At 42.2% G+C, this 131,976-nt stretch overlaps 3 protein-coding genes across 7 annotated transcripts; all 3 read right to left on the bottom strand.

Moving 5' to 3' along the window:
• Nucleotides 1-5,255: 5,255 nt before the first annotated feature.
• Nucleotides 5,256-43,244, bottom strand: LOC144721957 (D-glucuronyl C5-epimerase B-like). Of its 4 annotated transcripts, XM_078599936.1 has the most exons (7): nt 43,044-43,244; nt 38,336-38,395; nt 20,391-38,001; nt 16,366-17,009; nt 14,788-15,030; nt 13,550-14,160; nt 5,256-12,287 (listed from the first exon to the last, which is right to left on the bottom strand). In XM_078599936.1, exons 4-7 carry the CDS (start codon nt 16,994-16,996, stop codon nt 11,880-11,882), a joined length of 1,893 nt encoding a protein of 630 aa, XP_078456062.1. In that variant the 5' UTR covers nt 16,997-17,009; nt 20,391-38,001; nt 38,336-38,395; nt 43,044-43,244; the 3' UTR covers nt 5,256-11,879. The 4 variants fall into 4 exon arrangements, with proteins under 4 accessions (XP_078456062.1, XP_078456061.1, XP_078456060.1 ...); XM_078599935.1 differs by having other exon boundaries at nt 20,391-38,395; XM_078599934.1 differs by lacking the exons at nt 20,391-38,001; nt 38,336-38,395.
• A 16,978-nt stretch (nt 43,245-60,222) lies between these two features.
• Nucleotides 60,223-95,520, bottom strand: RASEF (RAS and EF-hand domain containing). Its single transcript, XM_078599933.1, has 17 exons — nt 94,397-95,520; nt 85,658-85,807; nt 83,290-83,380; nt 81,921-82,016; nt 79,830-79,907; nt 78,288-78,403; nt 76,708-76,776; nt 76,507-76,597; nt 75,389-75,486; nt 74,162-74,465; nt 71,464-71,604; nt 69,600-69,747; nt 67,501-67,582; nt 67,141-67,255; nt 66,723-66,842; nt 66,295-66,371; nt 60,223-61,806 (listed from the first exon to the last, which is right to left on the bottom strand). Exons 1-17 carry the CDS (start codon nt 94,897-94,899, stop codon nt 61,704-61,706), a joined length of 2,382 nt encoding a protein of 793 aa, XP_078456059.1. The 5' UTR covers nt 94,900-95,520; the 3' UTR covers nt 60,223-61,703.
• A 6,334-nt stretch (nt 95,521-101,854) lies between these two features.
• On the bottom strand, nt 101,855-130,820 carry LOC144721955 (uncharacterized). Of its 2 annotated transcripts, XM_078599931.1 has the most exons (16): nt 130,586-130,820; nt 128,755-128,835; nt 125,150-127,775; nt 124,696-124,801; nt 124,030-124,109; nt 123,569-123,805; nt 121,989-122,053; nt 121,231-121,372; nt 118,600-118,769; nt 111,345-111,499; nt 111,064-111,141; nt 109,261-109,450; nt 108,364-108,491; nt 107,775-107,891; nt 103,894-104,004; nt 101,855-103,754 (listed from the first exon to the last, which is right to left on the bottom strand). In XM_078599931.1, the coding sequence occupies exons 2-16, from the start codon at nt 128,788-128,790 to the stop codon at nt 103,646-103,648; spliced, it is 4,350 nt and encodes a 1,449-aa protein (XP_078456057.1). In that variant the 5' UTR covers nt 128,791-128,835; nt 130,586-130,820; the 3' UTR covers nt 101,855-103,645. The 2 variants fall into 2 exon arrangements, with proteins under 2 accessions (XP_078456057.1, XP_078456058.1); XM_078599932.1 differs by lacking the exons at nt 124,030-124,109; nt 124,696-124,801; nt 125,150-127,775; nt 128,755-128,835; nt 130,586-130,820 and having other exon boundaries at nt 121,989-123,708.
• Between the last annotated feature and the right edge of the window lie 1,156 nt (nt 130,821-131,976).

The raw sequence follows: 131,976 nt of genomic DNA, 5'->3' as shown, positions 1-131,976 counted from the left end.
ATGCGCGTACACAGAGACTGTCTACCAAAGCTCGCATCATGCCATTCAATAAGCAACCTCAAACTCGAGCTCGCTTTTTGCATGGTCAGGTTGACTGCATTCATAAAGCCACCAGCAGGGGTCTTGTTAACCTACGGATTAATTTGTAAGTGTTTTTCCAGATTCTTTACTGAATTACCTGCGCACCAGTAACTCTGCTCAGTCCGCTGACTTTTAATTAGCAAAGACACGAAGACACATGACTTCATCACAATTCATCAAATGGTCTTCACAAGATGTTACGCTCGTAGCTTGCGCAGCGTAAAGTCTCGGTCGAGCTAATATTTCGAATTTAATTTAAGGATTCAATTAGGAACAGCGTTGGAACATTCCTTCATGCAAAATTTATTTACAAAAGAATCCAATGCAATTCCCATTAATGTCTCTTTTGTAAAGCAATAAACTAATGGGTTTGATGTAAGGCTTTGCCTGGAAGCTGTTTAATATATGCATTATATGACACTTTAATTAAGCCTGTAATGTGTGCAAGGATACAGATGGCAGGTCAGCCACCAAAAAGTCTGCACTATTTACCTCAATTCCATTAACGCTATTCTTTACCATTGCACAATGAAGCTATCTCTCATGCAGCAGCGTACAGTATTTACAATATTCCCATACGAGGTGGCGAATTTGATTATTAATACCACTGCTTTACTTCATAAGCTCAGGACCCCAATAGCAAATTGTCCTGCACATTTTATTGTTTACAACAGGTAAAACGCCTCAAATGTGCTCAATCCAAACACGTGGGTTTACTACCGACACCAGGTCCATGACTTTGTCAAACCACTCTCATTTTCAGGGCGAGATTAAGTTAAAAGTGGGCTTCAGGGCTGTTATTGTTTTGGGGTGCCCTCTTTGCATACTTAATTCCTTTCCCTCATTGTTTTCCCACCACCCATGCCCTATGTCAAACACTGCATTGTTATTTATTTCAAATCTAGTGTTGAAATGTGATGCAGGAACCATAAAGTTAAATAAAAGTTAAAATTAACTAATTTGTTTTTTTTGGCAAGTTACTTGCAGTAAATACACAAAGTGATGACATGGCTCTAATTTCCAAGTTGCCTATAGCATTCCTTATCGTACAACAGAATTGTTTCAATAATTATAAAGCGGTATTTATATTGGGGGCGTGGGAGACCCTCAAAATTAAAGACCACGGAGCCCCTAAAAGCCCTTGCGTTAATGCGGCCTTGCTCAAACGCAATCATAATCGCAATCAGAATATATATTCATACTGCAGGAGTCCGATGAACTATAAAGCGTTTTTTTAATTCTTCACAGATGCCCAGTAGGAGCGGGTCAGAACATTACAATCAACAGTCTGACTCACTCGCCACAAATTGAGTTTTGGGCTATTTAATGTTAATGTAAATAGGCGTATGCTTTGTGCATGCCGAGGCATGTTTGTGGTTGTATGCGAGTCATTAGCCTGTTTATAACAAAATATATCTGTGAATAATATACGTGTACGTAATCATGGGGTGGAGTGGGTAATACAGTGGTCAGCACATTTCGTTAGAGTTCGATTGCTGGGGCTCGCTTCGCCTGCACGGGATTCCACTTCCTTCACCAAGCAATGGATTCAAAGGGATTTCTTTTTTTTTTAATACCACAGTACTTAAATTATACGGTAATAGGAATCATTTCACGCACCTCGCGATTGGTGAATGTAAAATATGGACGAGTATGATGAATCTGGGATACCTCTGTCGTGTCACGGTTAACACGCTGGACTTCCAATGCAGAGGTCACCCATTGAATCTGATTCCCGGCACGGCAGTTGAAACAATGAGCATGTTTCCTAAATCCAGCGGGATAAACCGGTTCGCCAACAGTTCGTTCATCAGCAGATCGCGTATGGTGGGGGGGAAATTGTGGGTACTCCTACCTCTTCCAAGATGTTTGGCCATCGTGGGATTGGAAGCCAAATACCCAGTGCCTGGATCAAGCTAGTGCGGGGCCTGTAAATTTAAAAAACACAAATATTAAAACACGCATTTTTAACTTGCATAGTAAAGTTATTGTATTTTTTCATTCGCTATATAGCCAGATAATACGACAAATCGCTAACCTTAACACCCAGTCGTTCATAAAAGTTGAAGGCAGTCTAGTACTATAGTAATAGAGCAAGTGCAGATTCACTGAACCGGAATTGACAGCTTAAAAGCATTTAGCGCGGGGCCCTTGAAAGTGCGGGCCCCGTAGCTACTACATATGTAGCTACTTTTGCTACGAGGATAATCCGGCACTGCAAATTCGCTCCAGAGGGGGGTCTCTATGATTGCCTCCAGCAGAGGCCTTCCTGCTCGCAGAAGTCGTGAGTGAGCAATTTTAGGGGCTGCACCTTCTACTCTTATGATGAATATGTTCGGAGCAGTTGTTGGCAAAAAAAGACGATATATCTTCTTCCACCACCCAATTTTAACTGGCATCACTGTGCCCAATATACCATTACTCACAAACATATGAGAAAGCCATTGGCTCTGTCGAGTGGGCTGTCAAAAACTATCACCGACTGTCGCGATAACCAATGCAGAGGACGAATTCACACAAAAGCAATGACACCCGGCACACTTTTTCAGCAATCAATAACTTGATCGTTTGATGTTGACCTTGACATTGTGGTAATCCGGATGACTAAGTGTTTCATGCTTGCCATGATTTGTGCCAGTGTCCCGCTATTAGTTGACTGGATCGCCCTGTGACTGTGACTCACATTTGGAGGCTGGTGCATTAAAATCCTCATCTTTTTTAAATCCTTTATATTAAGTTCACTTGCTAGCTTGCTTAGGACCGTGCAAATCTTTCGGTCGTTTTTTAACCCACTTCCCGTGATCCAATCGAGCTGACATTTTGCACACAGACTCGTTGTGCGTGACAATTAATGTTCGTGAACATTTTTTTCCAAAATTTTACACTTTTTAGGACAAAAATATTATATTTAATTACCAATTGCTTAATGCTGGCAGACAATCATCTGACCCATATGTGGTAGCCATCTCAAGCCAGAGGACGAGAGGACTCTAGCCGCCACGCATATAAAGGATTTATAGTGAAAAACTTAGTTTTTACAGGTTATACTTGTTTCTCGTCTCTTCATCCTTCGATGGTCAATAATATGAGTACCACGGTGTGATAAGTCAACAAGCGGTCGTCCTATATAATTTGTCCAAAAAATAACACTTTTTTTTATCTTTCTAAATACAATTATTCTTCGTCCTCTCGGTAGGAAAAATGTTGCTCCTCCCAAACGTTTAAGGTTGGGTGCGCACTGCTTGTCCCTACCATAGGTAAGTGGAATTTCTACATTTGCTTGGTATTCATAATTGGTTTATGTTGGGTAAATTCGTGTGGGTGTGTCAATTGGAGCTATAGCCCTCCACCGCCCGACAAAGCCAACGACAAATCAACTTGTCACGTGGGCAAATGTGCCAAATGATTCCGATTTTCAAAAAAACGATTGCGTTGAAGCGCAAGAGAAAACAAAAGATAATTTTGTAGGATGCTCCCCTGGGATTGCACCCCAGCATCATCAGGCATTCGCAAGAGCTCAGATGTTGAGTGATCTGGGTTCTCAAGGCGGTACAATGCCGTCATTAGCACATACATGCAGAACCGGTTTAATAATTATTAAAGTTGATTGCTGGTTGACGGGTTGTAAATTACGGGCAAAAAAAAGTAACAGGGTAACTCTCTTTATTTGTGAAAATGACCTATCCTAAATTATATTCTGTTGATTTCTGTTGCTTTAATTGGTGTTAGCTGTTACAAAGTTAAACCGTTTATAGAATCACCTAAAAGCGAGTATAGCCTAATATATAATTTTGTATAATTGTATAAGGTGGAAACAGTTGTGTAATTGTAATATATCGAAGATGCTTAGTTATTAACATTATTGTAATTAAAGATCATTGACGTCACATTAAGGTAAATAAATGATCAATTAATTTCACTCGACGGCTGGTATTTATTTGAGGTTATCGTGAATGTCAAGTGCTGCTTAACACCACGATTCACAATTGGACTCCGGATTGCGAGGGGCGAGTGTGGGCAGGGGGGGGGGCAAAACCAGGGACGGATTCCATGCCCACATAACCCTACCTCAAGGGATTCTAAAAAAGGTCATGTAGAGCATCCGACTCTTTTAAGCATGGACGTATTTCGATTCCTTTTTTTTGTAACCCATTATTACTGCCTTGAAATCCGCAATTCGCAAACGTCACCCACACAACTGTTAGCTCAAATTAATGATCAGGCAACACGTTCTTTGGTTCTTTCGGTAAAGTCACTCAGAAAAAATAATAACAAAAACCACGTTTCGATCGCAACACAAGCGGTTGCGATCGAAACGTCGTGGTTTGTTTTATTTTTATTCACTTCATTTATTATTTTTCTACGTGCCTTTACCAAAAGAACCAAAGAATAAGAATTCCTGCAGTCACGAAAGTTTTAAGTCAAAATTTAGCAGGAACACCTCGTGGAGGACGCACTGGTGTAAGTAGTAAACCCCAGTGAGATGACGACCAGCAAGTTGAAGTCACACGTGGCTAATACCGATTCATGAATTGCTCCACGACCTCTTAAAAGCGATTTCGGGTGGTCCCGCGTGTTGTTCGGCACGATGTCCCATGTGTTTCGCTCCACGTGCAGGGAGCTTCTTCAGGAAACGAATTGAGTTCATCGCCTTAAGTGCAAACCAAAAACATCGGATGGCTATGCAGCACAACTGCGAAAACCCACGCAGTTGTAATTGCTCCCCATATTGATTCCCAGCTCAGGCAAAATGTGAAACTGCTGATTTTTGTATTTTTTTTCCCGTATATATCAGTTGAAAGGATCGAATTCGAGTCCAAACATACGATCAGCACCGTCTAACCTTCATAAAGATAATTGTCGGACGTAGAATGTCACATTTAAGTGCCAGCATACCACCAGCAGTTGTGATTTTGACAGTACAAATTTTAACAATGGATAAAATTACCTTTTAACCGTTACTATACTCATGTGCATGCTTTAAAGTCAGACGCCTGCTTGCGTGTTTGTACACACACAATAACAAAGTAGCGTATTTTCTTCTTCTTTTCAAAGCTGGCGGGACGTCGAGTGCACCAAATAATAAACACGGCAACTAAAAGGGTGCCAATTTCACGGGAGCTCGGTTGGAAATGAATAACAAAGCACAACTTCAATGACAAATACATCAGATGTCATTGGGCATTTTCAGAGCAGCTTTTAATATAAGCACATTTAAATGTACATACACGGGGACCGCAAATTTTCACAAAATAAAAAAAAACGGCGATGCAGTTTGCTTTGAACGAAAATGTGTGATATACCAGCGGCAGAAATATTCTAATGCGTGTTGTGCTTGAATAGTGCACGCACCAAATGTGGGCAAAAATACCGAGGTGTATGATATATTCACAAGCACTGTGCAATGTTATGTTTTCTAATTGTGCATACACACTGACCAGAGGTACCGTAAAATAACTGTCAAGAATCGCTTACAATGAACGTTTGAAATAATTATTATAATAATAAACATTGTGCTTCATTGGTACAACTTTTCATAACTCATTATCCAGTTTGGGGAAAATCCATTGAACAAAACTGATCAACCACCGATAAATATTCAAGTGTGCTGGTGTCTGTGATAATTTCATTTATGCGTTTCGTTCGTGATTGTGTAACATTGAAATAACTAATGCTCATCCTGTAAAGATTTACAAGCAAAACTAAATCATGTAATTTAGTGAAATGTGGTTCCAATAGTATATATAAATAATGGCATTGCGCACACATCTAACAGCGATACAAGAAAATAAATCAACTTGGTTTGTCGCAGTCTGCGAGCAGGCGAGGGAGAATTGAGTGTTAACTCCCCATCACACTACTATGGCTCCTTGACAGGAACCCCCACGTAACCCTCTGTACGGTCTATATCTGTAGGCTATAATTGCAATAGGTGTTGTAATATTGAAGAAAGAGACATAGGGTGGTTTACCTTGGTAGGGGCAGAAGCTATGTACACCCTGCTGCTACAGGGCTTCCGACTCGATATATTTTGTTACGTAGCATTGTGCATGTATACGGATCATTTTGGCCACAAGGTGGCCCCACATACTGTATACATGTGGTACATAACTGAGCATTTTAAATGTGTGGTTATCCTGCTACATGTCGATTGGTGTAATTGTGCCATGCAATACTATATCTGGGAAAGGGAAGATGCATTGTTATCCAATATAAATTATGGGTTGGACCTTCCTTTGTTCACATAGGAATTAAAGGGAATGCCCACTTCAATTGGAAATTGTATTATAAACCAGTAATGGGGTGATTGTTTAAGGTAAGAAATATTACTTCCGACTAATAGCATGTTTAATTAAATGGGGTTACATAGTTAAGTGGTTGTACTGGATAACAATGGAAGGCCCAATTTCATTGCATATACAGTGTATATTTTCAATATACAATCCATTTTTTTACAATTGGTGGCAAAATAAATTGAGTGTAAAATATTTATACATTTTTTTTTACAATTTTAAGTGAACATCTTGAAAGAAAATTCCATTCATAATCATGGTATACAAAATATTCCTTTGGGCTATATAACTGTATGAGAATAAAATACAAGGGAATTGAATCTGTACTGGGAAAACAAAAATGTAACATCTGGTATATATATTTTTTGGCTACACAACTCAACAATAATTCTCAGAACTTGGAAAATCTATTGTTTAGGTTTTTTTTCAATTGTAAGTCCCAATACGGGTATTACTGTGCAAAGCACTTCACTGTCGTATTTCTGTACCGTAATGTTTTATTCCCTTGTATACAAAACAAACCGTAGAGCTATATGTACACATACAATGCAATCCACTCGCATATAATGCAACACACTTGGGGTGACAAAAACCTCAAAAATAAAAATAAACTACATTTATAACACCACAAACCAATCATGTCATTAGATTGAAAAATATATATATAGCAAAAAAACTCACCACCAAACTTGGCTATGAAGTGGGACCATCATTATACGTTTTAAAAAGCATCTCAACAGGCTCGAAGCACACACGAGTCTAATGTACCCTTATTTTTACACGATTTTGGAGATCAACGAATACGCCTTGCATAGATTTAGTGATTGCATCTGCCTAACTTCATAGAACTGCTCATGTTTACGCATAATCTACCATTAAATGCAAGTACTGCGTTGCCCAACTTAAAGCAATTCAAAAGCGTGGCGAATGACTGCTGTGAAACCATTGATAATAATTTCGTACGCAGTGCCAGCCAAATAGGCTCAATGCTAATGTGCTGTAGCCGCATCTGCCATAACATTGTGCTTTCCCCCATAATTTTTTTCGCAGCAACGAAAATTCTCTGTACTCCCACAATAGCCATGTGTCTGGTTTAAAAGCGATAAGGCTGCGTTATTCTACAAAGTGAAGTCAGGATGACCTATTATGCCACGTGACTTTGTCCGTAGCTTCCCAGTCTGGTTATACAACACATCGTGTGTACTCGAACAACAACCGGAATCCATTACATTAAACTGTGCAATTATGGCTAATTACCACATGAAAACCTGCAGACAAACCGATGATCGATGCAAGGTTGCACACCGCCTATTCCAGCAATGGCAGCTTTCAAAAGAAAAAATCGTCCGATCGTATAATACATTGTATGGCTTTTATACATTACAGTATATGCTTAAAGTGTAGCTTATAATGAAAATCACAAAAAAACACATTCCACTCCTTAATTACAAACAACCCATACATTATCAACTTCTTCTCGTACCATATAATTTATTTTAAATCACAAATACTGCAAGGCGGAAACCTTTTCGTACGGAAATAGAAGGGTTTAGTCAGTTACATTAACCCTGTTTTCGTGGTCCAGGAAGGGCCACGCTTTCCATACAAATCGGATCTCTCTCTCCCCTGCCAGAATTTGATGGAAACAAATACTCTGGAGGTGAATCGCACACAAGCAATTCCTGTCGTGGCACTCCATCGGGTATTCAACTCAAAACTGCGTCAGTCAAAACACATTAACAGCTCTCTATATATAACCACAGCAAAGAGCGATTGTATAATGCGTGCATGTCTGTTTTATATTAATTTTCTCTGTAACTTTAGTCCATGTCCTTTGTGAAATTTTAACTGCACAACCCATTCTGCATACTAAGCCACAATTTAATGAGAACGCAATTTAAACACACACACACATGCAATGTCTTAGTCCATGGCAACTAAAAGAATGGGACAGAAAGATGTCAGGAACACAAATGCGGAGTTTACAAAATGTGGACCACATTTTTTTTATGCATCACAGGCAGTGGACAAGCATATTGCACACAAAGAAGAAACTGTGGTCTGGATTCAAAATGGGCTATTGATTCTTCCGAACTGCTTCATCTCAAGCTGGCATTTGCCAATGATGTGACGCTATTCAACTGGTAATGGTGGATGGATGTATTTGCTTCCTTTCAATTTGCCACCTTCAAAATCTCTCTAATGGAAACATCTTCTCTTTCTCCCATGACAAACTAAAGGCTCTCATTGAATGCACCCTGCTCAAGTTGGATGCAGGTCGATATGTAATGTGTCATTTCACGCTTGTTGAATGTGCTGGTCTTGGGAGGAAAATATTCCTTTCTTTAAGATCCTCGGTGAGAAAAAAGACATTTGAATCTCTTTCCCGAGACCAGTCCAAGGAAAACAAGATGCTTAGAGCATCGCAGGTCATCATCATTGGCTTTAGTCAATCCACTGCTGGATGAAGAGCTGACCAAACCACAGCCAATTCTCACTATCCTGCTATGTAACAATCCACCTAATTATTGCACACAACGAGCTGATTTCAGCACTCCATCTCCTTGGTAGGCGTACTCTCGAATGCAAAGATGTTGGGCCAATTTCTAGGTTAAATTATTCATATGAACAGCCTCTATTTCAAAACAATAGGTTGGATACAATTTCATTCATGGAAATATCTATTCTCAATCTCACACTACATCTAAAGCCTGAATGTCAGAATTACCAACTAAGGCAAAGATAAATTACTATGACTATTTTGTAAATGGGCCTTTTTAACTAAAATGGAGAGGAGGGAGTAGACCGTCATTAACAGGATGATGCAAATTCACAGGAAAGTGACCCAGTCTATCATTGCTTAACGGCAGTGTGATCTGCAAATTTTGGAAGTAATTTTTTCACTTGCAAATGTCAAAATATTAAAATGCATGCGATTTAATCTGTCATATGAATGGCACCTTCCAGAGCACCTTGCAATGGCTCTTTGGTTGTGCCGACTCTCGCACAAGACCCGTCACCATCAGCTGCAGAAATTTAGAAACACTGACACATGTGCAGTCACTCATTAGACTGCATGACTCGGGAAATTTTCAGCCATCCACCTTATTACAAGAATCGATGCGTGATGATGATGTGTCCTTTGACTGAAGCTTGACTCACTGGCGACATGCTGACAAGCCTGACACCTTTCATATTTTTCAGGATGTTGACCTCCCCGTGCCAATTGACAGTGCCTTAAGCTAATGACCATCATTCATATTTCACAATTTGTTGAAAGCACCGTGGTTTCATCAATTATATGAAATGCATTAATGCGTTGGGAAGGTAACGAGATCAGACACTGCAGTAAAGTAGTCCCAAAAAAGCAACTACTGTGCTATGCCACTAGGGGCCACCGTAATCATTTCTGCAGTTACCACTAACATTGATTTAACTAGATAATAATAATCAATTTTGAGTAGGTAGCATGCACCCATGCAATAATTTAAATTCAAAACATTATTTTTCTGCCATGACAATTCATCAAGTCATTTGTTGCCCAAGCGCAGGCATGCTCTGACACGTGCATACTGTATTACCCTTTGTAGTCGAGCACATCCAATTTTGTGGGATTCGCAGCACTACAAATGAAAGCTTGAAAAGCTGTCCAAAATGCCAGGTATTGAGTGGTGATGCCCGATCTCGGGGCATACAAGTGCTTCTCAAGAAGAGTGTTTTTATAGCAAGAGTCAACAGAGCACACTCTCTTGACACTGAAAATTCACCTACAGCCTTGCTGTGCCAATTCCTTGTGAGTAGTCTCATCCGTTACGGAGCCTGCACAGGCCACGAAGCTACCGTGTGCCTGTTCCCACCCCCACCGCCGTTGCGTTTTTGGGGCTCCACGAGTTTTGCAAGATGCTTTAGCCAAAGTAAAACATCTTATTCAAGACAATGCCCATGACTCACTATGTGGAGGTGTACAGATGACATCTCTCCGAGGTTGCCTTTGGACTACATTCGGCTAGATCAACGTTCTTGAAGATATCCTGTGGCATTCTGTGTAAGACCCTTTGTATGCATCAAACACAAAGAGGAAAGCACAGATGTGTATATGAACAGGAAACCCTAGAATGAAAATGGATGAAAGGTACTAATTTTAAATAACTGGCCAAACATCTCAGTTGACAAATTCCATGGTAAATAAGTAAACTGAATTATTACATCACGCTGGCGAGATGTTAACTACCTTGCCTGGTATGCAGGAGATCGTGGTTCGATCCTGACCCTGACGCCTGTATATTTGGAGTTTGCGTGTTCTCTCCGTGATTGCGTGGATTTTTCTCCAGGTCCTCCGCTTTTTCCCTCCACATTTAGAAACGTGCGTTTAGAGTATTTGGCCGCTCTAAATGTCCACGCGATAAGCCACTTCATAGAGAAATTATTTGTGGCCAGGTCGCTTCTGAAAAAGAGCTATATAGCTAAGTGGGTCTTACCTGGTAAAATAAAACATAGTTTATAGTTTACAAGTCGTCGTTTGTTAAATGCAGAATTAAAAACAGAGTTGCGCAATATTTCCTAATCTAATTAAATCCAAAAAATTAACCACCGTGCCACAGCAAATAAAACAGTGGCATCCCCTACTGAATGCAAGGTGCGGGAACCATGCGAACGAGTGCCTTTGTCGTGCGATTCTCCTCCACAGTCTTAATCCGCAGATCCTTAGTGGGAGAGAGAGAGTGACCAGCTCCTATTGGTGTGGAAAAAATGGTCTCGGCGCCTTGGATGTACAAAAAAACCCACAGTATCAAATATAATCTTTTAACAAAAAGCCTTTGAAAAATATAACATTGGAAGCAGCAATATAAATTCACACCTTAAAGCAAACCTGACTGGATGTTCAACCCAAAAAAAAATCCCCTACAAGCGCAAATGTGCATTAACACACAAAGAACAGCCCGTGGCTTATTTTGCCATTACATGCCTTTACCGTTCCAACAGATAAAAACTAGACTTGTGCTTATAAGTCCAAAGTAGCCAAACCGCGACCATGCTGTATTATCGTAGAAATATAGTTAGTAATAAATGGAATGTAAAAATCAATGTTTATCACTTTAACAGAAAAGAAACATTTTCAAGTATTCCCACAATGTAAAATTCTGAAAGTGCCAAATGCTCAGCCTATTCCTGCTCGCTTAAAGAGTTGTGGAAATGATAAATGTGGTTAAAACAGTGAAGGATATTTACACAAAACAGCATGGCAGGACTTTTGGATATTTTGGATGTGGGAGGTGTAATATAACATCTGGCCAAACTATCATTATAGCAATCATTGAATGCATATCACCTTTACTATAATATCTCATGCTTTCTTTGGTACCATCTTGAATTGGTTTTGGACCGTTAATGACATAAGTTATGCAAATGTCTATTAAAAAAAAACTCTAAATTTAAAACATAACCTCTACATAATCATCTATATTCAAGATCTTCCAAGAAGCTCCACATGGAACGACACCAGCCTCAGTTGTGTTTAGCTTTTTGTCCTTTCATGTAGCCCAGCCATCGGCGGACGGTCTCCTTGAAGATCGGCGCAGGGTCGATGGAGGCCAGCAACTGCAACTGGTTAATGTGCGTCGTGTGGTAGTCCCAGCGCGCCAGGTTGGGCGCGATGCCCAGCACGAAGTGCCGCAGGTCATAGATGGTGCCCGCGCCGGAGTCGTAGAGGGGCAACAGGGCGCGCAGCGACTCCATGCCGCGCTGGAAGAGCCGTCGCGCATCCTCGCCCTCCGCCTCGCCGGCCGTTTGGCTGAGGTCATACAGGCCGATGAGGGAGTAGATAAAGCCGTTGAGGACGAAAGAGCTTGGCGAAGTGGGGTACTCCTCGTACCAGTCGTAGCGGTTCATGAAGACTGCCTTCACCCCGCCGTCCTGCCAATGAAAAAAAAACAGCGCAGCATTTCAAAGAATTAAGGCGCTGCTTTGAAAATAAACATTTTGTGATGGACACACTTTTAATGAGATTGCAAAGTACATAAAAAATATACCTCGAGGAGCAATTAAAATAGACTTACATAACAGCCGAGATTACTTTTAGCTGCAGAGTGCACGCGCAATACCAGAAATCGAATTAAACATTACGACCTAATTATTTCTTTCTTTATAAAGTCCCTCCAGAAAAACGCGATTATGCGATCGCAAGATTTCACGCAAAATCAGCCAAAGTCCGCATATTTATGCGGGGGACGCGTTTTTTCAAATACGCCGCACTTTCGCCGCATAAATTGCAGATTTCCGCGCGCAAAATATGCGGGCTTGCATGATTTCATAATCCCCGCATTTTCGTTGCAAAAAGTCACATATATCTTAGCAGAAAGTTGAAAAATGTTGCGTTTACTTCACACAAGCGCAGCCATTTCCCCTGTTGCCATGGGAACGTTATGAAGTGACGTCACTCATTACGCGACATCATTGAAAAGCTGCAAACCCCGCGATGCCAATGAAACCATGATGAAGCCCGCAAATCTTTCTCATTTGCCAACAAACATAAGCGCAAAAGACCGCGCAAAGCAGTTCCCCAGTGTGTTACATGACAGTGGGGGCAAATTATTTTGCATAGCTACCTCTGTAAAACAGGAAGCACACATTTTATTTTTTAATATTTTATTTATTCATTTTTACAGAAGTTGTAACATATTCATTTTGTAAAGCTACAGAACTTGTTCGACTCAATGTTTTGTAAGTTTGAGCCATCTGTTTGTTAAGGTCTGAAATAAAACAAGATGAGAACTTAAATATTCCCAGCACTTTCTGTGATGTAGTATGCTTGCTTATCATAGGAAGTAATAAGAAATGACTCTTTACATTAAAGTAGTAGCCTAGTGAATAGGGTGTTGGGGGAATCACTTTTTTTTCTCTTTTTCATCAAACCGCAGTTTTTGCAAGTTCCCGCAATTTTTGCAAGTTCCCGCAATTTTTGCAAGTTCCCGCAATTTAATCGCATAAAATTGCATAAATATCCCGCATATTCCATCGCATTTTTTAAGAAAACGTGCCGCATAATCAACGATTTTTGCCCGCAACAATCACCAAAAAACTCCGCGTTTTTCTGGAGGGACTGTTTATAAAACACCACAGCACCCACATTCACGAAGCACCGATGCCCAAGTTATAGCCCAGCAAAGAAGATTCACCTGCGATGCAATCGTGAAGGGACCTGTTGCTCTGAGAGCAGCACGCAGGTATCGCTCGTCCCTCGTGAGGCGGTAGGCCCGGACAAGTATGGACATCGCCTGACCCTGTGCCATCGCTGAGTACCAGCCGGGTTCCAGCGGCCGAAAGCCCTCCCCGAGCCGGCGCGTGACGCCGATGGGCCAGCCTCCCTTGCCGTCCTGGTTGCGGATGAGCCACTCGCTGGCCGCGAAAAAGGCCGCCATGTGCGCGGTGGTGGCCAGGGTCACATTGTCGACCGCCCCTTTCCCACGCAGCGTCACTCTGCTGACTTTGCGGATCAGTATCTTGGTGGGCTTCACGGCTTTGGTGTTGGAGAGGCCCACCCCTTTCTTGAGGTCTGTGAGGAGGTCGCGGGTGAGGGTGCTCCACACGGTTCGCTCTCCGATGCCGTAGTAAATGTCTCGCTCTTTGACGTGCAGGAGCTGCTTGTTCGTGACATAGTGTATCGTGTACCGCTTCTCGGTGGTCTCCAGCTCAACGGAAATGCTGCCGTTTGACTGAAACTTGACGTTCAAAGACAGCATGAAGTCCTTGGTGTTCTCGAGTGCACGGGAAACCCCTTTTGACGACTCTGCAGTAGACGACAGAATGTCACTCAACTGATATGCATTGGTCACTTAAAAAGATGGCTGCAACATTTACGCAACGAGGAGGTGAAAGTTATGAAAAAAAACAACGGTATACCCAGGCTTCATATGTACGTTACATTATCTCATAATAATAAGAAGATAATTCATCGAATGAAATAATTTCACCGGGTGAGAACCCATTGAGGCAAACATCTCTTTTGTAATGTAATGCGATTCAAACGTAAACCCGCAGAGCTCTGACGTAAAAAAAACATTCAGTTGCTCCTTTTACAGATCTCGCAGTTCTAGGTAAGCCTGCATTGTAATTAAAATGCAAGCATGGATTTACATGCATGTTAAATAAATATAGTGCCTAAAGGCAAGCAAAATACTCCAAGCTCCCGCAAAGAGTGCACAGTAACCAGATGCGTACAAAATAACGGGTGATTTCTCCAAGCTTGGCAACTTGTTGACAAGGGGATTGAAATAAAATTAACCAAGGGATTTGACGCAATGCCAGCAGGCAAGACTCCATAAGCTTTCAGGAGAAGCAGATGGGCCGTCCTCACAATCCCTGCTTAATAAATGACCTCAAGGATTGCGGAGTAAGGACAGCAGTAAACGCTTACCTGCTGCTGCTGTGGCAAACTGCTTGACGTAGTTTGCTCTCTCCCGGTCCATTACGCTGATAAGTGAGCAGCCACCAGGGACGTCCCAGTGTGAGGAGGGCCCACCACCCTCTCCGGTCTCGTAGACCTCCACGCGAGGAGCTTTCTCCGTCAGGTTTTTGCTGAAGTGGCTCAGGCCATACTGGGCTATCTGGATTGGGTAGAAGTAGCCCTGTGGACCCCACTGCGTTGATATTGGCACACCTGCACGACAAGTGTGAGAAGATGTACTTTTGATATGAAGAAGCAGGCAAACGAAACTCGACTTACATAAAACCTAACAAAATAGACATTTTCTTGGTTCTTTCGGTAAAGTCACGTAGAATGGAAATAATAAAATAATAAAAATACAATTTTATAAAATAATTCTCACGACGTTTCGGCCACAACGCAAGCAGCCGTCCTCAGGTAAAGAATAGGTCTGTCGAGAAGACAGAGTCTGAAACAAAAACAAAAATTCAGACTGTCTTCTCGACAGACCTATTCTTCACCTGAGGACGGCTGCTTGCGTTGTGGCCGAAACGTCGTGAGAATTATTTTATTATGTTTTATTTTTATTATTTTATTATTTCCATTCTACGTGACTTTACCGAAAGAACCAAGAAGATGAATCCCTGCAGTCACGAAAGTTTTAAATCGAAATAAAATAGACATTATACCATACATGTGTATGTACTTATCAAAGTGACTTTCTGAAAATATTTTCTCGCTTAAAGACGATTCCCCCCCCCCCCCCCCCCACAGATGTGGTCATGATGAATTGCTAAGAAACATTAACCACGTTTTATTTTCAGCACTTTGTTAAGCGTTCCATCAGCAATATACATCAGGCTCAACTACACCTACAAACCAGACCTCAACACAAATCAATATCTTCAAACATAAGGACTAGAATCTTAAAAAGGTTACCTCTTGTTGTGAAAAATCAAACGTTTTTTGTCCATTTTTTTCCCCCAAAACACCCCAGGGAAATATTACAGTAACGTTAAATTAGATTTCCTAGAGACCTTTTTAATGTATTCTACATCATACCTTGATGACATGCACAGTTTAAGTTGAATCGATAGTAATGCTATTTTGTAACCTTAATGGATGTCGAGTAGAGCTCATGACAGCTTTAGAATGCTGTGCTTTATTTTCCACAAGGTTAAAAAAGCAGTAAAATCAATAAGAAAAACCTCTTGGTCCATAACAGAATAGAGTACACGTCGCAGGACTACTTAAATGATTAAATGTGCTCGTACAAACTTTTAAACATTCATCTTTTTACTTTTTAATAAGCCTTGAAGTCGGTAAATCAACGCAACAGACATATTTTACATATTATGCAGTTTTTCTAACAAAAAATTGGCATGTAAATGTTTTCTGACATCCAAATTAGATTACATTTATACGCTTGACATGTGTTTTAAACTCACTTCTCGACATTCTTAGCTTTCACGAATAATTTACTCATATTGAACCGAAATATAAAACTCATAATGCGGCTAATGATATTTGACATAGCAGTGCACACAATTTTTTAAAAGTCATACAGACCTTCCACTCCACTGATGCACTTGACACGGTCACGAACTTCCACATTGTAGCCCTCAAAGGACATGAAGACGCCATCTGGCTTGTACAGGTCCTGCTGGTTGTACACCTTCGAGTAAGAGTGTGAGAACTCAAACCTCTCAAAGCCATCGTACGGGACGATCTTCCCATAAACCTCAAAATACTTCTCCACCCAGCTGAAGGGCAGATAGACATCGCTGCCTTCTCGACGGCCCTTGACAGTGTAATCATCATTGACAACACAATCGATCTCTTCGTACTTGATGCCGAGGGGCTTGCCTGCGTTCGCGGGTTTGAGCAATGGGACGGGCGACACCACCGGTGCAGCTGGGGGCTGGTGGCGCATGTCACCATTCCCTTGGCCGGGTCCGCCATCCACGACGACAGCCGGCTGCATCATACCCTGAGGAATGTCATTGGGGTCGGCGTGGGCCACCGCATCTCCCAGCACAGAGCGGTGGTGTCTGTCGGGCTCCTTGCCCGTGCCTAGGCCCTCCAAGACGTGCGTGCTCTCTGTGCCACATTTGTTCCACAGCAGGATGGTCACCAAGGAGAAGAGAGCGCAGATGACGATCAGGGACCGATAGTTAACGCGTGCCGCCAAGCAGCGCATGTTGGGACTGTATCTGAAAGGCAAAAGTAAAAACACCGCGATCAATGTCCCCACCCCAAAATAAGCCCGCACTACACTGCCTTAACACTGATTCGGTGAAATTCGCATGCTGTATTGTTTTCAGATTAACTTAACTGTTTTGTGTAGTATTATTATTTTAAATTATGAATGTTACATAAAACATAACATTCTCCAGCGCCTGTGAAAAAGTATGCCAAAATACCAGCAACACTTATGAAAGTGTTCGCATCTGCCATGCTAAAGCAAGTATTGGCTTGCCTGTTACTCTAACACTAAACAGTACAGCATACCACTCCTGTTACAGGCACGTATTGTCTTGCAAGGCACCTTAAGAAAACACTCTGCCAAGCCACATAAAAGCAAGCATAATCATTTCCAGACAATTATAACATTAAATATTATTTTTTATTGCCCTCATTACCAATTATGGAAATTCAGAGTTATATAATTAAAAATTATACGAATATCAATGCATGGTTTTCATGCAGCAAACTGCCAAAATCTGAATGCCATCAATGTGCTATTATAGAAAACATGTTTGCTCATATTCACTTGCGTTCCACATACAGTTTGGCTTTCATCCACAACAGCCCAAATCTGTCAAGATTTAACCTTGGGCTCCAGTACACATATGTCTGTGCAAACAGTATGTACACATAAAGAATGTTATTTATGTCTAACAAAAACAAAACATTGCTCTTTCTCAACATTTTTGTTTGCAAAAACGTACGACAGCATAGTGTTATTTTTTCAAATGTTTGCATTACATGGAGACTTGGCAAATGAAAAGTACAAATGTGTGACAGTTTCACGAAATGCAAAATGACAGCAAGAATCAAAAGTTACATTTTAAATATAAGAAAAATAAATGGTTGTATCTAATTGTATTTCACGTGGCATAACGTACTGGGCTCTGCCACTATAGCGAAAGAACTTCGGGGCTGATCATCTGTTGGACAGTCCACTAGTCCAATGGACAGTCAAGCAAGATAATAAATCAAAAGCTGGAATGTGTAAAAGCTAATGATTAACACTGCAGGGGGCAATGGCTTGGCACTGAAAACACGGACACAGAATGTAAAAAATGCTCAAATATTTTCAGGCACAAATATTCCACATTAAGAGAAAATACATCAAAGGGGGTTTGTGTGTGTGTGTGCAAATGAAGCCAAGCTGATTATAAAATGCTTGTCAAGGTTCCGAGATTCCATTTGGATGCCTTACCATGTGCTAGAGCAAGCACTCATAGCAAGAATAACATTTAAATTGAGCATTACGGGAAGACGGGATCAATGATGGTCGAGTTAATGAGTCCCCAAATAAAATCGATATCGGCCACGGCGGATCTCCTGGAGGTACTGGGAAGTGCTCGCCATCGAGTGTGCAGTGAGCAGCGAGCGCGGCCAAGATGCGAGCTGGCTCAGCGAGACGAAACGTCGGACGCCGAGTGAAGCTCCGTAGTCCGTCGGCGCCGGGTGGTAAAAGCACCCCCCCCACTCCCCATATGGCCGTGCGTGCCATACTGCCTTTGCGGCACAAGACTTCACCCCGACAATACGTGAGCACAAGCCATTATTCAATAAGTCTTAAATGGATTATAGCAAAGCATCGCATGTACTTTAATGCTCTTTCAGTTGTGCAAGAAAATCCTAAGTATTAAATGACCATGTAAGCTACTCCAGTGATTTTTTTTTTCTTTCAAATGTTCATTTCATCACGGCATAAAGGAACAACATCTAAATTTATCGCACACAAAAACCGGAGTAGGTATGAGAGCAGATCTAAACCCTTCATATTTCTTTACCCTACAAATGTCTTTATAGCTGAAAACACTGACAATTTTTTTTTGCGATATCATCGTGCTTTACAATTATTTACTTTGGTTGACCTTAGGCTTTCCAATGCCTTTGTGATGATCTCTGACACAAATTGCTTTTCAGTCAATTTCCTATCCACATACAATCCATTGCTATTACACTCATGGGTGCTTACAAAATATGCTCCTCCTGCGAAGTAGGAGATATTAGGCATCTGCACGCACGGTCCACATTTAGATTCATAGCAGTAATGCACACAATCCGCTTACCCTTGCGAGTGTAATCAAATTTTGAATGTGCTGCACAATCATTCCAACGGCATTCACTAAAACACCTGTTACGTCTCTGTAAACCCAAATTCAAAAGGTGGTTAAAAGAGGGAAAACAAGATCGAAATGTTTTTTTTTGCCTACACGTGTTAAATGTAAAAACACCGTCATTTCCATCAACATACACACGGTGGTTTTAAAAACAGAAAAAAGCCCTGAAACTTAAACGTATCAAACTGTGCATGATGCTGCATTTTCTAACTTAGAGCAAAAGTGCTCTAAACACAAGAATTCCCTTGTGAAAAGGCACACACGAAAACCGTGCATTCAGCAAAGAGTGAACTACTCTTTGCCGAGGATGAGAACCTACTGTCACAACTGCTTGCAGATAATTAAGAAGGCTTTCAACAGAAAATTGGTTGCAGACACAAGCACGCATTGGGACATGTAGCAGCATGCCAACATAAACACGCATACAGAAGTGCAAGACACACAACCGTCCACACTTGCGCACACGTATGTACGACGAGCACACGCTGATAAACGCCGACAATGCGTGCACACTCATAGTTCTGGCACTCGAGTGCATACAGACAATAAAATATTCAAATGCTTCCATATGCTTGCACACAAACACATGCACTCACACACAGCCCCGCATGAGCACAAGGTTGAATAAGCCCATATGCCCCGAAGCGCATACAAGCTTCGAAGCACTTACAGTAAAAAAGAATACACGTTCCCACACATAATCCTAAAGTACCAACTCAGCTGAAAGCACAAAGGGTGTTTATCTATGCCTGTTTCACACATATATATAGTACTCTGCATATACACATTGCATGTACCACATATTAAGACATTATACTCACAAAAATAAACTAAGCTTATAGACCACGGCGCAAAGTTACCGCAAAATTCGGATGTCAAAGAGACACTTGATGTTCGAGACATCACTCAGTGTCGTAGCAAGCTGTCAACACAAAACGAATTTGCATCCTGTAAAAAAATGGTATTAAGCATGCAACAATTCCTTCCATGCAATATTTTCACCCCCCCAAAAAAAACCGCAGATCTTTCCAAACTAAAGCATTCCTGCACAAGCATAAAGACGCCTAATCTCTCAGCATATTTCTGAGACCAAACAATGCCGCGACCGAGATGTATTTCGTATGTGGTGATGCACGGTCGGACTGGCGGAGCGTCATATACATTTTTCAGCAACGTTCATTTTAATGTGATACTGTCACAGCACTGCCAACTGGCATTTGTCTCATCGTACATTACCTTGGAATGGCTGATCAGGCAGAATGTCGGGTTGTATGCGATATTTAATACCCAGGCGTCCCGATGGCTCCTACCGTGATGGATCGCTCGCGAAAAGCTCTGCTCTCTAGTGCATGCTCAGCGGAAGGAATCGCGTGACATTAATCGCGATGCCTTGCAGCCCATTTTCTGTGTTACTAGCGCCATTTAATCTCGTGCACATTAAAATTAATAATTAAAGTGGGCCATTGTGAAATAAAAGGCACGAAAAAGTTAATGCATGATCCAATAACGAAACAGTAATGGACATATTTTACCAGCAATGCGCCATGGTACCGAGTTCAACAAATATTACCTAAAAACTACAGTGGCTCATGTGAACGACTGTCCAAACACCCCCAAAGACACACGTAAATTATAATTCCAGTCTGGTATTTTGTTTCAACACACATATACCACGAACAATTGTTTTATGTCTAGCAAAGATATTTAACTAAGCGCAATCGCCTCCCGAGTGGCTCGTAATCACTGCATGGAGACTCCAGAGAATAATGTTGTGACAAGGTGAAAATTGGGGGTGGGGGAGCGAACACAAACCACGTAAAACAGGTGTATTGAAGAAGCATACCTTTGAGCAAAGATGATAAATCCGTGCCATTTCCCCAAGCCCAAAACAGCAATCAGCTCGATAACAATGGCAGATGGCAAAAGCTAATCAACTGAACGTAATGGTGCAAAGATGGCTTGAACACAAAAAAGAAACTGATGCACATGAATAAAAGCACATGAAAGCAAAAAAAATGTCAAAAATATGCAGATACAAATTTTAGATTCACAACAACAACAAAATCCGGGAGAGTCTCAGTTTAACAAGCACGAGCTGCAGGCACTGATGTGTAATGTTTCGACAAAATTATATTCGGTCTAAGTTTCAACTGTTTTTTTGTCCTCAGGAATCCCACCGAGGCAAATTAACACTCAACGCCAATATACACTGGCGTCATTAAATGCTGAATTCATTCTGTGATACATGCCCACATTTTAAGTGTGTGTGTGTATAGATAAAACATGAAACCGCAAATACATTTCCAATGATTATATAAATTTAGTTTGACAGCACCCGATCACTCTTTCCTCTGGCCACCTATTCGCGTCACTGACGCTACAATGAACTGCATGGGCAATCCACAATGCATATATTATACAAACTATGACCGATTCTCCCTAGATCCTACAATAATCAGCAAGTGCAATAATCCGTGAGTGCTAAGAATTTCCAAACAGCACAATGGTGTTAAGTGACTACAAAACGGGAACACTTTGTCCCGTGTGTCTCATGGTCATATTATTACTTTAAATGTTTTACATGTAATTAAAATTTCACTACTACGGTTAGGGAGGAGAAATCCAATATTTTAGGTAGCTATACGTGCAGAGGTTGCATACAATGGGAGTCTAAATGTATTTGTGAATTCAATTGACATGGTACTTAGATATACAAGCAGAATAATTTTGGAATTATAAATAGCTCTTTATCCGAGATGTTTAAATTCAATCAAGGAAACACAACATTCAAGTAAAATATAGACCACTTAGAAATAATTTGAATGCTAACTAACAATTAGACTAATGAATCCCGATGTCAATCGATATCTATGACAATTAAATTAGAAAATTATCAAACAAGTACTTGAGTAGAGCTGGCCATTACATTTGTTTCAGTGGGAGGGAGAACATACATTCAGTGGGACTGCTGTAAATCACGGCAAAATACGTGCGTGCGCAGGTAGTCAAATAAATACAAGGAGATGAGAGGGAGGAGCAGATATCAGGGTGCAAAGCACAATTTATGAACCTGCCATATCAATCCATAACAAGTGAAGCTTGTAAAACTGGCAGTAATAGAGGGCACATTGAATGCAATGCTCCAACGATGTCTTAAGATATTGTTTTGCTTCATTGATAGCGTACATCAACTCAATGATAACTGCTACCTACAACGTCCAAAATTACATATCTCTGAAAATGAAGTTACTGCATTCGCTTTAATCTGCCACCAAACTATAAGCACACTGCTTTATAAGGAAGACCTATATTACTTACCTTTTAGCAAGCTTGATAAAACTCAACAGCATGGTAGATATTACATAAATATGATTGCCTATGCAGAAAATGAAATGTGTGAAATGTGTTCACAAATGTACCACACAGAGCACCACCCTGCCAGCATCCAACAAGCTTGCACACCGCCTCAAATGAATCAGTTTCACCGCAAGAATCAGAAGTGTTTACTTGGCATGGTCACTGAAAAAAACCTGCCAAACGCCTCTATGGCAGGGGCTGCTGCGAACGCAGATAGCAGTCATTACCGATACTTTCTGGGGCATCTCAAGCCGTGCTGAACTAAAGAAGCCGAATGGGAAATATGGGCCACTGCATGTCTGAGTTCTGCAGCCATTGTGAACTGCAAACAAGTTATGATTTGTTTTTAACAATATCATGTTGGAGAAGAGCATTAACCATTGCCAATGCATAAGCATTATTTAAAAGAAAAAGGCTTTACCAAATAAAATATAACACAAGATGGCATATAAAAACATATTTATAGAATTACAAATGTGACTTATTAGCACAAATGGGTGTCATATTGCAATGCTTAAAAATATGTAAAGTATAAAAATACAATATTTTACCGACACGTAAAACAAAGACACATACACATATCCCCATATAGCCTCAACAGACTGTTGGGGCAAGTGCTGTTGGCGAGCACTTATGAAGGCCGGCACGGCACATGAGGAGGTCGGTGGCCAGTACAGCACCTGGCCGCCTTTGTATCCTCAGTGGCGATGTTTACACACCGTATCAGGTACTCATTTGAGGCTAACTCTACCTAGGGGAGGCCCAGGACCGGTTGAGATAATCGTCACTGGTGTTGGCTGTGTGCGGAAATTGAACTTGGGTCGCTGGGCTCGTAGTACAACATGCTAACCGCTACACTCCTGCTCCAAACGCACGCGTACAGTGTATACCAGGAGACGTTCTTTTCATATGGGTCGAACGGTGGCAATCACCTGGAATGTTCCCCATAATTAGATCGTGGACGCTAAGCCGCATTGAGCTGGGATCATGCTAGGATGGATAACCAGAGTCATGTTGACCACAGTCACCCATCCCTACACCTCCGATTATCACGGTTGGCTATGTACGGTATGAAAGAAGTTCAACATACATACAGAGTATTCAGGATACAGGTGCAATAAGCGTTGTGGGCAGTAGGGCGCAGTGCACTCCTCTCCACGTTCACCAACCCACACTGACCACCGTGGTGAAGTATAGTCAAGGCTTCCCTCACGGCCCAGGTGTGGGGGAGGCCCTCATCTAGCAGTGGACCGGCAAAAACGGTGGCAGTGGTTAGTGGACCGTATTACGAATTCAACGATCCGAGTTAAATTCCTGGCCATGACTAACATCGGCGGCGAGTCATATGCGAACCTGCGCTGGGATCACCGTTCACCAGCCCATTCCAACCAGCATGGTGAAGTATGGTCAAACAACCATCATGATTGGCACAGTAGCAGGAAGGCTTTTACCTAGCTATTGATTAATAAAAGGGTTGAAATAATTATTATCATGGAATTCAGGAATGTAGAAGAAATTTTTCCTAATCAATCAGACTTTTTTTTTTAAGCGTGAACACAAACCGTTCAATAATTTTAGTAACGCATTCGTTGCTTTCAATTTATATTCAACTAACAATGCCCGTTTCATGCTGAATTTAAGTGAATCACAGGATTCTGTCCTACTAACAGTGCTGTTCATCTTTGCAGACTCTCCTTCCAAAAAATATGTTTAAAAAATTGGAGAATGTATAAGTATATTTTGACAAAAAAACCTCCATAAATTAAACCTAGCAATCACATTAGATAAAATAACGCAAAGCCATCTTTGTCTTTCCCGGGCTCAAAATGCATTTCCGTAGTTGTAATTTGGAAACGGGATATTCCCAATGGCAGTGGGTGTACGATTTGCATATATACAGGCAGATTCAATGGCTGCACTGGTGCCGAGTGATATGAAGCTAGACAACATCTCGCCTGACATCGTGTCCATGGAAACCAAAGTAAATACCTGCTCATCGGTGACACCAGGGCCAGCAAAGCTTATTCAACCTGACAAGGGAGGTGTTTGGTTGCCGTTTACTTGATATAACCTGGTAAAGGTTTTATATCTGCGGGCAGTGTAAGCCAAAGCTCACCATCAACTTTCATCATTATCAAATTGAGACTTTTCCTTCCGCCATTTCCATTTGGCAAAGAAAAAAGGCCGAAATGTTGCGGTAAGAACACAAATTTACGAGCAAACACATACAATAACAAAATTCAGGACCTACTTAATGATGGTAGCAATACAATTTAAAAAAAAAATAGATCCCACTAACAGCCTTGTTACGAAAACCAACAATATCATCACCGATTCGACATCTTTAATCGAACCAACCAAGCGGTTTTCATACTCTTAGGTTTTTTTTTGGTAAAGTCACGTAGGTAAAAAATTAAATTAAAAATTACTAAAAGTAATAATAGAAATATAATAAAATAATTTTCACGAAAGCTTCAAATATACAAGTGGTTTTCCTTAAAACCCTCTGCTGCTAGACCACCCAGATTGTATGGCTTACTAAAAATCCATAAGGTACATCACTTTGTCCCACCGTATCCACCATTGACTCACTCACCTACAAACTGGCCCGATTTCTGTCTGAGACCTTACAACCATTCACTGGTAAGAATGCCTCAGCTCACTTGGTATCGTTAATTAAGGACATCTCACTATCTCCAGGTGATTTGCTCGTTAGTTTCGATATGGTCTCTTTGTTTACCAAAGTTCCTGTGCCTGACACCATTGCAATCATTGAAGATTTGGTCCAACAAGGACCGAATGCTGATGTACCGGCCCTGGTGAGACACTGCCTCACCAACACTTACTTCACCTTGAATGGAACATTCTACAAACAAGTTGAAGGTACCCCAATGGGTTCTCTCTTATCTCCAGTTGTAGACAATATTTTCATGGAAAATTTTGAGACCGATGCCATCCAGGCATCCACTCTAAGTCCGTTCTTGTAGAAGAGGTACGTAGATAACACGTTTGTCATCTGGCCACATGGCCGACCAGCTCTGAACCAATTCCTCAACCACATCAATTCCATACACCCAGCCATCAAATTCACCATGGAGGTGGAAAAGGATGGCAAGCTACCATTCTTGGATGTTTTAATCGAAAAGAGACCAGATGGCTCAATGGGCCACTGTCTACAGGAAAGTAACCCATACGGATGCCTACCTAAAACCTGACTCCCACCACCATCCATCCCAGAATTCCCCCATCAATACTCTACACCATAAAGCTAATCTCTCACATTAACATAGCCACCTCAGCGTGCTCACCGTGGAGGCCCCTCTCCAATCTTACATTAACATGCTAATTTTTACCTGGCAGCCCTTTAATTGGTGGAAACCCACCACCAGCGCCATCGCTGCCCATCACTTACATTAACATTAGTTGCCCCGCCCATGCTGCTGACACTTGGGCTACGCCCATTTTAAACCTTTATAAACAGTTTGCCTTTAGAGGCTAACCCCCCTTTCCAGATGACGACTGCTTGTGTTGCGATCGAAACGTCGTAGTTTTTTGTTATTTTCTTTGAACCTATCTACGTGATGTTACCGAAAGAGCCAAAATAATATGGCATCATATTTGTCTATTTAATTCTCTCAAAGTCCATTTTTTTTACAACTGAGAAGCCACTGCTATAATATACAGTGATACCTCGGTTCACGAACGCTTCTGTTCACGAACAACTCGGTTCATGAACAGAAAAGTTCATAAAAATATGCTCCGGTTCACGAAAAGGAGCCGCGGCCATTTTAATGCTATTTCCAGGCTGTCAGATGGTCGTGACTTCCTGTAGGAAGATCGTGGAGAGAAGAAGAGACACAGAAAGAAGTACTGTGAGTACTGTGAAGACACTTTCAGTGACTTTTTGCTTTTTAGCACATACAGTACTGTACTACTGTACTGTACAATACTGTACTTACTGTATTGTACAGTTCACCCGTTTCAGTGCTTACTGAAGTAATCTCAAGCAAGGTTAGTGTTCTCTCTTTATACATTACTATACTGTACAGTACTAATGTGTATTGTAATTTGTTTCATATTTTTGTGCTTCAAAAACCAAAAAAAAAGGTCAGAACGGATTAACCGGATTTACATTGAACCCTATGGGAAAATGTGCCTCGGTTCATGACCAATTCGGTTCGCGACCAGAGTCAGTTCACGAATTAAGTTCGTGAACCGAGGTATCACTGTATGTTATAAAGGACAGCTGTGTAACCACTCGAGAATGTAATTGGTGATGCTGCATTGGCAGTGGTGCATAAGCACAATTAACAGACACAACCTCATATTCGTCAATAACACTACCTTAAATACAAAATATATAATCAGCAACGTTTCTGGCAAAGGCCCTTATTCGTGGCCTGTGTATAAAATAAGAGTACAAAATAAGTCCTTTGTCAATTCACTGCGTCAGTTATGGGGTTTTGCTTATCTCAACTTCACCACTCTGGTCAGTGTTTGGGTTGGTGAAAGGCGGCACAGGATTCCTTCAGATATCTCTCTCCACTTATGTTAGCCTCAGCCGAATATTGAACTTCACAGCAGTTTGCTAACCACTACGCCACTGTACAGCTTTCAAGATTTAATTGAGAACAATTTTAACACTTTGAAGTTGGGCCACGACACCACGCACAATCCACATACCCATGCTAATGTCACAGAATCTTTGATGTCCACTTTTGAACAGACCGACCACTCCATCACCTCCACCTCGCTGGATTTCTGGACAGGTGCCAGAAAAAATATTCTGGCGAGCCCATGTGTTAGTCTATCGAACTGCAAGTCATCTAATTGAATATGAAGTGTAAAACATGTCTGCTGTTATGCATGCAGGGTTCAGGACACTACCTATAACCATGCGGGTGCATGTATGATCTGACACGAGTGTGACAGATCATTATGTTTACAATACGTGGGTCCCTGCTTGTCATGTAACACTTAACCGAAACCTAGCACACCCACATGTGCAAAACAAAAATCTTACATGTACTATTACCTCAATCACTGGCACAGGCAATGGAAAATGTAGGAGATGAGTGATAAGCATTTTTTCGTTGGAAGTTTATAAAATGGCTTTGCTCATATTTCGTATATATTTTCCATGTTTAGTGGAACACTAAAGTTGGTAGTGAATGGGAAGGATTTTCATCTTCTGTTATTCCTATTATTTGAAACCAAGGCACTGAAAATAGCTAAGAGTAAAATGTAAGAAAATACCACACTTTAACAAAAGCCCCAACATTTACAAAGATGATCCTTACTCTAAAACGGGTCAATTAAAATATCATTCTAAGTATACTACTTAAAACACTATATTTGCATTTTTCACAAAATAGGCATTTTATATTTTACATCGCAAGATATAAACTACGAAAATAAGCTTTGAGATGAATAAGCCACAAACAGCAGTGGATGTTTACTTCAATACCTTAACAGATAACAAGTTCACATCTCTTTAACAAATCTGCAAAGTTAATGTTAACTCACATTTTTGGTTTTACAGTTTAAACCTAATAATCTGCGTTGGTTTGGGGGACCATACTATAGACCCTGTAATTCATGCCATACCACGGGAAGTTGTTCTATAATCCACGAATATGATTTTGAATATGATTTTGAATGCGATTTTGAATAAGCTTTTGAAAATGATTTTGATCTGCCATGGTGTGCTGGAGATTATGGGAGAAAAGAGCGGCACAATTTTGTTATTCCACAAAACGTTTATAGGAATACATCTGCCATACAGGTCTACGTTAAATGTTTTTGCATTTTGTAGACTTGATATCCAAGCCTTCAAAAATGCAAAAATACTTTCTTTAAACAAATCGCGTCAGCACGGTTAGTCTGTGCAGATGCAACACAAAAACTACTAAGTTAAAAAAGATTTCATCTGCGTTTCCTTGCAGCTCCACTCTTGGAGCTATGCTTTAGTGTCGGCCACGACTATGGTACGTGGGTTTCCGGCCCGTGAAGTGTTTTCCATCGGTCGGATGAGTGGCTGCGGATTACGGGAGCGGCCGCGAACCGCCAATAATCCACGTATTACAGGGATACATGGATTACTGGATCACAGATTTGGAGTTATGTGGGATTGCTAATTTTTCTTGGGGAGTCATTTTATTCTAACGATGAACATTATCACCAGGGGAGAAAGTGCTGCACACTCTGTGCTGCCTCTTCACAATGTGGAACACTTCATTAAATGTCCCTCCCTTGTTCAACCATTCCAGTAGTTGTGCAACCGTGGTGTGTAATTTGGAGCATACCCATTTGTCAAGGAGCAAATAGAAAAATCAAATCCCATCTCAGCATGAAGTATATGGAGTTATTACTCTGAATATGCAGCTCACTGTGGAACTTTCACAAACCATTTTGGTCTAGAGTGCTTTGGAAACACAACACAACATTGTGTGCAATTAAATGATGACTTAACTGTTTGATGAAACAATAAGGTGTATTACTTTAATACAATCTTGTTCCTCTAGGCCACGCATGCCATCCACTGGTCCCTTGGTTAACCTTAACAATTAGCAATTCCTCACTACTCATTAGCAAATACAATTTTTAAGGTAGAGGAAAACACAAGTATTGTCACACTATCATTACATGTGTAGAGGAGTAATATGGGGACGTGGCGTCGTGTGTGCCGTCCAGTGCGATGACGTCACGGAACGTGACGTCATGCACGCTGGGCGGCTCGATGACGTCACGTCTCCTAGAGCATTTAAGGGAGACCCCGTGACGAAAGCGGGGTCACTGTGGGAACGGGTAATGGTAGAAGGGTAAAGAGGGAACCAGGGGTAGAGGGATCGAGAGGTGAGTCTGAAGAGAAGCCGGTGGTAGCCGTAGAGGTGCTTCTCTCTCCGGTCGGTGGAGTTGACAGAGTCCCCGATCCGACACGAGAGAGAGAGACCGGAGCTAGCCGGGCTAAGACCAGACAGAGTAGGGTCGTGTGGCAGGACTCAGTGTAGGACCCCTAACCCCTGGGAAGTTGTATACCCTTGTGGTATTGTTATATCCTTAATAAACCTTTGGCGGACGCCTCTCAACTTACCTTCGTATCCGAGTGCGTCCTGGGAACTCCTCAACACATGGGCATGAGAGGAACCGCGTGGAGAAGAGGAGATGATTAGAGATGGCTTGGCATTGAAAAGGAGCAGTGAAGACTCCCAGATATGTAGGTGCATGGCTACATGTTGACCGAGAAAGATCCCCCTCAGGGTGTGAGAGCCCATTCCAGAGCGCTGGCGACATTGTGGGCCAGGGCATGGATGGATGTGAGGGAGACCGCAGCATGGACCAGCAAAACAAGTTTTTTTTTAATATAATGAAACAAAACCTTTTTTTTCAATATATATCTGCATCCATGCCAACCATCCAGTGTTCACTTAGTAAATCTTAACAATTAGCAACAGTACCAAAGTTTCTTCTTGCTTCTTTCGGTAAAGTCACGTAGAATGGAAATAATAAAATAATAAAAATAAAACATAATAAAATAATTCTCACGACGTTTCGGCCACAACGCAAGCAGCCGTCCTCAGGTGGAGAACAGGTCTGTCGAGAAGACAGAGTCTGAATGACACACCCCAGGCTTGGAGCGACTATTTAAGCTGGGATGGAGGGGGGAAAGAGCGCCTTGACAAAATCATTTGCACATCAATAGGAATTTAGCATATTTATGGTAAATGCAGATATGCGATTAGTACTACTTGTGAAATGCGTAGGAGGTTTACCAAAGCTGGTAACCGGAGGAGGAACAGGCCACTCCCGAAATGGCAGCGGACAGAACTGCCCTCCCGAAGGAGTCATCCTGGGAGGCCAATGTGTCCAGCTTGTAGTGCCTTGCCACCAACGTGTGCGGTGACTTCCAAGATGCCGCCCTATCAATGCCCTGGCTAACAAAGTCACCACCACTGCGGCAGAATAGGCTCTCCGACTCCTCAGGGGGATTCATCTTTGTCAAAATGTAGCAATACCTGGTGCATTCTTTTAGGAGGTGGACATTTGCACCCGACGTCGTTCCCATGCAGAACAAGCCTCTTTCTGCAATCCTCACCAACTCAAAGATTCAATGTTAAGACTCTCACCACGTCCAGCGTTTGGAGAGCTCTGTGATCTAAAGGGAGCCATATGCAACGTTGGCAAACGCAGCTCTTGTTGCAGATGGAAAGTTGACGCCACCTTAGGCAGAAACTTGAGGCGAGATCCTCAGTACAACATTGTCAGTTTGGAAGTCCACAAAGAGGGGGATAGGCCAACAATGCCTGGCCTTCGAAGGGGAGAGTGGTTAAAACTGATTTTGAGCTGGAGGTCAGTTTGGTTTATTTTTGCCAAATCACTCTTCGGCCCACTATTGCCGCCGCCGCTGCTGCTGCCTTGAGGCAATAACCAGTTGATCACTTCCTGCATCTACGATAAACGTATCCGCATCCAGGATGTCGATGTAAGCCTGGTGCAACTCTTGGGTCCTCCTCCTCGATTTGTTTTCAGGATCTCCACCGATTCCATAATGAACTTCCCAACACACAGCGTATGCCGTGATGGTCGTGGAGATGGCCGCAAACTTGGTGGCCTCTTTTTAAATACCCTTTCCAGTGTCTGGTCCGTCACATCGGGTACAGTCTACGAGCTCTCCTCCTGCAGAGTCGGGTGTCCTGGCAGCACCTTTGACGCCATTGCAGCGTTCACACGTGGAACTGCTGCAAAGGCCTTGGGGGTGTCCTGTTCATCCAGCGCATATCTAACTCTGAGAATGCGCACTGGATGGAAGGACCTTGGCGAGGCTTGGCGACTCCAAGAAAGGCTTGGCAGTGTCTATTTGTTAGCCGCGATTGCCCATATAAAAAAAGGAGGTCCTTGCGTTGCCCGGGCGCTGGGCTACATATTGCCCTTTCCCGCCACGTGACGGGAGGCTTTTGGCGGTAACCACAAAGCGTCGCAGGGCATGTGCTTCTGCGGACACATTCCTCATCACAGCCTGTGTTGTACAGCAAGCTGAGTGAGCCTTGATGCCGAAGCGTTAGCCGAAGCAATTTCCTGGGCGATATGTGCAGCCTCGCACCCATGCCATTTCAATAACCGACACGGTCTCTCCTGTTTGCCTGAATGGAGGAGATTCAGAAAAGAGAGAGATGCTCATGGGTAGTAGGTGGGGGGAAGCAACTCTCTCTGCACCATATACCGTGGACTGAATAGGAATTGCTAATCGTTGGGATTAACTAAGTGACCAGTGGGCGATGGTATGGAGGGAGAGAAATTTGTTAATTTCAAGTTAAGAACGATTGTGGGATTTTTTCAACTCCTTTGCTTAACAACACTTTAAATGCGTCAGTGGCGCACCACATGCGACCACTGTTCCATAAACAACAGGCTAAACAGTAAGATTATAATAGAAATGCTCTTTCGCGCTTCCTGCTGCTAGCAGTAAGTAAAGCAACAAAATTATCCAGATGCTTCAACTAAGTCCACACAAAGGCAACTGTGCAAAACTGTGTTGTGCAACTGATGGCCTGAAGGTTCCTTGCTGTTAACATAGACGTAAATAAACGTGACCACAAAGTATAAAAAAGTAATTAGAAGCCAGAGTTATTTTTGTATAATTGGCTTCAGTTTTGTGAGGCATTAGCTTATCAAATGCATAGTGCTTATGTAAGTGCATATGTATATCAGCCCCTTTACATACCAATCTATCCCCATTCCCACATCTGAATGCAATCCAATACACCGCAATGCAAACAAAAAACATGATTTGCCATCTTAACGGTAGCACTAGATACAAAAAAAATCAGTGCAGCTCTAAGGGTAAGTAACTTCAGACTAAAAAAAATGGGTTCCCTTATCAAACGAATGCACCGAATTGATAGTAGAACGCTTTTTATGCACTAAATCCCGAAGATAGGCATTGTCTACAAGTGGGTTCGTTCTGTGGCTCCAAGGGTTAATACTCATGTCAGTGTACTTCCCAGAACCTCAGAGACCCCGGGTTCAAGCCCAGGCGGTCAAGCAAAAAATTAACGTCGCTTCGCCTCTCTGAAAGAGCTCTTCTATGTTCTGAGATTGAAGGTCTCAGCTGAATGAATGCAAGAAACCTCCATCCCCTCTAAAACAGCTGTTTTTACTCTTGATTTGGTTGGTCTTAGCAATGAAAATAAGGAATGAGAGAAGTAAATGGCTTCTCAAGAGCTGGATAACACGGCAAATTATTATCCAAAAGTGGAATATCATCTTTTTAAACGCACTTATGATATCATATCCATTGGAGTACATGAAATGAGTAATATTTCATTTTAAAATGTCAGATCAGACATGTATTATTTTCTTTGTAACGTATTTGTGGGGGGTTTTTATAGACTAAATATGTTAGTATGATTGTCAATATTGAACATATTCTTGATTTTATATTTTAAATACTGGCATACACAGTCAATTTAATTACATTTAAACATTACTGTGGGCCTGGCTGTAATGCTCACGAAGGATTTGTACATGTGTTTTGTATTATGAATAAAACTAAAATGCACTCAGCCATAATAGATGTTAGCACTTTAAACCCCGCTGTTTAAAATACAGTCTAACAGAATAATTCACGTCACTTTAAAATAATAACAAGAGGCAGTTATTTTTAATTAATGAGTTTAGTTGCCATGGCAGGAGAAACTATGTGCAGATGTTTTCCTGCTCATATGCTTACAGTTAACCACATGTTTTTTTTTGTTTCCCTTTTCAGAAGAAAGAAACTTTAAAACAATGTTCATATCTATAATGTAGCATGTATTTCGTAAAGGCATGAGACAGATATGATTGGTCTGCTTGCATGAATTCACATGCAGCCAAACGCACTGAAAAGGGGCGGGCACTGTTGGAGAGTGGAAAAGACGCAATGCATGGGGAGCTGCCTGCAGTGGAGGCCTCGTACACCAACCGGTGCCTAGCTGCCACATTCCTGCACACGCTGACCCCAAAAAATTAATAGTAGCACCTAGCATAGGTGTGACGCGGTGAAGTAATCAATTCACGTTCTGGGGGTTTACACATCTGCTCGACTTATGAACCATGACTGTTATGCTTCCCATTAAAACCGTACAGACGTGTCCGATACAGAACACTAAATCTCAGCCATGTGAAAAGTGAGAAATGCAATAAATAAAAAGCACTGTGATAAAAGGTAATTTAAAAACTAAATGAAATGCGTGTTTTACAAGCAATATAAAGCATTTTCGGCACGGCAAAAAACCTAAAATCATTATGACCCTTGCTTGACAGGTCATCTATACTATAAGGCAGAAAAAATATCACAGCAAGGGCCATAAACACAGCACGTGTGTGCATTATGCCTGTTGATTTTCGTTCATCTCGGCCAAGTGCATTAATTTACACAAATGAAAAACCTTTACCACAATAACGGCGGTGCATTAATAGCATCCCCATTTCACTGCTGTTTTGGGCCAGCTCCCTATGGGGACAGAATTTAACAATCATTTTATATCAGCAGCTATTTCTGTCAGCTCTACCTAGGCATAAGGCACACAAACACAATCAGCCCCTGCGGTGAACAAAAAATGCATTTATTTTACGATCACCTGAAACTGATCCAATGTTAACTTGGCTTTTTGGTGTACCCTAAGGCGGGTATGATGTGAAACACAAACCTTGATTATACATGCACCACGTGTTACAACATCCAATTAAGAACCTGACAGACATGACTAGAGCTGGACTGTGAGGGACATTGAGGTCCTGTCCTCAATAAGCTTGGCAGGGTTGGGTTGGCACTCGTACCGGAGAAATATGCTTAACAGCTAAATAAGTTAACTATGCCAAAACACAATGAAATTTCGAATATAGCGACCATCCGTGTCATCGACTTGCTCTACATTTTGAACACGGAATGGTAAGAACAAAAAAACCCCCACCTCAACTAGTCTCACTATGATATTACTCAAAGCTCATCGCTTAAATAAAATAAAACACAACACATTCTAAACGAAAATGTATCAGCCAACTGTATTCAAGATTAAACATTTTATTGTAGTCTGTGATTAATATTATTTCAGCAAACCAAAACCGACCTTGAAAAATACATCTTTAAACTATGGTTCATACATAAATGTACGTGGAAGTATTTCTAAAAATAGCTGGCTCCTTCTAAGGTCGTCAATTATTAATTAGAAATCGGTTGTCAGAAGCCCCGATTGAGACCACCCCCCATTACACGGCAATTGGTAGATGTTCTCGGTAAGAGAGCCAATCAACATCTATGTCCTTTATGGATGAAAACAGCTTCCTCAATGCTGCACGTTACACAATGTAATGCCATCGACTGATCCCTCTCAGTGCCCCCAAGCCAAATCAACACCAACCACCTTTATCAGATATTTCTAAAATGCAAGAAAAAAACATATCTTCATAGTCCTGGGCAACTCTATTGTGCACTTTTTCATCACCATCTCCTGAACTGCTAAGAAGAGTCATAAATGGCACATTTTTATTTTTGCCAAGGTGATCATACCTTATATAAGAGCAACACAGCAGGTCATAAAGCCACTCTGCTTGACATCACTTATCACGTAATGGCAGCATAAATGCAATATGCAATCAAAAGGAAATGTGCAGTAATGTCAATCCTTTTTCTGTGCAATCACAAACAGCATGGAGAGAATATTATGAAAATAATTTTACCAAGTGAGACAAAAGTGGGGAAATAACCACCCCCCTTTGTATTTTGATGTACTAATTTAAAGCGACAAAAACACTCGAAGTAAACAGAGAATACACCGTCTAAATAAAAATGCGTTCACGTAGCAATGCTTTTACGGCATGAAGCATCATCGAGAATCATCTGCCACCATCATAATTACGATCCACATCATCTTTTCCATCGAGCCTCTCACTGTCATAAGGAAGGGTCTCACAAGATAGTGACGCTACCGGGCAATATGAGTTTAAGAGCTGGGTCAGGGTGCTCCACTGGGACTGCAATCATCATGGTCTCTAGGCGCAAGTTCATGCATCTTGGCCTGTCTGTGAGCTTATAGCCTTACAGGGCCAAATCCCAAAGATGCAGCTTGATAGGACTCGAAACAAGGACAAATTACCAAAATTCCATTTCATGTTTGCTCCAAAGAGTAAAAAACTAAATCTGTAAACATTGTACCATAGATTGTATATAGACATTTCAGCCCTATCTATATAAACTCGTTTGCAGTGCAATTGCATTTGCTGCTCTTTACAGCACTTTTGTTAGCTGTGCTCAATATACCAATGTGCCTCCATTTCCCCTGTATTTTTTACCAGTCTCCTTTGCAATAGAGCTATGCATCGCAATAGAAACCCACTGGTTTAAATAAAGAATATCAAATCTTAATGTGTGAAAATATTCGTTGAATTTTTTTTTAAACGGTAACATTAACCACATTATTCCTGACCGTATCCAAATTCTACGGGTGAGCAATCATATTCTTTCCAATGTTATTTTTGTACGATAGCCAATTGTGTTTTGTGTGTTCAGAGTTTGGATGCGCAGAAATCCCATGGCACTTCACTTCTACGGTCACACATCTCTACGTTTCCCGCCTTCACCAAACCACCAATGACCCGCACGGTGTGGGGAGCTCATCCAGCAGTGGATTGACAGAAGGGCCGCACAGTGTACATGTCATCATGTACATCTGTAAGTTCTCAAACCAAAAAACTAAAAAGCAACCCTACGTGGTGGATACCAACATGACTCTTACTCTTATTGTACAGCCACCCAAATCTTCGTTTTTTCTCAGTAGTGTTTTTTTGCTTGATGTGTTATGTATTATCCAATGTTACAGTGGGAGTGTATTTAACATTAAAGTGTTTTTATCTATTCGAGCAGAATCTGAAATCCGATATATATCCTAAACAATCGAAAGAATGAACAATATACATACGCTCAATGTGTATACAGTCCAGTAATGTGAAAGTAGAACTATACGATATCAGATGCAAATTCTGCATTCATAATGTCATCGTGAAAACCATACAATTATTCAACAGTAATATGATGAAAACATCGTGTAACCACAATATGCAGAACCATGTATTGACATGCAGAGCCATGTATGTTTTCAATACATTATAAATACACCATAAAGCAAACTTTTGTACACCGAATCACATAAAGCAAACACCACAGCATAAATCATTAACACGACAGTAGACCAAACTCACGACCTTCTCACCTCCCTTTATGGTCACTTGTGCACAGAATTTTAATGCTTATGAGGTTGTTGTTGTTGTTGGTGTTTTGAAGAGAAACGTGTTTATTCAAAATATAACATTAGTCTGGAGAAAAAGAAAATATGGTTAACACGAGCACAAATGTGTGCTACATAAATTATGCAAATTGCGCTTTGGCAAGGTTGTTACAAGCAAAAATATTGACACTCACTAACATATATGGCTCAAACCTTCGGCTTTTCAGGCATCAGGCAGTTTGCAGCATGGGAAACGTGTACTATGTATGGGTTATAACCGTTACACAGTCCTGTATGTTTAATGCAGCCAAGTAATAATTCTCCAACAACAGTTGGCAGCACTGTGGCACTAATCGAATACGTTTCCAATTTAAAAGCAATCCGAACCCAACTCATGTTTGAAAATCAAAAAAAAAATAATGCGAAAACACTTTGTAGGTTCTTGAATACAAAGCAATTATTTCTCGCAGTAAATTGATGCATTGTCGTGATTTTCGGGAACGATTGGATTAAAGAATACATACTTCTCTCATTAGTATCGTTTCAAATATTGGTGTCTCGTGTATTCAGTGTTTTCACTGCATTAGCCTGTAATTTGCATACACCAGTGCATGCACAATTTAAGGTAATGTATATGTGGGCATAAGCATCGATTGCGTGTGGAGTCACTGCAGCATTGTTTCATGCCTCTATGTGGATTGTGTGTCGCATGTTTATTCCTGTGTGTATTTCCGTGTGAACGCATAACAACAGCTCGTACACACACAGGCTTTTCAGCAGACACACAAGGTGAAGAATACAATAAAAGACAAAGTTTGAGCTTCCATGACAAAAAAAAGATTTTCATCATCACAGGAATGAAATCATTGTCATAGCCCTTAACACTAAAATGATGACAGCTGGCAAGGACTGAGCCTAAATAAGCAAGTACTTAGCAAAACCATGGGAGAATGGGGACGTATTTTTCGCTTGCCCTTCGTTACAGTAAAAGGCAGAATGGACCTCTTTGAGACGCAGGCTCTTAAAAAAAGGCAAAACAAATGGCATGACAGTGACAGATAGCAGACGGTGCTCCCAGTTTACTGAAGTGTACACAGAGTCAGTGAACCTCAAACGAGCAATGGAATCAGCTCACTTTCTCAGAAGCAGCTGCATTGCATATCCCGTACACTGGAGGCCGTGTCACTAGGTCCACTGGGATCTGTGGAGGCCCAGTAAGAAAACACCACCTGCATGACGACCCAGGTGTGAGCATTGGCATTTGTTAAATACGGCTTACTTTAAAGCATATTTAAATACACCACCTGCCGACTGCCATTCACAAAATGCTGCTATTAGCAAATGGACATTATTAAAGACCCCGAGTGACAAGATGAACACAATTTTTTACTTTAAAAATCAATTAAGGCATATTTTGTACTTTAGCCTTAACAAATGGAACAAATGGTAGCATGTTAAAGTTTATTAATGAAACACGGACATTCCATAAGGACCATGGTGAAAGTGCTACGAAGGTGTTTTTAAGCACTGTATGAAACAAGAAAAGGGATTGTGACGCCATACCTGTCAATCTTTTTTTCTTTCAACTGCATGTGGAATAATGCACCCATTCTTGGCAAGCATCTGCCGAGGGCAGCCGACACAGCTTTAAAAGCAATGAAACTAACCTTAGTCTTCCTGACTTGATAATTGCCACTTTTAATGAAAAAGTATTAAAATGTGGATGATATTTGAATAGTTAAAACGTTTCAATCCCTGGAAATGATTTTACCATATTGCAACAGATGCACCACTTTAAAAACCTGGCAGAGATTACAATATTGCAGCTGTCATAAATTTAATTAACCTGAAATATCACAAAACACTGTACAAAATGTCGACAGTAATTGTGGAAAGTGTATCCTTATTTTTTGTCATGAACAAATCCATTTTAACCAAATTCATAAACATTGCAGACATTACAATTGAAAGTTCAGGCCCTGTAAACTGAGAGAGGTGTTAAATTCTGCTAAAACATATAATCATTGTCGTTGCATGCAGAAGTCTAAGTTAATACTTCACTAGTGATCAGTGTGCATCCAGGAGTCAGTTAAAATATGAATGGAGTCAATTTGTGAAAAGGTGAATTACGACGTAGGATACTTGCGTTTTTTAAACAATTGTTTTGGATACTATGGGACAAAATACAAAGCAATGTCTTTCCAGCATAGCATTTTAAGTACTTAATAGCACAAAGCAGTTGTAGTGCAGACACATGAATATTCTACTTGTAGATTAAAAAGGCAAGCTAGCTATAAAAGGAATTCAAATGGCATGAATAATGAAAAATACAAGTCTGCCAAAGTCTCAGCTGACAAACCATTGTGAGTATTGCTGCATAAGGTATGCGATGTAGGTGGTGTCATATTGCGACCAATCGTTGAATTACAAAGCATTTGCTTTTAACATGAGCAAAAATAATCCCAATTTAAATTCCAGGGTGAGATTATGTGTTAACATATATGAAAATCCCCTGATTTCAATCAACATTTGTGATTTACAATAATAATTACAGCAAACGGAAGCATTATATTTCGTAATGAACATTATAATTTATATATAAAGAATATAAAAACAAAACAAATGTGGAGATTATAGCAATAGTATTTTAATAACCGTGTTGTGTACTGTCCTGACATTGTTTTTATTGATTTATAAAAAGCTGCAAATCTGTTGATTTTTAAAGAATACCAGTAAACATGGACAATACTAGAGTCGTCAAGTCAGAATGGTACAATTAATACATTACAAAAGAGAAACAATTGTTGATGTGGTCGCTATTATCTTGCCTCGAGTTTCAATAGCAAAGCTGGGATTGCTTTTTTTGCATCGTAAATTTTGGGTTAAAACATGTATTCTTTGGATATTTACAACCATATAATGAAATAGAATTCGGCATTTAAAACAAGTTTAGCAATTATTATTCCGAACACTATAGAAACAAACGCAACTATAATTGTCATTGGAAATCAATGCAGTACTAGAAATCCTATAGGCCTGTCAATTACTTTGAACGCTCATTGTCCAACATTCCAAATATGTATTTTTTTATGATGCCATAGAAAATTTAAGATAACACAAAACTTAGAATGTAACATGATTCTCAAAAATGGCATTCCTAATGATAAGCACGGGTATAAGATTCACTTCTGCAAAGCATTTTACATATTAACGATTGTAATATTGTTGACTTGCATATATCCAAGTCGCATGCAAAATCATACATTCAAGTACAGGTTTTTTTTCCTAAGCATAGATTACTAAACCAATAACAGTTACAATTTGATATTTGCGAATGAAGTGAAAAATTGGCTGCCGGAGCCTGAAAGACCTTTCTATGTTTCTCCACTCCTGGCGATTTTCAATAAGAAGCAAAATGAAAAGTAGAGATAATACTGTTTTTTTTTTAAACTACAACAGAGGAAATCAGATAAGCGTAAAGGCAACACTGAATATGCATACCTGGAACATTGCCAACAACTCTGCACAAGAGCATCTTAGCAACCACGCCAGATTATATCACGTAAGCATTGACCGTCACTCACCCAAATAGGTAGGGTAAGTAGGTTTCGTTTACAGTATTTATAAGCTGGTGAAAGCTCAGAAAAAAGTACGCAAGTTCAACTCAAAGCAAACTTTGGTTCCACCCCACCCACCCCCGTAAAATCCCCAATGACACAGACCTACAAAACACACAAGCGTCATCAGAGTATACTGCAGTAGTTGCACGGCCATAAAACCGATGCACATGAGCGAGCTCTGGATGTGAAAAGGGACAACTCCAAGTCAGCCCTTTCCGATAACTTCTCGATATTAACAACATACAGGAAACGAAGGCACAATGAGAACACACATGATGCAAACAGTGGACCTCTGTTATTATCCACGACCACCAGTGTTGGGCCTTCTGTGCTAAATTGATCATCGAAAGCCGCAAGCAATTTAGTGAATTAAATTAATCATTACCTGACTGATAACTATGCAAGAGTCCATTTAACTACATGTCCCTTCTGGTATAACATACATAAGTGTACAGGGTACAGCTTTTGAGAAATTACTGTGTCGCACAATGCGTATTCACGGACGCTGTGTGAATCAGCTGTAAAATAGAAGCAGTAAGAGAAATGTAGTTCGAAAAGGATGACTCTTTATAATTATAATCATGCGTTATCGTGCCCTGGACCACTGAGGCATTTTGCACAGTGCGGAAAAATTTTGAGTCTGGGTAATTTCTGCGGGTAGTTACAAACTGTGGAGTAATGTAAGTAATTAAGCATTTGGAAATAGCTGTGTTATCAGTGTGAAACTCTTCTCTTTGCAACACGATCTCAACATGTAATCTGGTTAAATAAAGACATTCATTTTAAATGGTCTGCAAATCCACTTTTGAACACAGCCTCCAACCATATATGGTTGGCCATTTCTTCACTGCAGACTGCTTTTTATAGTTTTGTTTGCTTATAGCCTTAAGTTTGTTTTGCAGTTTTTTCCCATTGTGGCTATAATTAAAAGTTATCACCTGTCACCCTCCAAAAGCGGACACTTCTCATTTGACCCGAACCCAAAGACAAAGTTTCCCCATTTAGCACCGGGTGGCCAAGTGCTGTTCGCAAAGCACTTAGGGGCCATCCATTTAGTACGTACGCATTGGAAACGGGGGGGGGGGGGGTGAAGCCTCGATAATAATTTGTCTACATTGGCCTTCAAATGAGTTAGACAGTCCGGCGGTGGACTATCTGTTTGTTTAAACACGTTAATATTATTAATCCTTGATCGTTTCTGCGTGGATTAAATATCGGCCGTTCTATATGATTCGGGGGGGGGGGGTAGAAAGTGAGCGTGCGTACAGAGAGGGGGGGGGTCAAGTTGACAGATTTTTGCGTACCTACTAAATGGATGGCCCCTGACAAAGGTGTCGGCACAACAAGTACGAATGTCTGATGATGCCAGCACCACGCTCAAGAGAGATGCCTTCTCAAAGCCAGTGCCTTTTTAACCAGCACGCTGCACTCGCCACTTTCTCATCTTGGGTTACGTTGACCTAGCGAGGAACCCAAAGCAATTCAGAAAATATTTTTGCCTTCATATTTTTACACTCGAAGACTTCAAAACCCCCTTTTTTAAGAGCCTTGTTTTGGGGACATTTGGCCCAAATTTGTGTATTATTGGAACCTCATTTGCCAGTAGAAAAATATGATAATTGTTTTTTTACGCTTTTATCTGTCAGTTTTGTTGCCAGATAAAAGGGTAAAAAACCAATTATCAAATTTGTGTATATCAAGCCACACACACACTACAAGCGGACACAAAAGTCGCCACAGACGGTCCCGTCAGAAGTGTATTTGCTGTAATGTCTCCCTCCGGAACCCAATGCTTTTGCTTGGAGTGTCTTATACGGATATAACCTGATCTGCGTGATCCACTACGGATGGAGCGCGCCTTACAAACGTAAATTATCATGATAATTGTCAGACATAAATCATCACACCAAGGGCTGTTTTTAAATCACCAAAATGCGTTGGATACTGAAAGAACAAATGACAGTCACGCACAAATCGCACGTAAAACATTACAGCCACATCCACTTTGCGATGAATTCTATGGCTTGTAAGAAGTGAAAACGCGTCGCGCGATAACATTTCGGGGCCGATGTCCCCCTGGTTTGTGTTGCCGAGGTCAGAAGCACCACTGCCACCACCACTCTCAGTTATAATCTGTTCATGTCGTCAACTTACTTCCGTCAAATTCCCGCAGCGTTTGCAAAGTGCACATCTTCCACCGTGAGCCCGGTCAACATACGCAACACATCAAAACAATTCTCCGCTCTGCAAATGAGGACCACTTTCGCCCCCGAAACGTGAGCCTAGCCTAAACCACAGTAATTAATGCTCCGTGATGGGTGAAGTTGTTACATGGCCACATGGGCTTGCGGGACGCAGGTTGTGGGGTGTCAGGGTTGTCGGGCTTTTAAAAAGAAATTGTCAATTGTGGGAGACTTGGGTTGTTCCCACAACACTTGACAGGCCGTCTCGCCCGCTCACACCGGCGTGCACACTTACAAAACAAAGACACAAAATACCCAACACCACACTACCGTTGAGGCCAGGTCGGCAGGGCAAGCAACCTCGCTTGACCACTTCACAACCACAACAACAACAACACCAGCAGCAGCAGCAGCCACCCCCCCACGCCCCCCACGTAAACATCGCGCAAGGCACGGGGCGACACTCACCTCCAGGAAGCCGCACGCGTCTCTGCTCGGCCGGGTCTCTCTCGCCGAGCATGCCGGTGCCTTCGGTCAGCGTGGAGGAGGAGGAGCAGGAGCAGGCGGAGGAGGAAGAAGAAGAAGAGGAGGAGGAGGCGGAGGCGGTGGGGACCCCGTCCCGACCCCGCGTCGTCAGTGACCACCGCCACCACCACCGCCTCAGCCTCCACAGCCCACCACCACTACCGCCCCGCCCCGCCCCCCCAACCTCACCACCACTCCGAATGCCGCTCTCCACCAATAGCGGAGCGGATCACTGGCGCGAGCCGGGGCGGTCACAGCCAATGGCGCGGCGACTTGCACGAATGCGGAGGCGTGACGACGCCATGGGCCAATGAGAGAGGGAGAAAGAGAGGGAGGTGTGTGATAGGACACGCCCACCTCGTCTTTCCCCTCCCCCCTTACCGGGCTTGAGGGGCGGGGCTAAGAGTTACCCCCTCCTCCTCCCACCCGCCCCCACCCTCCTCCCACCCGCCCCCCTCGTGTGACCCCAGGTTGGGTGCTACCCACACGTGCTTCCCATTCATTTCGCTCCCCGAGTTGGAAAGCGTTGGTGCCATGATCTCTGTCTGGCAGCATTTCTGTCTGTAACACGGTGGGGAGGGGAGGGGGTCACTGTAGCTCTCGTAATGATGATCAAATATGAGCTAATTATTTGTACACGCTTTTTATTAACTCGCGCTGTCTATTGTTGTCGTTGTTGTATCCTCAAATATTGTAACTCAATTTTAACCCACTTCCCAATGTGGTATCGACTGCAAACTTGGTATACTTATGTCATACTGATGACAATACTATTCCTGGAGTCGTGGAGTTCTTCCATTAATAGTAGGGTACATTTCATTAAAGCGTGTTTTTTAAAAAAGTTTTTATTTTTTAAAGCATAACGGAAGAACTTCCCCAGGCAAAGCAGCCATTGTAGCTAGATTACTGGGTCTTCAAAAACATAAGTATCATTTTATATCTCATCAATCGTGATGAAGTATAACGTGCGTGTTGTGTACATATGTTGTGTTGTTCTGTATTAAACGACAGTAATTAATTACTGCTTAGGTTTTCTGTATTTGTGTTCTGTTCATGACATTTTGTGGGTTTATATTTAACATTTTGATTGTATTGCTTTGGATAGCATATGTTGAGCCACAGCATAACTTGTTGTGATGGCTTATTTTTAATACGGTGAGTAGGTTTTTAATGTAATTTAGCATTTGTTAAGTGTTTTCATATACGATATATTAGACTTACATTGTTTTTTTTATGTTACGTTTCAATTGTTGGCTTGTTTTTTTGTCGTCCAGTTTCTTTTTTTTAATTTTGCACATTGCAATTCTAATCCATGTGCCTTAGAACGAGGCTTCCCTGCACAAGATACAACATGTAGTCTCAATGAACTCTCTCCAGCTTACATGATTTATTGGTTGACTGATGCCCTTTAAATAAAGTATTGATTGTGTTTCAAACAAAAACCATACAGCTCAACATAGATAAATGTTGGCATAGAGTGACGCACTCCATTTGCTACATAAATTACTTGTGTTCAATTTTAAAATAATGATGCCATGTAATACTCCTGGATGTTGTTTGACACTACAATCATCCACGTTAGTAGCGAGATGGTTTATTCGTCTATTGGGTTCGGGGGGGGAAGAGATCTATGCTATAAATAAGTTGCATGTGTAGTGTTGTCTATTGCACTCCTGCGATTTGTCTTAATAAAATCAACAAACCAGAATACGAGCAAAGCAGCATGACGAAGTTAAACAACGTGCAAAATATGACATGTGATCTCTCATTTTGTGATCTCTCATTTACTTGATACAGCTGTCGTGGCTGTGACGATCCACCTGAAGACGGAGGCTTGTGTTGCTTCCGAAACGTCGTGATTTTTTATTTTGTTTTATTTTACTTTTATGAATTTACATTTTTTACCTACGTGACTTTACCGAAAAAACCTAAGAATAAAAATATGACATTTTAAACTCTCTTTTTTGTATCCCAAGACATTGGTTGCCACTGGTAATTAGTGCTGTAGTAGTCTTTTTAACGCATCCTTGAAAGGCAAACATTATTAAAACTGAAAAGAAACAATGAGCAGCGCACCATTGTATCTATATCTCATTTCTCACTGTAAAATGTCTCTTGCGAAGTTCCTTCTGAATTAACATATACGTGTCAACTGTACAGCACTGCATCTGGTGAATACACCATGTACGGTAATGTTATTATGTACGTTGAACTTCTTTCACACCGTACGTAGCCAACTGTGCTCATCCTCGTTTTGCTCAATCAGCTCTGGCACCCTTCAAATGTTGGGCATTGAGACCCATGGAGATAATATACAAGGATGTAGGGCGATACCGTGGGTAATTTATGATAATTCGAATCAATAATATCGACATTTATCAACCCGAACTGACCAGCATGGTGAAGTATGCTAAAACATACTCAATGACCCACCACAGCATGGGGGAGGCCCTCATCCAGCAGTGGATTTACGAAAATGGCAGTACATGCACAACACTATAATCCGTTACAATTGATGCATTTACGACTACAAATATGCTAATACACCATGCCCAAGTCTGACCTTTGAGACTTTGGAAGTATTATTACAAGCCAGTGTCGTTTTTCACATGTAGCTCTCCCAGGTACAAATTGAGGATCTGAAATGCATGCCAGCTGCCCTGGCATTTGCAGACACCAGGGTGTGAAGGTGTGACAAAGTGATGTTTGGTAAAAAAAAAAAGTCTTCTAACCCAACATGTGCCAAATCGGTCCTGATCAAGCACTTGCTTTACCCTCTTAGTACGTGCTTACACTCATGTTTGTGTGTTTTTTTTGCGTTGTACCGCGTATTTCTGGGAAGAATATCTGATGCCCCAAAGTGAAACAGTGAAACGTGGACAGGAAGAGTAAGGTCATTGTTGGGTATTGCAATACGGTAGTTGCCCCCTGTGAGGATTATATGAAAGCAGTGGCTCTCAGAGTGTGAGTGGGGGACCGCCAGTGGTCTGCGACGGCCCTCCAAATGATCCGCGGGGCTGTGATGCAAATGCAGGTTGATCCGGGAAAAAATGACAATGTTTATTATACGTTTTGTTTCGGGAATTAAAATGTTACTTGTGATATTTAAATTTAAAATGAAGTTAGATTAACTACCCTGATTAAGCTACCCTAAGACTTAAATGCCCCCCCTCCAATAAAAAAAAAACACATAGCTGCATTAAAAAAAGTGTTGATTCTCCCGTAATATTAATAATTTAGTATTTCTGGTATTTAGAGATAAGTAAATGCGTTTTGTCACCAGCGAGGGGGGGGGGGGCTGGGTGGTCCGCGGACCTAAAAGGTTTGAGAAACACTGGATTAGAGAAAACGGTGCGGCCATCCAGGGTGGCACACCAGAAGTCGTGGTGCTGCTGGTTTAAAGGTGACGTGTGGAGCCACTTTGTGTGCATGGAGAAACTTTCTGGGTTCACACGGTTTGTGTGCCAGAGGTCGTAGAGCAACGGCGTGGGTTTTTAACAGTTGTGCTGTCCCGATTAATCCTGCGGGTGTTTTAACCGTAAAAATGCGCGCCATCTGCTTCGCAGAGGACGTTAAAGATCCAGTGACGCCATTGCGAGAGTCGCCCATTGTGTGCCTGCGTCACGGTCCAAATTTGCCAACATTGAAACATTTTCCGCAAATTACCGTACTCAATTGCAATAAACATTGCATCATCGCGCCCTCCGACGAAAACCTTGCAGGACCCTCCTGTAAAGGAGCCATGAGACTCGGTGAGGATTTTTTTAGGTAAACATCTGGAATTATATCCAAAGTGTGACACCATGAGCTGGGAGCTTCTTCAAGAATTCCTAGCATGTGGCGCGAAACGTCGGACATCATGGTATATGGAATGACCCTAAAATACAAAGAGATCCATCCAGCAAAACCTCAAAAGCTCCGCATTTGTAATGTTCGTGCTTACCTGAACAGATTTTGATGAGTCAGCCTAACCTTCAGTTGAAATGTATAGTCTTGTGAAATATATTTATTGAGACGGTGGTGACGCATTCATTTGGTGGAATGCATTGTACGTTGCAAAACAAACTTTAAACAATACCTTTGTCTGTGTTTGTCTCTCTCTCTGTGTATGTGTGTCTTTCTCCGAGCTTGCATTCATACCTAATGACAGTTGCTTGTGTTGCAACCGAAATGTCGTATTCTATTATTTATTTTATTTTATTTCTACGTGACTTTACCGAAAGAACCAAAGAGTAATTCCTGCAGTCACAAAGGCTTCAAATCAAGTTTAATACCTTTTGTGTATTATGTGTTGTAATGCACCATAAATTACTATAATTACAATGCTCACAGAGGGATTATTTGTTTCTTTGCCTGAAATATTTCAGGGGGGAAATCGCACCATGTACTAGGGCACTAGGCCATATCTCACTCCATTACAGCATTCGATTTCGCCATCGTGGCATCCAAGGTTGGAGTGCTTCTGGAAATGTTACAAAGAATGTGATAAGGAAAAGTGACATGCAAATGTGCCTTTAAGAATACAGTTTTAAGTCAGCGCATATTAGCTGCGATGAGAATGGGATTGGAAACATGGATACAAAATAGAGAAAAATGGTACAAAAGCTGAAAAGTGTGTAAAGACATGTGGATAGGTGCATGTTTGCAATTACACTGTTGAACTTATTTCGCACTGTACTGAACTGATGTTTGTATTTAGTTAAGTGGCTACGTACGGTGCAAAATAAGTTCAACATACATACATACGTAGCCAACCGTGCTAATCGGAGATGTATAAAACAAACTCAAGTCAGATAGTCACGTAGAAGGGAAGTAATAAAATAATAAAAAAATAAAACATAATAAAATAATTCTCACGACGTTTCGGCCACAACGCAAGCAGCCGTCCTCAGGTGAAGACCAGGTCTGTCGGGGAGACAGCGTCTGAATGAAACACCACCACGCTTGGAGCGTATATTTAAGCTGGGTTGGAAGAGGGGAAGGGCGCCTTGACAAAATAATTTGCATATCAAGAGGAATTTAGCATATTTATGGGAAATGCAGGTATGTGATTAGTACTACTTGTGAAATGCGTAGGAGGTGGGCGGGGGGTTTCAAAGTCATATTATTCCCGTGCATTATGCAGGATTAGCAGCATCAAAGGGAGGGGATAGGGGTAGCATTAATAAAGGGAATGTTAATAGTATGTAGCTGCAGTAACTAAACAACCACGTAAAAAACTAAAGTATAAACTACATAGTATCATCAGTATACTAAATATACTCTCCAATAAGCTGAGCTACTAACAGTAAGTAATACATTACAATTCTATATTCGTGAGAATTATTTTATAATGTTTTATTTTTATTATTTTACTACTTCCCTTCTACGTGACTTTACCGAAAGAACCAAGAAGATGAATCCCTGCAGTCACGAAAGCTTTAAATCGAAATACAAGTCAGATACATCATATTGACCCTTACAAGTGGACTTGGGCATGACGCGTTGGGCATGACGCCTCGCCAGAAGGGACGATGGCCGGTGTCCGAGACGAAGAACGGAGTGGCAGCCAAAGGAGGGAACGCGCCCAAGAGGGCACCCATCGTGGAGATTGAGCGACGAGATCAGCTCATGTGCAGAGGTCAGATCGATTGTGGGGCTGATGATGAATTGTATCGATCATGGCAGACGACGACAATCGTAATCGCTAGCTTTGGCTTCATACACCTAATCATTTGGAGGGAAAAAAATTGGTAAAGATATTTGCTTTATTGCAACATACCGCCTATCTATACCTCAATAATGCGTTCGTAAAATGGTGACCAAAGCTTAAAAATGCAACCCAGACACAATGTGATCATTCCAAGCAGTTCTGTGATACCGCTTTTTCTGGGCCATGTCACATCTTAACCTTTATTTTCCGAATGTTTGAACAGACCACTTCAATCTGTACATTTTGCTATTTCTCATAACATTTATGAATCCATAACCTTTCATGAAAAGACCTCTCTCTTCCACCCATTCTACACACATGGCTATCCAACCGTAGCACTGCCTAAGCTAAGCGCGGGTCATGCGTGGTGTAAATAAATAAATGGGCATGCTGTTCAACATTTTTTGTAATAAAACACCAGCTGTATGCAGAAAAGTAACACACACACACACACAACATGACCTGACTTATAATGAATCGGATTTTAGTTATTTCTGCAGAACGGTGAAAATAGCTGCTGATTCCTAAGTAGGACCGTGAAAACTGGTTTGGCTCACCGATGGGGGGGAGGGGGGTAAATTAATCCCTGTACAAATTTACAAGCAACGGCCAACATTATTATTATTCTTTCTCATGGGCACCGGTGCTTGGCTGTATCGATCTGCCTGGCATGTTATCTCAACAAACTTTGATTATTGAGAACGATTTTTTTCGTCAGGATGATGTTTACAATACAATTATTGCTCTAAGAACATTTCTTTGACATTGCTGTACCGTATTTTACGTACTATACTAACACTATTGTCAACTGACGTGTTTTTTTTAAAATATGCAATACAAAAAAATCGTGTTATTTGTATTACTTTGCCGTCATGTGGATGTTTTAATCCATGGCAGTGTAAGCAACAATGTTATGCTATGCGCTTTTATGCAAAGTATTTTTAATACAGTATCTTACATGCATGCACATATACTATTACGCGAGAAAATACGGATGAGATTTTCAAATTAAATACAGGCGCATGGTGCAATAATTACTTCATTTTTCAATACGGTCTCTGCTAACATCAAATATGCAGTATTTTATGCTAATCCATGAAGGGGTTTGAGAATAAGCATCGCATTACGCAAGCATTATTTATTTTTTCCCCAGTATTATTTTCAACTCACTCTCACAAACACACTAGTATGCATACGTGCACACGTGAATAACAACACAGTCCATGCGACCAATTGGTTAAAGAAATTGCCTCATTTCGAGGCAATGGGAACAGCCATCCTTGGTATGCCCATGCCACCTTCATCTTTCTAATTTTTCTTACTCCTTTCCATAGGTGGCAGCAACATCAATCAACTTCTGGTGTAGAAATTGCCTATCGTCCCCATTGATTGGTTTGCTCACCTCCAATTTCCAAAATGACCACATCCTTAAAAAGGTACTTCTGTGTTTAAGCAATGCTTGTCTTCTCCGTGACAGTAATGCACACCGCTTCACTTATGCAGTGTGCTTTTGTCTGGTCACATCCATGATGAATAGCTGGTTCACATTCTCTGTTCAGTGGCTTCAGGATAAATCCATTCATCTTTCTGGACCAGTCCCATTTCAACCCACAGGGAAAAACAACTTTAAATTCTTCACTCGCTTCACCGTCCTTAACCAACCTTAGAAAACATGACCTTACCATCCTGCCGTAAATTCTTTCTGCCCTTGTACCATAATGGCAGTGTTGGCATCACGCGTGCTCGTGCATGTGTGAGTGTGTGTGTTCAATCCCGATATCCGACTGACCACATTATCACCAATTTGCGAAAAATCATGAACAATGGGAGGGTGGGGTTGAAAGTGCCGGCTCATAGAACTGCATTTTAATGAAAAAATAGCGTATTTCATTTTTCAAATGTGTAAGAAATTTAATTTGAGGAGGCATAATGAGTTTATAATAATTATGTTTTTAAAACCGCACCAGCTTTTGTTGTGCGAGTTTGTCAAACACTGTGGAATAACACACAGGGCATGAAGAACTCTGAAAAAATTACACAATTAATCTGCATTAACCATTAATAATACAAGTAGTTTTTGTAACGACGTGAACTAGAAAGCTGTTGATGCACTAATCTCATTAAATGTTACACAAATAACGTCTGAGGATAAAGCATGAGAGCTCGATACTAGTGTTTTGTTTTTATCCGAGTAAAGGCAAAAATTAAGGAAATATATCAGCTGACTTTTGAACACTTGACAGTTGTTGGGAAATGTGGTGTCACGCATTCTCACAAAGAGTCCCCAAGTGCACGAATTATATAACATGAAACAACCTCATAGAGCAAAGACTTACTGAGGAACACATTGGAAAACTGCAGGTTTTTTTTGTTGTTAAAAGCTTTTAAGAGATTTTGTCGCATTACAATCAGAGTACATTATACAAGTCAGATTTGTTGAAGAATCCGACACTCTAAATATCTTTATTTCTCAACACCATTTGCAAGGTCAGTTTTATTCTGCATTACGATGCGCGCGCAATTGGGAGCTCTGTGACCTTTCAAAAGAACATTAAATGAAGATTCCACCACCCCCCCCCCCCCCTCAGAGAGTCCAGAGTTTGAAAACGAACTCACGAAAAAAATGGTGAACAACTGCCCGAAACGTCGTGAGAATTGTTTTATTATGTTTTATTTTTATTATTTTATTACTTCCCTTCTACGTGACTTTACGGAAAGAACCAAGAAGATGAACTGCCCTTTCTTTAGAAGTGTGTGGTATTATTTCCAGTGCAATCGGTGACTGTTTAATGGCCGACCCTGTCAGTGTCCTTTGATGGACACTTTACGTGACCTCATTTAGCCCCCTGGCTCTACCCAATGAAGTGTATAAGAAACGGCGATCGTCTACTAAATATAACCACGTCGCCATTCTTTCGTACTTCGGACCACGGCAAAAAATAATTACTCTATTGTAATGAAGAATAAGAAAAAGGCTTAGAAGTCTCCGCTGCAAGAATTTAAAAAGTTTGGTTTTTAATTTATATTAAAAATGGATGTTTAGGGCTGTAAATGATTACGTGCCCCGAACGGAGCAGTGTGCTCTGTTAGAGCGTGCACGTGAGACCATTCTTTTCTCATTAACAGTAATGTACTTGCAATCAGGGGAATTATTTCATCACAAACACATTAAATCCAGCTTGCCTCTAGCTTTTGCAAAGCCATTTTCATATATTTAGCCTTGGCATGGCAATGGATTTTTTTTCTCTTACAAGAAATGCATGCCCTTTATACAGTCGTGGCAATGCAGCATTGTGTCTAATCAGTGTTAGAATAATTCTGCAAACCCATACGATATTCCATCTGCCCACATTTACACTAACACGCTCGAATGATGCAAGATTGTATACCAATTTTAGTCTTTCTTTTTCATTTACAAAATAGAGCAGTAAGTGCTGAAATCGGCTACATTTTCTCTGCGAGTTCATTAAAATCATTGGTGAGTGATGACTATTATAGTTAATGAAAGCACACGAGATCATCCGGGGCCTACAATGTGTTGAAATAATATGAATGGCCAAGAGCGACTACCTCAGCTTTTAATTAATGTAATGGGTACTTGTAACTTGCTGATTAAGCCGTGTGCATCTGTACATAATTGCCTATTTCAATCTTGATCATATTCACAGACGAAGCATAATTCATAATTTCCCTTTATCCTCTGCCGTAAAATTGTGGTCATATCGAGGACAAACGTGAATCTTAATGATGTAGCCAAATGGATGTGTAGGTGTTGCTGGAATACATGCAGGCTATGCATTCAAATATGGCAAAGTATCAGAGTCTAAAAAACATGAAGCGGTGCTAATTTGTACGATTCTGTCCGACAAAGCAGCATCATTTATCCATAATATAGGGTTTTGTTGGGTTATATCGCGTAAATATAAAAGTGTCGTTAAACCCGTTACCACCCGACACAGCCAATTAGAAAGATTTGTCACGCAAACAGAACGTGGCCAATTCGTTACCAGTACAGCACCCCGGTGTGTTGGACAGCAAATCCACAACATTTACACCTTCATTTATGTCGGCAAAAGTGAGAAATGGCATGCATGCAATTTTTTGTGTACACATTTTAGAATTTATTTAAAGTAAACAAAGATTTAGACGACACATATATTCACAGAATGTCCTTCGACAGCTTGTATTTCTTAATTACAGTGCGAGAAAGAAATGGAAAACATGGGCTTTATATGCCGAGGAACAGTTCGTGGCGGGTGCTTAATTATTCATACATCATGCACTTCAAAGATGTCCTAAACATTAGCCTCATTAAGTCCGAATGCTTGAGGTATTTTATAAACGCACAACAGTTTAATACTCTAAAACAACATCAAGAGCGGAATCAATTGGTTTGATTCGGTGTGATTAAAGTAAACACATTGTATAGCTCATGCGGATTATGTTTGTCGTTCACATTAGCACTCGCTTATCATAGCACAGGCTAAAGGGTTCAAGAAAAAGCAATTTTGTTTTTCATTGCAGGTGGGGGAGTATTTCAAATCGTCAAGGACATGCTTTTAAAAAGATTTGAGAAGGAACGCATTTAAATAATCTGCTCTTTAATACCACTTCGCAAAAGCTGTGAGAGAATAAATACTCCAAACACACGGAAGTGCCTGCAAATGTTTCAACTTTGTTCTTCATATACATCCCACAGTGTCTCATTTCCCTGCCAGCTCCAGGCACACTACTGAAAAATCCGTTTTAAAATGTAGAAAAATAAAAAAAATGATCATCTGTACGTACGGTGCTTAAAAATCCGCTTGCTTTTAAAAAACAATTGTCATCCATTTCCATCTCAACGTGTGGTTGCAAATTAATCAGCGGCGGCTCATTTTTTTTGCAAGTAACTACAACGTCACATCGTACTGTACATGGTTGCAACATTTATGAGCTTGTGCGAAAATACCCGTCATTCGTAAAATTTTAACCGGCACTCTCCTTACCGGCGAGCGAGGCTCTCTTGCATTGTTCATCCTCAAATTATTCGGAAAAGCACTCCCCCCCCCCACCCCTCGCAAGGGCCTCCACAAAAGGTGGCATGAACGCAAGGTGCTCTCTAATCATCTTCTTGGTTCTTTCGGTAAAGTCACGTAGAATGGAAATAATAAAATAACAATACAAATAAAAACGTAATAAAATAATTCTCACGACGTTTCGGCCACAACGCAAGCAGCCGTCCTCAGGTGGAGAACAGGTCTGTCGAGAAAACAGAGTACTCTGTCTTCTCGACCTGAGGACGGCTGCTTGCGTTGTGGCCGAAACGTCGTGAGAATAATTTTATGACGTTTTTATTTGTATTATTATTTTATTACTTCCATTCTACGTGACTTTACCGAAAGAACCAAGAAGATGAATCCTTGCAGTTACGAAAGCTTTAAATCGAAATGTGCTCTCTAATGTTCCGACTGTGCTTGCATGTTACACACGTGCCGCGTGACACGTGGCACGTGTGTAACATGTAACATAAATGAGGGCGTTATTTATTTATTTGTGAACGCACAAATAAATAAATAACGCCCTCATTACCTTAAATCCTAGAGATGGCAGCTACTTACAGGAGCAAGATAAATGGCTGCAAGAAATGGCATAAATTAGCTGCGTTCTGAATTAAAGCTTTGCTTTCAAGCACAAGTGCACAGGTCCATACCTCTATTCAGCTAATTGTGAAAGCTGTTAAGTAAGGCTGCCATTAGCAGCATGGGCGATTAAACAGAGGTTTTAGCAAGTGCTAAGGCAGAGCTTTCAAGTGCTGGCATTCAATTTCGTGAACATTATTATTCACCCGGAGAGGAAAATTAGCAGTGGTGTATGCCTTGACAGTTGACGCATGTGCAAGCATAAGATGGGATTTGGTTCGTTTATCTTAGGCAAGGCCATTTTCTGGCACTTCTGAAGTGAGCTCAATGCAATGCAGAGGAAATTGATGGCACAAAGGGCTCGAGCTGTACGCTCTTGAACTGGCAATATTTCAGACTCACAGGTCAGTTAGGTGAGAGAGGCCCAGAGGTCAAGAGTTTGTGAAACCAATACACACGACTTATAAAACCTCAATTAAATGTGTGTCTTTTTTTAAGTTACGTGCACACGCACGTGCACCGATAATGCACGGCAATTACAGCCAAGCGTTACTTTTTGATTAGGATAACGACTGCGTTAGCTCTTCTCAAATACCATTTTTGCAATTGCAGTATCAGCCAAACAGGTGAAAGTCAGCAATGCGGTAGTCCTGCTATATAAGTACAGTGGTTAATATACACACGAGCCGTAGTTCTTTTTTTTTAAGAATATAGATGTGTAGGTCCTGAGCGGAAGCGTGAATTTATTCCATTAATCAGCACTCTCATTATTTTTTACAGCATGTGGCACATCCTAATGTTCACCTGTCTTCAATAGAACCTAACATAGCGACTCAATAAGAACGTTTTCAATGAATGCATATTACCGGCCTTGACACGTGGTTCATAAATATGGACAATTACAAAGATGATGGAACGACTGGAAGTTGTGTGCAAAGCTGCACGGAGAGATGCATGCCCTGGTATTATGCTGAGACACGCTAAGAGCAACGTATGAATTGAAGAACACGTGCAAATTAGAAACCTCATATTCACCATTAAGAAGCGTGCCTCGGCGGGACACGCCACTCTAGGGGACGCACAGAATAGCTGCCAAAGGAGACGACACGGCCGTGAGCAGGACCTTGAGGAATGGCGACTATGTGGGGAGGAATTCATCCGGCAGTGGATAGAACATAGACGATATTCTTGGGGTTTTTTCGGTAAAGTCACGTAGGTAAAAAATTTAAATTAATAAAAGTAAAATAAAATAAATTACTTAAAATAAAATCATTTACTTGATGCAGCAAGCGTGCTGTGACGGTTCCACCTGAAGACGGAAGCTTGTGTTGCCTCCGAAACGTCGTGATTTTTATTTTATTTTACTTTTATTAATTTTTATTTTTATTTTTTACCGACGTGACGTTACTGAAAACACCCATGAATATGAATCCTTGCAGTCACGAAAGCTTCAAATCTAGAAACATGGACGATGACAGATGAATTAAGCGACAATTCCTAAAAGTGCATACTGTGTAAATAAGGATGCTTACTTTCATGCACGTGCAATATGCTATGAAACCCGTCTCTCCTCGAGTTCAGGGTGGGGGGAAAAAAACCATACATATCTCAATGTCAATTTTTTTCTACAGCCATAACTTCCGTGTGACATACGTCCATGTGGCATTGATCACGTTTGACTGTATACATCACTTGTACAAATACATTACTTCATGCGACGTTAAAACATGTTGTTGTTGTTTTTTATTTGCGACAGGTTTTTTTTTCTCCCAAAATATAATTGCAGATATGCTGTACTGGCTTGTGAAGACCGTGATGGGGGTATGGCCGTTTAGTTATGGTAATATGGAGTTATTCAGTGATCACAGACGTAGACGAAAGCTATCTTTTGACTGATTTGAGGTGCAGGTCTTCGTGTATTTTATCCACGAACCCATTATAACATCTGGTTTCGTGGTGGCGTTTGGCACAACAAAAACCCAGCAAAATATTTCGCCCCCAAGCATGTGAAAAGGACCTGGATGAATGAAAGCAATCTAGGGTTGCATCATATATCAGTTTCAATTCACATGTTAATAAACACTGCCAATTAATCCTTTTCAGCTGACTGATGAGGTGGTTCGGGCACCTGGTAAGGATGCCCCCCCCGCTAGGCTCCCCCTGGAACTCTACTGGGCAGCACGTCCCACTGGGCGAAGACCCCGGGGACCGGCCCAGGACACGCTGGCAGGACTATGTCCCTTGGCTGGCCTGGGAACAACGCCTGGGAATTCCACAGGAAGAGCTGGCATCCGTCGCTAGGCAAAAGGAGGTCTGGACCACCCGACTCAACACGCAGCCGCCGCGACCCTCACCAGGACAAGCGGACTGAGAAACGAACGAATCTGACTACCATCTCTAAGTTTTGTCTGATTTTCTCACATCTCACTACATCTCTATCGCTTGTCTATCTCTTCTCTTTTCTCATTAGTAGTTTGTAAATTGAAAGAGGGGAGGGGAACCCCCACAATATAATCCACTTTGGGCGATGGACCAACACCACCACGGTTATTAGCTCGAGGGGATAGAGAGTTTGTTCACAATGGAGTGATATTTGAGGTACAGTCATCCACATTCATGTCATATTTTTTTGCCAACATATATGATCCTCTAATCAACATTTTGACAAGACAACCTGGTATAGGACAGCATTATAGAATTTGGTATGAAAAATCCAGTGGTAGTGCTTCCAGTTCTCATGCAGTTTAGATTTGACAGAAATAAAGTTAACAAAATTGTATTGGCTACCAGAGGAAATGAGAGGAAAGGTCAAATCCGCATTTTTAAACATTTAAAGATGAAATTAAACCAACAGTATATTTTAACAACCAAATGTTAACGGGATCATTGCGGAATTATGCACGGTATCCATAAAGGTGTTATTAACTACGAAAGAATTATAAGAAGATAGCAGAATAGGTTTTTCCCCTTTTTTCTGGCAACAAAACTGAAACCTCGTTTACGAGGAATCATGTCTGCATTAACCACAATACTTGTGGTCAGAATGCAAACAAAAAACATACTCTGATAATATATGCATTGTCCTTGAAACTGATTGGTCCACACCAGAGACAGATTTCTTTTGAAAGCCTTTTGGCGTCCTCTGGTCTAGCACCGTTTGAGACGAGGCTCAAGAGAAAGTTGTCTCTGGTGTGGACCAATCAGTTTCAAGGACAATGTATATATTATCAAAGTATGTTTTTCGTTTGCATTTTGCCACAACTATTGTGGTTAATGGAGACATGATTCCATGTAAAAAGGTTTCAGTTTTGTTGCCAGAAAAAAGGGGAAAAACCTATTCTTATATTTTGGTACTGGCAAAGGAGGTCTCATAATGAAGAAGATAGCAGTTTGAAGTTTTTAATTACATGGTTGAAATACTTAAAACATATTCCTCAATTACTTATTTTGGTATCGCGATGTCAGATGAATACCCGTCAAAAACAGAAAAAGTAAATTGTGTCCATTTTAATGTCAAGTGTATAATCGTTCTCCACATGCCATGAGAATTCGAGATGCTGCCTGGTAAAATACCACGATGATCACAAACCAACTCGTGCCGACGTTGTACATTTTGGAAATACGCAGCACACATGGCCGTTCAATTATAAATCCTGCATTCTCCGTATAAGATGCACTGCTCACTCTTGCATTTTAACATTTCGGGTGCGTCTTATGATCTGACAGGTGTGTGTATGATTTGTATATCTTATTTCACACCGGACAGGTTCAGGACGCTTCTTACTTTCCAGGGCGTTTTTGTTTCTTACTGTATGGAATTTACAAACGCCGTATGCATCGTCTTCTTTGTGTTGTATACATTTTTTTAAACATAATTCGTCGGTTCTAAATGCATTTGTTTTGGGTCACTGAAGGTCAGAGTTACCACTGTACATCATCCAACGACAATGCACACGGTGACTGCGTAATGGCACCACGCTGAGGCACGCGCGCGCACACTCGGGCAGTCCCTGCAAATGCGAAGGGTTATTAGAGAATGGTTTGCCTGAAGTGGAGCACTCACGGTCAACGCCATTCCAATCTCCCATTCTTATCGCGGAAAAACCCCTGGTAAGCCACTTTTACATTCGTGCAGGCCAGATGGCTATTTGGAGACCAGAAGAGGATCACAAAATATGTACGCACTGCTTCATGATGCATGATTAACGAACGGCCTGTTCTTCGAATGTATTATTGTGTTACACACCCACGATAATGCGTCTACGTCGGATTTCCGAGCAGGATGTTCTACCGAAGTAATCCGAGTTCGTACCAATGTAGGATTTTCAATATCAATAATCTACATTGAAATAAAAAAAATATCACAAAATTATGGATGCCAATGAAAACACATGGATGTATGTAACGGATTCCTAAATTATCTGGGGAATACAGGTACAATTATGACATTTAAATTAATAGCAATGCAATTTTTTAAAACAAAACAAATGCATCTGAGAATTACATATCAGCTCATGCAATATTAATTTTCGTTTAACGAATATTGACAGATGCACATTCAATATTCTCTTTAGTACTTCTAGATCTGTATCGTAACACAAAATGGCCTTTTAACATTTCTCACAGCTAGCAGCACATCACTGTCGAATATGACACCAAAGTAAGACTTGGAAATAACTACAATTCTCTGGGCCTATCTCACAGAACGCAGTACCAGATGACATGTCGTCAAGCCTTCAAGTTGTGTAAAGCATGTTTATTGTATGACAGTAATAGGCTCTATATTTTTGTTATTTTAAAACATTCTCAAAATCTAGGAGGATATGCTGAAGTACGTGAAGTGAGTGGTAAACTAAATTTCACATATTTAGTAAAACTGCTGCTCATCAGACCGAGACCATCAATTTGCTTTACTCCAAAAACGTAACTCACCCCCCCGCCCCCAGCTTTATTATTCTCAAAATTTGTAGTACCGACACACATATTTTTAAATACTATTTTATCTCTCGCTTTTTACGTCACATTTGTAGTCTGATTTGCTCCATTAACCTAAACGCAACGTTCAACATGAAGACGTCATCGTGGCCAACGCTGTGGCTGTCACCACCAGCATATCGCTGCCAAAGCTGTCCTCTCTCTCTGCCAGATCCCGCAGCTGCGGCTGCTGCACTGGAGACACGTGACCTCCGAGATATGCCCAAACAGTATCATCCCACCATCTGGTAACATTAGCATATTACTTGCATAAACCATAATAGATGTGTAAATGCACAGTTGTATGCGTGTATCGTGGGCATAATTGTTTTAATAGATGACAAATAAGCAGACAATTCGCCTCCTTCACCTATCTTTTTTTTTAGACATCCCATCGGGCGCAAAGCATCCTGGGAGTGTATAATTTCAGCAGCATTGCTTTTCTACAAGCAAACTCTGGACCAATTTTAATATTCAATCGAAAGATCGATTCATCACATCATATCTGGTGGCTGCCCACATTCGAATCGGATGTCTCAGCTGTGCCCGCTCCGTGCTTGGATATGGGCATTACCCACAAAGTAACCATCCGTTCAATGTGCTTTTGTGATGCAAGTTCACGTGCGTTGTTAATTGCTCCCGATTATACAACAGACAAGGAAGAAGTTTATATTTTGTTGAAACGACAAAATATGTTGGCAGTTCATAATAACATAACCGCCATAATGGAGGGAATATTGTCATAAAAGTGTCACTTCACCGAATAGAACACATCGGAAATAAATAAATAAACATTTACGTTACTTTGTAGACAAAATGCACAGTTAAAAACAAATAAGCAATGCGGTTTTATTTTTTTCAACTTAAACAACTGTTTACCTGTATGCTTGAAAGCATTCGCAATAAAAAATATATATTTTTAATTGAACCAGCACACGTTTCTGTTAATATTATAAAATATCCATAACGGCTGAAATGTACTATTTGTACCGACACATCAATTCAGGAGGGTTTTTTTTTGCATAATTCATGTTAAAATTCCAACGGTGTGGGAATATTTCAGGGCAAGTAACAAGAGGAATAATAATCAAGCCTTGTTGTATGATTTACTGATACAGTTTGTAAATCTCTATAGGCAATATGCCAGCACGGAGTATTTTACGGACATCTTAGGCTCATAAACAGCCACGCAATTAAAGGAAATTGCGGGGTACAACCAGTGAAGAAATGCTGGCCTGTAAATTATTGGCATCCTCATTATCATCACTCTTGTGTCGGCCACCACGAGCATGCATTACTGTGGCCCACTCGGCTCTGGTGACATACGGGGGCCGTATGTGTCTGCTCCTGCCAGCGTGTCACAACTTCTGCACCGCAGCGTGCCTCGGGGACATTTGGCCGTATAATAGAGCAACGCCGTCAATTGTCTTTTGTTCGATTTTAACACAATCCTTAAAAAAAACAGTGGCGATGCGAGGAGATTGCCACAAAAAGCTCATTCCTCCCACGAATCAAAAGGGAAACTTGTGTATGGCTTAAAAAACGTTTCGCGTCTTTCCATTTGTGTAACTGAAACACAATGCATTTCTTCTGAACCAACGCACTGTTACCTTCTCGACCATTCTGGGTTGCTATAAATATCGAAATGTGTTTTTAACGTGCAAGCCCTTTAGCCGAGCATGAAATCATACCGCCATTGAGTGTGTTGTACCTGCTCAGGCTGCTTTGCTTAAATGTCACAGTTCATCACGACGTTTTAACAATGGTAAAGGTGCAGCGCTGCAATTTCCTGCTCACACCACTGCTAGCAGAAGGGCCTCCGCTAAGAGAAGCACGAGAGATCCCCTCTTAGAGGGTACTACTTTGGTCTACTCTTCCATGCTGGCCAGACATCTTGTTAATTAAAAAGCCTAAGTTTATCATTACAAAATATTTCCTAATCAAGAAACTATTTACATATTAATGACTTAGCCTTTAAGGTGCATGTTAAAAAAATCACTTTATTAAACAAGCTACATTCCTTATATATATTTTTCTCTCCTAAAATATGCAACTTTAAAAATGTTCTAAATCTATCTACTATATATATTACATTTAGATTGCACTTTGATCATAAACTTTTATTTATATACAGTACAATAGCAGGTTGGAATAAGTTATTTGCTGCAGTGAAAACATATATATAGAAGTTTTTCTTCCAGTTTCGAAATGAATTTGTCATCAGACTCAAGGTCAGATATCTACATCCATGTGTGAACCAGCCGAGAAGTCCAGAGATCAAGTTGAGCGCAGCTCTGATTGAGTTCCATGTAAACCTTATAATTTGCAACACTTGGTGTTTTTTTTATTTTCATCGTCAACTTCGACTCCTTTGGCAGGAGGTTCGCTTTCCGAAGAATTGGCCCTTTTTTTGACCTCCCTGTAAATTGCGGAGAGGAGACAACACGCTTTTAGCCACGATTATAATTTGACAATCCCGATAAATATGCAAACATATTTCAAAAACCTCTCAACCCTCCCCCAGGCCCCCCCCCCCACTCAACAATGCAGTGCGTATACTCCCAGAAAGACATGTGGCAGCAGTACACACATTTCACACAGATTCCATTAGTGTTATTGATGCATCGTTACCGAAATTAGCATCATGAATCTGCCATAAATATTAAGGAGTGTGCTGACTACACAAAAACAAAGCAGACTGATGCAAGCTAGATCAACAAATCATTGGACAGATTCAGAGATGCGTCTCCTCAGACCTGTTTAGGATTCATAATTAAGTCTGTAACTTAGACATGGCGCACTGATGAGCCCCAGTATAGGCAAAAACGTGGACATGCGGCAGGCTTCAGAATGAAAGGTTGAGATTTATTTCTCAAACGTTATACGTTTTTCAGTTTGTTCATATACGTAGCAGACCGATGCAATAGTGTTTTTTTAGGATAGAGATGATCTTGCCAATTGTAACATTCTCTAATAAAGTCTTAGAATTGCTTCAACCTTTAGATTATGAAGCCTAAAAACACCATTAGAAGAATACAATTTACAAAAATAACGCAACAAACATGCCAATAACACTACCTTAAAATGAAACAATATTTAATATCTTTGGGCTATTACGTATTATTACATACAGTATTATATTTTACCTTTTAAGGCCACAATATTATATTTTACCTTTTAAGGCCACAGTGTTATTGATGATTGTGTTGAGTTTTTTTTCTTCTCTAAATTATGCTTGTGCACCACTGCCAATGCAGCAGCATCGCCAAATACAACCATAGGAGTATTTTAAATACGATTTGCAAGACGGTTTGTGTTTGCACAGCATCTAAACCAGTGGTTCTTAACCTTTACTGCAGCATTGCATCCCTTTGGTTCTTAATCGTTAAAACATGTTACAGTGTGAATAAACACAGAGGGTTTGATGAAACAAAGTAGTTGTACTTACGTGCCCGTGCTTAATTTGTGTCGAAGATTTACCTTCTAAAACAATCTGGCCGTGTCTAGCACCCCGAGAAACGGCATCCCGCATCCCCAGGGGGTGCGTGATGCACCCCAGATTAAGAACCACTGATGGAAACGCTACCGGATCTCAAGTCGCCGTGTAAAGCAGAGAGGACCATGTCCATCGTGGGTATCGAACAGGGTGGCGGAGTGGTGCAGTGGCAACACTCGTGCCTCACAGCAACGAGGGCCTGGGTTTGATTCTCGGCTTGGGTGCCTTTCGGTGTGGCGTTTTGTATGTTCTCCCCCTGTTCTGCATGGGGTGCTCTCCAGTTGCCTCCCATAGCTAAATGAAACACACAGTGTAACTGGTATTGGCAAAACATGCCTAATGCTTGAGAGAAAAAAAAAGACCTGCAAATTACTCAATTTGGATTACAGACAGCAACACAGCGTCCGACTGTGAAAGCTTGGCAGGACCCTCCTGAAAACGAGTCTTGAGACTCATCGAGGTATTGCTGGGTAAACAAGCATAATCATGACAATAAAATTGGCTCTGAAATATGGTATATATTTGAAGAGTGCTTTGGTCTTGCCGTGTTTTTTCGGTTATTGCATCTATCTAACAATGCAATGATGCATAACATTGCTTTTGCAAGTCATGTACGTTATTAAACTCGACCATTGTACTCAATGCTTTGCTTTGCAATTGCCAACATTTCCTCACTCAAGACAGGAGTTAGAGCAGGGTGGAATGAAAAAAAAAGTAATAAAATACTACAATAAATTACCAATGGAAATGTACGTGGATGCCAAAATCCACCCGTCAGACTGCATGACAAAAAATGTGACGGAAGAGTTGAGGTTATTCTTTAAACGTCCTCCCAATGCTGATGGAAGCATTCAGAGCAAATGCCCCTTGCTGACAATTGCTTTGCGTAATCTTGCGGAGAAGAATGGGAGCCTGGGAGTAAATAATTTCATCCTCCACAACTAACAATCACCAAGGGAAGCCTCTATAAGCCTTCAATTTATTGATAATGGTAACCAGTTTGTGTGTATGTGCGTATAAGAAAAAAGAATCCTCATTTTTGTTGTGCAACAAAATGGATGCATTTTCCAGTGTGACATTAATCTGCGAATGAACGTCAGGTCAATGCATTATTACTTTGACAGGATGTTTTAACACAACTGCATCCCAGCAAAGTAAACACGTTGATTTTGAAAAATCGCTGCCGTCCAGGGGGGCAAAGGAAGCGTTGCCTTGATCAGCCAATGAAATTACACAGCCGCTAATTGTCATGTGGGCAAGCGAGTCCAATCTAAAGTGCTCGCATATCGCACTGCCCTTGTTCGCAGTAACGGGTTTTCCTTGCTCCGGAGCCCGTGAGAATGTATTCGTCATTGACTGCTCGCAGCAAGCTGTCTCTCCTGACGATTTTCTCACTTAGCATCAATGCGCGGTAACATAAAACACTGTCACACAACACCACTTAGGGGGCAGGTCAAACTAATTTGACAAAACACCTCACGGTATCATCGGGATAAAGCCGATGATACAAGGCCACACAGTACTCGGCGATACCCAGAGGGATTGCGAAAACAATGCGGTTACGAGAGTGTCACTCTGGTTCAAAACAGAGCTTCCAAAGCAATGATTGATGCCCAGGGTTACCACCAGTCCTGGTTTTCCCAGGATCGTGTTGTCTTTGGAAGGTAACAATCATTCCTCCCTCCCACATCTTGTCTCTCCACATAGAGGTTAAATGTTTTGTTTTCGTTGCAAGCAACACACTGGCCAACACAGCCTTCTTGGAGTGCATCCTATAGGAGCGGCATTGGTCCAACACACAAGCAAACTCGGGGCCAGTTTTCAACATGCAGCGTTTCATCAGCAGAGACGAGCTTGCTTGAAGCAAAGCAGTTGAAACCGCCTGATGTTTATATGGTTCCCTTTTTTAGATAAATGCCCCGAAATATTTGCGAGTCTTCCTGGGACAAAAAAAAAACTCATCTCAGTTTTTTGTCAATTGCATGTCCTGTTTTTTTGTTTTATACCTCCGGAGGTGGCAAAACCTCGTGGATGCCCCTTGAAAGAGAAATCCAGGAATCTCGCAGGGGCATCCAGGACTGGGAGTGTTTATGGCGTCACGGTGCAACTTGGGTTTTATTTATTTTGCAGAATGGCGCCATATGGTGCCATGCTAAATCTTTGGTCGCAACTTGGAAGAGCCTAATTTCGCATTAAAAACGCAATCACGTTTGTGCGCGTTTGCGTTTTTTATTGACTTGAAAACACAATTAAGGGACGTGTACAGTGGCACCCATTAAAGGAATCAACTGCATCACGTTTTCTGTGGAGCACGGCGACGCGTTTCTCATTTTTACTGTTGTTTTAATTCGTGTCGTAAACTGAATTGCAACCGGAGCAATCACTTGCAACAAATCAAATCATTTCAGCTTCATGTGTATGGGGGAAAAAACCTTGTAAATAACAAATAACACGTGTCTGGAACCTGTGCATGTACCCATGTACAAGGTAATCCACTGCTATACGTGGCCCTACCCACGCTGTTGTGGGTTGATTATACTTTGCCATGCTTATCAGAGTGAGTTGATCAAGGCCGGGGGGGCATAGATATGGGCACATAGAAATACGGTACAACACCAGATTTTTATGCACCACTCTTTGCTGCCCACTTCAGCGCATATCCCCGCAGCCTACAACCCTTGTTATGCATGGAAGTCTCTAATCCAACCACTATCCAGCCTCATGCCTGCTTAGCTTCAGAGATCTGATGAGATCAGATGTATTCTGGGTGATTTGGTCATCGTGAGTACTGTGCAGTGCAGTATATAAAACTTCCCAGAGGTATTACATATGCTAATAAAAAACATGAAGAAATGTAAAAGACATTCTGTGAATGTACCTGGCAGAAGTTTCTCTTACAATATGAAGCGTTGGCTTCTTTTACAGCAATTGCAACTTCATTGAATACAAGCATTGAGCTCTTAAGGAGGAATGTGTTCGCTCGCCACATTGCACACCGCAACGCTAGCGGATTGGAGTCTTCGCTAGTGACCTGCCTTCGACCAAGCCACACAGAACATCACCTATCTCAACAGATCTCAGACGCTCAGCGGGTTTTTGCTTGCACGGGTCGACTGTTGATGGTAGTAGCAGGCGTTATAAGCTGTGGAGCTTCATGGTGGGCAGCCGAGTGCAGAAAAATACATCGCTGTACTGCACTTCTATGCTCCCACACTTATATACCTATACTCCAGGCATCTATCAAACCTGTACCGAGACAGCGTGCTGAAGCGCGGCGAAATATTCTGCACGGTCCAGCGTGGTGCGGAGGAAGTTCTCATCCAGCAGTGGATTGACAAAGGGGCCTCTACATGGACTTGTTGACACGGTCGCAGCGTGCATCGTGGCACTGCAAAGGTGCGCGGGACATACCGGGCCAGGTGTAGCACCGTCTCCACCACGTTGGAGCCATCCTTGGCACTCGTCTCACAAAACAGGGCATTGTAATTCTGAAAAAGTGAAAAAGCGTGAACAGGTTAGCGGTCGTCTGTCTGTTTTCCACTCGTGCACCAACACACGCGAGATTACGGATAAAGCCACGGTTTGTAGTGTCGGGGAGCCTTGGAATGGGCGGACCCCCCCCACCCCTCTGCTGCCAAAGGCTTAGCCCCTCTCTCTCAAGATGAGCATCAAAGCCGTTCCACATATATATAAAAACACAGGGAAACAGAGCAGAATGCATGATAGATACAAGCCGATTGTATCGTCACTCATTCTTATTTAGCGTCCAACAATTGTTAAAAGTTTCACGTTGATCGCGTTTGTGAGTTTGCTGCGTGCCCCCCACATTTGTTGAATACCATCGCGAGCTTCTCTCCAAACGTGTGGGCCACGTATTTCTGATCGTCTCCAGGTGACACGTTCCTCATGTCACTCTTGTTTCCAACCAGCATCACAGGAATCGATTTTGGTGCAGAGTCCTGCGGGAAGGATTACGTGGGAGGGGAGGGGGGGGGGAACCCGCGGTTAGCATTTTCAGTCGAAACCAGCGAATGAAAAACAGAGTCACCTTTATATTCGGGAGACGTTATGTAAAGGTGAAGGTATGCCGGGCGCATGAGGCTCATTCCACGGCTTGTGGAGGGACCTCTAATTTCCACCCGGGCATTAAGCCTACACATGCACACTGAAGCAGATGGCTTAAATGTGATAGCAGTGCCAACACCATACCAGATGCTTCATAACCCCAATATTAACCCTCTAATGACAACACTGTACCTCAATGATGTCAATCCAGTCCCTCACGTTTAGAAAGGTCTTTTCACAGGTCACATCATAGAGGAGCAACACACCATCTGCTCGCCTAAAGTAAGACTTAGCAATGCTCCGAAACCTGGGGACAAAAATAAATGCAATGATCTTAAATGCATTAAAGCGGTATAAATGCATTCTAATTCAGTTACAGTCAGATGTGAAATGCATTCATTCTCTAAACACAGCACGTCAATGCGTATTAGCAATGCTCCAACGTTCAAACAACAGATTCTGCATTGGGTAATGTCACGGAATGACATTTTGTCAACATTGAATAAACATCGGCTAAGCGGCCGTAATCAATGCATGTAGAACTGGGCTCACCTCTCTTGCCCAGCTGTGTCCCAGAGCTGAAGGGCCATGTGCTCTCCGTCTACAATCAGCGTCTTCATTTGAAAGTCCACTCCTGAAACACAGCATTTACAACGCATTATTGCACTGTCGGTGAATTATCGCCCGATGACACCGTGTGGCCAACACGGGGTGGGGGGGGGGGGAGATAGAGGAAGCATCGTTCCACCTGTGACTGCGGAGGATGTAGCCACCTGCTGCTTGCCCATGAAGTCCATTGAACGGTGGGCAACCAAAGCAATGCATCAACTCACAAGCAGTGCAACTGGATGGCTACAGAACCCAGACATTGATGCTATAACATTTGTTGCGGTTCCAAAAATCTGTTGCTTAATCTCTGCAACGCTCCCAATAGGAAATAAGAAGAAAATCGCTATTAAGCTGGGAACCCGTGCTTGATTCCTGACCGTAGCTAAAAGCAGGAGCGAGTGATATCTGAATGGTTCCTGGTATCCTGCCAACTATGAATCCCCACTGACCAATCTAGTGAGGTATGGCCAAATGAGCCATCTGACAGAAAGATAGGAGTCCTTCACCAAGCAACGTATTGACAATGGGAAGTAATATACAATTACTGCACATGTGATGTTTTCATTCGAACAATTTTTGAATAAAAATGAGTTTTTTTTAATCTCCAAACATTATATCCACACAATCCACGAGCAGGCCAAAGGGTTAATGGCATCAGAAACAAGCATAAACACGAGAATATTGTTCTAACACCATTCACACCTCATTGCCTGCAATTGTTTTTCGAACACAAAGGTGAGTGATGATGCGGATGTGAGGACCATTTTTAATTCACAGCCCACAGCCCACACATTTCCACTTCACGTCAAAAAGTCGGCTAAATATTATCGTGTCCGCAAGACCATTACCCCCCCTCACTGCCCCCCTACCTCCATAAAATATGAGTGTGCAAATACATTATGATGAGTAAACATTGAAAAGCTACTGCTTATGGATAAATATTTACTACAGTACAAAAAAAATAATGAAAAGGGTCATAACGCTATTTTTAAAACAGCACATTTCCTTCAAAGTATCACCAACCACAAGTCGCCACGTGTCACGGAAAGGGATGCGTTTTTGGAGAAACGTGTCCTTGGTATTGCGGAACGGCGTTGTTATTTGAATGACGGTCTGAAGATGGAGCACACTTGTAAGGTTACATAAGCCCCCATGTGTTCGCCTCATTTAAGTGAATTTCTAGAGAATTGCCACCGCCGTGCCAACTTTGCTCACTTTCAGAGAACATTGGCAGCGTTGCGGTCCGCGCCACTACACGCGAGGCTTGGAGGGAGGCCTAGTTGGCTGGCTGCCTTGTTTTAGATAAAGCTAAAAAGGGGCTGATCTACAGTGATTATTTATCTTGCCCGGGAGGCCGGCTCCAGTGGCACAATGCAAACGGTGGCACGGAGTGTAATTCTGCAAGCACAAAGGCAGCAGACACGGATGACACGAAGGCCTATAACCTGCAAGACAAAAACCTGCAGCATGTGTTTTTGCTCATGCAAAACACGGCGCGGTGTCCATGATAACGTTGCCTAGGGCACAAACACCAACCGTCACACCCTTTGATATATATACATGCAATGTAGGGCTTCATTTGTCATGGAATATTTTCTGGGACACTGCCACCCTACCCCCTCCATACAGTGGGTGGGAGAGGGGGGGGAAGCAGCAATATATTTCTGGAGCTTAGCCCCAGACAGCTCCAGCTTAAATCAAGCCCCATATATATACACAATGCTTCAGTTGAGTCGGAAGAGTTGAGAATGCTGTTCTGGGAATTATTATGGCATGCCGCATCTCACCTCGCCCGAGATTGTTCTCATTATTTATGAACGTGTTCACAGGATTACAGGAATACTAAGTGCAACAATGTAGAATTATTGTGAAAGGGCGTATCTTGCATTCTAGTGGCAGTGCCTTACGATGATCACCCCCAACAACAAGCGAGCCGAGCGGTGTTTCGTACGACAGCGCTAAATGAAGCCCCTGTGTGTGTGAAATACTGTGTGCACGAGTGTTTTGTTATTTCGGCTGTGCGATGATTGTGTTTGGCTGACCAAGAGTAGCGATCGTGTCCTTCCTAAATTCGTTCCTGCAGAGGCGAAGCAGAAAGCTGGACTTGCCAACTGCGGCATCTCCAGCCAAGACCAGCTTGTAGACTCGGTCCGAATGGGAGGGAGCTCCTCCCCTATGGGAGCTCTCTTGCTGACACAGTCAAGGAGCCAAAACAAAAACACGCTCATTAGCCCCTCTCCCCGAGCAGGGCCCTATAAAAAGCATCTGTAATTAAGCCATAACATTTGAGCAGCAAAACACATACACATGAATACACACACACACACACCACGTGCAAAGAGAGCAGAGGCGTGTTATTATTTTGTCACTCTTCATAATAATAACTCAACCATAAAAACTGTAATATGGAAAAAAATTCTGCAACAATAAACAAAAACCCTAGTGATTTTGGGTACGTGCTTGTTAATAGCTGGGGTTACAATCTACATTAACGCAACGCCCCCTGCAGACTCTTTCTGAAAATACAAGTCAGACTAAATTTTGAATATCATTAAAATGGGGAAAAAATAGACTCCCACAGATTGCAGATTAAGTTGCAATGTCTCAACAAGGACAAATTAAATTATGTTAAACTTGTCGAATGTACCTACAGCTCTACAGTTTAGTTGCTAAAGACCAGGCAACATAATGAAGTTTAATCCGATCTGAAGTTCCTGGGGAGATGTGTTTTTTGTTATTAATAAACTCGCAACCCGCACAGCCAGCCAGCAAAAATGTGCATCTTATATAAAACCCCATCTTTCTCAAAATGTCTCTTGCCTTCTCTGTGCTGTTATATCCAGTAGAGGGACGATCTCAACAAGAAACACAAAACCGGATCCACGGTGTGGGATGTGAGTGACGTCATCCAGACAGGAATCCAGCGAGCAAGCTTTTTCTAATATAATACGAAATGAAACACGGCGCTGTACTGGGCTACTAGGCAACCAGGAATGTGTACGGTCATCCATGTCTGGAGTTGGGCCACCACAAATTCAGCCCAACACAAAACGCTCAACTCCAATCAGCCAGAAAATTAGTTAAATTGGGCCATGTGCGCCGTGGTCCAACTCCAGGACCAGCTGACCTTGAAAATATCATCGTGGCTCAGCCCAGCCCTAAATGGATGCTATTAAACTCCTCTTCCCACTGGCACCTCCGAGCTGATATGGTGCAGGGTTCGCACGGCACAGATAGCCTTCCATTGGCTATCTTCCGTGCTGAGCAGGAACCAAACGGTGACCCCCGCTGGCCTCGCCAGACGTTATGAATCTACCACGGGACCTAGCAGGGCCAGGGTCGGGGCCTAATGACGCGTTCAGCGAGCCAGACGTCGGTCAGTAACACCGCGAGAATAGTCCGTCGCCGCATCACCCACGTGCGTCTCTTTCCGGTCATCCTCACAGCAGCGGCTTGTGGCTCGCCATCGTACAAAGACGGTCACTGCATCGCGCACTTTCAGATGCGCTTCTGCGGCCGTCTGGAATGTTCTTCCATTCGATATTAGGAAGCCACTAGAACTATGCCCTTTTAAATAGTCTAGATTTAAAGCTCATTTATGAAGAACTGCTTTGTTCTCCGTTCCCCCGCAGCTCCAATTAGCACCGTTGGCTAAGTACGGGTGTGAAAGAAGTTCCCCATACATATATAGGACTCGCACAGAGACCCATAGTTTGTGGTCCTTCCCTCGCACGTCTGATGAGGACGGTTGGTTGCGAGAGAAGTTTGAACATACACAAGTACGTACAACGCGTGCGACGTCAGCGGTTTCAACCTATGCCTCCTGACCCGCGAGGGCCTGGCTTGGCACGGCTCTGGATGCGCCAGTGGAAAAGGAGCATGGGGGGGGGGGGGGGGGGGAGGTACCCGTTTGCGGAACGCTGGGATGAAGCGGCGGGACGAGGCGTTGGAGCCGCTGCGGCTGACCGGCGCCGACGGGGCCCACTCGCCGTGTGACAGGGCCACGGCCTTTGCCGTCGCGGGCGGGTCTTCGGCAAGCTCGGGTGCCTGCAATGGAGCCGCGCGCTTCATTAATTTCCGAGCCCTTTGCTCGAGCACCGAGTGCTCTCTGCGCTTTGTATTGCACCGCGCGCACGCGCGCATTTTGCTCCACTTTTATTGCTTGCGCAGAGTGCCCCGCACGCACTTTGAGAACCCATTGTGCGTATTGCACACGGGGTGGGGGACAAAAAGGATTGATGAGTTTATGATAATAAAATAAAATATACCCCCGCTTTGAGAAATGAAGCAATCTGCTGACATTATGGATTGCGTGCCGGGGTTCACTTGGCCTAGTTCTGAGAGTGCAGGCTCTAAGTTTGTGCTCTTGTTTTAGGTTGCGAACGGTCAATTTCGGATCACGCTGAATGTTGATCATACATGCAATGTAGGCATGCTGCCTTAACTGTAATAATTTTTATAAACTGCTTTTTGTGCCCGGCTGACTACGTGCAGTGCGAAAGAAGTTCAACATACATACACAATGTGGAAAGCACTGGACTTTCAATTCAGAGTTCTCCGGTTCAACCTCCTGATGTGGCAGTTGAAACTATGCTACGAGTTTCTTAAATCCCCCAGCAGTACGAAGGGGTACAGCACAGCGAGTCGATCGGCAGGCCGTCTGGTCAGTGTGGGAAGAGGAGGCCAAATACCCTGTCGAGCGGCTCTCTAGAGCTTGCAGCAGTAGTGGGAATGAGAAATTAAATGCTGGGCCGCATATTGATCTTTTACCTTCCAAGCCACGTGATAGTATGTATTGCCGTATTGTTCCAGGTCACCTACAGATGATGAACGTACATACAGGGTGCTTCAAAAATGTTTTTAACACTCATATGGAACTATCGTTTTTAATGGAAAAAACAAGGAATAATACACTGTAACATGATAACAAATGTAATGTCAATAGCTTCAAAAACTCAAGAGTCTCCCACTGGTTCGCCATCGTTGTCAACGCGTACCTGGAATCTTCTCCAGGTGGTCTCCAGAGCCCAGAGGCAACATTTGTTGTGGTATTGTTACAAATTCTCCGAAGTGTTAAAATTTTTTTGAAGAACCCTGTACTATACACCGCATATTTACAATTATAATAGATTTGAAGAAGGAGCTGTTATATATATATATTTGTAACAAATATTGTTAATTAAATGTGGTGTTGAAAGGTACACCATAAAAGGAAAACAAATAAAATCCACGCTGTATTAACAATCCAATCCAGCGGATGTAATTTACAACCTGTAAAAGGTAACTGCGTGAAAATCAACACACTTTAAAATTGGCAACATATGTTTGTGTCCATGCGTCGCAGTTAGCGCGCTGGGCTACGAACCCGGTGACCCGAATTCAATTCCCGCTCATGGCCAAGACCAGTGACGATTATCTGAACTAGTCTTGGGCCTCCCCTAGGTCGACTCAGCCTCATGTGAATAGCTGCTGCAGCATCTAAATATCGCAACTTGGGCATGGTGTTGGCCACTCACCTCCTCGTGTGCCGTCTCAACCTTGATAGGTGCTCACTAACAACATTGGCCCCAAAAGTCTGTTAAAGCTATATGGGGGAATCTTGTGTGTGTATACACATTTCTTGTGCATTTAACAGAGCAATATTGAACCCCTTGGACGCTTAAGGGAAACAAAAGGCAGGCAATTAACGTTTTCAGAGATGTATTTGGCTCACATTCACATTACATGTCCATATAAATTTACAAAGGCAGCGTAAAGAAAACAAAAATCTCAGGGATGGTAACCAATTGATAATGCTTCTTTTATAAAAAATCGCCGAGCCACGTTGCAGCATGGTTGGCATGGGCCCTGGCGCGAGGAATAAAGTGGAGCACCTCGTGCAAGTTCCCAGCACAACCCCCTACACCCCCCCCCCCACCTCTCCACGTGGCCTGGCTCCTGGGCTCCTCCGACCCGTGGGGACTCTCCAGCCGTGGGCCTCGTGGGCAGTTTCCCCACCCGCACTCTCGGTCGCTACGCTGCGGCCGCGGGGCATAATGGCAGCCACTTATTAAAGTCTGCCAGGTCCGTGGCACTTTCTCTCTTGCAGGGTCCCCACATGTACTAGCCTCCATAATAGAGGTTTTTTGGTTAGATCGCGTAAATATATGAATGTGTCGTTAAAACACGCCACCACCCGACACAGCCAACTAGTAAGGGTTGTCACGTAAACAGAACGTGGCCAATTCGTCACTAGCACAGCACCACCGGTGTGTTGGAGAGCCAAGCCACAACATTTACAAACTGATTACGACATTTCGCCAGTGATTACAACTAGCTTTTTTTTTCTAGATTTGAAGCTTTCGTGACTGCAAGGATTCATATTGTTAGGTTAATAAAAGTTAAATAAAAATAAAATAAAATATTTTATTTTACTTTTATTAATTTTAATTTTTTACCTACGTGACTTTACCGAAAAAACCTAAGAATACAACTAGCTTCATCAGGCGACAGCCAGATTTGTGGAGAAAATTAATACCCTGTAGGTGCTCTTTCCAAGTAGCGCGTACCAGGCGCCAACCCGTGCTCACCCTCACAAAATGCCATGCAGATGAGCGGCACTCACATCGGCGTCGGATGAGTGCCCGGCGTCGGCGAAGCTGCCGCCGCCGGCGTCGGCGGCAATGCGCCTCCTCCCGGCGGCGGCCTCGTGGGCCCGCGCGCCGCCCTCCTCCACGTCCGTGCCGGCGTCGCTGTCGGCGTCGTCGCGCGCGTCTTCCTGCTGCGTGGAGAGGCCGCTGTCCGACCAGCTGACGGCGCCCAGGCTCTCCGTCTCGCCGCACGCGCTCGCCCGCCGCGGGCGCAGCATGGGGTCGCACAGCGCCAGCGAGTCCGCCTCGCGCTCCAGCGGCGAGGCGAGGCACGGGGACCTTGGGGGGGTTTTCAGGAGCGTTTGTCGGGGTCAGCGCGCCGGTCATTTTTTTTCTTTTTTTTTTTGCGTAGTCCGCGTGACGACAACCCATGGGGGTCCGGGTCAAAGTCGCCGCTCGGTGGATTTGGCTTCGTCGTTCCAATACGGGCGTGATGGACGACGGGCGTCAGGGGTTGAATCTAGTCGGTCAAGCACAGCCGCACTCTTTTGTACAGGGTCTCGCGACGCAGTTGCCTTTGTACGCTTTGTACTCTAAATCCAAACTCTTATCGCACACCTGTGCCGAGGCCAAGAAAGCTATTTTTTTATTAGCTTCTAGTCATTATTATCACACATATTATAATTGGCAGCCCCCTTTGTCAATCCAGTGCTGGATGAACCCACATGCCGAAGTGAGGCACAAGGCTTTGGTGTACCATCTTTCACCATGCTCACCGGTGTGGAAGCCTGGTAAAGGAGGGCGGAAGAGGGGGGGGGGTGCCCAGTACCGGCTCTGACATCGCAGACCCGGGTGCAACAGGCACATAAATTCGGGCCTCTGGGTTAATTGCGGCCACCGCTGCTATAAATTGCCACGCGATAAGCCACTTGCGTTGAGCTACCATTTGTGGCCAGGTCGCTTCTGAAAAAGAAGCTAATAGCTCAGTGGGCTGGCTTTACCTGGTAATATAAAAGCAATTGTTACATTTCATTTGTATATACATTTTCAAGCTATTTGTTTACCTTTCCTATACTTTGTTGTCGTAACGTTCTGGTTTTCACCCGCCCCTTACTAGAACACCTGTGATAAAAAAGTGCTTCGCAGCTCATCGGATTCCCCCTGCAGTAGAAAATCAAGATTCCCATTCCCATTCTGAATTGCACACACACCGAGAGACGCGGCCGTCGTCGCGAACGCCCCGCTCGAGCGAATGGCCTCACCTGCCGTCGTACGGCTGCGGGGATCGCCGGGGGCTGTGCTGGCCGGGTGAGAGCGGCGTGCTCTGGAAGGCCGTCGCATGCGGCGGGGGCGTCGAGTGCTGCCGCGAGAGTCGAATGGCGAGACGCACACAAAAACAAAGATAAAGATCCCCCCCCCCCACGTGTAGCCTTAACAGACTTTTGGGGGCAAGTGCCGTTAGCGAGCACCTATGAAGGGCCGGCACGGCACGCGAGGGGGAGGGTGGCCAACACCACGCCAGACCGCCTTTGTCTCCCCAGTGGTGATGTCTTTATACAATTTACCAGGTACTGATTTGAGGCTGAGTCGACCTAGGGGAGGCCCAGGACTGGTTCAGATAATCGTCACTGGTGTTGGCCGTGAGTTGGAATCAAACTCGGACTGCCGGGTTCGTAGCACAGCGTGCTAACCGCGACACTACCGCTTCCCATCATACACACATACACACACACAACCACAGTGATGTCCTGCTCAAGTGAGCATTGAGGGAGAGCTCATCTGTTGTTTACAGCCCTGAAGCCAGTGGTGGAAATTACACGTCCCTGTGGTGGCGGAGAGCCTAAACTAAAACGCGAAAGTAATTTACTTTTATTTTTTATAAGTGACATAGCCACAGATGATAGCCCAACGAAGTGGCTTATCATGTGGAAATTTATAGCAGCCAAGTACACTAAACGAAGTCATCACTCCTTACCAGGCAAGGGAGTTAACATCTCACCACAATGGCACCCCAAAGGAAAACTAGTGTTGACTTCCCCACAAAGTGGTGAAGTCAATTGTATCGTCATTTTTATCAATCCCAGAGGGATGATGGGCTGGGGCAACCCTCGTCTAGGATTTGAACTCAACATTCTCATTGCGAGCCCCTCACTTTGCCTCACTAAGCCAACTGGATTCAAAATTTTCCAGCAGTGCAATTTTTTTATCACAAGTTATTATATTCGTATGTAATTTTAAGTCGAAAGAGTGAACAATTGTTTCAAGCGAAACTAGCGTTGCTCAGGCATTGTGCGAGGCGTTTGTTTTAACCGTTAGACTAATTTATATTGCCAATTGGCATATTATAAACTGGATAAAGATTTTTTTGTTTTATTCTTACATTGGAAGCTGATCTTCTTTGGGACGAAAAGCTGCTTTCCACCACGGACCTCATACCATCGTTGTTGTCTTGAATTTTCCGGTTCGTTGCCCTGGGAGAGGGAAAATGTGTTCAGGGTTGATCACACCACTCCACAAATGCCATTTGCAGCATCGACATTATGCGAGGCACGAGCGCACGCGGTAATGGGCGGTTTCTCACTGGAGGACTTCGATTTGTCGAAGAAGCCCGATCCTCTCCTCCGCCAGCTCTTTAATTGTCATCTGCTCCCTGGAAATGACAGATAAAAAAGAATATTTGCTATTAAAAACGACACGAAAGAGAAGAGAGTGAAGCTCTCTGGAGGCCATACACCTCTGCGTGTGCCACAGATGGCCCCGTCAGAACCGTGCCCCTGCTATGACGAGCCGTGAAAAGGGGGATAAAGTTAGCACGTGTACTCCAGCAGAAGCAATTAACTCAAAAAATCCCACGCAGCAGGATAATGTCGGAGGGTGGGCTCTTAACTCTCTCTCTCTCTGTTTCCACGACCCAGTCTGTGACCTGTAAAAGGGCAGCGTGAAGCTTCGTGCGCCGCAAGGACAAATGAAAGCGCGAGCCCTAAAGCACTCGGCTTGGTTGGTAATGAGCGTGTACCAGTGGTGAATGTGGTATTTGTTGCCTTGCGTATGATACACACTCAGGGAAAGAAGGCGCATCATGCCACTTACATAGCGTAGCTCCTGCCAGATCCATATTATGATGTAAGACTTCAGATAGCAGCCATAGCCTAATGATAGATCAATTGCCATCTAATCTTTATCCCCACTCATAATCCATTATTTAATATAGAGCACTCTTGGCAATAACATCTTGTAAGCTCGCAGCATTGGTTAAAACTGGTCTGACTCTGCTCATGAGACCCTGAACGTCAAACCTTTTCCAGAGTTTGCTTGCTTAAAGAATTGCTGCTGGATAAAGTGGATCTGGAAAGCCAATCGGATGACAATCTAATTATTTTTTCATACACGTGCAGAAACAGAACCGAATTCAGTAAAAATTTGCATTCCAATACGTAATATTTTTTGTCATGTTATAGTTAACAACATAGTTGACATTGAAATGTGAAAAGTATGCACATTTATGGTTTTGGATGTGGGTTCGGAATCAAGATGTATTTATTTCAATACGTTTAGCGATACAAAAACGTACACATATATATGTACGAGCACGAGCCGGTAACATCACGAGGATAAATGATAGCCAACAAACGACACTGGTCGAGGAATGGCACTCAGAGGGGCAAACACAACCCAGAGGATGACCACTGTGGAGATAGAGCGATGAGACCAATCCTGCGATGATGATGATGATAAAGACTATAAAACAAATTTTTTTTTTATTTACCAGGTAAGGCCCACTGAGTTATATAGTTGTTTGTCAGAAGCCACCTAGCCACACATGATAGTTCAATGAAATGGTTTAATCGTGTAGGAATATAAAGCAGACAAATACTCAAATCGCATGTTTCTAAATGTGGAGGGGAAACCTGGAGAAAAATCCACACGACCACTGGGAGAGACACATGCAAACTCCAAATATACAGGCGTCAGTGTTGGGATCGAACCCACGCCCCTCTTGCTTAGGAGGCGAGGCAGATAACATCTCGGATTATTAAGAACAGCTAATCAACAAAAAAGGCACCTGAGCCGGGAATCAAACTCAGGGACTTTTTGCTTGGAGGCACAAGTGTTGCCGCCGTGCCGCCCATGACGATCATTGGGTGCTCTGATTCCATTTACTGTTCGAATGTGAGCGTCCGGGTCGTCATCTCCATCTTGACGGAGTCCAGCTCGCTCTGGATGACCAACACGTTGGTCTGGGCCTCCAGAAGATTCTTCTTTAACTTTTGATTTTCCTAAGGAGGGAATGACATCGTATACAATACCATCACTGCAGCAAAAAGACAATGTTTATGTTATGTTATCTGAATATATAAATGGTAAAGGCGCAGCCTTGCAACTTCTTGTTCGTGTCACTATTGGCAGGCAGGAGGGCCTCCACGAGAAGCAACTCCAGACCACATTCTCTAGAGGGCATCTGGCCTACTCCTCTCCATGCTGGCCAGACGGTGGGAGCCCCCCACACTTTACCCCACCAAAACACACAACTTGTCGTTCGACTAACTGTGGTGCGCCTGTTTATACCACTGGGTGCAAATATTTGAAGCAAATTTCTGTTGCAGGAAAACAAACCACCTATTAGCCGACATGCAAACCAATGCTATTTATGTAAAACACCTCAACACGTGTTAATATGTTAATATACGTTATATACAGGGTGCTTACAAAAATGTTAACACTTGTATGGCATCATCGTTTTTAATGGGAAAAGAACAGATAATACACTGTAACTTGATAACAAATGTATGTTACTCGCTTCAAAAAGCCAAAGAGTCTGCACTTGTTCGCCATCATTGTCAACACATTGCCTGGAATCTTCTCCAGGTGGTCTCCAGAGCCGAGAGACATATTTCTCGTGATGTTGTTGCAAATTCTCAGAAGTGTTAAAAAGAAAATGCTTGTACCAGTGATTTTCGTTGCTTACGTTTTCATTCTCAAAAAGGTTTGTTTAGATTTCACATCTCAAATTATTTGCTCTTCCCCTCAACGCTACCCCTCCTGGCATGCTCTCAGCGCCATGTCATGGGAGAAGGAATCCATTCAGGGATCTCTCAGCGGCTGCTTGATCCTCGGTCAGAAGAAGAATTCCTTCAGGTTGTCTTTATTTTTTAGCTTCACGCATTCGGGTCGAACTTTTCCGCACAAATCTACTTGAAGACGTAACGCCGAGAAGAAATGCACTCAAGGAAGGCCGTTGGGCAGATGGGTTGTATAAGATTTTTTTTTGTTAAATATATTTTTTTATTTTTACGTGGAGAGACAGATGTGTGAATAAAATATACTGTCCACTTTATCATGACAGTCAAAGCGATATTTTAATCAACTATTTGGAGAAGCTGAGTGATGACAGATGTGCTGAGTTTTTTAAAAATATATTTTAATTCTCAGCGCTGTAATTCAGCCAAATTAGGTAAATAACCAATGTTACAATCGGGGCGTTATTAGGCAGTCATTGGCGCGTGGGGCTGAGACCACCAATATCACTGCACTTTGAGGACCCGGTCTCATCACAGGCCACTGCCTGAACTTGAGCCCAGGTTTCTCGACGATGCTGACCCCAGCGCTCTGACCCTCGAAGCTGACCCACAGGTCTTTACTTTCCACGGTTAACGTTCAGTGTGCGTGAATCACACACGCGGAAGAAGGCCAAGGGCGACTCACGAGAGTGACCTCGCCCATTCGCCTCTTCAGTTCCATCACGTCCTCTGCTGAATCGGTACTCCTGGCAATGTTTTCTAACTGCAAAATAGCACAGGAAATACGTGCGTATTAACATTTTAAACACGTAGTAGGCTTTCGTGCCCAATATTATCCACAAGAAGGTTTTTTGGGGTTAGATCGCGTAAATATAAATGTGTCGTTAAACCCACCAACCAACACAGCCAATTGGCAAAATATGGCAATTTGTTGGCATGTTTTTGAGTCCTTGAATTGTAAATGTTGTGGGTTTACTCTCCAACACACCAGTATGTTGAACTAGTAACGAATTGGCATGTTTTGTTTACGTGACAAACTTTACTAATTGGCTGTGTCTGGTGGTGGCGGGTTTAATGGAATTCATATTTATGCTATCTCACGAAAAAGCAACCTTTATTATGAATGTATTAACATGTTTCTATATACACATACCTACAGCATGGTGGCCTTTGTGTTTTTGGAGACCTCAGTTGTGTGAATATACAGAATTATGTTTACAATAAATTTTAAAATAGCCTCCTGCAAAACCATCACTGAATGGAGGGGAAGCCTCCCCATGCTTTGTCAGCCATGGAGGTTTTTGACCATACTTCACCACCCTGGCCAGTGCCAGTTGGTAAAGTCGGGGGGCCAGGATCAGTAAAGATGTCAGAATAGGATTTACCCTCTCTGGCAATAAAACAGGAGGTGTGTTAAGATGTGTTAAGATGTTCAAACACCAAGAAAAAAGAAACCTTTGGCAAGGCATCAAGTTCGCATTAACCACACGAACTTGTGGCAAACAAACATGCTGTGATAATAGATGGCATTGTCTTTGAAACTGCCTACACCAGAGATAGTCTTCTTTATGGGCCTTGTCTCACCGGTGTTAATCCAGAGAACGCCAAAAGGCGAATAGCACAAAGACAATGGCAACGTATCGCTCGGGTTGAACAGTTATATGCATGGGACCTTTTTGGCAGTGTCAAAATGATGAAAAATATGAGAATAGGCTTTACCCTTCCTGGCAATAAAACAGGTGTGAAAAATGTTTAAACACCAAATGGCTCTTTGGGTCTTTCGGTAAAGTCACGTGGAAAATCAAATAAAATCATAATAGAATACGAAGTTTCGGTGGCAACACAAGCAACCATCATCGGGTAAGAATGAATGATGAAACACGGACACGGAAACAACATAGGCATACACACATGCAGAGAGAGGTGCACACAAAGACAATCCGAGCGAGACACACACCAAAAAAACCTTCTCTCTTCATGTGTGTCTGCCTATGTTGTTTCCATGTCTGCGTTTCATCATTCATTCTTACCCGATGATGGTTGCTTGTGTTGCAACCGAAAAGTCGTATTCTATTATAATTTTATTTTATTTCTTTCTACGTGACTTTACCGAAAGAACCAAAGAGTAATTCCTGCAGTCACGAAAGCTTCGAAACCAAATAGCTACCTATTGCAAGGCATTAACCACACGTACTTGTGGCAAAGCATACACACAAATAAGGTCTGATAACATAGACATCTTAACACCTGTTTTTATTGCAAGAAAGGGTAAGAGCAAATTCGTATATTTTTCATTATTTTGATGCTGACCAAAAGTTGCGAAAGATAGTCAAGACATCGCTCGCGCCGACGTCAGCCGCAGTCACAACTTGAACTGCTCTCGTCAGGTTTGCGACGCGGTTGACTAACCACTACACCACCACTCTCCTGCCATTACATTGATATATTCTACACATATTTAACGTATACAGTTCGATGCTGTAAATCAATCGTACATTATTTACCAGTGTTCCTCTCCCAAATAACTTGCAGACAGGTGACAGCATCCAGCTTTAAAGTGCTGTTGTAAGAAACATGAAAGGCAAAGATCCCCCGTATATCCGTAACAGACTTTTGGAGCAAGTGCTGTTAGTGAGCATCTATTAAGGCCAGAACAGCACTCGTGAGAAACATCAGACAAACAGACACACGCGGTGGGACTTGTTTATGGCCTCTTCAATTTTAAAGGGTTGGGGAAACACATCGCCTTAGCTCGCGGGTTTATCAATCTGTGCACCTGCTTCAGCTTCTTGATTGCCAGCTTCAAGTCAGTGGCTTCCCCCTCGTAGTGCCGTTTCAGGTCACCGATCACGTGCTCGGCGCGTGCGCGCTCCTGGCCGACGCAAACAACAAACACCCCCGACACGCTCGTCAACGACACCACCCTCAGAACGGAACAACGACGCTGACGGGCGACGTTTCGGGCCGTTGGCCCTTCTTTGTAGCAGAGAGAGACGCCAGAGAGATGAGTGAGTAATAGTTGGAGGAGACTGCAGGATAAACACCATGGGGCCCATGAACTAAGTGTCATTTAAAGATTGTTCTTAGATGAACGATGTTAATCTTAAATTCACACGTGAACGGTTACCCTTTAGCAATGGACAACCCCTTAAAAAATGTAAATATGTGCGCATAAACTCGGGGCACTGGAAAGTGAAACCCCCATCTGCAGATCGCAGGTTGGTGCTGTCATTTTACGAGCTGGGTGGCTCAATGACTCCATGTTAGAGAATGGCCTGTGGAAGCAAAGATCACAAAACTACTTCTGAAATGTTTTCAATTCACCTCTTATCTATGCTAGGGGGTCATCAATTTCCCGCACAGCTGCTAGGGAGAGTGAAATGCTCATCGCATGGCAATCGAAGCAAGATGTTACATTTTCAAAGCCAGATGTTATCAAAATTAAGAGCAAAACTACATTTAATATGTTTGGGTTTTTTGTTGCTGTTGTTGTTCATTGTGCATTCATTTAGTGATCAGACTGGGGGCACTCAACTCGCTGTGCTTGAGAACAAATGTTATAATCGCGGGTGGCTGAGACCAGATTCAAACCCAGGATCTCAGTGATGCCAGCTCAGGAGTCTGTGGGTCTCTCAACGAAGTCCGTGTGTGTTTTTTTGTGCAAGCAAGTCGATGGGGTGACCAGGTTGAAGCCATCAACTCACCACACTTGAGAATGCGATTTGACCGTTGGTTGACCGTTTTTCGGTAAAGTCACGTAGGGGAAAATAAATAAATAATAAAAATATCATACTAGTAATATAAATAAATATATAAATAAGTTATTGCTCTAATAATAATAGAAAAAATGAAAAAAATGTGATTTACATTTTTTCCCTATTACTTTTATTATTTACTTATTAAAACATGTTTTTTACCTACGTGACTTTACCGAAAAAACCTAAGAGCATGAATCATTGCAGTCACGAAAGCTTCAAATCTAGAATTTGTATTCAAACTCAGGGTATCTTAGTGATACTAGCTCAGCCCTTTGACCTCTGAGCCACCCGGCCCACTCGGTCGCCTCTCGAAGCTGTCGAACTTAGCAGCCCGGTGGCACGAGGTTGGCACGGCAAGGCCGCACACTGAAAGCACCACGGTCTTACCTCTTTGCGGATCTTCTGTACGTGCGCCTCAAGTCGCTGCTCCATCTCATCGTCCATCTCCCCCAGCCGTTCCGCCGTCTGCTCCTGAGAGCTGCACCGTCCCATACACACAAACGACAAAGATCCCCCGTGTAGCCTTTAACCGACTGTTGGGGCAAGTTCTGTCGGCGAGCACCTATGAAGGCTGGCATGGCACACCAGGTGGGTATCTGACACCACACCCAGCCACCTTTGTCTCCCCAGTGGTGACGTTTACACACCACTCCAGGTACTCATTTGAGGCCGAGTCAACCTCAGGGGAGGCCCAGGACCGGTTCAGATAATCGTCACCGGTGTTGGTCGTGAGTGGGAATCGAACTCGGGTCGTCCGGTTCATAGCGCAGTGCACTGCACTACCACTCCCCTCATACACCCATACACCCATACATGCACACACACATACGTAAAGACATACAGCATATATATACACACACAATATTTTTTCAAAACCAGGCAATAGCTCAATAAGACCACGAGTCTCAAAGGAGAACTGGGATACAAAAGAAAATACAAAAGCAGATACAGGGAAATAAAACAGTGGCAATCATTTATATATGTTTCAATGTGAAATATAAACCCTTAAACTGTACATCAGTTGAACGTTTTAAAGTATCATTAAAAAAATATATGAGATAAAAAAGATAGAAAGGATACCGGGAAGCAGTGTTAGCGCGCTGCGCTATGAACCTGGCGACTTGCGTTTGATTCCTGGCAAAGGCTAACATCAGTAGCAAGTGACATGTGAACTGGACATGTCCTCCCTTCCCTTCACCAACCTGCAACTAACTGAGCAGCATGGTGAAGTATGACAGAAAAAAACCCCATAACCAACAATGATATGGGGAAGCCTTGATCCATTGGTGGACTGAGACTGGCTGTAATTAATGAAGAGAATCAAGATACAAGTTATGTGAGGTGGAAGACAATGATCAAAAGCATTTGCATTCAGATTGTCTAAGCGATGTATCAAAATGATCACAGGGACCTGGCCGAGTAGGAACACGTTGTTTAAATGTTGAAAAACAGAGCTGCACCATTGTTCCAGGTCTTGTGACGAGTCATCGGTGAATGATTGGCTATTCACTGAAGGCCCAGGCAGTCATTAAAGTGACGGCTTTTCCTTCCGCTACTCCCATCGCTCACTGCCGGAACAGCACAAGCTGTTATTACTCGTTCATTTATTCACGTCATATTCATCATTTTACCGACTTGCCTGGAGAGAAACATAACTTAAAAACGCATTATGTTTTAGAGGTACATTTCTTAAGCCAACGTCTTTTGACGCTTTTATTTGACAACACTTTAATACTGTAATTGTGTCTCACAGTTCTTTTTTTCTAGCGGATGCTGCACTCGGACCGGTTGGCCACGTTGCTTTTTAAAGGGCGTTTCAAGCGGCCGTTAAGACAGGCTCTCGCGAGCAAACCCGCGTAAACCGTAGGGAATTACACCCAAAAGTCTGCACAGATGGGTTCATGAATCCGCTCTCCGCACCGACTTTCCCTGGCCACCTTGCAGCCCAGCGGAGTTCGGGAGTTTCATCAATCTACGCGATCCAGCCACTGTGGCGTTGCCTGCCCTTTGGGGACAAGAAGCAGAATTACTTTGGGGACCCCCCCCCCTCACCTTTACATTTATAAAATCCTTAGTGATATTACAGATGAGATATAGACAAGAGAAAGAACTACTAGACAGATGAGAGACATGTGCACAAAATATCGAGGTGTAATGCACATGAGAAAGAAGTCCTGATGCAGGCAGCGATGAGAAGGAAACTATTTGGACACGTACGTAGGATGGACATAAACAGGAAAATGTAAAGTGTGTTGTTCGGGTAAAAAATGGAAGGAACCGGAAAGAGGGGAATACCTAACAGAGAATGGCTTCAGGATAAAGGAGATTGGTGCCAGATATATATATGCGCTACTTGAGCATATTGGCACAAGACAAATGACGAAATGTGCAGCGGACACCTACGGGGCTATCAGATGACAGACGAGAGCTACAGATGAGATATAAATTGCAGTGGCAGGGAAGAGCGTAGATAAAAGAAACATAGAGCGAAATGAAAGAACGAAGCTGCAGACAAGATAGATATCCAAGGAGACGAATTCATTCGTTCATATTAATCGCCTCTTTATGTTTATTACGATCCAAATTCAAGATGACATCTGGTGCATGCCCACCTATGTCCACAATTCTGGTTGTCCCCAAGCGTTTTTGCTCAGCTTTCGTCTAAATCACAAGCGCCTGCCCTGCCTGGCTCGAGCGCGCAGGCGTTGACGTTAGACCCAGGCAAGCGGCAAAACGACGCGCGCCGGTGTCGTACCGCTTGAGTATTGCCGCGACGCGCTCCGTCTCGGCGCCCTGCCTCTCGACGGCTCCGAGCAGGTCGCGCACGACGCGCTCGTAGCTCTGCAGCAGGTGGGCGTCCGAGGTGGCCACGATCTGCTGGTAGAGCTCCGCAACGTTGTCCTGGCTGCAACAATTTTTTTGTGTTTTTTTTTTTAAACAAAAGCAAGAGGAACAAAGCAGGTTATTAGGGGCCGTTCGTAAATGACGTCACGCGATTTTGGACGATTTTTTACCCCCCCCCCTCCCCCATCGTCACACGGCGTCACAAAAAGTCAGACCCCCCCCTCTCAAATATGACGTCACAAAGCTCTGCCCCCCCCCCAAAAAAAAAATTAAACATGCTTCAAATTGCTTTAAACTATTGCCATTGTAGTGCGTATTTAATGTGGCGCTGCACTCTGATGTTGTAGGAGAAAACATTTATTTAAAAGTCTATTTAATTAAGTAGAACGTGTTGTCTGTATTTATTTAAAGTTGCGCATTTTTGCGTGACGTCACATTTCTAAACCCCCTCCCCCCTCGTCACACATCGTCACAAATGTCTGACCCCCCCCCGCCCCAGGTGCGTGACGTCATTTATGGACGCCCCTTATCCACTCCAGTACTCAAGACTCCACCCTACTACCATGGTCTACAATTCTGCGGTTACAAATATCTTTTGTGGTCAAATTAAGCCAATGCACACTACACGCACCTGATGGTTGGAAATCGCAGAAAGCTGTGCCCGTACAGGGGGTGGGGGGACGCAAGGACTGGTTTGGAGTGACCTTCAAGTTGTGTCCTTAAATTGCTAAATATTATCAGTAGAGGGCAGCAGAATTTCTCATTCCGTAAAGAGGTAACAATGACCCAATTCCAGAAAATGCATTTCCCTTAATCAAGCAATTTGTGTGCCAGCCTCCTCCGGTTATACATCTGGGCACATTCAGCGCAACACATCTAAAGGCACTTTTGGTCTGCGAGCATTCCTTCACTGTCACCCGAATTACAGCAGCGGCTAACAACATCATCAGCTCCTGCATGACTCCCTCCAACTTCACACCACGATGTTATCATTTACGGTGTCCGTGAGTCAACAGAGCTCTGGTCACACCATCCTATCTCACCCACACCCAGTGACAGCGTCATTGTTTGGAACGTTCTCTCCTGCTGCGCTCTTGCACTTGTAAATAGCAAGGGGGCAGTAAATTGGTATCACTGGGAATTAAAGTACACAGTCTGTTTTCTCCTATAACGCGTATTTTCACAACGCGAATTGGATATAACGCGATTCATGTATGATCATTTGTTTTTTACTCTTTTATCTGGCAACAAAACTGACACCTTTTTTACGAGTCATGTTTGCATAGACCACAATACCTGCAGTCATTATGCAAACAAAAAACATAACTCTGATAATGTATGCACTGTCCTTGAAGTTGATTGGTCCACACCCGAGACAGCTTTCCTTAGAGCCTAGTCTCACATGGTGTTGGACCAGATGACGCCAAAAGGCGCACAACTCAAAGACAATGCACCATCAGAGTATGAGAGCTCGGGGTAAGCATTTACACCATTGGAACCTCACCATTTTTTACTGGCAAATGAAGTTCCAATGGCGATTCATGTAGTTCGGGAACACATTTTTTCACGACGCGGATGTGAATTGGACATCGCGCGATTGAGCGAACAGAATTATGCCGCTCGAGTAGGAATAAGCGGTTGGTTGTACGGCTGCCACGGCGCAGCGTCGCACGAGGCGGGATGCTGCTGGATGCTTCCAGATGCTACCCACGCGCCTCAGTCTTTGTCCAGCCTGCGTACGCATCTCACGTGTTTTGCCCTATATTATTTATTGTAACACGATTTTTGCACAAAGCGGTGTTCTTCAGGAACACAACTACTGCGTTATAGGAGAACGGATTGTACCGTGTTGGACACAGACACGTTCATTACACCGTTGTACGAATGTGTGAGTAGCAGGTCACAGTGCGGCAAAGTTCACTGATGTGCTGCTGTACTTCTATGCTCGGAACCTTCACCGAGCTGGTGTCGGGAATTGACAAGGGGGTGCGCACGCGTACGACTCTGCAGTTTGGACATGTAACGAGAAGAGACGGTGACAATCTGGAGTAAGTGGTCATGAAGGAACGATTGAAATGGAAACGAACTCGAGGTCGCACTGAGACGAGATGGCTGGATGATGGAGTGAAGAAGATTATTGGGAAAATACTGGAGGGACGGAGGAATGGAGAGACGGAGGAGGGATGCTACGATCGTGAGAACTGGATGAAGAAAAAAAACCTGTCAGAAAAATCGCTGAAGGTTGAAAACGACCTCCATAGAATGAGCGAACGGGAGAGTGAGCATGTAAAGATGAGGCCTTACGTTTAAAAATGGAAATGTCTCAACACATTTGGCTGCCCCTAATGTGTATATATACTGCTGTCGAGATTACACCGACGTTGACATTATATTATAATATTCCATTCCAATGGACATCATTCAAGGTATTCTGAGGACATTTTGCCGATATGTGAGGCTGTCCCTGACTTTACACCGCCACTACACTACACCCCCACCACGCTACAGCCACCGCCTTCCCACCCCCTACACCCCTACCACGCTACAGCCACCTTCTTCCCACCCTCTACACCCCCAACCCCTACACCCCCACCACGTTACAGCCACCGCCTTTTGGACTTTGCCTGGTAATTTCTCTCTCTTGTAACCCCTCCTAGCAATGTAACATTGGGTCGAGCCTAGCGACCAGCGCTGTTAGCCTCCACGCTCATGGGAAATGCCCACCTCGCCCCTTTCTTTTCTAGAAGCATGCACGCGTTTCACGAAGCCATAAAAAATACACGGACGCGCCCTGCGAATGTATTTAACCCATCGTAAAACCACGCGACGTCCATGAGCACATGCTGCGATTCCCACACCTATCTTCGTCGGCTACGTACGGCGCGAAAGAAGTCCTACAAACATGCAGTGCACACATTGCGAGGGCGAGGCATGCACTTTGGAATTGTTCATGTACACCGTTAGTTTGAACCCTGGCAGTGTTACACTAAGCGACAGATGAAGGGAACCGTGGATCCATACGTGTATTGTGACCTTATTTCAATTGGGGGTCATGCCAAAGCTCAGTGTGGGGAGGGGGGGGGCACAGCCAGCGTTAAACAAACGCTGTGCAGGATGAGTAACGACACGACCTCTGCGTTCACATATCAACGCACATTCCGCTTCCGGCTCGCATTCCCGTGTGTCTAGAGAGGGAATGGTTGCCACGCACATCGCCTACTGCAATTGTGCTCATTTCTTGATTCTAGATTTGAAGTTTTCGTGACTGCAAGGATTCATACCCTTAGTTCTTTCGGTAAAGTCACATAGGTAAAAAATGAAATTAAAATTAATATTGTTTTATTTTTATTAATTTTAATCTCATTTCTTGACTAACAATTTAGTAGGAGGGCTGATCCTTCAGCAGGGGGCATAGCCCCCTCAAGTCCCCTCAAGCCCCCTCTGCCTCTCTCCATGCTGTGAGGCTGTTCATGGATCAGTGGGGGGGAGGGGGGGGACACAAATCAGAGACATCAGAACTACAATTAAGAAAAGTAAATAGGTTGGGGCAGGACACATCACGAGATGGGATGAAGCCCCCCCCCCCCCGATCTGACTCGGCTGCTGACGGAGAGACTGCCAAAAGATTTCGATTTCAAGCTTTCGTGACTGCAGGGATTCATATTCTTGGATCTTTCGGTAAAGTCACGTAGAAGGGAAATAATAAAATAATACAAAAAAATAAAGAATAAAAATAATTTGTTTATTATTTTATAATTTCCCTTCTACGTGACTTTACCGAAAGATCCGAGAATATTTTATTATGTTTTATTTTATTTTATTATTTCCCTTCTACGTGACTTTACCGAAAGATCCAAGAAGACTGCCAAAAGAGTTAAGACGTGCAGTAGGATGACCGCTGCGTGGAGATGGGATGATGATATCAGTTCTTTGAGCAGGGGGAGTGAGATGGATGGGAACGAGGTGAGCAAGCCCTCATCCAGCAGTGGATATACAATGGGTTATCATCATTATTATTTTATTTTTTGTCCGTGCAAGCTCATGCATTGGGCATTTTGCGGAGGTCTTTTCTTGCAGCTGTTTCAGATGTACTGTATTATCCATTTCACGAGCATAATGAGAATTCTATAATAATGATGATCAACTGCAGCAACTTCAAATGGAGTAAAAACATTTAAATTATGAAAAGTGGCGACTATCTTGATCAATCATCTGTAAAGTCTGGGGTTTTTTTTCTCTTCTGAAAAGACAATCTGGAATATTGCCTTCAAATCCCCAAGTGCAACAAGCAAACCTTTGTAATCCATGCTGCATCTATCCAATTAATACATAAATTCCAGCAGTGAATTGAAATGTTAAATATTTTCCAAGTGTTATATTAACTCACAGAGCGTGCTGCCATCTGTCCAAGTGCTGCCCATATATCTATTTTTAAGGATCTTTTATTTGTTTTGTTGATCGTGAGAAAATTACCAAGTGTGGTGTGATGTTTGCTTTACTATGTCTGTGTACTGACAGATCACTGTTGCGTGGTTTCCAGATTCATATTTTAGTCAGATTGTGCCCATATTTGTATATTATTTTATGTAAATGACTATGAATATACAATTACGTGTTTGAAAAATCCAACATTCCGCATTTTAAACATTTTCACAGTGACCCATACAGACTAAACATTTAACATATTTTACTGAATTAGGTGAGTAAAAAAAACGTTATTTAACAATTCCGAATCTGACATTGTTATTTTGGGAGTCGGGTTTTCTGACCCAAAAGCAAAGCAATCGCCAAAACCGCTGAGACGTGTCCCGATAGGCAGCTCGAAATTGCACGGGAGATTTGGCCAAATAAGACTCAGTTGCAAGCGATTTAACCATTCAATGGCTAAATTACAGCTCCAACTGCCGCCTTCAAGTTCATATTTGGGGCATCGTCCATGGTCTGGCGTTCTTGGCCACAGTCACACGCAGGAGAGCATCTCTTTTATGTATTTTCTCCACTTGTGCATTAGGTACCCTATCTTGCGTGGTGGCATACATAACCATCATAAAGAAGGGCACACAACTACTATCAAACACTACAACACCAGGCAAATAACATGCCCAGAGTGGCATCGAGAATATACGAATGATTGCAGCGCCAACATATATGTTGGACTTCTTTCGCACCGTACGTAGCCAACCGTGCAACAACAAACTACATCCGTCTATCATCCACAAGCGATGCTGCCGTGGTGACATGGTTTGCACACTTCATTTTGCAATCCGGAGCTTGCCAGTTTGATCTCCCGGTGTGGCCCTTAAAACAAAGGACACGTCAGTTTAAGTGCTCCCGCTTCTGTTCACCCAGTAGTACAGTGAGGGAAAAAAGTATTTGATCCCCTGCTGATTTTGTACGTTTGCCCACTGACAAAGAAATGATCAGTCTATAATTTTAATGGTAGGGTTATTTGAACAGTGAGAGACAGAATAACAACAAAAAAATCCAGAAAAACGCATGTCAAAAATGTTATAAATTGATTTGCATTTTAATGAGGGAAATAAGTATTTGACCCCCTCTCAATCAGAAAGATTTCTGGCTCCCAGGTGTCTTTTATACAGGTAAAGAGCTGAGATTAGGAGCACACTCTTAAAGGGAGTGCTCCTAATCTCAGCTTGTTACCTGTGTAAAAGACACCTGTTCATAGAAGCAATCAATCAATCAATCAGATTACAAACTCTCCACCATGGCCAAGACCAAAGAGCTCTCCAAGAATGTCAGGGACCAGATTGTAGACCTACACAAGGCTGGAATGGGCTACAAGACCATCGCCAAGCAGCTTGGTGAGAAGGTGACAACAGTTGGTGCGATTATTCGGATATGAAAGAGACACAAAAGAACTGTCAATCTCCCTCAGCCTGGGGCTCCATGCAAGATCTCACCTCGTGGAGTTGCAATGATCATGAGAACGGTGAGGAATCAGCCCAGAACTACACGGGAGGATCTTGTCAATGATCTCAAGGCAGCTGGGACCATAGTCACCAAGAAAACAGTTGGTAACACACTACGCCGTGAAGGACTGAAATCCTGCAGCGCCCGCAAGGTCCCCCTGCTCAAGAAAACACATGTACATGCCCGTCTGAAGTTTGCCAATGAACATCTGAATGATTCAGAGGCCAACTGGGTGAAAGTGTTGTGGTCAGATGAGACCAAAATTGAGCTCTTTGGCATCAACTCAACTCGCCGTGTTTGGAGGAGGAGGAATGCTGCCTATGACCCCAAGAACACCATCCCCACCGTCAAACATGGAGGTGGAAACATTATGCTTTGGGGGTGTTTTTCTGCTAAGGGGACAGGACAACTTCACCGCATCAAAGGGACGATGGACGGGGCCATGTACCGTCAAATCTTGGGTGAGAACCTCCTTCCCTCAGCCAGGGCATTGAAAATGGGTCGTGGATGGGTATTCCAGCATGACAATGACCCAAAACACACGGCCAAGGTAACAAAGGAGTGGCTCAAGAAGAAGCACATTAAGGTCCTGGAGTGGCCTAGCCAGTCTCCAGACCTTAATCCCATAGAAAATATGTGGAGGGAGCTGAAGGTTCGAGTTGCCAAACGTCAGCCTCGAAACCTTAATGACTTGGAGAAGATCTGCAAAGAGGAGTGGGACAAAATCCCTCCTGAGATGTGTGCAAAGCTGGTGGCCAACTACAAGAAACGTCTGACCTCTGTGATTGCCAACAAGGGTTTTACCACCAAGTACTAAGTCATGTTTTGCAGAGGGGTCAAATACTTATTTCCCTCATTAAAATGCAAATCAATTTATAACATTTTTGACATGCGTTTTTCTGGATTTTGTTGTTGTTATTCTGTCTCTCACTGTTCAAATAAACCTACCATTAAAATTATAGACTGATCATTTCTTTGTCAGTGGGCAAACGAACAAAATCAGCAGGGGATCAAATACTTTTTTCCCTCACTGTATATGTATCTACACCGCAGTTCGTCCATAGAGAGGTGACATGAGGTGGCATACAGTGTGGGTAATGCCACATCTTCCGAAATGCTTAATCAGCATAGAAGAGTAGGCCAAATATCCTCTATATGGGCTATTTTGAGCTTCATCTGGACAACATACAGCGTGCTTAAAAAATATTTTAACACTTATATGGGACTATCATTTTTCATGAATAAAGAACGGATAATACACTGTAACATGATAACAAATTTATGTTAATAGCTTCAAAAGGTCAAAGAGTCTCCACTTGTTCGCCATCATTGTCAACGCGTGCCTGGATTCTTCTCCAGGTAATCGCCAGAATCCGGAGACACATTTCTCGTGGTGTTGTTGCAAATTCTCGGAAGTGTTCACACATTTTTTTAAAGCACCCTGTAGTTCCAGTAAGTGCAGCATCAAAAGCGATATACAGTACCGTAGTTACATATCACAAAAATCACTTGACGAGCAGTGTGGCATTCAATGAAATAGCATTAGACTCTTGGAATATTTTTCAGGCGAAAAACAGAAAATTGGCCTATGAACAAAATTAATACACATTTGCATTTTATTTATATGTGGAGCACAACACCAAGGTGTTAGATTCGTTGTTACCCACGACCCTTGGCTATGCTGGCTCTGTGCTCATCAGAGGTCGCAACCGGGTACCCGATACCCGTACCCTACCCGATACCCGGCTACCCGTACCCGGCCGGGTACGGGTAGCCGTTTGCGACCCTGGTGCGGCCGGGTACGGGTAGGCCGTGAGTCACTGGTGAGTCACCGTTTGTCACTCATTTCGGGTAGGCTACGTGTACTGGTAGGGAACGGCCACCCGTACCCGGTCGGGTACGGGTACGCATTTGCGACCCTTTTGCGGCCGGGTACGGGTAAGGAATCAAAATCCGTTTGCGACCTCTGGTGCTCATCAACCCGGAGCGCGCACATGGTCCACGATGCGAATTGAAATTGTAAACGCCAAGAAAAACAAGTAAACTCGTAAAAACAAAGTTTTTCACTATAAATACTTTATATGCGTGGCATCGGGCGGCTAGAGTCCTCTCGTCCTCTGGCTTGAGATGGCTGCCACCTATGGGTCAGATGATTGTCTGGCAGCATTAAACAATTGGTAATAAAATATTTAAAAAAAATTCCCTAAACAGTGTAAAATTTTGGAAATCTTTTTTTCACGAAAATGCATTGTCACGCACAACGAGTCTGTGTGCAAAATGTCAGCTCGTCTGGATAACGGGAAGTGGGTTAAAAAACGACCGAAAGATTTGCACGGTCCTAAGCAAGCAAGCGAACTTAATATAAAGGATTTAAACAAGTAAACCCGTAAAAACAAAGTTTTTCACTATAAATCCTTTATATGCGTGGCGGCTAGAGTCTTCTCGTCCTCTGGCTTGAGATGGATGCCACCTATGGGTCAGATGATTGTCTGCCAGTATTAAGCAATTGGTAATTAAATATTTAATTTGTTTTCCCTAAACAGTGTAAAATTTTGGGAATTTTTTTTCACGAACATTAATTGTCTCGCACAACGAGTCTGTGTGCAAAATGTCAGCTTGATTGGATCACGGGAAGTGGGTGAAAAAACGACCGAAAGATTTGCACGGTCCTAAGCAAGCAAGCGAACTTAATATAAAGGATTTAAAAAATGCCACCGACCCGTTCATCGTGCGCAGGCCGGTCAGCGTGTCCGCGAAGTCGTCCCACGCCGCGGGCTCCTCCTGGCAAGACGGCGCTCGCTCGAGCCTCTTGCAGGGGTCTCGGGGCGACCCGGACTCGCCCTTCACCTGGCCCTTCACCTGGCCCTTCACCTGGCCCAGGGACGCGGCGATGCAGCTGAAGCCCTGGGAGAACTCGCGGAAGTCGATGGCGCCGTCGCTGTCCGCGTCCAGGTCTCGGAAGAGCGCGTCTGTCTGAGCCGGCTGAAGCCGCAGCTCGTTGCAGATGTCGGAGAATTCATCGTAATCGATGTCCCCCGAGTGGTTGGTGTCGCAAGCCTGGAAGAGTGAGTTGAGGTCCACGTCCTGCGGCTGTTGTTGTTGTTGCTGCTGCTCATGATGGTGATCGTGGTGCTGCGGCCGAATCCGATCACGTCCCACATTCGTTGTGTCCATGTGCCCATTCGTTCGTCGACTCCGCTTAGTTGAAGGTCTGTCTGCCATCAGGGTCGAGTTGGGTTTAACGCCGCAGCGTAAGGGCGATTGTCGTCGTCGTTGTTTGTTGTTGTTGTGTGCGCTGCGTAAATGCTCCAATGACTTCCTTTCACGCACGCGGCGGTTGGATTCACGTTCTGCGAACGCAGCCGTGGAACGGATCCACGTCGCTCGCTAAACTCTACAGCTGCTGGACTTCTTACACTCTTAGACAAACCCCTCCGACAGTACTACCCCCGTACACACCAGTTGCGCGCGAACAAGGCAAGCGGTACCGCTGTTGCAGCAATTACAACTTTGAAAACTGTTGCTTTCAAACTCGCCGTCTTGGCCGAACAGCGCCGTCAAATGTTTGCCTATCTCATAAAACAGCCTCTGGGGGGGGGGGTGTCCCTGTCTGCCTCTATCGTAGATTTCCAGTTCAGCTCAAGCAAGCAGCAGAAGTCACCCCCACCACCCACCCACCCACACCACTCTCGCTGTGTATGCGAATTAGTGACAATTATCATCGCTGAACGCTCGCCTCGAGCCAAGCCGGCGAGTCGTGGCGCTGCTGTTGCTGCTACTTAGGTGCAGGAGAGTGCTAAATAACAGCACGACACACGTGTACACACACCCACTCGCTCCTTGACGTCAATCACCACGCAGCAGCAGGAGGGGGGTGTGTGGTGTGATGCACGGCGCATCATCCCCACCCACCACCACCTCCCCCCCCCGTGCCCCGTGAAAACGGACGAGGAGTGGGAATCTGGGACCGAGTTTAGTCGACGGCAAACCGGTGGCATTTATCGTTAAAGGGCCGTCCATAAATGACGTCACGCGATTTTTGACAATTTTTGACCCCCCCCCCTCGTCACACGGCGTCACAAAAAGTCAGACCCCCCCCTCAAATATGACGTCACAAAGCTCTGCCCCCCCCACAAAATAAAACACGCTTCAAATCGCTTTAAACTATTGTCATTGTAGTGCGTATTTAATGTGGCGCTGCACTCTGATGTTGTAGGAGAAAACATTTATTAAAAAGTCTATTTAATTAAGTAGAACGTGTTGTCTATATTTAAAGTTGCGCATTTTTATGTGACGTCACATTTCTCAAACCCCCCTCGTCACACATCGTCACAAATGTCTGACCCCCCCCCTAGGTGCGTGACGTCATTATGAACGACCCCTAAATGGAACTCAGACTCCACGAACGATGGCTCCTCCATCATCACGTGGAGTTTGTTTTAGTGCTGGGGGTGGTAATGTGAGTCAAGTGCCTAGCGGCTGAGCAAAAAAGCAAATACGGGGTAAACCGATCATGGCACGAACCAGCCCTTCCCACCTCCCCCATCCCTTTTACGGCAAGGTAGTTCCACAACTGGCCCGACTTGACAGACGTGTTTTTTGTTTGTTCTATTGTTGTCGAACAAAAAGTCTCCGACCCCCACGGTCCCCACGCCAACTTGCGCGTCTTGAGTCGCGAGTTCCGCCTCGCGCTGTTTGTCCACGTGGCCGTTGGCGGGTCAACGCCAGAGAGATGACACGTGGGGGACAATGCCCTGTTCATCACGTAGGAGTGAGTAGTAGGACGAGGGCTTTCGCGACCAATATCATCCATAATAGAGGGGGGGAGGTGGAGTTGTTTTGGTTAGATCGCGTAAATATATGGATGTGTCATAATAAGGGTTTCCCCCTTTTTTTTGGCAACAAAACTGAAGCCTTTTTACCAGGAATTATGTCTGCGTTAACCACACTATCTTCTTGTTTTTTTCGGTAAAGTCACGTAGAAGGGAAATAATAAAAGAATAAAAATCAAACATAATAAAATACAATTCTCACGAAATCGAAATTTAACCACAATACTTGTGGTCAAAATGCAAAAAAAACATAACTCTGATAATATATGGCATTGTCCTTGAAACTGATTGGTCCACACCAGAGACAGCTTTCTTTTGAGCCTCAAAAGAAAGGGGAAAACCCCTATCATTATATTTTGGTACTGGCAAAGGAGGTCTAATGATATGAATGTGTCGTTAAAACCCGACACCACCCGACACAGCCAACGAGTAAGGGTTGTCACGTTAACAGAACGTGGCCATTCGTCACTAGTACAGCACTAACCGGTGTGTTGGAGAGCCAAGCCAGATTGTAGCCAGTCCTCAGATTGTAAATGTTGTGGCTTGGCTCTCCAACACACCGGTTAGTGCTGTACTAGTGACGAATCGGCCACATTCTCTTTACGTGGCAACCCTTACTAGTTGGCTGTGCCGGGTGGTGGCGGGGTTTAACGACACATTTATATATTCACGCGATCTAACCACAAGAAAGCCTCATTCATGGGGACAATGCTGTTTTATTTTAAATTTAGGAAGAGTCAAAAGGCGTATAACAACCTTGTAGCGCGCACACGCATTCCATCACAGGCCACGGCTAATCCACTGCTGGATGAAGACCTCCCCAAACTGGCCACCACCTTCCACGATGTGACTGATGATCGTGATGCACGCAAAATGATTTCATAGCTTCATATACAACTCGGGGAAAGTCCTCGGTAGACGTGTTCCGTTTCTCGAATGTCCGTGACGTGAATCATTGCTGTGTTGTCGCCGATATGAACACACACTCACAGTAAACACAACTTCCGTTCGTGTTTATGAGGTTGATTTGCATGAAACGCGGATTACAGCTCTGCTTAGTTGATGGTTAAGTTCGGTGTTGCACAATATAACTTTATATTAGTCCGTAAACGTGTGAACTGCTTTCAACGCTTGAGCCTCATTCGAAACGGACACGGGTTGAAGTTTTTGTTTTTACATTTAAACTATCTGGATGTTAACGTTACTTTAAAGGTTTGAAACGGCACGCGTTCGAGTTGTTTTCGCTGTAACCAGGTGATCAATGAATAGAAACGGGTTGGTCTCGCTTGCCGGCGTGACCAGGGTCGCGTACGGTACGAAAGAAGTTCAACATACATATGGTAGGGGGACTAAATACATAAACGTTAACGATTTGTAAAATTAAACAGGTTGTAATAATTATGAGCACATGTGGCCGGATGAGAAATGGAACGGGTTGTGATCATTAAGAGCAGGTGGTCGGATGGCTAACATCTGGAGAGGCGTCCAATTAAGGGCGGGGAGAGAAATATTTAGAAGGGGAGAGAGGACTGCAGTAGGGGCGATTGTCCAAGACGAAGACAACAGAGAGATTACCACAGATCGGTGACCACACCACAGAGAAGCGACAACAACACAGATTTGTGACAACAGATTTGTAACGACAGAGAGGTGCCCACAGTTGGGCTGTCCTCATCGCAGAGCTGTGAACAATCTCCACCTACGCAAATAACAAAGACTTACACACTCGTCTCCAAGGAGCTGCTCAACACCTACGTACATCAAAAGGACAAAAGCTAAATCGTAAAAAACAAGTAGAGTACAATGACGCCATCTGAAATCGGAGCAAAAAATAACCGCGTCACAGAAGAAACAACGTAATAATAACGTCCATAATAGAGGTGTTTTTTGTGTTTAGATCGCGTAAATATATAAATGTGTCGTTAAACCCGCCACCACCCGACACAGCGAATTAGTAAGATTTGTCACGTAAACAGAACGTGGCCAATTCGTGACTAGTACAGCACACCGGTGTGTTGGAGAGTAAATCTACAACATTTACAATAACGTAATAATGATGATAATGTGAGTGGCAGCCAATGTATGTAAGGCGTCCCACAGAGGACGTCAACTGTGGAGATGGAGCGGTGCGATTAGTTTGGCTTGCAGATATTAGGTGGATGGTGACATCGCGGGATCGGATTAAAACACAACTTGGCAGAACCCTGCTGGGAAACAAAGACTTGTGAGGCTTTCCTCGGTAAAACAAACGTGAATAAATAAGATATGGATCACCATTGGAACCTCATTTGCCAGTAAAAATATAATTGTTTTTTACCCTTATATCTGGCAACAAAACTGACACCTTTTTTTTTACAAGGAATCATGTTTACATAGACCACAATACCTGCAGTCATAATGCAAACAAAAAACATAACTCTGATAATGTGCACTGTCCTGGACCAATCAACTTCAAGGACAGTGCACATGATCAGAGTTATGTTTTTTGTTTGCATTATGACTGCAGGTATTGTTGTCTATGTAAACATGACTCCTTGTAAAAAAAGGTGTCAGTTTTGTTCAAGTTCAAGTTCATTTATTAGGTAGAGCCCGTGAGCCATTCAGCTCTTGAATCGGGTGCAACCGCAACAAACAAAAAACAAAAACATGAACAAAAAACATCTTAAAGTGAATATGTGACTAAGTGCAAACAGAAAATCCAAGAAAAGACAGCAAAATATTTCAGAAAAATCACCATACACCAACCCTGTGCAAATATCCCAGTGATATGCAAGTCAAACAACAACAACCACAAGACAACTTAGATTAAGGCCATCAGTCTAACTCTGTACTACAACAAACAAACATGGCCAAACCAAAAAACTTTTCGAAAATCCCCAAAATAAAGCCATAAAAGCAATGAAACAGTGGTCACATGAAAGGGACTGCACAGTAATTCGGCGGCAATGAGCGCTGCTTTCAAATAATGCCCTCAAGCCGTAGTGGTGGTACTTGTGCGTGGAGACTCCGAAGTTGAGCAGTGAACGGGTTATGGGTTAGCCATTGGTACAGCTTAAATTTCGATTTAAAGCTTTCGTGACTGCAAGGATTCATCTTCTTGGTTCTTTCGGTAAAGTCACGTAGAAGGGAAATAATAAAATAATAAAAATAAAACATTAAATAATTCTCACGACGTTTCAGCCACCATTCAGACGCTGTCTCGCCGACAGACCTGGTCTTCTTCACCTGAGGACGGCTGCTTGCGTTGTGGCTGAAACGTCGTGAGAATTATTTAATGTTTTATTTTTATTATTTTATTATTTCTCTTCTACGTGACTTTACCGAAAGAACCAAGAACATTGGTACAGCCTTTTAGCAATCAGAATCTTTATTTGTACTGGGGCAATCCGATGAGCGAGACATCTACTTTTCACACATGTCCAGTAGGGGCGAGTGAGAACGTTACAAGAACAAACAATACGAAAACACGACATGAGTGCAGAGGAGAGGAAAGATTGCCACGTATTTTATCAGTGCACTGCGCTGGATTAAGCCCCCCCCTCCCACGCCGTGCTGGTCATGGGGGCGTTGTTTTACCATAGGGGCCGTCCATAAATGACGTCACGCGATTTTGGACGATTTTTGACCCCCCCACCCCCATCGTCACACGGCGTCACAAAAGTCAGACCCCCCCCCCCTCAAATATGACGTCACAAAGCTTTGCCCCCCCCCCCAAAATAAATATAAAACATGCTTCAAATCGCTTTAAACTATTGTCATTGTAGTGCGTATTTAATGTGGCGCTGCACTCTGATGTTGTAGGAGAAAACATTTATTTAAAAAGTCTATTTAATTAAGTAGAACGTGTTGTCTATATTTATTTAAAGTTGCGCATTTTGATGTGACGTCACCTTTCTCAACCCCCCCCCCCCTCGTCACAAATGTCTGACCCCCCCCGCCCCCCCTAGGTGCGTGACGTCATTTATGGACGGCCCCATACTTCACCACACTGGTTGGGCAAAGGGGTCAGATATCGCTCCAATTGGTTAATTTAGGTACAGTATGTGCATTCGCCCGTTATTTCCAGATAAACACACATACTCCGAGAGGCTCGGATGTGTATTTGGTGAATATGGATGACGTGTGTTGTTGTGATGCTGCAAGTCGAGCCGTAGAAAGAGTACACATTGACCATTGGGCTCTTGTGCAAGGGGATTGCAATAAGACAAAGTAGGTCTCTGGTGTGTGTTTGCATCGCTATTACATCAGCTGAGGAGGAGGCTGAGCCGGGATAGCGTTAAATGGAAAAAAGCAATGTTTAAAGTGGTTATAATTAACGATGCCCATTTCGCCTAGATGAGGGTATTAGTAACAAGTGGATCGCGAGAAGGATCTCATCCACCTCATTCGAATAAACATCTCTGTCCCACGCCCTGGCTTTAACATTCCTCGAACACGCTGGTGGAAACTATCAACCGCATCAGAACATCAACTGGCCGATGTGGACATCTCCTTCTTACGTGGTTAATTAAAGACAAGCCACAGTAGTGTGATTGTGGTCATGCAACCCAAACTATGGATCATATAGCAAGCCACTGTGGTCTGCGCTGCTTTAACGGAAAAGCAAAACGACACGAACTCTTTCCTGAAGCTATCTCGTGACTACCAGACCTCGACATTGGCAATTATCTCCTGAACACATTGCCATCATACGCAAGAATAGAATTAAAGTGGCGAAGGCGCCAGGGTTTGTGGAGAAGTGGGGAGTTGTTTAATAGGGAGTGTACGAAGCGGCCGTTAAATAATTTTGAGCCGATGACTGGAAAGCACGCCAGTGTTGCCTGTTTGCCTTAATGTGGATAAGCTAGGAGCGTTTGTGGGAAGGCAAGTAGGAAGGATGGACAGGAGTGAACAAGGGGTTGGGGATTTTTCAGCATAAAGATGGGAGGTTTGACTTCTGAGGACTGAGATGATGAATGAGCTCGGGGAAGACATGGAAACCTGTGTATCACAGAGAGACGGGCGACTTGAGTGAGAGCATGCGGGTAGGGTGGTTGTTGTGAAGACGTGCTAACTCGTGGTGTGAGAACATTGGGCAGATGGGGTTGGGAAAAACCTAGAAGCTGTGATGGGAGTTATGGTAAGAACTTTCGCACACAGGGTTGTGCAACAAAGTAATTGTTAATAAATAGCAGTTTAAGCTTATCCATTGCTGTGGACGTTGTTGTGTTGGGTCTGCTATGGAATGAAACGTGAGTGTCATGTTAAAAGTGTTCATGCTCTCTACGTTATATTAAAAAGCACAACTTTTCCAAACAATCAGACAACATTTGACTGTCATCAAGGAAGCATGCATTAGCATATGTTGTGAGTGAGACTCAAACAGATTTAATGTAAACATAAACATTCGAGATTTTCAAACTTGTTTTAAATGTTCCATTACTTTATTTTGCAGCACTGGGTAATATAATCAGAAGTTAATGAAAAGTATAAAATCATAATTTAGCATTTAATATTTTACATAGAGAAGCAAAACACTACAGCTGACATTGAATATGTCAAATCTTTCCCGATTCATGTAAAAGTATATCACGATGTCAAGCAATTGACACATTAAAGTCACACTATAACCACACAAGTAACATTTATATATCGGGCAATGTTTCGTTTCTATATAAAGCACACGCTCTTTACAAAAATGTGTTAATTTAACAGTTAGTTTTAAGATGCAGATGCAGTACACATGTAGATATACCCCTTTAAAGAGTTTTGCGACGTTTCATCATATTTCCTGATGAGCTAAAAGTGACAGATGAAACTCAGAAAACTTGCATTTTTAAAAATTCTAAGGCCAATTGATGGCACAGACGATGTCGTGGATTTAAAAAAAACTGATTTCCACCGAGTCTGCTCCATATCGCCGTGTAACAATTTGCCTCCCTTGGAACTCGATGAATTATCACAAATCGTGGTCATTGCAAAAAAAAAGTGATTTTTTTTTTCAAGAATAGCATAACTGAATACAAAACAATAAAGTCGTGCAAGCAAAATTCGATGCACTAGCACGAATATTGGATCTCATTTAAATCGATAATTGATGCATTGTTACATACCCAGCTCGGTCCTATTTGCATCTTATAATCACAGCAGCCTGGGAGAATTTGCTGAAGTGGCTCCAATCAGGGCCCATGGGCTGGGTGACATTGGCACCACGATGTCCACATACCCAAGTGTCAACAGCCCATTCAGTGGGACATGTCACATCCCACAGGGCAGCGAATGTGCCTAATACGACACATTAATGCCCGACCACGATTGTCTCATGCTATTGAACAATTACTGACTATTCTAAATAATCCTAATGGTGCTCTATTACTGCTATCGTTGGTGTATCCACGTTTATATCTTGGCTTCTCCATTTCTGATTTCTCTGCCTCCCTCTGTTCTCTCAGTGCTGTGTCTGTATGCTCTCTCCTGGGTTCTATTATGTATGCTTTCAATTGTCATCTGGGACCCTGGATCAATCAGCAGGTCAGCCAAATTCACAAGACATGAACTGCAACCAAATGATCATTGCATCTCAAAAGCCAATTAAAGGGCACAGATGCTAATGATGACCATGTGTGCAATTCACACATTTTGCTGCATCTCAAGCAGATATGAGAACAAAAACAATTTACCTCCCAATAATTTGATGCATTGTTACAAATACCTAGCTTACATTTGGAGATGCGAATTGGGCATAATGGGCAGATCACAAATATACTCAGTACATATGTCCAATGTTTGAATTAGACTTAGTTCCACATTAATTAAAAGCCCAATTCGTGTCCTTACGCTTGATTTGGCTTAATTGCTTAAAAACAGACTGCTCTACCAGGTTTTTATGGTCCTTTGCGAAAATGTGATTAACATATCTGTCTTTTATACACTGCTGAACAACGATTGTTTCCAAGTCATTATAGTAATAATAGTGGAGATATCCATTGTAAAGTTGTCATATGTAGAACATGCTGAATAACTCTTCACATTCCATTTTAGTGTGGTTATTTGTGGCTCTTTAGCACAGCGTAATCTGAACATCATGCTAACCTATGCAACAGACTTCATATCAATTAAATATGTTTGGAAGTAATGTTATTGCAATTGCTCTTAAATCATTTTCTCGACTGTAAATCGTGGTGGATCTCTAGAGAGGGCCTTGCTCTCTGGATGCCATTGAGGTCTTTGACAGCACGGCACCCATACAAATGGAGTAGTTTTAGCCTAAACACAAATCCACAAAAAGAGAATAAATATCATACAACAAAAAACAAAGTACATCCATGCAATTATATACTAAATATGCTTCATATAATCATGTCAATGCATGTGTGTATATGTTTTACTTATATAGAGATTATACCTATGACAATTCTCCACCAGTTTATGAACTGCATTTTCTGTGATGTCCTGACAGAAGCTGAACTTGACACTCTGCAATGAGTCACGGCAGTAGGATCCTAGGAGGCACACACTGCAGGGGATGGGCACACGCACAAGCAGAACATTGAACACAGCAAGCAGAAATTACACTTATAAGTAATGGAATGCAATTATTTTTTTTATATGGCGCATACATTCCAAGTAAAGGTATGTTCGGAATGGTCATCTGATAAAAGACTGCACCCAGCCCTTATCAATGCCTCAACTATTTAGTGGGGTAATTGCCGAACTGGTAATATAACACAAGTTGTATTGGTGCTGTGGTGAAGCTTAGACTCTGCCTCTACATTTGCAAAATACATTAACGCCTACTTCCGCAAGCTAAAACATTGAAAATATATGCAAAAGTATGCTTGAGGGCCAACTTTGCATTTAGGAACTACAACACAAAGGACAAAGGTAAGCCACGATATTTGTTGCTCTGTTTGCTTCTCTTTATATGATCGATTTTCGACAACATTTACTAAACATATTTAAAATATCAATTATCAACAACATAAAATAACATCTTAAATAATGTAATTATCGGCCACGTGTTAAATTATATGTTTGATAACTGACAACATATTTAAATGCAACATATTTATAAATGATGTTTCATTATCGCCAACATTACATGCAGCATATTTATATTTGTTTGATAATTGTACATGTTTGATACCTGTTGATGTGTCCTCGATTATCAAATATAAAATATTCTTTATTGTCGATAATCAAACATAAGACTTGTTATTTATAGTAACATGTGCAACAAACGTAACATTTTCAATTCTTGAACATTATTTAATATGTTGTCGATGATTGAGGATACATTAAATACGTTCATTAAATATTTCGTCGATGTTGGAACATAGATGAAGAATCAAACGCAGCAACAAATATCACGCCAAACAAAAGGAAAGTCCATCTATCTTTTATTCGAGACAAATGGCTACGCCAAGGTGAAGCTCACGGAGGTTTCTTTTGTGTTTTTGTTTGCCAATACTGTAATGCAGAGGTGGGACAAAGTCATTGTTATGCAAGTCCAAGTCGAGTCGCAAGTCATCAAATTCATGACTCGAGTCTGACTCGAGTCCAAGTCACATGACTCGAGTCCACATCTCATAGGTGGGACAAAGTCATTGTTATGCAAGTCCAAGTCGAGTCGCAAGTCATCAAATTCATGACTCGAGTCTGACTCGAGTCCAAGTCACATGACTCGAGTCCACACCTCTGCTGTAATGACATTACCTATTCAGACAAGGGAATTCGATGTAAAATGGAGAGGCTGTGCTGAACGTGAAAGGTACCATTGAGAATGAAACACCGATTTCCATGGCAACGCTAAGAGCATACACTTCTGGCATCCTGGGCAGGAAACACTAATTACTGTCGGAATTAGTAATTTAAAAAATACGTATATTTCTCTATGTAGGTAGTTACAACAGTACACTCTCCTTAGATGACAAAACACATGAAAAATAGATACCACATTTTTGCACGCACCTGTTGTTTAGGTGACAAAACTTACTAATTGGCTGTATGTTGGTGGCGGATTTAACAACACATTTATATTTACACGATCTGGCCCCACAAACACCTCTATTATGCACGTGTTTCCGTTTGCATTTGTCTGCATATTACACAAAAGTTAATGGAATACAACAGCGTGATCTTTGCAACCTTCATAAACAGTGCATGGAGGCAATGGAAATGTTGTCAAATTGAGTTAAATGTCAGAGGTCCTAACACGAGGGAATGCTTTGTGGTCTAATTGAACACCTACATACATTATGCACACTGACAATGAAGGCACGTTGCAGCCTGCTTCTTGACAAATTATGATTCGTAATAGGATCATTAAGGCTTACCATAAATTTTACATGCAACTAATTCGCTGCTATTTTAATCCGAGTAATATAATTAAAGTACTGTGAGAAAAAAAGACAATATTTTGGAAGACGCTCTTTATATATATATATATGTCAATTATAATTATTTATAAACAAGAAATACTAAATATGCTTTGGAAATATAACATGGAATAAAAAAGTGAATATTGTACAATATATATCAAGCCAATTATAATTAATTTTAAAATTCCAATTCCTTTTATTATAAACCTCAGATTGCATTAAATGGGTGTCCAGTTTCTACCAAAATTAACGTGTTTTATACAATGAAAACAATGTATATCTGTGACTATAATAGACACAAAGTAAATTTATCAAGATATTCAAGTGCTACATACATTTGAAACTTGATAAACATTGAACACCAGCAAATATTATCCAGGGTGGTCCAAAAGTCAGAACACATAGGGTTATTTATTTTAATAAATCAGAAAAGGGTTCTTTCATTTATGTATATAAAAAATGCTCAAACTGACTTCCACAAACATGAATGCATGCATTAATTACCTTTATAAAATTAATTTAGAATGTTGTTGTATTTTAAAGATTACGACTGTCACCTTTGAAAGCTCATCAATTACGTTTTGTCTCAATTAATTCGGTGCGCCTTTTGGCGTCATCTGGTCGAACACCATATGAGACTAGGCTCTAAAGAAAGCTGTCTCTGGTGTGGACCAATCAGTTTCAAAGACAATGCATAAATTATCAGAGTATTGTTTTTTGTTTGCATTTGACTGCAAGTATTGTGGTTAATGTAAGCATGATTCCTTGCAAACGGTGTCATTTTTGTTGCCAAAAAAAAGGGGAAAAATCATATTAGTATAATTCGGGGTTCTTGGTCGAGTTTTGTAAGCAACGGATTTGAGGTGACCCAGAGGAAGAAAAAGAAGAAAACTAGATATTTAAATAAATGAAGTAACCCAATGTGTCCTGGCTTTTGGGCTACCTTGTACATCTCACTTGTGTAATGTCTTCATAGTTGTTGAGGTGATAAACCAAAGAGAACTTTAACCTTAACATAAACACTGTCAAGAAGTGAACGTAATATGTCACTCGGCTCTCCTAGCAACAAATCAAACAAACTGTAAAATATATGTACGAGTATATAAATTACAACCTGTCTGGTTAAATTCCATTAACAAGTATTGCCCCTTCAGCTAACACAGTTGTCACCATTAAGGCCACGTAATATTGCGGGTTTTTTTAAAAACAAACATGCATTGGGATAATTCCTATGAAAATGGACAGACTTGGATTTTACCACTTTTATGTCCACACATTCCAATTTACTTGCTTTCAAAGCAAATGTTGTAAAGCACTGTTCAAGCAACCTTTCAAATCTCTATTATATTATCCATTAACTACTGCCTACCTATATTTATGTAAACCTTTACATGCACTCTTCAAGACCCCCACATTCTCTATCTTTTGAAATTCAATTCACCACTAACTACTAGACAGTTATTCTTAACACCATGTGCATTTAATTGAATCCCATGCACTTTTTTTTATCTGCCCTCTATTATTCTACAACACACTTTAGTTTGAGCGACAGTACTAAAGAGTTTAATGATGCAACAGCATGCACAATAAGCATACCCAATAATAATAGCGATGCCAAACGGCCAAAGACATCACCTATTATTTACACGTATTCCTCTTTAGAACAGTATTATTGATGATATTTATAATGGAGGAAGTGACCAGGACTGCAGTTAATGTGTTTTAAAGTGTCTCTGACACACTGAGATAATACTGAGGGCAGAGTTAGTATAACATGGATCGAGGCGTGAACCAGCTCCTTAAATAAATTAAAAACGAAGTCCGTTTTACAGCTATAGGTCTCAAGCCTGTAACATATGGAGTTCTACACTCCGAAGTATCTCCATGGCCCAGTAGGACGAGGTACCCTCGTTTGGAGATGGAGGTGGAGCTGAGGTCCAGGGTGTTTAAGAGGCGGCAGTTCATGGCCAGAGCCTGCACTCCAACATCAGACACACGCCTGCATCCACTCACATCCAACGAGCTGCAGCAAGAACACAACACAAAGGAGCCAATTTACGGGGAATTCAATAGCAACGTTTGACACCACTATTTTATTCGAGATGCAATTGCTCTCCTGAGCTTATAATCATGGTGAGCAACATATTATAAATTAAGTATAAAATGAACAACCCCACGAAAGTAAATATTTTGTTTAGAGCTATATTGAATGCAGATGTACAATGAATATATTTACACAATTCTTATCTAAATGTATTTTTTGTAAATGTTGAAGAAAAATAAACCTATTGAGGATTATGAATATTTTCTGAGGATCATTATAGTTTTTTACTTGTATTTAATAGTGTAGTAAATACAATACAGATGTTTATAAAGTGTTTATTCATTAAAATCCAATGTAAAAACAAATGTGTTGTGTCTTTGTCATACTAATGGAAACTGAAGCAATGCATTTAAACGTTTTACCAGCAGCTATTATAATTTGTAAACATTACCATATTTTAGGAAGGTAAGTTGCAATCTCCACCAATGATTTATCCGTTATCTGGAGGCATGATGTGAGGATGAGATGTTGTAGATTTGGACAGCGTTGAGAAAAAATGTGAACACTTTGATCCCTGACCTACAAAATATGACAATACAGTAACACTATCAAAACAAATTCCATTATGCTTCACAAAAATGCTTCACAAAAACATATATAAAATAAACTATGGTCTTATAATCAACTACAAGCACTTCATCATGATTCATTCCAATACACAGTTTAATACCACAAAATATATTCTTGGGTCTTTCAGTAAAGTCAAGAAATAAGGTTCAAAGAAAATAATCTATCTACGTGACTTTACCGAAAGACCCAAGAATATGAATTCCTGCAGTCACGAAAGCTTTGAGTCAAGATTTAACCACAAAATATGTTGCGGTATTGACTTGTGTTTTGTTATTTGGGCAGTGACACGGCCTAGTGGTAGCGGGTAAGCCACTTGCTGCAGAGATTCAGGGTTGAATGGCAGCGGTTGATCTGATTATTACTGTGGGTGCAATAGCCATAATACTAAGCGCCGTCTGCTTCACAGTGGCCGTCAAAGATCCCGACGTTATTCGTAAGAGTAAACCAACTACGTGCCTGCGTCAGTGTACATTTGCAAAATTCGAACTCAATTAGGAATATACAGAGCAATTATTGTCCACTATTGGCAGACTAATGCCCGTTTGCAATCCAGGTGCTGAGTCACCTTGTGCCCACAGGGACAGCTGCCACTGGGGGTGCCCTTTTAAATGGGTTGATGTCAAGTGCTCTGGGACGCCTCGACGTCTAGGGCTCTATGTCAAAAACCAATCATTATAACCATAAACAATGTGAGCAAGAATGAAAAAGTATCACCAACAGCAGTAAGTGCAGTCAGGTTTAAAGTCTGCACAAGCTGCATGCTGGTGGCCAGTCGCATCAGGCAGGTGTCCGTAGCCTTGGGCACTCGGCCCAAATTGAGGACCCGCAGTGAGGAGCACTTCTCTCCCAAGTGCATCAAGCTCGACGGTGTTAGGGCATGGCACCCAAACAGCTCCAACTCCGTCAAACTGCAATTCACAGGCAGAGATAATGTATTACTTCGACAAATAAACTGATGAGTGGATTTCCCAGATAAAACACAAAGCTAGGTTAGGATCATTGTCATGCTGATGAGCTATAATCTATCCACTGCTGGATGAAGGCCTCCCCAACCTGTTGCCATGGCTTTGGCAGTGGGCAGGTCTTGCGTAATGATGTCATGACGCTGTGGAATACTTCGGTCACCCCACACTCCAAGCCATGATTGGCCCACTGCATGAATATCGGCATCGGGTTTGGCCGCTGGAGGGAAACCCATCTCATATACGAATCACATCTCTGTAGACATGGGTTTAAATAATACAACACTATAGAATAATAAAAATTGCTTTACATAATCCTTAGCAACACCACCACACGGACGCTGTTGCCCTTTCCCTGGCACGTGGTGCTGTTGCTAGCTTGTGCAACATCCTTATCGTCAATAGTTTAATTAATTATGAACAGTATTATGAAGAACTATGAAAAATAGATCTGCTGCAGGAGCTAAACATTTACGATATATTAGTCAGAAGCCGACTTTGTTGTATCCATTCATCCCCTCAATCTGTTATGTAAAACGCTAAATTAATATAGGCTGATAATTTTACTCTTTGATATCCTGGATTAAGCTAATTCATGACTTTTCTAATGTTTAATCCACAAACATCTTTACCAGCTCTCTGGAGTATACTTTGCAAGCATTTTCCACTCTCCTGCTTTCACCCATACTCTACCTTCAGAGCTGAGTGCATCTAAATCAACAGAAAACACCAATTCCAGACAGATTTTATGTGCAGTCATTTGTAACCTAGCTGAGGCCATCAAACGTGCTGCACACAAGAACAATCTCAGACCAAAAATGACAACATTCATTTTTCGCTTCATCGCTTCAGGGTTTTAACCCAGTCACTTAGGTGCCAGCTCGTAGGTAATGGCTTTTAGGTGACGAACCACTCAACTTTCTCAGTTGTGTTTTTATTGGGAGCAATCGTGAGAAAAAAGGAATATGCATTTACTTGCATGCATGCAAAAAGTATCTACCAGAACAATGCTGTCATAACAAATACTATCTGGAATTGACAGATAGGCAATAACCATCAAGCATTTCAGTTGACATTTTTTTGACAAGAACTGCATTTTGCAGAATCTGAAGATACAAATCTTTATTTCTCTTACAGGTTGTTTCATTTTCTAGAAAGCCATATTCAAAACCTTTGATACACAAATGGTGGTCTATTCACATCATGTCACAAACTACAGACGATGCCACGGTGAATATCCTGAATAACGCCTTTTATTTACCTTTTATGTGCAGTTATTGCTAAATCATCTGAACATAGCACATTTCAGGCTGTAGGATATTAAAAGTGGCTTAAATATGATGAGTGCTCTGCTTACGTCAAACAGGTCGTTAAATCTGTCGCAGAAATTACGCTCATCAGAAATGACTGCCTTTAAAAACGACAGGCTACAGATACACATCAAACATGAATGAGGGCATGTGTACTTAGCTTTATTTATTTTCTTTGGTTAGACATATCACAGGCTATATATTGTCCTTTCAATAGCTAATCACAGTGTACACTTCTTCTCAGCTCACCACTGTCCGTGCAGCTCCAGCAAAATGTTGATGGCTTCATCGGTAACTGGACATCCGTTAAGATTCACCTTCTCCAATCTACACGTGTAAAGTTACATAAAAACACATGTCCTTTATGAAGTCAATGGGAGGAAACCTCGTAGATTAGAGCAATGCTGCTAATTTGTAATATTACAACATGATAGAGCAAACAACTGTTCAGCGGATCGAGAGCAGTGCGTGAACGTGAGTGAGGAGGTGTGCGTGCAGAACGGCAGCGTGGGCGGACGATGGCCTCTCACCGGGACACGGAGCGGGCGAGTGCTATCACCCCATTCTGCGTGGCTGCACTCCAGGCTAGGTTCACGGTGGAGAGGTTTCTGCAGTGCGTGCTCGCATGTAGCAGCACCGAGTCACCCGTCAGGGTAACGCCAGCAGAGTTACTGACATCCAGCTCCTACAAAAAACAGCAGATTGTGATAAAAACAATTATATTTTTAAAGCAGCAGCCCCACAATTGCTTGTTTATGCTGGTGCTGCCAGATAGGCCTCGACTAGAGGTGACGCAAGAAAAGCCCCTCCAAAAATATATTTGGCCTCCAGTTCCACACTGGCCAGACATCTTGGAAAAAGTGGGATTATCTCCACCTTTCCCCACCATGCGTGGCCTGCCAATGCCCTAACTGTGGTGTGCCAATTTATACTGCTGGGTGGACAGAGGTGGGCGGAATTAAGACACCTGTCCATTGCTTCAGATGCCGTTCCGAGAGATCAAAATGGAAATCTCTGGATTGCAAGTCTCGTGTGCGAACCATCATACCATGACAGCATCCAAAAATGTAATACTCGTTCAAGAATAGCAATTTTACGTAAATATCGTCACACGTTAATCTGCGTGTTACATCTCTAACAAAAATACGATGCATGACACAATGCCAACAATGCGGTGTTGTATTTAGGCATAGATGTAACTGTGACATATCATCCACACGATGAGTCATGTGAAAAATATATTTAAACGGTCACACAGAGGTTACTTCTCTGAGATTTCCAAATGGATGCTTTTGTCTCAAGGGCATTATGCTGACAGCACAAATGGAATGAGCTGCTGAGAAAACAACGGCAAAAAATGTCCCCCAAAATTGTTCCACGTGTTGGTATTATACTTTGTAATGTCATGGACAATTCTTTTTTGTGGGTGTCCATTTACTTTTGTTCACACATAATAAAATAAGACTTACGATATACTTAGAACCTTTTAGCAACTACTCTAATTAAAAACAGAAAGCATTTCACCTTAAAGAAAATGTATTATTGTACATGTAAACACGTGCAATGTATTGATGTAATCCTACAGAAATATACAATGTGCATCATACACCACCTTTCTATCACACTTGAGGACAAAATTGCAGTGTTGGCCTTCTAAAACCTTGATGCAATGAATTTTGTCATTTCTAGATATTGAAGAATTTTAGGACATTCTCTTTAAATCGATCAGTCTTTGATATAGTATGGGTATAATCAAGAATGGAAGAATAATTTCACTTCATAAGCAGAAATATTTCCTTAAGCTTCAAATCTACAAGAGATATGCTTCACGAACAACATGTGGTTTTGCACCACGACCACCCATAAAATTGGTAGCATGCTTGAATAAATGTATTTGCATACTGACAATGCACAGAAGCCCAGCCATTACATTTCCTTTCCCATTAGTGAATGCCAATTAGAATTAGCAATCTGGAATTAAAGAGCAATTTTAATTAACACATCACTCTTTGTACATTATGCACAGTGTCAATGTTCACACATTTTCTCAACTTGTTTTTTCTACTGCAGATTTGCTAGCTATTGTTATTTCACAAAGATTATTAAATTGCGTTAAATACAAAAGGTTCTTTACGAAAATGTTATATTTACGAAGTCATGTAAAAACCCATTGAAATACATCCGGAAAGTAACTATCCAAATATCTGTACATTGTATCAAAGAGGAACAAAATACATCTGTGTATAGATATTTCCAATATTTGTTTTATTAACCTTACAAGGCATATATACAGTAAAACCTTGGATTGCGAGCATAATTCGTTCTGGAAACGTGTTTGTAATCCAAAGCACTCGTATATCAAAGCACTCGTGACGCTCGGCAGACAAAGCGTATACGTCCTACTCGTATTGCAAGACCTCGCTCGTTTATCAAATTAATATATATTGAAAAAATTTGCTCGTCTTGTAAAACACTCGCAGACCAAGTTACTAGCAATCCAAGGTTTTACTGTACAGTATTTTAAAAGTTACGTGTCAGTTTAACGCGTAGGCTTTCGTGACCAATATCACCCATAATACAGGTTTTATTTGCACCCACAAATCTGGCTGACTGCCTGATGATGCGGTTGTAATTACTGGCGAAACGTACTCAGATTGCAAATGTTGTGGATTTGCTCTCCAACACACCGGTTCGTGCTGTACTAGTGACGAATTGGAATATTGTGTTCACGTGACAAAACCTTAATTGTCTGTGTTGGGTGGTGGTGGGTTTAATGACACATTTATATTTACGCGATCTAACCCAAAAACCTGTATTATGGAGTTATAATGTGTGTTGGCAGGCAGCTGTAAACGCCTCTGTTGAAAAACTAAAATGTCAAGAGCTCAACTTCTAAGCCGTTATTGTGCTTTCACTGTTTACAGGCAAAGTTCAACAACAAATAAAATATAGGTTCCACTAATCAGGAGACGGATCGGCATTTTAACATAATAATACAGAACTTGAGTGTCTTAGGATTTACTAAATAACAGCAAGACAACAAAGTGCACTTATAACCAGGGTGTTTGGTGCGGTTATAAACTACATAACATATCCATGAGACCCTTTTGCTCGTATTAAGAATTGATGTCTTATAATAGGCGTTTATTTGGCGTTTGAACATCTTAGCGCCTGTATCAACTACATAACAGATTACATTTTAAGGCAATTAAAGCAATTCGGTTTATCGGATAAAACATGGATACATGTCATGTTGTTTGGCTTCATAATATGCCTTGTAAGGTTCATATTAATGATAATAATGCGATGACCTCAACGACTGAAATAATGTCTTTAGAACTGCTTTTTAGGTTTCGTTTGTTTTCCCCCTACACCTCCGATTAGCACGGTTGGCTACGTATGGTGCAAAAGAAGTTCAACATACTGCACATACATCTATATATTATTTAGGAATAAAATGGCAATTATTATTTTTTAACCAGTGCCAACGTAAAAAAATACCTACCCTGGAGTGTCTATTAAAGTGATTTTAGAAACATAAAAAGAGTTATAGGCAAGTTTGAACATTAGAACACTACACCTCCAGCATTGCATCAGACCCCTCGAGTCAGGAATCACACTGCCCTACCATGAACATGACTAATGTGCCCAAGCACACTGCAAACAAGATCAACTGCTTTTCCATGACAATTGAAAAAAAAATCCTATATATAAAGGAAAGCGTGTTTTTACTGTATTCGAGCATTATTTGTGCTTGATTTAAATGCATGTTAGACCATGGATGGATGTTTTTTCATGGTAAAATGCCAGACAGAGCAAGCAAGCAGCAATGTCGGTCTTGTCTTGATACAAAAAAAAAACAGTTCAAATTATCCGAGAAAAAAAACGTGTCACATGTCTGGCAGTTATGTATGTGACTGTACCATTTTTGTCAAATATAATTTGCACAGCCAGGAAAATATTTGTGAAACAAGACAGATATAAAATGGAGGCACAAAGCACCGGGTTTCCCAGGCCATTGTGTATTTTTTAAAAGTGTTGTCTTGCCCCAACTTGTCTAGAGCATTTATATTCAAGGGATCCATTCAGTGCCATCCAGCATAACTATTTACACACGAATTCAGAATAGAGTTCACGATATGTTTGCCTCCAGAGATGACACACAAGAAACGTCTGCACCTCCGATAAGCACTGTCAGCTACATACGGTACAAAAGAAGTTCAACATACATACTATAAACACCCAATGCATCAATTGGTAAAAACTTTATAAGAGTCAGAGAGCAGCTATTCAGAATCAGAATATGTATTTATCCTGGAGAAACCCGATGAGCTATGAAGCTCTTTGTCACAGGGGCAAGTAAGAATGTTACTATAACAAACAATACAAAAACATGATCTATCAAAATCTTACAAGAGCGATAGCAGAGACTGCAACATAAAACGTCCTAGAAATACGCAGGACCTGAAAACTAAGTGTATGAATAATTTATACTATTTAGTAATTCTGAGTTGGCACTGAACATATTTGTCAATAACACTGTGGTCTTAAAATGAAAATATATATGTAATTGGTGACGTTTTGAGGTAATGGATCTTCTTCATAGCACACACAAACACACATTTCAAACTTCGTCTATTATAGATGTTTGTGTTAATAACAAATGAGTAAAGTTTTCACATGAATAATACGATCATTGTTGCATTATTTGTATACTGTATTCTGAAAAACATAGACCCAACAAATATTTGACAAGCATTTGATATTCAACTATGAATGGAAGTTATATTTTTAGAAAGCCATTAAACAAACATATGCACGTAGACACATTTTATTCTGCCTTCGTGCTTTGAATGGTTACATAGAAATGGAGAACATATGTTAAACATTCACAACAGACTTAATTTATTTAGCAAAAACGTACCTTCAGTGTAACGTTTGATATATAGGTCCCACATTAGAGGCTTTCGGGAGTTTGTTTTATTACCAGTAACTCGTTTTCCTTTTTTCCCTGGTTGATTGTGTCACTGAACAAGTTAATTTTCACCGTGCCATTAAACAAAGTCCCTTTCTGCCTCCAGATGGTCTCCATGGGAGCAGCCTCCCGTTACAGCTGAATGTCACTCTTTATGAGAAAAAAATCACTGTTCACACAAAGCCCTTCTGTTTACAGACTTTTATGTTTATTCCATTAATTTAACATTCTGATTTCTTCCGCACATTTCAATTAGGGCCCAGCAGGCATATAACATGCATTGATTTAATGATTGCAATAGATGCTTATATTCAAGATACACGTATTAAATTGCGCATCTAAGAATCGATATTTACTATTTAAGAACATTTAGGCTTACGGAACAAATTAAAATGTACGAAATAATGTTATGAAAAAATAAACAATGCAAATTATATGGTAAAATGAGACGAAAAATTGTCAATTTTTGAATCAAATCAACTCATCACATCACTACATGGATAAACGCATTCCTGCGGAGGGAGCTGGTAGGAACGTTGGGTTGCTCGGTCAATGGCCAGGGTCAATGGCGGCGTGGTGTATTCCGCAAATATGCCCGACTGTGAGGGCGGGCACAAGCCGGCGTGAGTAGGTTAAACGTTGAGTTTTATAAGGGCACCACGGGGTGACCAGCCCCTCCCCACCCTCCCCACCCAGCCTCTCCCCACCCTCCCCTCCCCACCCAGCCCCACCCTCCCCACCCAGCCCCTCCCCACCCTCCCCACCCTGCCCCTCTCTCCCCACCCAGCCCCTCCCCACCCTCCTCTTTTCACCCAACCCCACCCCTCCCATTTTTGGATGCACGACGGACGGACACAATAATCCCCTGTGGGCTGGTGTAACCAGGAGGTTCCTACCAGTATTATTCCATGCCTTGTGCTCAGTATGTAATGTACACGGTAGACATGCAAAAATTTGTTGCAGCTGCATGTTATATTTGGCAGAGGAACGAGAGAAGCTGAATACAAATACTTTAGGACGGAGGTTGTTTTTTCTTACATCTGATTAAGTTATTTCTGTGAACTTTGTGAATCAATTCGTAACTTCAGTGTGCTCTTCCATGTCGCAGTACATCTTTATGAAAAGGTCGTTGCAAAACACATTCTCTTATTGCTAGACAAACTCAACCTACATGAATTTGTAAGCACATATTTTATTGCCAACAAGGACATTGAATTGATTTTGATAACGTTGAAGTGTTATGCAGAACCAATTATTACTGGCCAAGATTAGTTAGAGAATCAATTGAAATTTAGAAGAATTCAAGTAATTTTTATCGCTGTGATAGCTATAGACTCAGCGCAGCTTGGAAGCGTATTGTTAAGTAATACACAACACACATTGCAATTCCTTACAGGTGAGTCACATGCTAAGTGGTGGATTACTGATATATTACATAATTGCATACACCCACATCTCCACCTCTGATCTCGAATCCTGATGGAGTTCAACAATGATGACGTCATTCTGCACGATTTAAGACTGGAAGCAGGTGGATGGCTTCACTATTCTGGCAAATCGCCCGAAGATGCTGGATGTAATTTCCAGCGAAACGTTGTACTACTCAAATTGTAATTGTTGTGGATTCACTCTTCAACACACCGGTGGGCTAAAGTAGTGAACTATTTGTCTTTTGTCAACGTGACACATTTTTTACTGATTGGCCGTGTCGGGTGGTGGAGGGATGCGACACATTTATAAATAACGCAATCTAACCCAAAAACCTTTATTATGGACGTATTTCATAGCAAAATAATGGGAATGAACACATGTCATGTTTTTCCAAATCAATTTGTGAAGATCTTAGAACCAGATCAACACGAGACTTATTAGTTAATTACGATGTTATTAAAGCAGGTTCTAATAACATTTTATCTGTAATTATTGCTTTTCATTGCCCATTGATCTAAATCAGTATTCTAATTATTCAGTGTGCTGCATTAATAATATATTATTTCTGCTTTCTTGACAATCTTTGATAATTGAAACCAAATTAGCTCCAAGCTTTTTCATAAACCACAGGGGAAAATGATGCTTCACTCACAGGACTTTTTTTCTCTAAAGGTCACCTTCCACTCCATCAATACTCAGCAGAACAAAATATTCAGCTGCAATGGCGGAGCAAGGATTTTCAGGTAGGGGGGGCAACCCCTCCAGCAATGAAGAATGATATAGTTGTTAGTAAGTAAGGACTTGTGCCTTGCTTTTTATTCGACGCGTGTGCGGCAATAGCACAGCCATCGATCGAGAGCCAAATTCGAACCGTGTGTGATCGGCATCGCGCTTTCAGGGAAGCCGTGTACTGTATACGCAACTGCGCACAATTCTGTGAGTCCCTTATAACTGCTTTGCCGTTACTTATTGCCAATTATGGACTCAAGACTATTGTCCAATCATCTCTTAGAGTCCCTGGTACATAATATGTTACACGGGCAGTGGGGGTCACAAAATGCCGATTTATTACTAATAACCCCAATGATCCGATCGAAATTAGGGATTTCGATCGGATCATTGGGGGGGCATGTGCCACCCCACCCCCCCACTGGCTCCGCCAGTGTTCAGCTGTGTATGGAGCCGCTTACTCGTGATCCAGTGTTTAGAAGCTAGGGTTCGTGGAGCACCTTTGAGATTACTGGGCATTTGATAATTCTGCAAAGTGGGTTTGTAAACTTTCCGTGCAAACTTTTCAGCGTTATCCCATAATAAGCATGGAAGAAGAAGAAGGCGGCAGCGATTATTTTCATGTCCGTGCCAGGATTGTGTATACTCACCGTGATGCGGTCCCCACACTGCTTGAAGAGGGCTCGCAGGCCGGCCGCGGTGACGGTCCCCCGCGTGTCGCGACACCTCGTCAGGCACAGGCCCTCTGGGCGTCGGCGCCCCACGCTGGTCAACCACGCATCGCTCAGCCGCACGCTGCCCTCAATCCGCACGGACCTCCCTGTCAAAAGACGCATGTGCAGGGCACCGCCGCACACACTCATGGCTGTGTCCTTGCCCAGGGGCTTTCTGCTAACATTGTGGGTATTCTCTCAAGTGTCTTTTTAAATCCTTTATATTAAGTTCGCTTGCTTGCTTGCTTAGGACCGTGCAAATCTTTCGGTCGTTTTTTAACCCACTTCCCGTGATCCAATCGAGCTGACATTTTGCACACAGACTCGTTGTGCGTGACAATGCATTTTCGTGAATTTTTTTTTTTACAAAATTTTACACTGTTTAGGGGAAAAAAATAAATATTTAATTACCAATTGCTTAATGCTGGCAGACAATCATCTGACCCATAGGTGGCAGCCATCTCAAGCCAGAGGACGAGAGGACTCTAGCCGCCACGCATATAAAGGATTTAGAGTGAAAAACTTTGTTTTTACGGGTAAATTTTTTCAAAGTAATTTTGGATGGCATATAAGGTGTACAATGCTGAGAAATAGATTTACACATTGAAGTAATGAAGACAAAATAGGTCTACATGTATAAAATGTATGAAATTTAAGCACACATGATAAATAATTGCCACTATTTAAAACCAATTTTGGTTGACATTACATTAGATTAAGGTTTTTGAATTGAACACAGCTATCAGGGAACGCTTTACGAGTACTCATTTTAAATCATTAATGCTGTGGAAAATATGGCAATGAGTGGGCTGTGTAAACGCTCATACTTGAGTGAAATTAATCATCTCCACCAATTCAATGAGATGGTAATTTTGTTTAATCATATTAAGGTGACAATGATGAACGCAATATTACAATTTAAAGTTCAGTCAAGGTTCTCTTTGGAAGTTGTGTTTTGTTCTCCAAATGAAATGTAAATATCTTATTTTCAGAGACTGAATGTGGCTATTGTTAGTCGTTGATAAATAATATAACTATTTCGGTTTCAAATATCAGTGGAGCAACTTTTTTTGGTTAAAATCAGTCAATGTTTATAACATATGGAGGTCGCTGGATGGCTCAGACTTGAGTGTACTTAGGTGGCATTGTTGAGACTATTCAAATATGGGCATCCACCAATGATAATATTATTCTTTAGTGGTGAGCTGCATTTTTCCATCCCAGTCATCACAGTGATTCCAAAAACAATCACACTACTTTTGTATATTTTTTACTTAAATTGGAAACGGTTTAACCATTGAAAATTAAAGGTTTTGGTTTGACTGCTATGAATTGAACATCTCTAGCGCATGACATATGGGAAATTGCATCGCCCCTAAGATTAAAGAGGGTTGAAGGCATTTCAAAAGTAGTTGTTTTACCACCTTCTGTAAAGAGGGGTGATCGATTGCTCTACCAGAGTTAATAATTAATTTTTGTTTGATGTCAGCAGCACAAATTAGTTTAAAAACTCTGCAATCACACATTATGTCAAGGTAATGACACACATGGACATTAAATGTAATCTAGCATTGGGAAAAACATGGCTGACTTGTTTTACTTCAGCCTGTGAAATGTGTGTGCTTGGGTATTCAGTATAGAGACCACATTGACAAGGGGGTCCAAAGTATGTGGGTTCTTAACCCTGATCTCAGCACTTCTGATAACTTGTACAGAGAACGTCATTCAAACAAATAAGGGAGCAGTAATTCAGAGGGGACGGCCAGTCAGCTTACAGACGCACGTTCTACAATAATATTTAATTTGTTTTTATGCCAGTATGTTAATCAGTTAAATATAATTCAAGCTAAGCATTGGTGACCGAGCAAGCCTGTGACTACGTGTTATGCAGAACAAACTGTGAATTTGGGTGAAAAAAAAACCCCTCGATGATTCTTACAATGATCACTTTACTTCTATGGTAAGACACTGCATGCAAACGTAAAATACATGACAGTATAATACATATTGGTGACAAGTGATAATTCCTATACATTCTAATAAATATATAGTTAACATAGAAAGCAAGATAAAAAAATATATAAAATGATGTACTTTGTATATTCCTATACTGAGACGTATTCTATCCACTGCTGGATGAAGGCATCCCCAACCCTCAACTCTCATGATCTTGTGATATAACAATCCATCTGTCTCCTGCACAAAAGCTGATTTTATCACTTTATTTTCACGGTGGACACCCTATTGGGCGTGCTCCTCCTGTAGCTGCCACTGTCATTAGTCTTGATCAACAGCCATCGTCCACCCATTCTAGTGACGCATCCTGCCCAAGTCCACTTAATTTTCTTAACAGCCAATATGTCTAGAACTTGTGAATGTTTTCTAATCCACACATTGCTCTCCCTGTCTCTCTGTAAGGGTGTAGCTCTCTACGGTTTTTGCTTTCTTCTCAGATTTTGTTCCATTCCATATACAAAATATTTTTAAACATTTTTACAATTATGCATTGTACAGTGAGCATTTTGTTTTATGAAGTGTCACTGAAATAAGACCCACGAATGCACCTACAGAGGGACTGGTCAGAAGTCAGGCGGTTGAAAAGATGGCAGGTGCAGGCAGCTTGTGTGAGGTCACCATGTGACAGGAAGGAAAAGACTCGCAGCCACAGTTCCTCAGGTAGGTAAATCCACCTGGGGATGCAACCTGCACCCTGCACATCACCAGCACAGGATATTCAGCACCAAGCAATAATGTAATTCGTTTATCTGGGAGAGATTCACCAGTCTCAAGAAACATTTTCAGAATGGTCCTGCATTGGAATGTTCAGTTAACATCGTTTTTGAAGGTGTTTTGTGAGTGTGAATGAGGAAACCAATAAAACTCACATATCGGGAGGGATAACACTCACATGGTCCCACTTGCTATACAACCACTAAGATTAGGAACTGTGGAGTTTAATTAATCTACATGATCCAATAATGTGGATATGCATCTCCAACAAGAAAACCATTCCAGTTTATTTTAAAATTAGGTATTTTTGAAAGGATAAAAAGAAATACACTTTTCGTTTAACAATGTAAATTTTATTCAGTATTTGTTTTTTACAATTACAAACATGTGAAGGTGAGTGAAATAACTTTGTCAAAATCCCAGGCGCCTCGTGATTGTCACAGTATTTCTGTATGCACTGGATGTTATAGACTATGATATACTGTGTGTTCAAAATCATGACAGGAGATGCTGCTTTGTGAAATACCTGTTTCTTTATATTATTTATGTTTCTTTTTTATGCTATCGAATGCAATATATATTTACATGTATCTCACCATTGTGGATGCGGCTGTATAAGCCTGGGAGTCAGAATTGTTTGCCATCCACTCGGTAATTGTCCCTTAATCCACATATACAAATACAGAAAGTAGCACAAAATCAGAACTGCATTGCCAATGTTATTTCCTATTTACCACACTATGATTGACTGTCACACATGCGCATTACGACCACCGCCACTCGCAATGTTGCTTCCTCTCATAATCGTGAATTGCGTGTGCTCACGAAGATCCTGGTCAACTTGTTTGGCCTTTCCTTAAATCTGTAACTTGCTGACCCGCCCCTACTGGACATCTGGAAAAAAAGAGCTTCACAGCTCATCGGATTCCTCCAGTCTAAATAAAGATTCTGAATTAAATTTTGTGGAAGAGTAGGCCAAAATTCCCACTAAAAGGGCTATTTAGAACTGTATTCTTAGGTTTTTTCCGGTAAAGTCACGTAGGTAAAAAATATAAATTAATAAAAGTAAAATAAAAATAAAATAAAAATCACGACGTTTCGGAGGCAACACAAGCTTCCGTCTTCAGGTGGAACCGTCACAGCACGATAGCTCTATCAAGTGAGATAAATTCGAAGAAAACAGTCCTTGTATATATACTGGTTGAGGCTGGGAGGAGCCAAGGTAGGCCCTGAATATTTTTATTTATTAATTTTAATTTTTTTACCTACGTGACTTTACCGAAAAAACCTAAGAATATGAATCCTTGCAGTCACGAAACTTCAAATCTAGAAATATTTAGAACTGCATCGAGTGGAGGCCCTTCCATCAGCAGTGGTGGCGAGAGCAAGCAACAGCAGTACAGCGATGTACCTTTACCATAATTCCATTTACAGGGCGCAATGTGTTGTAAACGCATTAATCAGACATCAGAGCAGACTTGAAAGTGGTATGCTGGTCCTCTCTGCTATGTGGTGGGCACTGCATGGTAAACGATCCTTCAGAAAATATGCACAGACAGTTGTCGTTACTGTAAGGCTGCTAGATAGATCCAATTACTGAAATGCATGCTTATTGTATGCACATACTCATGTAATCATCAGGTTTCACAGCCAAAACGTCTTTGTTATTTGCCACAACCGGTGCGAGTGAATTCTCATAAACACAGGAGTGATCACAACTGTAAAAGTTCACCATTACTCTATAATTATAAATGTAAACATTGTTACAGTATTGTATTTAATACTTGTACAATACCATCCTATAAAATTAGACTGAACTTATATTTGCATACACACTATACGAGGCATATTGTATTTGTACCACACGGCGATTACACTGTGCCAGCATAGTGAATCACATAAAGACAAAACTCTGGGAAACAAACAGGGCTGCCTGACAACATTCTGAATGAGTAAACAGACCTCAAAGTTAGTAAGGGAAGCCATTAAAGCACTCCAATAATCCAGTACGTGTTAATCAATCAATATAATAGCACCACGAGAGTGCTGATAATGATTTTAAGCTTCAAACCCTGTTAGGCAGCCTGAGACACATAGCCTAACAGGTAATTGTTTTTTTATTTTCTTAGATTACATCTGCCTGTCAACACACAACTCTGTTCCAGCATTAACGTACATGCATTTTTCGCCTTCATAAACGAAGAGATAGTTGACAGTTGATGCTCATCGGAGATGCTGTCACCCGCAGGTCGGCTACTGACTCTCTTCACTGCACCCGCACCCTTGCTTCCAAGAGTGGCATTGGAGCTGGCCGGCCTCTGAGGCAACGGTTTCAACGAGTCCCACACAGCTCTCTGATTCCCGACTTGCGACTCACAGGAGGAAGCGGCAGTGGGACCCTTAGTGCCTGTCACTGTTGTTTACAGACACGTCCACATTAGGCACACAGAAGTCGAATATACATTGATGGAACTTATGCTGTATTGTTTTACACATTAGGCATACAGAAGTAGAATATAACGTTATGGAACTTCTTAAGTTGTATTGTTTTGCACAATCAGGAAATTAAAAACAATTGCCTGGAATAACAAGTTTAGTCTACGGTGCCCCAAAAATACAAAGGTCTGGTGTTCTTACATGGCGTTGATTTTTGTGAAGTAGTTGTTACTTGATGCAGTAGAATGTTTGCTGTTGCTGGTCTGTTTCTAACTGCTGATCTAAAATGTGAAAATAAGAACAATTACAAAGCCATTATTATACAATGTTAATGATGCAAAATGTAACGTTTTTCAGAATGAATAAGTAATTTGCTTGTTTACGCAGCAAATAGTCAACATGTATTACCTATAAAGGGGCATAGCATTTGCAGTTACATTCTGCCAATCCAGATTTGTGCTGAATGCAATTCACTTTGCAGGTATCGATCTTTCAATCTAGAAAAACCAAAGCCCATGGAGTTTAGTTTGTTCACTGTGATTTGTGGGATTCCTTTTACCCAGTAACAATGAACAGAAATCTTGACATGCATGTGAATAAGAGTGCCCAATGCAAATTGACTTTAGGACGAAACATGTTGTCTCTAACTGAAGAAACTGCCATTATGCTTACAGCTGAACAACACTATCCATTATGGTAAAAGCATGCCTGGATTGTGCAACAGACCCACTTTTATGTAGCAGTGACACACATGAATGATACTTGACATAAATGATTCCACTTTTTTATCAACTGTGTAGAACAAAACTGTATAATGCTAATAGAGTATATTATATTAAACTCTAAATAATAGTGTGATGTACTTACTTTGGTTTTAGTTCTCCACTTTGGTAGGTTGACCAATCAATGCTAGACCTGTCCCAGTGCCTCCTGTAGCCACTGCGTCTGATAAATTCGGTGGTCTTGCTTTTTCCTACAAATACATGGAAGCTACAAGATTACATATGCATTCCAATGAAATGTACAGAACTGTAAAAAGATTAATAATTTGTCAGTTTAAACCCTGTTTTGATGGCAAATACTTTAACAATAAAAATATAACTGGATTTGAAGTTTTCGTGACTGCAGGGATCCATACTCTTTGGTTCTTTTGGTAGTCACGTAGGTATAAAATAAAATAAATTAAATCACGACGTTTCGGGCGCTACACAAGCGTCCGTCATCAGGTGGGACAACCACAGCAACAAACTATTGCTGAAGCAATTGCTGAACCAAAGAGTATATAAATATAACTACAATGTGTTAAAGATTAAGTGTTTACCTTGTATTTTACTTTTTCTGAGGTTGCTGCCATCACTTGATGTAAGCTTCCCATTTTCTTGTTTCATTCTTGAAGCCTTTATTCTCGGATGGGAGGATGGTGTAGGGCATGCCAGTGATTGCATTTTTTTACTCCACTCTGCACTATTCTCACATCTTCCCTCTCCCTCGTCTGATCCAGGTCTGTTGGAATCTTCATTTAGCTGATCAACCACTGCCTGCTTCACATAAGAGCCTTCATCCGAAGAAGTGTCAGAGTTTATATCCACATTAATTGATCTAAACTCTGCCTGTGGTAGATATGAAAGAGTTGAAAAGGATTCTGCAAATTTCATTACCGGAGCCTTCTCAACTTCGCTGGACTCGGCTACTGCTTCCAATTTACTGCGGCTGAATTCTGCAGGCCTCCTCGAAACAATGTTCACAACACCTCCAGATTCCACATCCCAATGATCCCTATCCTGGCTGTTGTTAAAACATTTACGATGGATTTTGTCATCTTTATCAGTATTCCTTTCTGAATCGACATGTTTATCAAGCACATCATGTAAGAACACATTACCGAGATCTGGTGAATATATTGCTTCCCGTTCACTAGCCAACTCTGATGATGCATTGTGCACATCATCTCTTTTTGTTTGACCTTTTGTTGACTTCACAGAGGTCAGAATAGGCGCATGAATCACTGGTGATGAATTATTGTGGCCATGTTGCTTTCCATTTTCTGTCTGGTGTTGGCGAGCCTCTGTTAAGCTATTATCACATTGACATATCTGAGAACCTATATCATTACCTTCTCTGTTGCTCTCTTGATTTTCTTGGATTCTCAACCTGTCTAAATGTTTTTCAATGCTCTGTTTGTGCCGTGCTGACTTTAGACTTTTCGTGTTGATGCTTTTTTTAGATTTCCTAGATGTATCCAATGAGCTGCCTACATCTTGGTCAAAGGACTGCAAAACAATCTTTGACGCTATTGGTAAATTTGGGCCAGTGTCCTCACCACGCATAAAAAAATGTTGAAGACTTTGATTTTGACTTTGACACCAATCTTCAGTGGCATCTTTATAACTGGGTACCATATTATTAAAGGATGAGAGATGGCTTTCTGTGATGCCACTCGTACATTTATATATTTTCTCACCATTTTCATTCATCTCTGAAGTTATGTCATCCCGAATATAAAGTTTATCGTTATATGGGTTCTCATTGACAGAACTAATGTCACTTTCAATCTCATTTGCCATAATATCAGAATATCGAAAGCAATACTTGACAGGGATTCTGTCAAAATGTTCATCTTCAGGATGTGGGACCATTAGATCACTATGTCCATTATCTGTAAAACGCTCACATGCAATATTTTGCATCACCACAACAGCATTGTCCTCATCATCACTAGAATCGGTTAGTTTCTGATAACTATTCTGTAAAATGCATTTACTATTTTCCTTCGAAGTGTGCTCATCCTCTACATGTTCCACACATAGAGATGATTTGCTGACGAAAGCATTTCCATCAAAATTTAAATCTGGAAAAGTTTTGGTCTCACCTACCTCTTGATTAAACTTTCTTGGTGAAGCTAAAAATGGGGTTTTCATTTGTTTTGTTTCCAATGACCTAGAAGGAGGAATATCTGCCCGAAATTTAGATTGACGGTTGCTATCACTTTCATCAAAGCTGGTATTGCAAACGGACTGAGATGAATATTTCTGAGAATGTAATTTACCACAGCCATAATTTCCATCATCTACTTGTGTGGTGAGCAAAATATCTGATTTGCTGTTACATTTTAGCATACCATCACCTTCTTTTACACCAATGTGGATGTAATTTTTTGATAATGGTGAACAATCATCTCCATTTTCTGTGATTCGTGAACCAAACCCTGTATTAATACATGAAGGCATCTCCAATTGTCCCGCATTCAAATCGTGATTTGAATTTACCCTTCTCAGCTGCCTATGTTTTAATATCTTACTTGCATAGTCAAGGACATGCCTCAATTTTTGTGTCTCAGAGACACTATTGTCTTCTAATATGTGATGTAAATCTGAATCATTAATGAGCAGGTTCTGGTTTGCTTCAGCTCCGCGCTTAATAGATATGTGGGGATGATCTTCTGAATTACAACCAAAAGCTTGCACAATTTGATAAGATTCTTCTGTAATGGGGTCTTCTCGGGCAATACTATTAATTTCACTTAATAACCCACATTTCGATGTTTCATTGTTAAGCATGTTCGAATCAATGTCTAAGTGTATAACTGCACTTTTGCACTGAGAATCTGACAGACGGTCACTATTGTATGGGTTATCTACTTGAATAATTTCATGCCTCAATTGATCACCTCCTTCCAAGATCGTTTTGTCTAAATTAGGTTCAAAAAAGGATTCAGTATTACTTCCTGAACATTTATCAATTGCTTTTTGTGCTGGTTTCTTGCATTTGTCTGCCTGTGGAGCCTGCATTTTTTGTGGAGCTGTCGTAGATTTCAGCATCCTGTCATAGTAGGCAACTCGCTTTGATCGTAGACTTTTTACATCTCGAGTCCGGGGTGTGTCAGTTTCAAGGACAATTTCTGCCTGCAACCGGCGTAAAGTCCGTGCTGTGGTAGCTCCGTTCTGCATCTGCAAACAGGCAACCAATAAAATATCCGTACAGTACTTTATTGACTTGAAAGATCAAGTTGAACTTTCTGTGATGTCAGGTTGCTTATTGGTACGCTCTACTTATTTTCCAAAGCACTTTTGCAAGTGGTATTAATATCCATGTTGTCATGTCATTTTAACCAAATGCTTGATCTAAGAGATTATGACAAAATGCACTCAAATGTCACGTAGGGAAATGTGGAGCCATGGCTTGTTTAAAGGATGATGCTTAGTGAGTGGGTGGAAACATCAATAAAGGTTAGATGTTTTAGCAGTACCTCACTCACCCCTTAGCAGTTCACTGTCTTTTGAATGTCAGTGTGCTGAGCATTATTTCTCAAAATGTGCTTTTAAAAAAATTCTAGAGAAACAAAGACACCAAAAACAACCTACTGCCAAAAAGAGCAAACTGTTTATTCTTGGTTCTTTCGGTAAAGTCACGTAGAAGGGAAATAATAAAATAAAAATATAAAACAATAAAATTCTCACGACGTTTCGACTGCAACACAAGAAATCATCATCAGGTGTGAAATCCACAACAAGAAGATTTTCTTGCAACACTGCAACACAAGCAATCGTCATCAGGTGTGAAATCCACAACAATAACATTTTCTTGTGAAAAAATTCTTGTTGTGGATTTCACACCTGATGATGATTGCTTGTGTCAGTCGAAACGTCGTGAGAATTTTATTGGTTTATATTTTTATTATTTGCCTCCTACGTGACTTTACCGAAAGAACCAAGAATATGAATCCTTGCAGTCACGAAAGCTTTAAATACAAATTTGAATGTACTGTATTGTCATTTGTGTCACCTACAATAAGAAAACAAATGTTAATTCATTAGGAATAGTCCTAAGAATTCATCAAATGAAGCCTCCATACGTAAGCAAAGATATAACAGAGCTTGCATACTTCAGCACATATTTGTGAATGCACATGTAACGTGGCTCACGCACCTTCGGTGACCCATTGGTTGCAGCAGATGAAGCCATGTGTCGCGAAAGGTCTGTTATGCTCTGAAGTCAAGCATAACAAAACTGAAAGACAAGGTTTGCATATTTTAGGCATGTCCTCAAAACAGCTTTAAATTGTATATGTACTTGAATTTCGGTGGCCGAGGCATGTCAAGTTTAAAGTTTAATTTATTAGGTACCTGTATAGCCCGGTGAGCCATGCGGCTCTTAAGTCGCGCCTCGCCCGTCGCCACCACTGATGTCCTCTACTGACTATTGTATGTAGAGTGTGTAGACAGTAGATACTACTATTGTATGTAGGTTGTGTATGCATATATACAAAATACATTTATTTTGGGGGGGTGGGAAGTGAAAACAAATTGGGGGGGGGTCGACAATTTTTGTAAACATTTTGGATCATCTTTTTACCGCCACATCTGGGGGGTGGGGTCCACTTTCTATAACTTTTTGATTCAGGCCTTTTGAAAGGCTCCTATAATTTAGTTGACGGACAAACGCAACGGCGGGATTTTAGAATAGATTTTAACACATTCCTGCGGAGGGAGCTGGTAGGAACGATGGGTTGCTCGGTCAATGGCCAGGGTCAACGGCGGCGTGGTGTATTCCGCAAATATGGCCGACTGTGAGGGCGGGCACAAGCCGGCGTGAGCAGGTTAAACGTTGAGTTTTATAAGGGCACCACGGGGTGACCAGCCCCTCCCCACCCAGCCCCACCCCTCCTAACCCCCACCCAGCCCCACCCAGCCCCTCCCCACCCCTCCCAGCCCCACTCTTCCCACCCAGCCCCTCCCCACCCTCCCCACCCAGCCGCTCCCCACCCTCCCCTCCCCACCCAGCCCCACCCAGCCCCTCCCTCCCCACCCAGCACCTCCGTGCATGACGGACGGACACAATAATCCCCTGTGGGCTGGTGTAACCAGGAGGTTCCTACCAGTGTAATCCCCAAGCTTCCCAATGCAGTGAATGAATAGACTAAAGAGAATACAGTAAAGAGCGCCACCTCGTGTCTCAAAATCATATAATACGAATACCACGTTTAATGAATTTTAATGCTCTGCTGGGCAAAGTCCAGTCAAACGTCTTTATTGTTCATCCTTACCAAAGTGAAGTTACGTGGCTTAGTCTAACCTTAAACATGACAATCACTTTCAGGTTGGCGAAGCTTTTGCAACCTCACCGGGTACTGGTCACCAGAACTCATGATGGATTTTAAAATAAAAATGTACTTATGTTATTGTAAGAATTAGCATTTTAACGCATGCAATTACTGCATTACTGTAGTTAAACAGAATTTACAACCTATTGCAAATCCACTGCTGTATGAAGGCCTCCCCACAACAGGTGCATGTCATTTATTGAACCAAACCCTCACCACGCTGGTCAGTGCTGGTTGGTGAAGGGGCCCAGCAGGACCGCTTCAGATGTCACTCGTGGCAGCTGCCGAACCAGAGCGCGAATATTCTCCCCAAAATATGAATTTATCGTCGTCGTTGTTGTTGTTTTCTATCACAGTACTAAGCACAGGCCCAAAACGTCAAGCGACCAGCAACGAACGGCACTCTATAAATGTTGTAACACGTTTTAATTGAATGAACAGGGTTACTATACGAACTTTGGATGGGTTGGGGGGGGGGAGGAGACGATGGGAGGGAATTCGAAAGCGGCGCAATTGCCATCAAAGAAGGAGCAAAAAAAGCGGAGGGGAGTGCGAGTGAGCGTTTAAATGAGTGAGCTTGGTGAGATAATGAGATAGTGTTTATAGTGTGAGTGAGTGCACAGGTGGGCGAGTGATGATTGTTGTTGTTGTTGTTACCTGCAGTCGTCCTCGTTGTTGGTGCTTGAACAAAGTTTGCTGGATGTTGCCGACAGGCCCGGCCGACCGAGTCCTCAACGTAGGCGGAGGAACCAACAAGTAACCAAGGTAGCAGTAGTAGTAGTACCAGCGACAGAAAGGTTATGTTACTAACTACTGATACAATACAACGCGTTCGTCAAACCTCAAATACATGCGCGCGTCCAGAGGCGAATGAGAGAGCGCCCCCTAGCAACCGCATTTCCCAAGCAGCATAGGCAGCCTCGAACACACGTGTTTTTGTTCCCGTACGCGGATTGGTCGCGGGTAGTAACACGCGGACCGTGGGGACCAATGAGAAGGCGTCTTGCGCCGTGGGGGGATGGGGTTGGGAGGGGAGGAGTGACCTATCCGCGCTAAGAAATGTAGTCTCCATGCAAAGTGCTGGCGACGCCGTTGCCGAGCAACCGAGCGCGCGAGACCACCAAGCTCCACCCCCCCACTTAGCAACGCCCACGTGGCCACTGCTCGAGGGGAGCTTGCCAGGTTAGAGGGATTCCCCCCCCCTTCTCCAGGTGTTGTCAATGGATACAGGCGGACGCGGGGCGGGGGGACGCGGGGCGGGGGGGCGCGGGGCGGGGGGGCGGGGGGGGGGCTTCGTTTCGACACCGGTTGTCCTTCACTCGTTTTCGAATCGGTTGTTGTGTCGGGGGTCGGGAGGTGCACTTTCGCCGATAGGACATCAAGCGTGCGGGGCTGCCCACCACACATTTGAGAAACACGGTTTTGAGGAGGGAGTATTGTGGGGTGGGGCGCAATCAAGGCCACCAGGGAGCGCCAGTGGCCCACGGGCCTTGCGATGAAGAACACCGAATTCATATCCACCCGAGACAATGATCTAAACCAGGGGTCTACACTATGAGACCTCCATTACCAGTGGCAAAACATAGTAATAGGTTTTCACCCTTTCAACGCCTTTTGGCGTAATCTGGTCCAACACCAATGGAGACTAGGCTCGAAGAAAGCTGTCTCGGGTGTGGACCAATCAACTTCAAGGACAGTGCATATCATTATCAGAGTTGTTTATTTTTGTTTGCATTTGGCTGCTTGTGTTGTGGTTATTGCAAACATGATCCCTTGTATAAAGGTGTCAGTTTTTGTACCAGTTGAAAGGGTAAAAACCCTATTACTAAACCAGTGGTCCCCCAATCCCCTGTTAGGAACCGGACCATGTAGCAGGAGGCGAGAGCGGTGAATCCGCGTGTGGCCCGCTCCTATTGTTTTTATTCACCACTTTCATCCGCGCCTCTTTTCCCCCACTGCGCACTTGTCTCAGTGTCACAGTGTTGGTAAGCCCACAAGCTCTAACCCCTAGCCAACATGAGTCAAAAACAAACGTCGCTGGAGAGCTT

Source organism: Lampetra planeri, chromosome 13, assembly GCF_965212315.1.
Source record: "Lampetra planeri chromosome 13, kcLamPlan1.2.h2, whole genome shotgun sequence".
NCBI lineage: Eukaryota > Metazoa > Chordata > Hyperoartia > Petromyzontiformes > Petromyzontidae > Lampetra > Lampetra planeri.
The sequence above is the reverse complement of the archived record's forward strand: the minus strand, read 5'-3'. Positions and strand labels throughout refer to the sequence as shown.

What these genes read in the sequence shown, in the direction of transcription:
- RASEF (XM_078599933.1), bottom strand. Translation starts at nt 94,899, where the DNA reads ATGGCAGACAGACCTTCAACTAAGCGGAGTCGACGAACGAATGGGCAC. An exon ending in GGCACTCATCCGACGCCGAT is followed by an intron (nt 71,605 to 74,161) that starts GTGAGTGCCGCT and finishes GCTCCATTGCAG; the next exon opens with GCACCCGAGCTTGCCGAAGA. An exon ending in GACACAGCTGGGCAAGAGAG is followed by an intron (nt 67,256 to 67,500) that starts GTGAGCCCAGTT and finishes TTTTGTCCCCAG; the next exon opens with GTTTCGGAGCATTGCTAAGT.
- LOC144721957 (XM_078599935.1), bottom strand. Translation starts at nt 16,996, where the DNA reads ATGCGCTGCTTGGCGGCACGCGTTAACTATCGGTCCCTGATCGTCATC. An exon ending in GTGCATCAGTGGAGTGGAAG is followed by an intron (nt 15,031 to 16,365) that starts GTCTGTATGACT and finishes CTTGTCGTGCAG; the next exon opens with GTGTGCCAATATCAACGCAG. An exon ending in GTTTGCCACAGCAGCAGCAG is followed by an intron (nt 14,161 to 14,787) that starts GTAAGCGTTTAC and finishes CGTCTACTGCAG; the next exon opens with AGTCGTCAAAAGGGGTTTCC.
- LOC144721955 (XM_078599931.1), bottom strand. Translation starts at nt 128,790, where the DNA reads ATGGCTTCATCTGCTGCAACCAATGGGTCACCGAAG. An exon ending in TATGAAGGCGAAAAATGCAT is followed by an intron (nt 122,054 to 123,568) that starts GTACGTTAATGC and finishes ATGTGGATTAAG; the next exon opens with GGACAATTACCGAGTGGATG. An exon ending in CTGGTGGAGAATTGTCATAG is followed by an intron (nt 103,755 to 103,893) that starts GTATAATCTCTA and finishes ATTTGTGTTTAG; the next exon opens with GCTAAAACTACTCCATTTGT.